The sequence below is a fragment of the Cavia porcellus genome, unplaced genomic scaffold (assembly GCF_034190915.1).
Source record: "Cavia porcellus strain 051 isolate PalLab524CR breed Dunkin Hartley unplaced genomic scaffold, mCavPor4.1 scaffold_30, whole genome shotgun sequence".
In the NCBI taxonomy this organism is placed as follows: domain Eukaryota; kingdom Metazoa; phylum Chordata; class Mammalia; order Rodentia; family Caviidae; genus Cavia; species Cavia porcellus.
In genome coordinates, this window is record NW_026947513.1 from 11,545,296 (window position 1) to 11,689,474 (window position 144,179).

At 33.3% G+C, this 144,179-nt stretch overlaps 1 long non-coding RNA gene across 1 annotated transcript; it reads right to left on the minus strand.

The window, feature by feature from the left end:
- Positions 1–11,575: 11,575 nt before the first annotated feature.
- On the minus strand, positions 11,576–97,184 carry LOC134474113 (uncharacterized). The gene is made up of 3 exons (XR_010044728.1): positions 97,117–97,184; positions 69,888–70,051; positions 11,576–12,023 (listed from the first exon to the last, which is right to left on the minus strand). It is a non-coding gene; the product is annotated as an uncharacterized LOC134474113 (long non-coding RNA).
- Positions 97,185–144,179: the final 46,995 nt, after the last annotated feature.

The following is a 144,179-nucleotide window of genomic DNA, read 5'->3' on the forward strand; positions in this document are numbered from 1 at the left end:
GGTGCTGAATCAAGATTACTGTCAGAAAAATTCTGATATACAGAAATTTACTTTTTATTCCTGAGCTGTTAAGTGAACTTTCCTAAGAATTTGTTTTTAGATTGTCTTTGCAATTTCCATAAGCACTGTATAACTGCACAGAGTTGTAAAAACTAGTATACGTTTTGTAAGGGTTTGAATTTTTTTGACTAAACTGATTAAGTAGGTCACTAGAATCTATCATTTATTATTAGTTTCACATTGGGAAGATCTTCTGACTTCCCCAAGATATTTTTTTTTAACTTTTATAACAATGCAAGTAGTACTTCAATCATAGAAAGTTGGTTTTAACACAGGGTGATATAATAAGCTTAACCATTTGGGTGATAGTAGGTAAGCATTTTGATGCCTTCTAAAATTAAATGCTTCTAACATCCATTCATGAGATAAAAAGAAAATGAAATGGAATAGTGTCCAATATAACACACTGAAAATAAAACTTACAGTTCACATCATAATGGTAAAGGACTACATGTTTTCACTTGAAGATCAGGAGCAGGGTGAGGATGTCTACTCCTACCACTATCATTCATTAATGAAATTCTAAACACTGCGATAATGGAAGTTGGCGGAAAAGAAGAAAGATATTCAGATGGAAAGGAAGAAATACAACTATTCTTATTTGTAAGTGACATGGCTATGTAAATATGAAACGCAAAGTCAGTTAAACAAAATACATCACTACATTAATGCATAAGTCAAGTTCGTAAGCTGTATGATCAACACAGAGTAATCAACTGCCTTTTGTATACTAGTAAGAAAAAGTAGAAAGTAAGATTTAGAACATAATGCCACTAATAATTGCTTTAGAGAAAATTAACATTCGTGCAAAAATCTAATAAAATATTCATACAAAATTTATAAAATGCTAATAAAAGACATTCTAAATAAATGGATATAGATACAGTACTCATAGACTAAGCAATTAAAGCTTATGAATTTTCCATACATTTCTTTTTGGTTAATGTAATTTGTATTAAAAATGCACCAAGGTTCTTTTTTTTTTTTCTTTTAACATACTTATACTAAAGCTTATATGGAAATTCACAGGCCCTATAATAGCAGAAACAGCCTTTATAAAGAACAAAGAAAGCTAAATCACTTTACTTGATATTCTTCTCCAACATAACTGTCATAATTGTGACATTGTTTAAGTATAGACAGAATATAATAAATTAGAAAAATGTCAGAAGCATACATAAATAAATACATGCAGCTGATTATTGTAAAACATACAAACGTAGAAAAGCAATTCAGTGAAATGTATGCTTTTCAGAAAACACAATTGGATCAATTGATATTGGGACACAATAAAAATGAACCTTAAACTTATCCTCACACTGTTGAGCAATCACCACAGACTCAATTACCAAATGCAAAACAAAAAACTTGAAGAGACTCAAACTCTGTGTGATCTCATACTGCAGGAATTCTGAAACAGGCAGCAAGAACATAATCTAAAAGAAAAAAGTTGACAAAGTTTATGTTGCGTATATTAAAAAATAAGTCTGTGTCTTGTAAAAGTCAGTATCGGAGATGAGGAGACTCATATATAGACTTCTGCATGTGTATGCGCACACATATCTTTCTAGTAATCATTGTTTTGGCAATTTCTTTTGCAAGTGTCGACTTTTTAAATTTATGTACTGCTCAATGTACTTTTTGTCTTCATTAATAAAAACATAATTCTAATTGAAAATACAATTGAAACAATATTTCATCCCAACCCCAAATAACCTAATAATTTTTACAAATAGAAAAAAAAAATAAAAAGCAAATTGCACAATGAAAACAAAGTTTGTTTTATAACTAGCAAACAATATGAAAGTCAGTAAAATAGCCACTATCCTGCAGTATGATATAAATTATTTTTACTGATGGAGGTAGGCAGAGCCAGAAAGTTTTTGTCAATTATATTTTTGCTTCTGTCCATTTCTTTAAACGTTTTGGGGACCTACACTGTCTTATTTTTCAGTTATAAGTAAGATAATGTTACAACACAGAAAATATGTTTCAAACAAAATAAAAGCTGAAGACAACAGAATTTTAAATCCCACTGAAGTAATATGCAAACAAAACTTATTAAGGGTCCTAGAAAATAAGACTACTTCTGTGCTGCTGCTTGATATGCATAGTCAAAACCAAATTTTAATGTTAACATGATACACATTTCAAACATTTCATTTGATGATTTCTGCATAAAAACTTGTTTTTATGTTCATTTATGCTTCAAATTATTCTATCAAAATTCCACTTTCCTGTCTGAATTTATTTAGTGTTTTGGAAAGTAAAAACCGCATTTTTAAATAAACAGGAATTATTATAAATAGATGGGCCTTTTAAAGTGCTCTTCTGGCACAAAGTCATTAAATGAATAGTCATTATGTGAAGTAAACCTGTAATTAAAATTCAATTCATTTCATTTATGCCGGTTACATGCCATCTGTGAGAATTCCACTTTGACAGTTTTAGGTATTTTATATTATCTACTGAGCACAGCATTCTTTCTTTCTTTCCTTGTACCAGTTCTCTGGTTTTGGTACTTTCTTTGTTTTCTTACACTATGAAGGACATTCACATTTGCACACCCTCATCTGATTTAAATGTGCACAGTTTAATTGACCGTAAACCAAACGCTTTGGTTGCTTACTATGTGGAATTCTCTTGGGGAAACGTGACAGTTCCCTGTGTGTAGAACAGATCTTCCTATTATTTCTAGTATGCATACTTTAAACTTATTTGTGTTATCCTTTCCTTGTCACATGTGAATCTATTAAGTGCTCTTTGAACTTTTTCTTTTTGCTTTTATTTCATCATTTTTATTTCTGGGCTCTATTTTACTTATTACAATTTCCTATCTTGTTTCTCGTATCTGCTAAAGTTTTTATACTGTTTTGCTTATTTCTTTCGAAGTCTAACAGGGTTTAAATTTCATATTAATTGTTTATCTGTCTTTCTTAATCTTCCCAGGACTATCATAATATAAAAAATATGTATTCCCTTCGTTTACATATTTGTGTCTATTTGAACTGCCTTTTTAATTATTCATAAAAATAAAATCTTAAATATTTATGGACAGGTAGTATGAATTTGCAAAATTTTATTCTTTATCCTGAATTATTATTTACAGTGCAGTTGGTTTACTCTTTTTAGAGGTCTTCTATTTTTAGCATATCTACGCTTGAATTTTAGTTCAATGATGTAATCATATTATTCATTTTTAGATGAGAAGGTTTGTATTGGTTCATTTACAAGGAAGAGTTTGCCTAAGGAAAGATGGGAGGAGCATAGATTCATCCCAAGTGCTCCATAATTGCAATTAAACATGTATTCTAGGAATAACACCATCTCTGTATATTTTTCGTTGTCTTGAGGCCAGCTCCACTCAGCTGTGTATTGGGATATTGGGACAGAAAGGTGATCTTGTATAGAAACATCCATATAACCTTCACTGAAGTTTCCAAATCTCAAGATACAATCCATATAACCTTCACTGAAGTTTCTAAATCTCAAGATACAATAGGTTTAAAAAAGAAGAGATTCTCCTTAGAAATTGCTAACCTCGTATAACAGTAATAAAGCTTCCAAAGTCTTTGAATTCACTGTCCTTTGAATTTAGGAAAAATACTATGAACTATTTTGACTGCATCAATAACTTCTGTAATTATCATATACTGTCAATACATGCTAATAAAAAATTGAAAGAAAACAAATAAATCCCTGGGCTGATGAGACGTATGTTGTGTTCTTGCCCAGCAAGGATAAGGAGAGTAGCCACGACTTGTTATGTGCTTCCTTCTGCACCTGCTGAAGGAATCCACGCTTTCATCCTCACATAAAATGAATTAGCATATTTATATTTTCCAGGTTTTAAAACAAACAAGCACTTATTTATTCTTTGGGATAATTGTGAAATGTTTAACCTATCAAATTAACAATCTGAGCTCGAAGAAAATGGTTAAGTAGAGCTCTACCAGCCCTTCCTGCAAAAGGGCATTGCCTGCCTAAGTGCTGCTGCCTTGGGGCCTGAATAAAGTTTCCCTTGATTGGCTAGAGAAAACAAATCATGCAAATACATCACATGGACTACAATAGCCAAGCAATTTCCTCTGAGAGAAACCATTGAAAGACTTCTTTTCAGGATTTATTGTTATATGAGTTTTTATAAAATAAGAACTATTTAAGAATGAGTATAGATTTTACACCCACTCTACCTTTTTGAAAGGGAATTGCTAAATTTATCATTATTAACAATTTTCAAATGATAAGTAACAATTTTTAGAAGAATAGAGTCTGTCCACAAGATTCCTTAACTTGAACAGGCATCTAGGATTTTAAATACCTTGTATCACAAATTTTATGCCAACATTCAGTGAATGCTATTTTATTTCTTTCAATAACTGCAATAAAGTTGCATCTTGTTGTAGATCACAATTTCTCCCATACCCTATTCCTTGACAGAAATGTAATCCAAACTCTCAAATGCAAATTTAATTTAAAATCTTCCATGAAATGTAATCCCAGTTAAAAGTGATCTCTGCATAGGATGAACTCTCGTAGAACTTTACTTCCAAACATAAAATGAAAAATGTTGAATAGTTATTCAAATATTTTAAGCTATACTTATTTTAATCTTCATTATGTATTTCAAGCACTTTGAGAATACTTGTTTATTTACCATGTTACAAAAAGGTTTCCTTGAAAATTAAAATTGTGAAAAATATTTGTGACGTACACAGATTACAAAGAGGAAAGAAAAACATTGTCAAAAAGAAGGGTTGAAGAAAAGTAAAAAGGGTCAGGGAGGGAGAGATAGAGAAACCTGGTGGGAGGAAGCAACAGTGGAAGGAGGGTGGAAAAGAAAAGTAAAGCCACATTGAGGATAGTCGAGAGAAAAAAAGAAAAGAGAAGGGAAGAGAAGGGGAGGGGAGGGGAAGGGAGGGAAGGGAGGGAAGGGGAGGGGAGTGAAGGGAAGGGGAGGGAAGGGGAGGGAAGGGGAGGGAAGGAGAGGGGAGGGGAGGGGAGGGTGGAAAGAGGAGGGAGGAAACACTAACATCATTACATTTCAATTAAGGCTATAATCTAATTAATTTACTTATGATAAGTCTTCCTATTATATCTGATGAACTGGAAGGACCACAGTAACTACCTATTATTCTCAGATGTCAAGACATTATTAAGAAAATATATATCCTTTTAACATTCTTTTTATCTCTAATATTATAATCACTTTCCAAAAGAAAATGATGGCAATTCTGACACTACATCATTACATTGTAATTCCAGCCATGTACCCCAGAATTTATATTATGATGACAGCCTTGGTATCCAGGTATTTAAATGAATTGCACTCACTACTTTGGGCAAGGGGGAAAAAAAAGTCTATAGAATTAATTTAAAACCAATAATTTCTCTCCTTCTTATTCTGTAAATATTTTCTTTAAATAAATCTATTTTAACTGTCATAAAACATAAAATTATATATATATATATATATATATATATATATATCCAAATAATATTTGGAGATACAGCCCTGTATCTCCTGTACAGATACAGATACCGACATATATGTACCTCACAATCTTCTCTAAAGTGACAAGAGAACAAAGCTATCATTAGAAAGAAAGCTCAGCAAAAGTGTAACCCCATTTCTTCCTTAAGGCAATCCCACATTCATTTAAATATTTCCCAAATTTTGCTAATTTATGCACAATATTGTTAATCTCTTCTTTTTGCCAATGGTTTCTCTTGACTAATTCGCCTTTGATCCTTTATGTAAATCGGTATCAAAAGTTTTAAAATATAATTTTGTGTCAGGGTCATAGATCACTGATGATAGAAACTTATATAACTAAATATCTTAAAGCTATGCTTAATAGTCTTCTTGAACTTAAACAAAAATTTTGTCCAATACCATTAGCTAGTAACACAAATCAATGTTATTTAGTTCAACCTGTGTGATTAATAATAGATTGCTTAAAGAATATTGTAAACAAGCATCAGAAAATCTTTGTGCCTTCAGAAACTGAATGCAATGTATCAATGTTTTCTATAGTTTTTTAGAAGCTCAAAATGTGTGTATCTCAACAAATAGTAAGAACTGCTTTACAAAAAATTCAGTGTAAAAACATAGTGTTTCTATTTTATGTTTATCAATTAAGAAGGAAACATTAACAATAATTTCATGGAGAAAACTTTCAACAAATAGTTTTTTAGTGAACTAAAAAATGAGAATTTTTAATGGAAAGCAACTAATGTACACTTTTAAAAATATCAGTTATCCAATTTTATAGCAGACAGACATTATAATGCATTAGCTGACTCTTCAGAATTGTGAAATGGGCCAAGATAGTTTACTTTGGCTAAGGCAAGAAAAAGTTCTGTCATTCTCCCCTGGCTTCTCATTCAAAGTCTTCCATGTTTACCTTTTAACAGCCAATTGTCAGTAATAAATCAAATAACTACAAAGGAGGAGCATACCAGAGTTTGTCTGGAGCATACAAAGATGTCTTAAAAACAACAGTACTTTTGTTAAAAAATACCTACTATCTCCCTCTTTTGAGATTCTACACTGTATGTCTTGTGTGTACTAATGAACCTTTCTATGACTTTAAAAAAATACTCAATATTATGCGCTGGATACAAAGGATCAGAAGGTCAAGTGACGCAAGTAAGGAAAATGCAAAAATAATAAAATAAAAATTAAAAAGTAGTAGCATCATTAATGGAGACCTTTGAAAATGGTAAGTAGCTAAGAGCAGCAGATTATTGTTGTAAGTCAGCATGACCTAAGTCAGGTGATCTACATAGTGAACACAACTTCCAGTAGAGCTTGCTGGGATGCAGAATACAATGTTAATGTTTGCCAACCTTAGGATTCTATTAAAATAGAGGTTTCCTGTTCCAGATGTAGAAAATGGCATTTAAATTAGATTTTAAAAAGATCATATGTGCATTTTTGAGCTCAGTATTGCTGTAGAAAAATTATTTATCTAATAATTATGAATCTATAATATATAATGAAATATATTTGTATATTTGTTTCCTCAGTACTAATTGAGGAACAGAATGCAGAATGATGGTTTACGAAGTTTATGAGACATTGATGAAACCATTAACTGATATAGGCTCTGTGCAGAAATATATATTTTTTTCTTTATTTTATTTTAGTCTTGTGTGAAAAATTAAATGGAAACTTGGACATTTCAGTGATTGTCCCATGACAGACAGACAAACACATAGAAGATGCAGGGATGGGACATTCTCTTCCTTTGTTCTTTCTCTGTAGTTCTTTACATTATATTTATTCATTATATGTCATGGATCTGTTTTTCATTAACTACCTGTACACACACACACACACACACACACACACACACACACACACACACACACATTCAGTTGCAAACTATGAGATGACAAATATGTGGCCCGACAGAAACATCAAAACTAACAAACAAACTCAACAACAACAAAAAAATGCAGAAAGACAACAAATACAAGCAGCAATTTAGGCAACTAAAGAGAAATGCATAACTCAATGTTGTTAAGCTGATTTCTACTTTTCAATCTTGCATTTACGTTAAGCTCATATTAATTTAAACCCACTTATTATAGTACATTTGGTATTTCTCTGACATTGTTCATTCTACATCCAGTGATGGTGTGACTTGTTTGACTTATTTGATTGACAGGTTGTATGTTTGGACCACTGAATAGCTCAAACTTTTAAAATTGCAAGAAGAATCTTTCTAATCACAAAATCAAATTTGCTATTACTTTTAACCACACACACTCATCAAAAAATAAGTTTATTTTACTCCAATTGTATTTAACGTATTTCTATAATTATTTAATTTAAACAAAAGGCAATTGAAATATTATTTGGAAACGTCAAAGTTCACGTAATAAGCAGTCCAGAACTTCTATTTTCTGCTACAGAGAGGCAAAATACCAGCAAATGAATCTGACTAAACTGAGACTTCCATCTTAGGAAGATACAATCTAGAACTGCAGATAAAGTTATGTAAACAGAGAGGTAAAGAACTAAGTCCCTGGCTGATGTATGAACATTAGGGAAAAACCAACCTTTATGCTTAATTCAAGCTAACACCATTTGCATCCAAGACCATTTTTTACCATGTACTGTGCCTCAATAGGCAATTTGTAAGCAAATAAATGTGTTGTTTCAGACCACTAAGCAGTGTGTTACACCTTTGTAGGTAGCTAACTCAGCTCAAATCTCAGCACAAATCTTCCATCCAACAAAGTAAAATCATTCTGTTTCATTTTGAGAGTAATTCTGACTCTGGTCATTATAGAGTGGTTAAAAATGTCTGGCCCAAACCTGTCTTGTTTTAGAGAGGCTGTTATTATAATTAATCCAGTGCATTTAGCTAGCTCTTCTCTTTTCTCTAAGTTATAGTCCTTATTTAGCTTTTAATAGTAATATAGATGACAATATGACCACAATATGCCATTTCTTTTTTATATCATATTTCTTCCAAATTTTTAACAAGAGTCTGAAAGAACTGTGTTAATTATTGGCCTACATGAAATTCTCTGGTAAGAGAGTTTTACAGAAATTCATTTTGCTTCTTTGGCCTCTGATCTTCATCTGTAAAACAACGGGCCATCTCTCAACTTTCAACTGTCATGAAACTCTAACCCTGAATTAAAGCAGGATGACATTTGTCATACTGAATTGTATGTTTTTCAGCAAAAGTATGTATTCCTTGGAGTGAAAGTTCAAATAAATCTGATTGCATGAATGTATTACGAATGGTTTAACAAAATTTGAGACTGGGATTTTTATATGCCAGAAATCTGGTTACTAAAAATCTAACACAAAATATCAGCAAGTTTGTTTTATCTTGAAATCTCTCCTCTTAACCTCATAGATGCCCTTGTTCTTGGTTGGATTCACATGAGTTTTCCCATTATGTACCTAACTTTACTGCCCTTCTCTTCCCATAAAAACACCAGTCACTTTGGATTAGGATGTTAACCTCAAGTCCTCATTTTAATAATCTCTTCAAATACTAATCGCCATGTATGGTTACCTTCTAAGGTACATGGGGTTGGAACTACAACCTAAGGATTTGAGGGGACTTTAATACATTTTGATACAGATTTCTTGTATCACAGGTCCTACAGGAAGGACTTCTAAGTGTCTTGCCATAGAAAACAAAGAATTGAACTGTCAAACCACATTTTCAACAATTGTAGTACTGCTAATTTTACTGCTAATTCAAAAGTCAACGGTATTATTGAAGCACAAGAAAACAATGAAATCTGAAATGGTCAGTGTAGCTTGGTGTCTTTATTCCTGTATTGAGCTGCATCCTCCTCCACTTAAATATTTTTAAACTCCTTACCAGCACAAAGAAAGCCATTCTCTTCATAAAATGTTTCTGGACTTAATCTCTGAAGTTTCATGATAGTTAGGACATTCTCCAGGTAAAAATAACCACACAGATATTAAAATTGGCTATTACATCTCAATAATAAATGTACTAAGTAGTCAGACCAATAAACCCCCTTCAAGGAATTCCATAGATAAGGAATCCTACCAGCAGATAAATTTTTATGTTTCTCGTGAAGTCTTGCTAAGATAATTACAAATTGATTTAAATGAGTTATTTATTTTTGTTTGGTTTTTGTTTGGTTTTGTTTTCTGTATATGAGGAAGAGAAAGTTTTTGTAAGAATCACTGCAAACACCTCTTGGTTATGATATACTTCATATCAACTATGCATCTATAAAACTTTTACATAGTCACTGATCACTCTAAGATATGATGTTTATTAACAACTCATAATAAAGTTGTTCATTTCGGTCTTTTTTTTTTTTCATGTGATTCTAGGATTTGAACAAAAGGATTCACAATAAATTATATCCTCAAACTCTGTTTTCATGTTTTATTTTGAGAAAGGATCTCACTTAAATAGCTAAATTTCACAGGATGGATTTAAGTTTAGGATTTTCCTGCTTCAGCCTCCCTGGGTGTTGGGATTATAGGCATATCACCACCGTGTCTAGACTTACTGTTCAACAACTGTCTTGTAAAGGATAATAAAGCAATCTGAGATTTGTACTTTAACTTTGAGCTCCACTCTCATCCTTTGTTTCTTTGATGTAGGATCTAGCATCACCCCAAACTCTTCCCATGCCAAAAAAAAAAAAAGCAAATTAACCAAAGCCAGGTCCACAAACAGTAGCCATTCATTGCATCAGAAGATTCAAAGCATGGTATATTTTCCCACATGGTTCAATAATTTCTTTTGAGCTTGACTCTTAGACCCCTCTGGTGAAAAGTGTTAGCATTCAAACCATGGGAAACTATCGACATGACTAGACGTCAATCTTGCTATCTTTAGGTGAAAATTTTACAGACAACAGTATTATGAAAGCCATGCTGGTTGGACAATCAGTAAGAGTGCCTGGGCATAGGTACTCCCCCTAAACTCTCTGTTGTGTGACGTGGTAGGAACTTCTGGTGGACAAACTGATCAGTGGCAAGAAGATTGAGGGAATAATGATTATTTTCTTAAGATTTAAAGAGCAGAAAAGCATCTTCTGACTAAATGAGTGTGGGTCCCAAGAATCTACCCAGCCTGAGATTTCCATCCCTCTGTTAATGAGCACTAGCCACTGATATAAACCACTCTTAAATTTGCTTCTCAGATGCATGTACTATAGATAAGTCTTCCATCTCCTCCTCAAGCTGGCCTTTCAAGTGCATTCACCTTTCTTGGCATAGTTCTTTGCCTCTAAACCTAACTGGCCTCTCATGAGCAAGTAGTTGGGCTCGAATCTGGTAGCATTATAAATTATTAGCGCTGCTGAACACTGAAAAGAGGATTGCAGACAGGGGCAATCGTGTGTTCCTGTACATATATAAAAAGGTTTTATTATGACATTTAATTTTTTGACCTTGACAGAATCAATATGAATAATTATTCATATTACAAAGTCATTAAAAATTACAAATCTGTGGTTAGGTTGCACTTCCATACTATTTTCAAACATGTTGAAATACACTATTTTACAAAAGAGCTAATGAAAACCATAAGGATATGAAGGCAAAGGATAAGTTTTAACTGAATAAAGTAATACTAGTTTTAAATGAAAGAAACATTTGTGAGTTCATTCATTATTTATGTAGAAAGGCTGATGGACCGCATTCCAATGATTCAGAAGAAAACTGTTTCTCCTCAAATAAATACAGGCACATGCCATGAGACAGAGGCATAAAAATAAACTGAATAATAATATAAAATGGGAATAAATCTCAAAAGATAATTATATAAATATGAAATTCATCATAGTACTAGCAATGAAAGTGTAGAATTAAAGCATATGCTAAGCAATCTATTAAATATGTGCTCTCAGATTTTTTTTTAAAATTTTATTTAAAAGAAAAAAGAGCCAAAAAAAAAAAAAGAAAAGAAACAAAGCAGTGTAAAGGTACAAGTAATACAGAACTACAAAAAAAAAAACAGTAAGAAATCACCAGTTAATGGATTACACATTATCATCTTAGAGATAGTTGCTCAAGTCACAGTATCAAAGCATACAAAGTGGACATTCAAACAGAGAGACTGCAAACAGTTGTGTTCAATGATCCAACCAAAAACATTAATATGGTCAGCTATTTAACACCCCTAAACACACTTGCAGTTTTATCCTTTAGAGCACTTTTTTCCCCTCTCTTTTTTACAACAAAATTTACACATTTTGGGTTTTATTGCTCCTTAGTTCTTATTACTTTTTTTTTTGTGGAAGTACTATTGTTACTTAAGTTACCATATAAATTCCGTGATGCTACTCACAATTTAAACGTGGCTCAGACATTTTTCTGCATAGCCCCTGTGCAGGTGTATCACCATCAGGATTCTCTAGGAGTGCGCTGCAAAACGCAGGTGGATATGCAGCCTGGAGAGGTCCATTTCCGTAGCAAACATGTTGGTGTGATAGAACTGAATTAACAAACAAAAATAATTGGCAATGGGCAAGTAAGGTTTTATTTGTTTTGGAAATGATGAATTCATTCAATAAAATAATAGTAAGTTTAAGATTTTCTGAAACTATAGATAAATCATCACAAAAATAATCTGAGCATCCATACTTTATTTATATTATAGTCTATGTGATTTCCCAACAATGCATATATTTAAACTAAGCAATTGAGGTGAAATCATCCCTTTATTGTACGGAGGAGAAAATGGGTTTAGAGATTTTTCAACCTTGAGTGACATAAGTTTTCTGAAAAAATTAATCCTGGTATAAGAGAATCCTTCAATATCTAATATATTTCATTAATCAGAAATTATAAAGTAAAATGATATGTATGAAGGTAATAAAATTAATTCCCTTTAAATTATATATTAAAACCTACAAAAGTAATCAATAGTCGGGGAAACAGACAATAAAACACAATGATAAGATTTTAATTTAGCAGGTAACATATTAGATATTCAATTGAGTCTGAGTCTGAGTTTAAAAAAGCCTGGGAACTGAGAAGACTCCGAAAATGCAACAAGGTGTGGTAGATGCAATAATAGTATTACAGATGTTATGCTAAAATTTCCCAGAAGAGGAGGGTTTCTACACTCTTCAAATGAAGAAAATAGCAAAGATATCAATAAATGATGAGTGAGATAAAAAACATACATGACATTGATATTTTCATTAGCCTCAATTTGGAGTCCTTTAAAATATTTGATAATCTATACTAAAGGAAATTCAGGATGCTAATTACATACTAACAGGATTAGATTGCTTGACTGAAATTTTCTGTACACAATAGGCCCGGTCAGGATATTAATTGAAGGTAAAATGTTGCCTAAAGGACATTGTTGGAGATCTCAGAAAAAATAAGTTTTATGTCATTAGATTCCTGAATAGAGGACTTCAGAATATGATTCAAAATCAATGAATTAATTCATTGGGACCTGGCCAAGATCCCCAATCTACCAAACGAGTATAGGGTTAAGACTTAAATGAGACAAATGATATGATTTTTGGGCTCCAGGAAAATAAAAATCCTCAAACAAAGTTCCAACCTCTGGGGGGATGAAACAAGGAATAACTTTGGAGCCCTATATTTATTTAAATTTCAAAAACAAGGAAAGGGTTAGAGTGGAAAACACAGGAAACTGAGCAGGACTTTGGGAGTTCAAAGACTTTTCCAGGTAACAGACTTTGTTAACTTAGGAGAAGTATGTTAGGAGAGAATCTCCAGGTGACTTTCACCTCAGGAATGAAATGCTTACTGCTACAATCTCTATCTTGTTAATTGGGATTGGAGCCAGGTGTCCTCAGCTGTGGCCGTCTCTTGCCCTTTGGGCATCTCTTTGTTCTCTGGTCAGCCATGCCCTGGCCATTATGTTGCAGCCCTGCATGTGTGTTCAATTTCCAGCTTCAGTGGCTCCCAACATTTAGTCATTATTTTCATGCTTCCTCCCTCCTTACTTGCATGCAAAATTTTCTGAACTATGCAATAATAAAGCATTTTACATTTTCTTACTTTTTTTACAGTATCTAAACACAAATGGCCAAGTGCAAGAGTTCAATAGTTTGATACGTCTCATGATGCTACAATTCCCTTGGATATAAAAGTTTTGCTTACTTCACCATCTACTAAAATATCATTCAGTAGATAACAAAGGAAGTAGAAGATCTCTATATTGAAAATTACACTGTCTGAAAAAGGAGGTTGAAGAGTATATCAGAAAATGCAAATATATCTCTTGCTTGTAGATAGGAAGAACCAATATAATGAAAATGGTCATACTCTCAGTATTGCAGATTTAACGCAGTCTTGATCAAAATATCATTAGCATGCCTCACAGATCTAGAGAAAACATTCTTAAAAATCATTCAGAAACAGAAGAGACCTAGAATATCAAAGGCAATCCTGCGTAACAAAAGCAAGGTACAGGGATCACAATCTCTGTGTTGAAATTACACTACAAAGCTACTCTGATAAAACTGGCATGGTACTGGCAAAAAAAAAAAAAATAATGACCTGAAAATCAATGGAACAAATTAGGAGATGCAGCTACAACTGAAAAACAGACTCAACCACCCTCTTTGACCAAGAGTCAAAAATGTCCAGTGGATCAAAGATAATTTCTTTAATAAATGGAGCTAAACAATGGGCTTTTTATATGCTGAAAACAAAAATAGATTCATTTGTAGCACCATGCACTAAAGGAAAGTCAAAAAGTAATCAAAGATCTATATATTAAAGCAGAAACACTAAATGGAAGAAAATGTAGTTAGATATATTGAAGTCATAGGTGTAGGCAGAGAGTTTATAAACAAAAACCAAACTTTACAGGAAGTACTTCAAATAATCAACAACTGGTATCTCATCTTATTAAGTTTTGAGAATGAAAAGACAAACCACAGAATGGAAAAATATTGTAGCCAACTGTCCCATAGAAAAAGGACTTCTATCTAGAATGCATTAAAAAGTGAAAAATATTAGGTCCCCCAAATTCAAATAACCTATTGGTTCTGAGCATCTGAGATGAATAATCATTTCTCATATGAAGAAGCACAAATGACAAATAAATATATGAAAAGATGTTCAACATCACTGATCATGAGTTTGATCAATGATTACAGATCATTTTAATTTGCATTTTCCAATACTGAGATTCCATTTTAACCCATAAAGAGTGGGTATAATCAAGAAATCAACCAATAATAAATGCCTGCGGGCCTTCCGGGAACAAAGAACATTTCTCTACTATTGGTGGGTGTGTAACTGGTATAATAACTATGGAACTCAGTGAGAAATTTCTCAAAAACCTAGGATTAGAGATTCCATAAAATCCAGCTATTTCTCTTTTGTGTATTTTCTAGAAGAATTAAAAACATCATGTCAGAGCAATATATATGCACACATATATATGGATTCACAGATTGTGACAGCTAAATCTTGGAAACAATCGAAATGCCCATTAACAGAGGAATGGATAAAAAAAAAAGTTGTATTTTTGTACAATGACATACTACTCATCTATAAAGATAAACCCAAAGCTTTTATAGGTAAATGGCTGCAACTAAAGACTATACTCATAAGTGAAATAAATCAGACTTGCATATGTAAACATTGTATGGCCTCTTTAGTGTAAGAAACTCAGAGTTAATAATATCCAAAATGTGCAATGCATATTGTGAGAGGAAGAAACTGCTTAAAAGGAAAGAACAGTGTGGAAGGAGGAAAGGAGAATAAGAAAGAAGGGAAAGAAATTGCACAAAATAGCTAAGATCATTATACTAATTTCTGTTAGTTCATTGAAAAGAATGATTTGTGCCTATATTCCTTGAACAATTTTGCACGCCTATATGCAGAAATGACTTGAATATAACAATATGCAAAATATTAACCATTGTTAATGTCCTATTATTTTGTTTTGAAATTCTGAATCATTGTTTTTATTGTTTTTCCCTTTAAAATTTTAAAAATCATACGTAGAAACATTATATCTAAAAGAGTTATTTTGAGGTAAACTCTCTATGTATCACCTATTATGAAATAGTAATTTCCACTGATCTAAACTTCACTTTGTATACAGTTTACATTTCTCTTGACACCTGTGAACTCTGCATCAGTTCAGTGACATTAGCTCTATGAATTGGAAATAACACTGATAAATTAATATCTAAATTATGTGATAACTGCGCCCACAGAAAGAAAAATCTATGAATTTTGCAGCCCCAAGTGAATGTAACTCTGTTTATTATCTTACATACAAACTGTCAGCAGCCTGTGATGTGGAACAGTTTAGATTATTGCTGACATTTGGAAAAATAAATGGATTTGAATCAACAAGAACAAGTTAATCAAAGTGGTAATTTGAAACTGCTGAGCAGAAATTGTTTATTTGTTGATAAATATTGAAAGTACCATAGGAATGTTTGTCAGTTCTTTATGCTTATGGAAGATTTATCTTTTGAGAATTAGGAAAACTAGGATAGCTTTGACATAAAATTACTGAATATATTAGTATTCATAAATTGCATTAAACGTAAGGAAAGCCTTGACGTTTGTGCATGAATTAACCTACAGCATAAAGTTAACTTAAACTAATACTCTCATTGGGTCTTCTATATTCTGTATCTGGCTTCCTAATTACTAAAAATGAAAGTTTAATTTGCAGTAGAGAAAATATTAAGAAATTCTTTTGAGAGGGAAACTAATTAAGAAAGAATACAATTATTTTGTTACATGCATAATTAACTGTTTCTATAAAATGGGTATGTACATGTATATTTCTTCAGTGCATAAGAAGTATTTTTGAATTAGACATTCATGTTTTATATGATCCGTGATGTTTTTAAAGATAGTAGACATTCCAGATGTATATATCTTATATAAATTGATTTTCATTTTATATTCTTTATATATTTATTTAAGAATATTCCAATGAATAATACATTTTTATCAGAAAATTGCCCAGGTGAATAAGCCCAGTATGTAAAAAAGACAAAAAGAAATGGTATCAGTACAGTTGCATTGTGGATGTTCAACAGAGACACAGAACGGAGAGACAGGAAAGAAGACACTGGTAAAAAGGCATTGCTGTCTTTTTAATCTAGAAGACATTTTACTATTTGTTTCTGTCACTTTCTATAACAAAATATCAGTATATTGAATCTTGATGTGTACATTAGCATTAAATGCTATTATTGTTACAATTTACTAAATATTTTAAGAGAGAGACAATGCAGGTACACAAAAAAATCACATTTCACTTTAATGAAATTAACTTATCCCTATGTCTTAACATAACTAGAATACCCACTAGCAACCTTTAGACATCAAATAAATCGCATTGTTCCAAAACTAATGAAATGTATTTACAGCACTTAAATGTCCTCTGTATAAAAATAAGACTTCTTTTGTCTTGGCTAAAATCAGTCATGCTTCGTAGGATGGAAAGATGGAAAGGAACTATGTTTGGCAGAGCAGTGGCCTCTCAAGTTGTATAAATATTTGTGTTGATGGATCATGCTTTGAACCCTCTTATATTCTGAAGACCATTAAGTTCTGAATGTTTAGGAACTGATGGGTTAAACACATAACAATTATGACACATGCACCATTTCCCAAAAGACATGAACATGTCTTTAGATTTCGCTGTATATTTGGAAACTTTCAGAGCACTTAGCAGTGTTTGTGTGCACCTTCTCATCCATGGCAGCAAGCAGGCTTCATCATCATCTCATTAAAGAAAATACTGTTATATAGGCAAAAGAGCTCCTCCAAAATCATGAGTTATAAATCCAGAATTTGAATTCTGGCAGCTGACACCCTGTGCTTTTAAATAATGGTAAGTTTGGATTTGGCTCTGCTGGTGCCGTCAATTCTGGAGACTGGGTGGCCTGGGGTGAGTGTTCCCGAACCATCCCGAGCCCCAGGAGTTTAACATCCTTGCTCCCACTGGCCAGGGAACTTCACGGCTTCCTGCTGCACTGGACCAACTCATCAGGACTTGGTCATGCCTGTACCAACTTCTCAGCTTCCTGCCATGCTGGGCCTGCTCAAGGGATTTGGACCTGCCTGCACCTTCAATTCTGGCAACTGGGCAGCATGAGGTAAGTGTTCTTTCACCATTCTGAGCCCAGGAGTTTGGGATCATTGCCCCCACCAGCCAAGGAACTTTACAGCTTCCTGCCACACTTGACTGGCCCTTCAGGGCTTGGGCCTGCCTGCCTCACCCGCAAGTGACCCTCTCTCAATCCAAGGAATTGTGCAGCCAGAGTCCCAGGAGCTGAGGGCACAGAACAGGATTTCCAACAGGCGCTGGGGAAGCCTTGGAATAACAATTAAAACATGAAAATAAAGGGAAATGACAAAATGAAAGACCAAAATAAAATTTCAAACATCCAGCCTATACTAAGAAACTTTAGGAGCTATGCACATAGAAGAAAATATATGCCATACATCTGAAATACCTGAAATAATAGCAACGGAAATAAACAAGCAACTCTAGGAAGCTTTAAAGGAATCCAAACTAGAAATAATCTCCCAGGTAAAAGAAGAAATGTTAAAAGAAATGAAAGAGATGCTGAACATGTCTAAAGAAGACACAGTTATAAAATTGGAGGAATTAAACAAAAAGATAGAATCTCTGGATGAGCAATATAAGAAACAAACAGAATACATAAAGCAGATGCAAAGAGATATAAAGGAAATAAAAAATTCCATTGAAAGTTGTAAAGACTGCCTCAATGAAAGTGAAGATAGTATTTCAGACCTCAAAGACAAGATTTCAGCTAGTGAACAGGAAAGGAAAGATCTTTTATAAATAACAAGGAATCAGGAAATAAAAATAAAACAACTGCAAAATGTTGCAAAGAAAAACTGTATAAGATTGATAGGGATAAATGGAAAAGAAGGGGACAATACAAATGATATCAAGAGGCTATTTACAGATGTAATAGCTGAAAATTTCCTGAACATGTGAGTGGAAACTGACTTCATGATCAGTGAAGTATATAGAACTCAAATAACCATACCCAAAATAAAAGTACAGCCAGACATATAATAATCACCATCCCAGAAATCCAACATAAGAATAGAAGACTAAAAGCTGTCAGAGAGAAAAGACAGATCACCTATAAAGGAAAACCTATCAGAAACAAAACAGACTTCTCAGCACAAAAAAGAAAAAGTGAAGAAGAGCATGGAGTGAGGTATTTCAGATCCTAAAGGAAAATATTTCCAACCTAGACTGATGTATCCTGAGAAACTGTCCTTCAAAATTGATGGAGAAATAAGATACTTGCATGACAAAGAACAGATGAAGAACTTTATGATCACCAAGCCAACCCTACAACGAATACTGAAAGACAGTTTAGATACCCTTAGAAAAAAACCACTGAGCAAAGCAGACAATTAAACGAAACAGAAAGATAAAAACTCAACAACAGAAAGATAACATATCAACAATAAACCAACATATGACAGTTGTAACCATTAATGTAAATGGTCTCATGGCACCAATTAAAAGAAACAGACTGGCAGAATGGATCAAGAAACAAAATCCAACCATATGCTGTCTATGAGAAACCCATCTAACACAAAAGGATACTCACAGACTAACTGAAAGTCAAAGGAAGGAAAATATTACTTCATGCAACAGGAACCCCCCAAAAAAGCAGGGGTAGCTATTCTGTTTGCAGACAATGTGAACTTAAAACCAATAATGATCAGAAGAGATAAAGAAGATCACTACATACTGGTTAAGGGAAAACTTCAGGAGGAAGAGATAACAATCTTAAATATATATGCACCAAATTCCAGAGCACTCAGTTATATAAAACAACTATTAACAGAAATGAAAAGCCAAATTAGCAGTAATGCAATTATAACAGGAGAGCTTAACATACCAGTGACACCAAGGGACATATTAACAAGACAGAAAATCAGCAAAGAAATAACAACTCAATCATGTCTGTGAATAAATGGATTTGATAGACATATAAAGAGTGTTCCATCCAACAAGAGAGTACACATTCTTCTCAGCAGTACATTGGTCATTCTCTAAAATAGATCATATATTAGCTTACAGAACATATTTAAATAAATGTAAAAGAGTTGAAATTATCCCCTTGCATGTTAACAGATGATAGCCCCATGAAATTAGAAATTAATGATAAAAGATACTGCAAAAATCCCAGAAACACATGGAAACTGAATAACAAACTCTTTGAGTAATCAGTGGGTCACAGGGGAAATTAAAGAAGAAATTAAACAATACCTACAAGCAAATGAAAATACAAATACAATTTACCAGAATCTGTGGGATACAATGAAAGCTTTCCTTAGAGGAAAATTTATTGCACTGAGTTCCCACATCAGGAAAACAGAACAAAAACAAATAAATAACCTGATGTTGTACCTAAAACATCTAGAAAAACAAGAGCAAGTCGAGCCCAAAGCAAAAAGAAGAGAGTAAATTATAAAAATTGGATCAGAAATCAATGCAATAGAGACTAAGAAAACAATCCAAAGAATTAATGAGTCAAAGAGTTGGTTCTTTGAAAGATAAATAAAATTGATAACCCCCTAGCCAATCTTATTTTTAAAAAGGGAATAAAATCTCAAATTCATGCAATAATGAATGAAAACGGTGAAAGCACTACAGACTGTAGAAATACAGAAGATCATCCACACCTGTTTTGAAAACCTCTACTCTCATAGGTCTGATAACACAGAAGAAATAGACAGATTGCTAGAAACATATGAAGTGCCAAAGTTAGGTCAAGAAGATACTGTTGAATATCCCAATTACTACTACTGAAATTAAAAATGTAGTTAAGTCCTTATCTATGAAGAAGAGCCCAGGCCCAGACAGATTCACTGCAAAATTCTACAAGAAGTACAAAGAAGACTTAATCCTGACATTCCTCAAACTCTTCATTGAAACTGAAAGGGAAGCAATCCTTCCTAAGTCATTCCTGGAAGCAAATATTACTCTTGTACCAAAACCTGTAAGAGACCCAAATAAAAAAGAGAACTACAGACCAATCTCCCTAATGAACACAGATGCAAAAATCCTCAATAATAAATTGGCACGTAGGATTCAGCAAATCATAAAGAAGATTATACACCATGACCAAGTGGGATTCATCCCAGGAATGCAGGGATGGTCCAACATATGTAAATCAATAAATGTAATCCACTATATCAATAAAACCAAAAGTGAGAATCACATGATCATTTCTATAGATGCAGAAAAAGCTTTTGATAAGGTCCAACATTCATTTTTGATAAGAACCTTACAGAAAATTGGGATAGATAGCCTTTACCTCAATATTATAAAAGCCATCTATGACAAACCAACAGCCAGAATCATGCTAACTGGCCAAAAATTGAAGCCTTTACTTTAAAATCAGGCACAAGACAAGGATGTCCCTTATCACCTCTTCTATTTAATATAGTACTGGAAATACAAGCTAGAGCAATTAGACAAGAGAGAGAAATAAAAGGGGTAAAACTAGGAAAAGAGGAAGTTAAATTATCATTATTTGAAGATGACATGATACTCTACATAGAAGACCCCCAAAACTCCATTGAAAGACTATTAGATATAATAAATAAATTAAGCAATATAGCTGGATACAAAATCAACACTCAAAGATCAATAGCATTTCTAAACACTAACAAAAAAATCACTGACAGAGAATTAAGAGAAGCCACATCCTTTACACTAGCAACCAAAAAAATGAAATATTTAGGAATTACTCTCATGAAAGAAGTAAAAGACCTATACAGGAAAATAGTCAAAATCATCATATTAAGTATGCATGCATGCCCAATTCTTATAGACGCACAGCTTCGTTAAAGAAAGTTGGGTACTTGTAGGGAAAGAAATGCAACTTGAGAACATAATACTATGTTAAGAAAGAAACACAAGCTTAAATATTGCATAGTTTCTCTAATATCAAAAACAATATAAATGTATATGTACATATATACGATAATAAAGAGGTGGCAAAGAAGGTAGACAAATAGTTCTACTTTTTATTTTGTCTAATGTCATTCCATAAATTGTAGAGGGGTCCTTACTTTGCTTTAATTTGAACTTTTTATTTTAATATACTTTATTTTCAAAGTAGTTTTACATTTACAGACGAAGTTGACCAGAACTATGTAGAACTCTCTAAAACTCTCTCATGATTTGACCTCAGAGTGTTCATCATTATCTTGAATTGCTGTGGAAAATTTGCTACAATTGAAGACGAATATTGACATGATACAAATAACTACAGCATGCACTTCCAGTTAGGCTCAGCTGTACCGTTTTATGGACTTAAATTTACATTAGTCAAGTATCCATCATTGCAGGATCACACTGACAAGATTCCTTGTCTTAAAACTTCACAGTTCCACTGATTCATGCCTACTACAATCTCCACCTAGTCTTGGCAACCATTGATCTCACTAGTTCCAGAGTTCTGGCTTTTATAAAAGTCATTTAGTCAAAATATACTTATGCATCTGCATTAAACTGTACATTTCAATTAAGAGTATGGACTTGAGATTTCTCCATGCTATTTCTTAATGAATAGCTCATTTCATTTTATCACTGAATAATATTTCATCACATGAAAGAACAAAATATGACTTATTCATTCATCTACTGTTATCTTAATTGTTCCCAAATTTGACAATGATGAATAAAATTTTAAAAAAATATACAGGTACAGGTTTTAATGTAAAGAACATTCAACTAATGTTGGGCAATTCCTGGGGAAAAATCATTGTATTATGTGATATCATTATATTAAACTGTGAGAAATGATCTTCCAAATGTACTGTACCATTTTTCATTCCTATGGGCAATGGATGACAGTTGGTACTACACTAGTTGTTATAAAGTGCTTAGGATGGGTGCAATTCTAATAGATAAACTGTGGCATCTCTTTAAATTTGCAATTCCAACATAGCTTATGGTGTCAAGTATCTTTCTATACGTTTATTTTCTGTCCTTTTATCTTCTTTAGCATGCTCTCTCTTCAAATATTTGACTGGGTTTCTAATTCGGCTCATTTCTTAAGTTTTAAAAGATCTTTGTACAATTTTTATGGAAGACTTTTATCAGATTCATATTTTTCAAACATAGTTTTGACTCTGTGGCATGGTTTTCCACTCCTGATAATATCATTAAAAGAGATATTTTAAGTAATATTTAATTTAATACTGCACTTAATTTAAATTTGAAGTCAATTTTAACTCAGAGATAATCCAAATTTTTCAATTTTTAAATCACATGTGTTGGATTTTTTGTTTTAATCTACAAAACTTAGCACTTTCTAATGTACTTAGTTTTAGTTTAGATTTTAATTTCTTTGAAGCACTTTATAATTTAGAATTTTAAAGTATGTATATTTTATTTCAGATAACCGTTTTTAGAATATTTAAAACTTGTTGAGAAATGCTTCTTTGCCATATGAATGTTGATGTGCTGCAGTATATTTTGTTAAAAAAATTCCCCCTTTTCCATAAAGTTGTGTATTGTCTTTGCTTGTGTGTTTTACATGCTTTCTTCTATTCCACTGATCTACTTGCCTGTGTTTTCCTCAGTACTATACTATCTTGATTACTATAACCAGTCAAATGCTTCCTTTTTTATTCAGTATTTTATTAATTTTTCATAGTCTGACCTTTGTACATCAATTTTACAATCAGTAGTGAGTACAAATATAATAACATGCTGAAATTTCATTATAATTTTAATCTATACATCAAGCTGGGAAATTTGACATTTTAAAAATACTGAGTCTTCCTTGCACAAATATAATTTTAGTATTTCAGTACTGTTGACCTCGTAGAATCAGTTAAGTAGTAATGTTTTTCCTTTCTGAGCAATATGAAAGATAACTAATATAATTGATCCTAACCTGTTTAGGAAAATTTGTCATTACACTCATGTGATTTGGTAGTTTCCTTTTTGGATGGATCTCATACTTTATCAGTCATTCAAAGTTATACATCTTTTCAGATTGTCCGTTTCTCCCTGTGTGTCCTTCAAGGAATTAGTCTTTAATGAGTTATATTATTTACACAGTGTTGTTCACAATTTTATTACTCATTTAATATATCTGTAGTAACTTATGATGATGGTTCACTTTTGTTGTTTATCCTGGGCAGAGGTTTAAAAATTTATTGGACCTTAATTTACCTACATAAATGACTTAAATTACCTACATAAATGTTAACAATCTAAGCACAAGAATTAAGAAACAAAATGTAAGAGTAGATTAGAAATACAAGATACAAGTATATACTGTTAAGAAGCTCATGTTAAATACAAGGATAGATTTACAGGAAGTGGTGTTAAGAGGTGTGTCACCCATTATAATAGCCATCAAAATAAAGCTGGAGATGCTGTTTTTCATTATTGTTGCTTTTTATTTTATTTTATTTCTGAGACAGTGTCTCATGCTATTCAGGATGTCTTTGAAATAACTTTATAGACCAGACTATCAAACTCACAGTGTCCTCCTGCCTCAGTCTCTGGAGTGTTTTAATTTCAGGAGTGTGCCACCATGCCTGGACGGAGACAATACAGATTTAAGCACTACAAAAAGTGGTAGGGATAAAAAAATGCATTATATAATAAATAGGGCATTCTATTATACATGTATATAATGTATTCATTTTATATATAATACATATATATACTCATATATACATACATTCATAAATACATACATTATATTTATCTTTTCAGATGGATCTTCATTATGTTGCCCAGGCTAACTTTAAATTTGCAAACCTTCCAAACTTGTCTCTGATTTATCTATCACAGTTTTGGAGTCTGTAGATGAAAGCCTAAGGCGTGAGCAGACCTGGTCAGAGGTGGGCACTCTTCCTAGAGTGCAGACATCCATCTTCTCATGTATCCTTACAGGGTGGAGATCAGAGAAGGAAGAGCTGCTCCCTCTCTGCTCCATCTTATAAGGTATTAATCTATCAGAATGGCTCTTCATTTACAGCATAATTGCCATCTAGAGATTGCCATCTCCAAACACCAAAGTACTGACGAGTAGAGCTTCAACATATAAATAGTACTAGGCCACAGATATTCAGTCTGAGTCATCATGATATCAAGAAGTCCCCATGGAAAAGTGGGGCAAATTTTAGGAATTTTGGTGTCCCCATGAGCTGATGAAAAGTATTGCTCCCTCCTATCTCAGTAGTTGTTATGCATTAAAAACTTGTGATCAACTTAATGCCTGCAGAATTAAATCAGCAGGGTGCTGAGCATAGATGTTCCATCTGAGGAAAGCTGCCAGCACAAACAGAGATGTGGAGAAGGACAAGGGAGGCATTGTGGGTTTCACTAAGTGTTGCTGTTTGAACCATTGGTTCTCCTTGAGCAGTTCTGCTCTTTACATCGAGCACTGATTCTAATTGTTCTCTTCTCTACCCCTGACTACAAAAGTAGTCATAAGTAAATTTTACCAACAACTAAATGAATGTGAAACAGAGCTCTAAGTCTTAGGGAAAAGCTAAGCCTACACAGCACCTGATGTGCAACCCTTTTGTAATTTAAACACAAGACCTATTGCATTTTCATCCTGCTTTTTGACCTAAAGAATCTTTAAGCTAATAATGATAATGTTGTTTTAAGTCACTAAATATGTACTAATTTGTTATATATATATAGCTTGTTTTGTGTTTGATGCGATTGTAAATAAATTCATAATAAATATTTGCATTCATGGTATTTAATGGTGATATATGCAGCCATTTATGTTGCGTAAATATCTAAGAATGTGATTTATGGGTGACAAGGAAAGATAATATTTATAGTTAATAGTTATGGCCAAATATTTTTTATGAACTAGCTAATGAGAGATTCAAGAATTTTCCCTCCATCTTGCCAACAGTTAGTACTGGTATTTCTTTTCATTTTAGCCATTCTGTTAGATACATTCTTGTATATTATTGGAGTTTTAACTTTTGATATCCATAAGATATGGAATCATAGGAACTCCAGGCATGTATCAGTGATTTGGCAGACATTTTTAAATTACAAAACACAATCTCCGCATACAACTGAAAATTTCTTGTATATTTTCTTCTAATTTTAAGATAATGATATGCTGAAAATAATTGGAAAATTAAAACTTCAATTGTATATAAACACTTTAATAAAAGAAAATATAAAATAAAAATGATGAGTAATAATGTAAAAAATACTGTAGTAATAAAGTTTGTAAAACAGCTCACAACAGCATCACAAAACTTTTGTAATACACTAAAGAGCATTTAGGATACTGCTTTAATCATGCACATTGAAATTAAGATGTCATTGTGCATAAGAGACTAAAGCAAAACCTTATTAAAACATTATGCAAACTGGCATAATATTAAATGCTGTAGTTGTAACTTGTACAATATGTATTCTTGCTTATCTTATTTTACTGTTAGAGGATTTAGGGATTTCTAGATGAAGACAGTTTTAAAAACGTGTAATAAGCAAGTTTTCTCTTACTGAAAAATATAATAGAAACTGCCCATATGCTATTTAAAAAGAGACAGGGTAAACAAATAGAAAATGAGAATGATTTTGTCTGGGACTTGGAGAGCATAGAAAATATAAACATTTACAGTAAATATTTAATTAGGTGGTGATTTTATTGCAACCAGGCAAATTAATGTATTTAGTGTTTTATTAATCCATTAGATTAGAAATATTTATACTTTATTTACTTGACAGATAAATCTTATAAAATGTACATTTATACATGCTCCAAACCTATTAAAGGAAAACTATTCACTTCCACACATTTAGGCTAGAAAACTACACATACATTCAAGAAACCATGAATATACATTGTCTCCATCTGTCATGAATAACAGCACTAATTTGAAAAACATACAAACAATATAAATCATTTGTCCCATCATGATATTAACAGAAATAAATATTTCACACATATCTCTAAACTTTATACTATGTCCCTCTCTATTCTTACAACCAATTATCTCAGTTCCACTGTTTGTGATAATGTTTTTTATACATTTTAATCCCATCAGATTCTCTTCCAAGGGTAAAGAGAAATATGTTGTGACTGACCATAACAATAGAAATACAGAAAGCAAGAGATAAGCCTAAGAAACATAAAAGCAGACCATCATACTAATGCGTGGTTTATACTTCTACAGTGCTAATATGTGATAGGTATTCCTTTAAGCAGCATGATACATGTGGGCATGCATGTGCTCATTAAATTAGTACAAAGAACCTGATTGCGCCCATTCACTTTATTGATGCATAAACTGAAGTCTAATGAGTTACTCAAGGTTGCAGAGTTCCGGGAGCTGGCAGAGTCTGGTGGTGGCTGACTGCATCTGACAGTCTTCTTCTCAAGCACTGCATTTTCCATCTTCTTAATTTTGATTTTCTATTAATCAATTACGTCTACCATATTCGATCAATGTTTTAAGCTGAATACTTTCGGCTTATATTAGGCTCCATTTTGCCATGGGTTTAAAAACAACCACTCAAAAGGCCAGGAGTGTCAAATAGAACAGCAAATGAACTCAGTGTCAACTTAGACATGAATAACATGACAAGAGGAGCCCTAAGATCAATAATTTTGATTATTTCAAAATTATATAATACAAAATGTTACAATTCTGCTATGCTTAAAAAATACAAGAATTTACAAAGAATTGATTAAACACAAACTGAGAACCTATTACAGTGAGTGCCTCAGAATTTAACCCTACTTTATTCTTTCTATTTGCCATCTGTTTTCTTTCAGTGAAGAGAAACTTGGCCTTGATATTTACTGTGGAAATAAAATATGGCCAAAAAAGAGTATCAGTCTGATGTAGACCTATGGTAACTTATTTCCATTTACCTGGTTTTGTACATCTATTTCTTAAAAACACCATACATGTTCTAACCTATTGGGTGAATCTATAAACTTAAAACTATCCTTAACTATTTCAGCAAAGGAAGCTAGACCGGTAAATGTTTGAATTCCTAGGAGTTAGTAGCCATATTCCCAAGAAAACACACCGAGAAAAAATCACAAGTAACTCTCTCCTGAAACACAGACCTGTAGGATGAAAACTAAAGAGATGTGTATTATTTTATGTCATCATATTTTGAAATGGTTAATTTTGTAGCATGGTCATGAGAATCAAAAACTAAAAAAGAGAAATTGATTGTCACACTTGCAGCATAGTTATATGAACAACAACAACAACAACAACAACAACAAAAAATATGTGGCTTCAGAGATAAGGAAACATAGTGAATAGGTAAGAAAAGCATAAAAAAAGCAAAAAAAAAAATCTAGAAAACGGGTGGAATACGTTATGGATTGTTAAACCAGTTGGTAAATTCTGTTGTCAATATTTGGAGGATAGGGAATTACCCTAAACAATACAACATGATGACGTGATACTACAACTAATTCACAATAATAGGTTAAAGCAAAAGATTAAATGTGTGTCTAACTATGGGTTAATGATGTCTAAATCCAAAATTCTTTGTTAATGTATTTTCCTTCCTATTATTCTAATGTAAAGAACAATTGATCAAATAAATATGTAGAAAACACATGAATAATTTAAAGATTTGTTAGGAGAATTAAGTCCCAATCTTTAGTGAAATTACTTGCATGGAAAGATTTAATAGCAATTTTAATAAATTTTCATTGCATATTCCTGTAATTTTCTCCTTTTTCACAACAATGTAACAGTCTAATATTGATATCTATATTAAATGGCTACTTACTGTCATTGTTGGATTCTGAGAATGAACTGAATTGTATTGGCCGTGTATTATAGATCAATCACATAGTATTGATTATTTGAGTGTTCAACTACAGAGTGGGATCATTTTAGACTCATAACATTCAGCTCACCCTTTTGGCACAGAAGCATCCATCTGACAAGTGAAAGTACAGTGCACCTTGAAGCTTTCTGATTCTTAGCAGTCTTTTCTGTTCAGAAAAAAAACAAACAAACAAACAAAAAAAAAACAAAAAAAACCTTTCACAGTGTAGCCTTGCTCTCATTTGTCAATTTGTTGTGACACATTAATTTACCAAAACAAATATGAATATTTTGTCATTATTGTGTACCAGACTAATTGGAAGTAATAATTATTCCCCTCTGTAAGCTATCTTGTAAATTTGTGGCTATTCCTACAGAAGGTTAGGGACCCTCACTCACTCTCTGATATTGAACTTGGCGATATAACTAGCTTTGGACAAAAGGAGGTTAGCTGAGATGTCAGAAGCAGAAATTTAAAAGAGACTTTTTAGATTACTCCTTCTTTATGTCTTCAGGTTGCACTGATCTGCAGTTGTCCCTTCACCGTAGGACCCGAGACAGTTACAGGCGAGCAGAGCTTCCAGAGGTGGCCCACAGCGTGCCCAATCTGAATGCTTGGTTTTATATACCACCCAGCATTATGCCATTGCTCTCTCTAGCAATTTCTTATCAGCGTGGGAGTAAAGGTGCTAACACAGATTTTACCTATGTACATTTTGTAGCTAGTCTTCAAATTTGAACTTCTAAAATAATTATTAAAGCTTGTAAATTTCTACTCAGTATGTTTAGGGATAGTTGATGATGATAGGGGGAAAAAGAAGTTTACAGACATGTGGGAGAAGGTTTTTGAGTTAAATTTGTCTGTAATTTATTTTTATCGCTTTGTGTTTATGTCCTGAAAGTTGCCAAACTTACTGTTTATAACAGGGAAAGTGTTATTTATGTATGCATGTATGAAAGTAAGGATGCGTGGATAATACCAAAGAACTAGTGAATTTATTCTTTTTAACTTAGAGAACAATACAAAGATAAAAAGATCAATACAAGCTACACAATGGGAAACAAATCAATCCACTGATACAACATGAGTAGGTAGTATACATTCTTCCATTTTTGTCCTTCAGTTCCTCAAGAGTGTTTCATACTTTATTTCCCTTGCTGTGGGATTCAGTTCATCAAATGAAATCAAGGTCTTGTTATTTCTCATTTTGCTGTATCAAATGTGTTCATGTATCCCACACTGGTTTACAATGTCTTTGGAGTTTGTTGTTGAATTAACTTTTACATAATATTATGTGTATTTCATTCTGTTCAGCTCTGTCTATCCCAGTTTTACACAAAGCAAGTAACTACATCGTACTTTTACAAATTATTGACATTGAAGATTTGTGTCCCTACTTAGGTAAAACTGAATTGATTTAAAACATATTTGGGGACAGTTAACAGTAAGAGTAGGTAAGAGTAAGAGTAGGAAATTGATATGAAGCAATAAGACATGTCGATGTCGCTCCCGGCCGGCAGGAAGGACACACGACAAAGCCTGGCAGTGGACAACCTTTTCTTTTATTTTCCTTCTCCGTACAGCCTGCCCTGGGATCGCTCCCAGCCGAAACCTCCTTTGGTCCGCTCCCCGCGGCTCCTTCTGGGCTTCTACTTCCGGGCTTCTCTTTTCCCCCCAGGGGTGGCACCAGTATATATACGGATACAGTGTCCAATCATGTTAAAGTAAGCAAGGCAAGCTGATTGGCTAACATCATCAGTTGCCAGGCAGACTATATTGTTGAGCGGGTTGCTTACGCGGTAAGCAGGAAACTAACGTGCTCGATGGGAGGGGTAATCTACCTCAGGCTTTACTCTTTACTACAGGCCTCACGTCCGCCAAGTGAGGCGACCGGGCTCGGGGCTGCGGCTCCCAACAAAGACACTAAAAATCTTTAGAGTTTGAAATATATGAGTTGAAAAACAAACAAACCAGTAAATGAAACAAAAACGCCAGCAAGCAGAGAAAAATAATAGGAAAATATCCTTATTACTACTCTGGAAAAAATAACCGGCATTATTGGGAGAAGCAGGTCACTGAAGAAATTACGTAGCAGTGTAGTCCCAGTCTTACTGTCTACACAGCTCAGATATCTGAAGAAAGGTTAAGGCCCTTGTAATCTCATGTGAGGAGAACAGGGAGATTGTGTACAAGTGTTTGATGAGAAGCCAAAGAAACCAGCAATAACAGTGTCATCCCTAAAGCCTAGCAAAGACTGATAGTTACTATTTTTAGGTTAGCATGAAAAAGGAATGTAGGAGGTGGAGAGACCTTATTGTGAATATGGCACACATGTGATGACTAGCCACAACCCTCAGTGGTCTATGATCACCTGCAGAGAGGTAGCAGTCGCTGATCCTGACAGATGCTAAAATGGAATGGAACCCAATTGCCCAATGGAGAGTTTCCTGGGAGTAGAAAACATGAGAAATGAAGGATAAAATGAATAAGGAAAGGAAAGGAAAGGAGTTGAAAAGAGGGAGGAATATGGCAAAGAAAAAGAGTATCCAAGATATGCCATGTACAGGTACAGATTCCATGTGATGAATGTAGTCAATGTCTATCTAAATTGTTCCAATAAAATTAATAGGAAAAAGGAAAAAAAGTCAGTGTATCTAAAAGGGAAAGGGCAAAACATGAGGAGTATTATCTTTTTTTAAGTTTGTTTGAAAATAGTTGGTAGCAGAAAACTTACTGATGCTTTTATTTTCCTCCTCTGGATCAGAATATAGTACATGAGTTTCCACTGCAAGAGTTGTTTGTCTAAAAATGAACCCAAAAATCAAAATTTCTTGACCACAATTACCTACTTTCACATCATTCTACCCAATCTCACTTTGTGGATCCACTAACACTCACTATAAACTCTGGAAATGGGCTCTCTGCAAGGCTGTATTTTAAATTTGCTCTTACCTTCTTCTTCATATTATGAAAACGAAGTGTTTTTAACTTATTCATTTGAAATTTGCTCTTATTTCAAAGATTTATAACTGTATATAAAAAACAATTTGGCGTTAGAAGGCAAAGCAACCATAACAAAACCTGGAGGTGTCAATAGAGAGGAATATTACTTTCAAGCTTGTTACTAGATTTAAACTAAATGTGTATTTGCATCCACGTAGTAACAGTTTGCAGGGAAATATGGTATTTTCATTGAAAGCCTATGATTCTTGACATTAAAAGGAGTAAGGCTTGAACGAATTATAAGTTTTTTAAAAACAGAAAAGTATTTCATTCCGTTTAAAGATTATTAGCACTTTAGCTGAAAATGTATGTTCTTTCCAACATCATCAAATTTCTTTCAGATATGACTCAGCTTCATACTTGAACTTTCATTCTTTAGGAAGTCATTTTTTAAATTCCCTAAACATTCAATATGTCAAAACTCAGTATTTTATAAGGGATGGTGGTGAAACGGTGTTTGAGGAGTCTGAAATGAATCACTCTGCCAGCTGGTTAATCTTGAATTGTTATTTAATATTTCTTTGCTGCATCCCTTCATTTTAAAAAATTAAAGCAAAGAAAAATAACAGAAGGATGGTCAATTCATAAGGGAATAAATAATACACGAAAATTCTTAGTATGATGCTTAACCTATGGCCTTCATTGAAGATTATATCTATCTATCTATATGTTTGACATCTTAGCCATATTAAACATACTAATATCCTTCTGTAATCTACCTGATCTTATATGTCACTAAGCATTGCTTTGCTATATACTCATATGGAGTATCACAGTTAAATTTACTTCAAAGCATATAAATTTTGTAATATTGTTTTGAAGTTCTCTTATTTTATTTTAATATAATCCATTGTCAGTAAGTAATGAGTTAATTTTCCAGACTGCTATAACATTCTATATTACTTATGTCAAAATACAAGTTATGTATTTCTCTGCATCCTTGCCAGAGTTTGATATTTTTAATATCTTTATTAAAGGCATTTTAGATATGTCTATCTATAACTCAGTGGTTGTGATTTTCATTCTTCTAACCTCTAATGATATTGCACATATTTTCATGCTCCCATTTATTTTCTTTTTATTTTTTAAGTGTAATTTTTTTCATATCTTCTGCCTGGATTCTAATTGGAATTTTTAAAATTTAACTTGGATGTGTTTATGATAAGTCATAATCATATTTCTTTTGTAAAATCCATGCTTGTATATCATACTTTGATAATTTTGGAAATCGCCTTCCATTTTCCACAGTCTTTTTCCTAGATCTGTTCCTCAGCCCCAGGAAATCTATGTTCCTGTTAGGAAAATTTCATTCTTTTTTTCTCTTTCATTTACTTACACACAGGTTTTCTTATACAGGGGAAAGAAGGCAGCAATAACTAACTTTCAGTGGTTGAATTATTTTAATTAACAGTTCGTGGTCTCAAATTCTATTTTCCTACAAATAATTGGAACTTACTCGGTTTCATGCCTAAAAGTCCACTGCATAGATACATCATATTTTCTTCATCCACTCATATATGCTGAATATCTAAGGTGCTTCCACAGTTTGGAAATTATGAATTACACTTCAAATTTGTGTATGCATTAATTGTTGTTTTAAAATGTTTTTAACTTTTTCTGAGAAATGTGTGTTAGTACAGTTGGGTTTAAGGACATTTCTATTTCTAGGTTTTTGAGCACTCTCCAAACTGTTTTATATAATAGATATATAGTTTCCATTCTTGCTAGCAATATAGAAGGGTTCTATTTTCCCCATATCATACCAGATATATTGTTTTGTGTTCTTGATAATACTTGATTTTATATTGCGACAATTTGCTGAATATTTTTATTAAAAAATTATAATTTTTTGAGTTATCTATGTTACAGGTCAAAGCATCTGCATACAGAAATAATTTGATTTCTTTCTGTACTGTTTGTATCCCCTATGTATCTTTCTCCCGCTTTATTGCTCTGCTTAACTTTTTGAGTACCATATTGAAGTGGAATACTGAGAGTGGGCATCCTTGCCTTATAGCTGATTTTGCAGAAAATACTTTCAATGTTTCATTTGATGTGGACTGTGGGTTTGTCATAAATGGCTTTGAAGTTCTTTTGTATTTACTCTTATCTGGTTTTCATAAGGAAAGTATGTTGGATTTTTTTCAACAGCTTTTTCTGCAACTATTGAAATGATTATATGATTTCTATGTGTGATTTTATTTATGGGATGTATTACAATTATTGATATGCATGTGTTCAGCTATCTTTTCTTCTCTGGATTGATGTGAACTTGGACAAGAGGTTTGAACTTTTCAGTTATTTGTTAAATTCTGTTTGCAAGTATTTAATTAAGGGGTTCGCAATCCCCAATCATTAATCTATAACTTCTTCATCTTCTTGCTGAATCTTTGTCTAGGTTTGGGATTAGGGTACTAATATTGTCTTCATAGAATAAGCCTGAAAATGTTCAGTTTGGTGTGCCAAATATGTTTAGGAACTTAGCCATTTTGTCTGCAGTCTCCAACTTATTGCAATACATTTTTACAATAGCTGTCTTATAAAAGTCTGATTTTCAGTGGACTAGCAATGGAGAATCAGAAAGAGAAAATAAAATAGGAAGAAATATAATAAAATGCAATGAGCTAGTGAACAGTAAAAATTGAGAGTATAGGTTTTAAGACTCAAGCTGGGTTAAAATCTGGATATCAGAGGGGCTTCCAGGCTCTCGTAAGGAAGGCCCAGATAGTACTTGGTTTGCACCAACTTCAGAGCTTGACATCTTTGAGAGAGCTATAAATATTTCTATTGTTTTAGAAAAATGATAACAACAATGTTATTATCAGTTTTACTTCTGTCCAAGTAAGTAAGATGAGAAAGATTTAAAAAGTTATATGAGAGAACAGGAAGAAAAAAAAAGAAAAAAAATGGAAAGAAAATTAAATCCTGGAAAGAAATATTAGTGGAAAATAAAAGAAATGCTAGTGGACACCTTAGGCGGTATAACGAGTGTTAAAAATATTTAACTGCATATCTCCACTTACAGAAATCCACTGTAAAAATGTAAACATTGGTCCACATCCGTGTTCAGCTGCATGCTTAAGTAACCCCACATTTACCATTTGTGTCTCTGCTAGAAGCTGCTACTCTACTGCACAGTGAGTAACAGTGTTTCAGGTCTGAGCTGAACATGCACCTGGACTTGTAAGAGACATATTTAAAAATTCTTGATTCCCCATTTTCTGTATGTAATCAGAATGCTAACCTGTTCTAGATATAATTTGGCCCTTATGATCTGCACAGATTATTTTAGGCACAGTTTGCTTAACCTCATTGGATAACACAGAACTCTGTGTGAAGGCAGGTTCCTCTGTGCTGTCTTGATGACTAGATTTATTTAAACTGTCTGACATTGATATATTTTTTGAATATCAGTGCTATAACAGATATATGTTAAAGTGTTCTATGTTGTACTTTGAATTAAATGTTTTAAATTTTGATTAAGTCAATTTTAAACTTTTTTTTAAAAGAGGCTCATTTTGGGGGAGGAGGTTAAATCTATGAGATCTTTGCCTGATGTTAGACACCAAAGATTTTGCCCAGTGTATTTCTTCTGTAAGATTTACAGTTTTACACTTCATTATTAGCTTTCAAATCTATTGTTCACCTTAGTTTTACATAAGTCACAAAGCTTAGCTATGGTTCCTCGCTCTGTCTCTGCATTTTTTCTTTCCTCCTTTCTTTGTTTTATTTTTTATCGACAGATTCTGTTCTTTCTCTATTAGATTGTTCTCACTTCTTTATCGATATAGTTATATTGGCCTGTTTCTTGGTATATATTACCTTCTAGTGATGTCTGTCCACCCTCTCATACCAGTCTTTGTTATTAGAGCTATATAATGTCTTTATAATCAGAAGAACAATTCTTGCTACTTTATTTTTCTTTTAAAGAAATGCTTCTGCTATTCTTTTTTTTTTTTTTTTTTTGTCTTTTTCGTTTTTATCGGTACCAGGGATCGAACTCACGACTGCCTGCTTGCAAGGCAGGCGCTTATGCCGCTGAGCTAAATCCCCAGCCCCAGCTTCTGCTATTCTAATTGTCTTCTAATATGGACTTCAGAATAAACTTACATATATCTATAAAATTATTATGATTTTAAGAAATTGTTAAGCCACTATATCTGTTTAAGGAAATTTAATATCTTTCCTATATGGATTATTCTAACTCATGAAAATATTATACCTCATATTTTTATATATTTGAATCATTACTTACATTAGAGAAACTATTCGGTATTCACACATGCGAGATTGATTTATTTCACTTATGAGTATGGTCTCAGGCTGCGCCCATTTATTGATAAATATCTCAATGTGATCCTTCTTTATAGCTGAATAATACTCCATTGTATAGAAATACCACAGCTTTTTTATCCATTCCTCATTGATGGACACTTGGGTTGTTTCCAATATCTGGCGATTACAAATTGTGCTGCTATAAACATAGGTGCACATATATCACTGTTGTACAATGCTTTCAGTTCTCCTGGGAATATGCCTAGAAGTGGAATAGCTGGAATAAATGGGACTTCCAATCCCAGCTTTTTGAGAAATCTCCAGACTGACCTCCACAAAGGTTGCACCAGTCTACACTCCCACCAACAGTGTAGGAGAGTTCCTTTTTCCCCACAGCCTCTCCAGCATTTGTTGTTGGTGGTTTTCTTGATCCTGGCCATTCTTTCAGGAGTGAGATGGTATCTCAGTGTGGTTTTAATTTGCATTTCTCTAATGACCAACGATGATGAACATTTTTTCATGTATTTATTTTCCATTTGCATTTCTTCATCTGAGAAGTGCGTATTCATCTCAGATCCCCATTTTTGGATTGGATCTTCAAATTTTGGGGGTCTGAGTTTTTTTTTTTTTTTTTAATTCTTTATATAATTTAGACAAGAGGCCCTTGTCTGAGAGAGAGTTCACTAAAATCTTTTCCCAGTTTGTGGGTTTTCTTTTCACTATGCAGGAGATTTCTTTTGACATGCAGAAACTTTTTAATAAGAAGTGGTCCCAGTTATTGATTCTGGGAAGTATTTCCCGTGAGGTTTGAGTCCTGTTCATGAATTCTCTACCTACTCCTATGTCTTCAAGGTTTCTACCAATAGATTTAGTCTTCCAATAGATTTAGTGTTTCTGTTTTAATATTCAGATCTTTGACCCACTTAGATTTTAATTTAGTACATGGTGATAGACATGGGTCTAGCTTTAGTTTTCGGCAAATGGAGAGCCAGTTTTTCCAGCACCATTTATTAAAGAGACTGTCCTTCATGATTCCCCATTATGCGGCCTTGAAGCCTTATAAAGTTTTCACTTATTAATTGAAAAGGCTTTATTCTGGACTTCTTGATATGGAAATATTTGAAGCTAGAGTATATGAAGTTTTATTCAAATATTTCGAGGAAAAAGACAGACACTATGGTAACTACTATTAAGTCGGGTTATTTGGTGGTAAAGCACTAGGTTGCTGAAACAGTCATGCTGTGACCTGTATTGTTATATTGTTATGTTCTGTTTTATCTTAATCTCTCCCTTATTCATTAAAAAATTATTTAGTTATTTCTTATGTTTTTTTTAATTAAGGAGAAAAATTTTAAAAATTAGCATGATATATAATAGTAACTTTTTTTGATTTCCTATTAACTTGTTTTGAAGTCCTGTAATACTCCCACGATCTTATTTTGACTGATTAGACTCTGTTCCATTCTGTATGATAGTATCAAGTCTGAGGGTATAGGCAACTACTTTGAAGACAATAAGATTCACTAAGATGCCCATTCTGGTTTGACTATTGTCTCCTTTGGAAGTCCTGTAATGTTTACAATGCTTAAGTTTATTGGTCTTGTTCTCTACTGTTTTGTTCAACTTTATAATAAAAAAAAAAATGTTATACCTCTCCATTTATCTATGTCTTCTAATTACTTTAGCTGATATTGTGTATATTTCAGCATGTATTTTAGAAGACAGTTTTGTGCATTCTTAAGGAAATATCTTAAATATAATATGTCTTTTTGTTGCCTTTCTTGGCTTGCTGTCAAACAACATTTTTGCCTTCTTTGAAAGGCAAAGTAATTAAACCAAATGAGGCTAGTATTGCATCTGGGAGAGCAATAAGCAACAGTTTATTTTTCATTACACTTGATTGTGGAAATGCCAAGCTTATTTTGAAATACTCTAGCTATTCTATGTTTAAACTGCTATCACCTGAGATGAACTGGATATATGAAATTGTATTTTTATTTCAAATATGGATAAAAAAGTTTTTAGTGAAAGAAATAGGAAGAGTAGAAGAAGAAATTAAGAGTTAAATAAAAATGAAAATGGCATTAAGCATAAGGAGGCACGATTTGTATGTCAGTTAAAGCTGTGGGAGTCAAAAGCGTTCAAAGCACTGGACACAGGCAAAAAAGACATAAAAAGAAAGTTAAAGTTTAAAAGATGGTAGCGCATACACTCATGATACAGTATTTTGACAACATTACAAATGTTGCTTACTCACTAGGTCTGTATTGAGTATCATTCATCTTGAAAACCAAATAATGTGAAATATCATGTGTACTACTTATGATTACCATTCCTTCTTGTCTTTGATTCTGAGTAGATTTCCATTTTTTTTTTCTGTAGGGCATATATGTGAGATATACTTATCTTTATATGGGTAGACTTTTATTACAGAGATTCCCAAACATAAATCAATAAAGAGAATACTCAGTAACTTTATTGTGCAACATTATCTATTTTAAACCAGGATGCATTTTGTCTTATCTGTACTCTTACATATGACCTTCCCTCCTTCCCAGAGTACTTGGGAGTCAGATTAAGAAAAAGAATGTGTCATTCATAACTATGTATCTTTAAGTTTTACTCTGTATTTAAATTTAACTAAAAATTTAAGGGTTAATTCTAAAAAGGGCAGCATTTCTTAATATTATCCTGGGACCAATGTTTATTTATAAAGACTCTTCTTTGAAATTAATTCACAAAACCATTCCTGCATGACTATAGCGTTCTAGAAAATGATACATGGATGCTTAATAAGAATATATAGTTACCCCTTTATCCCTGTGGATTCTTCATGCGCAGATTCAAACTACCTTAAATTAAATTAAAAATATATCTCTGCAATAAACATGTACAGCTTTTTGTCATTATTCCTTGAACAATAGAACTGTTTGCCTGGCATTTATATTGTGTTGGTATTATGAGTTGTGATTGTTAAACTTCATTATCACCTTGTTCGACTTGGGGTGAAGACAGGGTATTAAGAGAACGCATTCTGATCATGAATGAGGAGTGGTGGCTTTCAAGCCAACCTCTATTCCCTTGTTCCTTCTATTTTGCTGCTATGTCCCTACACTGCTGCCGGGCCACCATGTCCTAAGGAGTTCCATTTCACCAAGCTCTCTGCAGTGATGCTTCTCCCTTGGAGGCAGTTGATCATCGACTGAATCCTCTGAAGCCAACATTCAAATAATACATTGAGGGTGCTGGGTACTTTGTATTAACAATGAGGAAGCTGAAATATAGACAAGCAAATTTTAGAGTCTCTGAGATCGGATTCAATACCTTTCATGTGCTAGGCAAAAAAAGTGATCTGCCAAAAAGCTATATGCCAGCTTCCTTAAATCAGTTCTAAAGTGATTTATAAGATATAAAAAGGCGTTATAAATATTCTACCAGTCTATCTAAAGGACATAAACATCAGTGCCTTTTAGTACCTGCTGCAGTCCCTGAAATCAGTTATTCAGATACAGAGACAACTGTGTTTGCTTTATTCTTACAGGTGATAAACTCAATTATCTTTAAAATTTTTTATCACGTTTTCAAATCACATTCTACATTCCTATGTTCTCCATTTAAACGGAGACGTCAATCAAAACCACAGTCAGATATTATCATTCTCTATCATCCAAGCTCTACTATAAATGGTGACCTGACTTGGCATGTTTGCTGAATTATTTTATGTTATACATTGAGCAATGAGATTTATGCTTATCATGCACTACAAATTGCAAGCATTCCTTCAGCTCTCCTATGTTTTGCCAAACAGTCCATTTAACCAATGAGCCAAAGTGCACTGCAACTGATGAGCTGCAAGTTTCTTCAATATATTTCTGGTAAAATCTGAGTCAGCCGGAAGCGTTTAGTAGAGTGCAAGAATTAACATGACATAATGCTGAGTATGACCTCTTCCAAGTTAAGAATCTAGATAGCAAAAGTGAAGCTTGGGAACTACATAACTGTCTGGGAATTAGCAGATTAGAGACTTCGTTTTTTTAAGACAGATTTAATTTAAACTTTGTGAATTGTGGTGTTTGATAGACTTTCTGCAATGATACATGTTATATGAGGGGAAATATGTACGGTGTTTTGTCAGTTTACATATATATGCTTAATCTTTATTAGACAAGATACCTACAATAAAATATAAGAGTTTTTTCTACATAATTTTAGCAAGCATCTCAAGGAGACACAAATTATCTTGTTTTTAAATATATTCTTCCCACACTGAGCTATGAATAATTTAGGCCTACTTATTGCATTTTTGATATTGCCAGTCTAATTTTACTTCACATGAACAATATGTATTTTCTTTTTGTGCTTCTAAAATATTCTCCTGAAAACTTATAAAGTCCCTTGGTAGTCTTTGATCTCATCAACTTATTATTTTATTCTGGAAAAGTAATCATTTCAAATTAACTTTGGAGTAGCAGTATAAAAACATATTTAAGGTCAGGAATAAGGGTATAAAGTTCAAACTATTTAAAATATTTTGGACAAAAACAGTTTCATTTTGAAGATGTAATGTTTCTAAAAATCTTAATATTGTTCTATGGGTTAAAGAAAAGCCAAATTTCTAAAATGTGTTGTTGTATACAGTAAAAAAAGATTCAAGGGCTATTTTTCACAAAAATCACTGTATTTAGATATTTCTTCTTGGTGGTTATAATAATTAGAAGATATTTTTTAAAATATCATAAATGCATACGTATACTTACACTCTCTGGAATACTCAAACGTGTTTATATGAGAGTCTTTGAGAAGAAAAAATAACCGGCTTGTGTTTCAAATCATTTCAGGCAATTAGATTTATTACTATCAGCATAAAAAAGCAGCTCAGAAATTTTTAAATTATTGTAAAGGAGATATTGACAATTTCACATGGCTCAGACAACATATTTTAAAAGTGTTTCATCACCAAAAATATTATCCTCTAAAAAGTGGAAAAAATATAAAAAGTTAGTACTTTCAATGCGTTATAATAATTGTTATTAATTTGCATTTATTGCTATGTATTGATAACAAGTATTGTCTTTTTCTGAAAAACTATCAAATTTAATTATATCAACAAGTAAATAACCAAAGCACAAATGAGATTTACATTTCAGTATTTTTAAAAGTTATACATAGTCTTTACATTTAATAAGTGTAAGAAAAACTTTTGAACATGGTGAAATCCATAACTTCAACAAATTTAACTTTCTAAAGTTATCTTCCTTTTTTTAAACATTAAAGACAAGATATATCCAAATCATCCCCTTTTTTAGAGTGTTCTTGTGATTTATCACTGGCTGTTTTTCGAACAAAATGCCTGTTTGAGTAAAGTAGCGGTATTTACACCATTCCCCTAAAAGAAGAGATTTAAATGGGAAAAGTCAAACGCAAAAATCCTTATCATGAACACCTTTCATCATCCGCTTCTTGAAAAATTATCCACATCTCTTGAGTCATTCATTTGTGATCTTTCTTTTATAAATATACTGAAAGTGCTGGGGTGTTCTCAAGGTGCTCATGGACCAAACTTAGTACTAGGAAATAATATAGCCTCAAAACATTCTGTGAAGAAAAGGATATAAAAACTGTCATTTATTACATTTTCATGTCCAATCTACAGAGAGCTAAGAAGTCCAACAGGACTTTAACTGGGTAGTATAGAGATGATAATTTAGAATTTATAAATTTTCTCTCTTCATATAGCTGGACATCTACCACCAGAGACTCAAAGTCTTCCATCATTTAGTCATGTGATATTTTCCACTGTCTCCTTTAAAATGAAAGAGCTGATTACTATCTATATTGTGTTTGCTTTGGTAAGCTGGAAGTTCTAGGAACTTCACCACTATGCATGAGAGTAAATAAGAAACATTTTAGATGAAGAATTTAAGATTAGTATTAATGAGACCGATTTGTAAGACAATCAACTGTCACACACCCATGCTCCCAATTTATTGTCACATTTTTATCGAAAGAGCCAGAGAGATTAACAAGTGCTGCAGTAGAAAGACAATCTCTGTCTCTTGTTATCTATTTGAGAAAAATGCTGTATATTACATTTTTGGGTACACAGTCCACTTACCATGATTTGTGAGCAACACATGAGAAATGAGTATTGAACCGGAAATATCTAAACTAGGCAATAATTTAAAATTCATTTACTGATTGAATAGTCAATCATTTCACCTTATTTTTTCATGTAGCATTTTATATATTACAAATTGAAGGGCTCAATACCTCTAAAGGCAGAGATCACTAGGAGGACAGTGTCATGGGAACACAGTTTAAGTCATCTGACAATTTAAGTCCAACTAGAGTAAAATCTCATCCTGATAGGTTCCCTGGAGCTAGTAAAAAGGTTCATTTGCTGATTTCTATTATCTTACTTTTATTTTAGTATTGTAGATCACTGAACTTTTGGGAAATTTAACTCCAGGAAGCTGCTGTTAATATTTCTTCCTCATCCCAAGAATCTGCCTAAGGAGTCAACATCAACTTGAAGAACCTGCTTATCTTCAGAGTTTTGCTGTGTAGAGAAAAGATAGGTTATTTTGTAAAGAAATTTTATATTCTAATTTGGTAAAGGCTCCCCATGTTTATACATTTTTGCCTTTCAAAAAAGTCACCATTTGGCTCCTTTAGTCAAATCCTGTACAGTGCTACAAAATTATCTTGCTAGAAGGAAGTTTAAATTCCTCACTTAGAAGTATATCAAAACATCCTCTCTCCAATGAGAAAAATGTCTCAACTGTCTTTATATCACAAGATTAAATAATATGACTCAAGAGCATGCATTTTTCTATAATTAGCTGTTGCAAATATAAATGAGTGAATGCTAGCTCATGGTAGTTAAAAGAAGCCTTTGAGAAATTACTTAAATAGAGAATATTTTACATTAAATACTTTATAGGGAATTGTTATATATTATTGCATGAAACTGATCACTTTCTTGCAGTTTTTCCTGTTTCATGGTAAATAGTCTATGTACTTAAAGAATCCAACAAAGGTTCAAGATAACAAACAATTTATAAGTAAATTCATTATTAATGTGCAAATATGCACATGTGTTAGAAGGTTTCAGAAAAGCTAATATTTGTGATTAACATAAGCCTTCATGAGAACAAGATTCTTGTACTCATTTTACTTCAATGAAAATAAAATAGTAAAGAAAAAACAGAGATGAGATTAAGTCTTTTTTACAAAAATAACTATGGCATAATCGTGAGATAGGAGCAAGAACACAGAATTTGGAGTGGGAAGATCATGCGCTAAATTCCTGCTGAACAAAGGACATTTCTTTTTCCTCTAGGCCAGTTCTTTCACCTCTGCCAATCTGCTCACCACTTCGAGCACCAGGGATGCGAAAGGTCTTCTCCATTTGTCTGTGTAGTCCACTTTCCATCCCCATCACCCAGCTGTGGGCCTCTGGGCATTGACGTTTATGGAGTGATCCAATCAATGAACCAATCAATAAAGTTGGCCTTTTGACTTTCAGCTGGGTTCAGAGAAAAGTAGTCAGCAGCAGAGTTACAGAACTTTAGTGGTTATTCCTTCGGCTCGTTCAGTGATAGGGTGAAATCTGATAGCACTGATATTTTCTCAAGGTGCTTTCTTCTACAGCTCCTGGTCTTGCTGGGTGCTGCTGACTTACGGGCATTATAGGTCATAATGACCTAGATTCCTTCAGTGTGCCCAGTGCAATTTGCTCAAAGCTAGCCCTATCCCCTTATTAAACTAGCATCAGTTTTCTTCTTTGAGCATATGGTTATCTCTTAGACCCAAACTCATAGGGAGACTCAGTGAAATATTAGCAACATATGGCTGTTGTGCAAATTTATTGTTTTATAAATATGAAAATGGAAAATAAATATTAAATGCCAAATGAAATCAGCTGAAGTTATCTAGATTGCACACCTCAGAATCCAGATTTGAAAAGCCTGCCTGGCTACCCCGCTGCAGATTTATAAGCAGAGTCTTCCTGTCCCCGAAGGATAGTTCTGCTCTCAGCATTTTTGGGTTCTGCTTATGCCAGGATCTGCAGTGTTCGCAATCCTCACAAGCGCTCTAAACAGTGGATATTAAGAGACAGGAGGACACTTCCTCTCTTTTAGAATAAGTCCTCTTCCCAACACTTAGACTTTAATTTCACTGTCAAATTTGCAAGTACTGGTATGTGACTCTTACGAGATAACTGTAGCAAAGTGATAATGGAATGCTGTTAGAGAGATGGACATTGCTGACAACACGACAATGTTTTAGCTGCTAAATAAATAACAGAGAAGACAAGAATTTGAAAATGGCTATGAATTTTTGACATTTCCCTACAGGGCAAAAGGAGCTCATATCATTCAGTGCAAGGATGATAGTCAATTAAAAAAAAAAAAAAACATAATCCTTACAGGTATTATATTCTTTTTGGTCACTTGACTAGGACTAAGTACCAAGTGTCACATAGTTTTAAACACTACCCTCCATCACTCTGCATGTAATATGTCAGGAAAGGCAAAGAAGATAATTAAGGAGAAAAATTTTAGTAACAGCAGTTTCAGCCATGTCTTAATTCAAACTCCATAATGTACACTTTAACTGATATGTTTCATTCCAGTAAAGCATAAAATGAAGGAAAAACAATTGTTTGCATCAAAGTCACACATGCAGTCAGTGGGACAACTAAATTAGAAGCATCCAATCCTTCCTTTTCTTCCTATATAAATTGCTTAATTGTCATAGAGCTTGCTTTATTTATCTTTAAAATGATAAATGCATACTGAAGTTTAAATTTTCTAATCAGACTCCATAGAACTGATAACATTTTTGGAAAGTTACAATCAGCACGGTTTAAATGTGGAAAGGTTTTTTATTTTTTAATCTGAGATTATGTCACCTCAATGGAGAAAATTATGAAATAAAAGTTAGTTAAATGAAAATCTTATATTCATTAAAATTAAGTGATTCTATTAGTAATCTGTGATAAAGTAGGACTACAGACAAAACACCCAAAACAAATGACAAAGTATCAAAATAAGACTTTATCATTAACACATGAACAGATTCCATACTTTATAATGGATACTGTCTACATCCATTTATTCATCAAAAAATAATCAAAAGCTAAACACTTCCAGCTGAAATCGGAGAAAATTTAACTTATGCATAAATTTAGACAGTCCATAAATATATAGTAAGGTCTGTGGTGAATCATTTGAATACATGTTTTTCAAGAAAAAAAGCCAAACAAACAAGATGAAGCAACTGTTATTAAAGCATAACTACACAACAAATATCATTACATTTTACTAAATTTGAAAATAAAAAGTTTGAATTTTATAATGATATTTTTGAAGTTCCATAAAACTTAGTACTATAAACAACATAAATATTTAAAGTTATATACAGAAAAATTGAAATCTAAATATTTAATTTCAAACTTAGAAACCAATTTTTCTTTGCTTAGAAAATGTATATTTTATCAATCATTTTCATTTAATAGTCATGTAAGCATAAATACACTGTTACATATATGTGTGCTTACTATTACAAATACTAAATTTTAGTATTCCTATTTTTAAAAAGACCATATTCTCCATAGAATGGTTTATACCAATTTTCTATCTAAGTACAATATTGTTAATATATTGGTCCACATTGTTAACAAAATGTGTTATCACTTATCTTAACTTTTGTCTATCTAGTGAAGTAAAATTGTATCACACTGATGTGTGAATAAGTATTGCCATATTAACAAAAGTATTCATGCTTTAATCTAAACTTTTTTATTTATGTAGAAAATGTTTAAAGAAACAAAAATGCTTTTATATTTTTGTCCATTTTTATATTAACATTTTGTGTTTCAACTTGCTGTGTCCAGTGAATATATTCTTAGAAGTAAATCATTTTAAAATATTTTGTTCACAAACTGGGTATCTAGCTCAGCAGTGCAGTGCCTGTCTGGCAAGGTCCTGAGTCCAATTCCTGGTACCAGTATTTTTTTTTATTCTTATGGTGATTTTTCTATCTATTTTAAAAAAGAATTTACAAAATAAATTCCTTTTAAATTTTTATTTTATTTAGGGAATAATAAGACTTTTATTTTCAAGAGTTGTGCACTTTTTTTCTCCTATGAGAATGGAGATATCTTTTATTGGATTCAGATTTTCTTTTACATTTAAATATTTTACATATCTGGAATTGATTTTTCATGTATGAGATATGATGAACCTGCAATTTCAAACTGACTTCCAAAATGGGAAGTGATCCAACATTCTGTATGTACAGATCATTTCCTCCTCAGTGAGATGTAGCGCTCCTTGGTCTATATATTGGCCTTGCATATGTGGCCATTTTTGAATTATCTTTCTTTTATTTAGGTCAGTGCATCTTTTCTCTGGATTACAGCCATATGGACTTAATTAATATTGTTTTCATGACTTTCCTAACAACTAACTGAGGAGGAAGTTTATTTTGAGAGTGACTTTAGTCTTCTTTATATGGAATTTAGGATTATATTGACAATATCCTCAGAAATCTTGCTGGGATTTAGAAATCATATTATATCTGGGAATCAATTCTTAGAGAAATAATGTGCTTTATACCACTCACTGAAATAATCATAATAATATATTAATTAGTATAGAAAAATTTTAACTATTAACTTTCATTACACTCATTTCTAATGCCTTATTAGATCATAAAATATTGTTTTTCTTTTAAATGCACAAATGTGATTTATAAAATTATTTTCTGAATTTTTCCTCTATATTCATGAAGAATACTGTCCAGTAATATTCCTGATGATGTTTAAATTTAATATCATTTTTTTCTGGTCTTGCAGAATGAACTGAAACTTATATTCTCTTCTTCCAATTCAGGAATTTTTTTATTATTTAAAAATGTGTTATTTACACATTTTCAGAACTAATAGCAAGACTATTTTAGTATTGCATATTTTGTATTTTTCAAGAATGATTTTTATTGCACATTTTTACTATATATTTAAAAATAATTTCAATCTTTCAAATATTTGTTTTTTTAAATTAAGAGTAGAAAAAATGATTAAGATAAACACTTTTGTGGTACTAAAATTGTATTTTAAAGATAAACTGCGGCTTTAAGACATAAAAACTAATTCAGGATTACAATATCTTTTATTTTATTCCTTTCAGGAAACACCCTAAACCTCACTAATGCCATAAAAGATTGGGTCCACACTTCTCACCTGTAGATTGTATTTTCTCAAAAAGCACATAGTTAAGTACACAAACTATACCAACTTCAAACACGTGTAAATGGACAGCCTGAAAGCAGGATGCTGTATCCTAAGAAAACCCGAAGACCACATAAAATGCCAAACTTCAGACCTAATGCACCTCTCTTTTGAGTACCAGCACTCTCTTTTTTCTGCATCTTTTGAAAATTATGCCTAGTAAACCTCTTTATGCCTGTTGAAAATTCGTAGAAGTCAGTGGGCTCTGAATTACTCTGTGGGTTGGTGAATTTCGATTCCCCTTCTCAGTTTAAAGGAATCTTCTCAGAGCCCATCGGGTGATATCCTCAGCTTAGCTTTAAAATGTTTTCACTGAGTTGTCATGTATAAAATTCTGTACTTTTGAAGGGAGAAAATTAGAATTTTAAATAAAAGTCTTCCCAGGACGCCCGCCAAGACCAAGAGCACATGTCCTGCAGGCAGATAACAGAACACCCCTTCCCTTGTGCAAACCCCTATCTTTGCCTTACAATGGACTTACAATGTAACTGAAAATGTAACAGGACATCCTTTTCTTCATATAGCCCCAGCTGTGTATAACTGATAGCTCCATGATGCAATCTGAATTGTTTAAAGTCCCTCACCCATCCCTCCAATCATATGCGCCAAATCTGCCTGTGTATACCCCTCACTTTCTTTTAAAAACCCTGAAAGCCCTCAGGCAAGACTGTAGCTCTTTGGGAGAGATCACAGTCAGAAGTCCACCAGGTGGGGTAATGATCTGTCTCCTAAACCTCCTGGGGCTGTTTGGCCTGTTTCCCCCAACATTTTTGCTCTCTAATAAATTCTTACTCATGTGCTTAGGAATTTTTTGTTAAATGATTTATTCGTGCAAACTCAATTTTTGACAGAATTGTCACAGTGTAGTTGTTAAACATTGTTCCTGTCTTTTTTTCATTATATATACATACATATATACATTATACATATATTTTTACCTTTTGTTCCTAGTATTTCTTTGTTTCATATTTCTTCATAATCTTCTGTTCTATTTAGTTCTAAATATTGTGTTCTTATTCTTTTAACTTTTAAAATGTTTTTATTCACATATAAAATGTAAGTGTTCTTTAGAAACAACTTTAAATTTTACCCAATTAAGTTAGAAAAATGAGCATCAGTACCGTCTCTCTATCATTGGATGTATCACGATCTTTCACAATGCTTTGTGCTAACTAGAAAATGTTAGACAAATATACGTGGATGTTAAGGACTGAGTACTAGCTCCTCCTCACTTTCATATGTTGAAGCCTTCCCCCAAAGTCACATACAAGGAAGTGGGATTTGGGGAGTAATTAAGTTTAAATGTGGTCACAAAACAGGGCGCCATGCTGAGATTAGTTCACTTAAATGAAGAGAAGAGAAGAAACTTCAGGCTTTCCTGTCTGCCCCACGATTAAACAAGAAGAATGTAGCCTCCGAAAGGCAGGACCAGGGCTCGGAAAAATGCTTTTCTCTTTTTCTTAATACAAGAAAAAAAATCTTCAAGGAACAGATCTTCTGCAACCTAGATTTCATATTTTCCATTCTTCAGAACAGTAAAGCATAATTTCTACTGTGTTTGTTAGAGATCTCTGAGCGAGGACACCTAAGACTTTGGGTGAAAACACAGTGTCCTGAATGCCCTTGAGCTGGCTGTCCATCCATCATTGCAATAATCAGAGTACAGTTTTGATGGCACTGATACTTAAGTAGTAACCAATTACTGTCATGATCTCCCCTTATGATATGAGTTCATTGTCTGTAAGAGTGGAAAAAAGTAAAATACAAATTTGAGTGCATTTATATAACATTATTTTTGTGACTATGAAAAATGAGGTTTTTTTTTTTCTTTTCAATGCTAATTTTTTTCTTTTATCATCAGAGACCATTTAGACACAATTGTCTGCTTATGATTCATCAAGTCCAATCACAAAAACGACTCAAGTAGGATCACATAGTAGGTTTAGAAGCTTTCCATTTGTCCTAGGAAACATTACTTACCTGGTGTGTGTGTGTGTGTGTGTGTGTGTGTGTGTGTGTGTGTGTGTGTGTAGTCTTAATATACATGATCTCATGTTAGCCATAGATGACCTCAATTTTGGCAAAGATTTTCTTTTATTGGCATATATTTCAGGCATATAATGATTCTATTCACAGTGGGGATCATAACAAATCAAGATATTTTCTTTTTTAGATATATTTTATGTGCTGAATTACAGTGGCTTTTACCCTCTTATTTATTCTTGCTATTTGTCTTATATTTCATATTTTATTTGTTTAAACCTAGTTCCATTATACTAAAAATACGGATGATTGTGTCTCAGATTGTGGTTTCCCTGCTAACCACTCTCACTGGAATGTGTAGGGCAAGTGACAGGTACCATCATCCTTTTGAATATTGCAAGAAGAAACTCTTTAATGCTATGGATAAGTAGGTGGCAATGATACACTAGTTTGCAATGTAATACATTCACACATACACAGCATGCATACATTAATAACAAAAATTCTTTATCAAATTATCAAAATCATAATTTTCTTTGTTTTTGATCTATTTACCAAATGTTTGTGAATGAAAGCCAACTGTCATTTGAGTATTTATTTAATTTTGGCAAAGCATACTGTCAATTTAAGGCCCTATTAATGTTATGTCCTCAAAAGTTTCAGTTTTTTCAATAACTCTGACTTTCAATTTCAAATAATGGGATTATATAGTCATAATTTTTATATAACATAAAGGACACTGCTGTAGTTTTAAGAAGACACTGTTCCAGAACCTGAGAATATATTCTGTCCAAGTATCATTCAGAAGGATGAATCCATTTTTATTTCAAAAATGTATTTCTTGATATACTTTCTAGTACTTTTTAAGGTTCAGCCAATGTCTAATTCAATCTGTGTCAATGTGATTGTATTTCATGACAACAGTAAACATATGAATTTGGTCTTCATATATTTTCATGTTCCTATCACTATACTACTGATATTCAGTCACCAAAAGGAAAGATACTAAGTTTCTAATATTTAGTTTGTAGTAGTGTTGTGACCAATTGTGCTGTATCACTGTATTCAGAACTCTAGGAAGTAATGTCTCCAAATAGGTCTTTGATTGTCACTGACAAACATCAACATTTAAAAATTATGTATATTTTTATGAATTTCTCTACACAAAAATTCATTAAAAAATCTTTTGCCATATATTTACTTACTATCAAAGGCCCTTATGTATGTGCAATCAAAAATTCATTTAGACTGTAGCTAAGATATCCCAAGACATAACTGAGATGAGAAGAAATATTAAGTCTTATGTGTTTAATATTAATTTAGTCCATGTCATGTAAGATATCCTCCTTATGTGTGAATAAATTAATTATACATAAAGGCAAGATTCAAATATACAGAAAGAGGCCAGTTTGCTATTTGATATTAGTTTGTTTTTATTTGAAGTGCCTATTTTACTGCAAGTAATAACTATAAATTGATTGACATACATCATGACCTGTATATGAAAAGTGCTATAAAATATTCTTTAGTATGTATTAACATTTTGTTGAGCATTAAGTGATCAGAGGTCTGGGAGTTTAGCTCAGAAGCAAAAACGCCTGCCTGGCAAGTGCATGGTTGTGAGTTTGATCCCTTGTACCAATAATAATAATAATAATAATAATAATAATAATAATAATAAACCATTTAAGTAAACAATGATTTTAATGAATGATACAATAGTAATTTTCACTAATACAGTAAGGATTCAACGTAGCATCAGCCATTTATTCTTTTACATTTTCATTCTTAAAGATGAACATGTGACCTGGAATAGGAAACAATGAATAATAATGGTATGTAGTCCTATTGGACTTACTTTAGATAACAAATAAAAGCATTTAAGAACAATTTTTGTTTTTTTACTCATTCTAATAACCTGCTTTCTCTCACCATGGAACAATATATTCTAATTAAATTTTCCTGTTGTTTCTATGGTTGTATTTTTAAATAAATGACTACTATTACTATAAGAGAAATATTCTTATTTTGAAAATAATAAAACAGTAACAACAACTGCAACTGAACGTCTAAGACAACTTGTGTATTTGATACAAAAGGTCCTTTTTATACAGATAAGAAAACCACAGCTTTGATTTTCAGCATATTAACACATCTCAATATAAACAGGATAAACATGTTGATCCTGTATTTGTGTTAGTTCTTGTTTCAGTAAATTTTTATTCACACTAAAAGTAACGAATAAAGAAATCTGAAGATCTATATTTCTGATCCTATCAAGAAATTTAGTAAAAAGCTGTGTACAACACATGGCTAACATTTTGAACCATGCAATATTTGTTCAGATTATTTTAACTGCTGACCATAGCTCATTCAAATTCCTGTTTATAAAGTCTCACATTTCCCATGATGAAGACTATTTTATAATTGGAGGAACATGAAACACCTGGAAAAGCATAGCAATGTAACACTTATGACAATATTATAAGAAAAATAAATGACAATAATTTGCTGAATAAATTCTCCCCAAAAATATGTGTTATTCAGTACATATACACACAGATTTTTTCCTTGAGAAATCTACTGTAACTTTGGTAGTCTAATTTTTTTCATTCTTTGGACTTACCAAAATTAGCACTATTTTTTCACTTGAGAAAGCTGTCAATTTTTTTAAAATAATCTTTTTCAACAAACTTGTCAAATAAATGTGACCTATAATTATGTGATTTTCAGTGCAATGAGCTTTCTTTAGACTAACAATTTTTAAGTAAACATTTTAAATTGTACCACTGAGTATGAAAAAGTATTTACAATCTATAACATCTATTTCTGCTTTTACCATTGAAAAGATACTCTTAGTCAATCACGTCCCCTCCTTTTGATTTGATTTTTTTGTATGATACTTTCTAAGATGATATATGGTAATTGTATATATTACAGATTATGGTGCAATGGTTTGATAGAAATCATTTAATAATAAAATTATGGTATTTAGTATTAGTATGGTGTTCAGAGTCTCATATTTCTAGCATTATCTGTCCTGCAATCACACTTCCTATAGCTATTTTGAAATAGTTTTTAAAAAGTATTAATCTTTTTCAGCCTCATATGTTATAGAATGCTGAAACCTAGCCTACTCACTGTAACTTTGCACCCATTTAACAGGCTCCATACACTCCTCATTTTCCTCTTAGGCTCTTCTTGGTTACCGCTCTTCTATTTTCTCCATCTATGAAATTAAATTCCCTACAATTACAGATGTGTGAGATCAATGATGAGGATTTGTCTTTCTGTCCTGGTTTACATCATTTAGCACAATGTTCTTCAGCTTTTTCTGTTTCTGCAAATAGCAGAATTTTCATTTGTATGACTTAATAGTGTTCCGCTGTTTGTGTACATATCACAACAAAAATCACTTCAAAATGGATCAAAAACTTAAACAGAAGATAAGATATAATAAGGTGAAACCATTAGAAGATAGCACAAAAGAAAAATTTCATGACAAGCAAGGCTTTCTTCTTTTTAAAAGTTCTAAAAGTACACAAAACAAAAGCAAAAACACACAAATGGGATTTCACAAAAATAATCACACAGTTCATAATAAACACAGCAGCCAAAGGAATTTAAAAAAAAAAAAAAAAAAAACCTACAGAGTGGGAGAGAACACTGCATGTGTGAAGGAGGCTTTGTGACTCTGATTCTAAGCTTAGTCTCTTAACTGACACATTTCTAATGTTACAAGAACTTTAGATTTGTACAATAAAAGGAAAATTTCCTTTTTTTTTCCTGAAAAATCCATCTATTTGTTAAAACTTATATAAGAGATCGTATAAAGCCAGTTGATCATATGAATTGCTTTCAGTGCTTAATTATCTTACTGTTCATTTTTTGTGTATTTTTTTCCCCTGAGTTCAGAAACTTTCAATTTTTTCTAATTCATTTTTGCCCGAAATTTCAACATAATTCTATAAAATCTTGATTCTGAAATCTCAAATTTTTTATGCTTTTCTATGTTTTGTACTCAAAATTTGATAAGGATAATTACTTAGCGTTCCCAAATTTAATAGAACTAATACAGAATGCTGCAGTCATGTTGTGTAGTTGCATAAGTAAAATGCTTATCCATATATGGGCCTGTGTCACTATATCCTTATTTAGACCATATTTCACTAAATTTCTACAAGTAGTTAATTAAATATGTGTTAAATAATTATTGAAAAAATACAAGTATTTGTACTGAACCATTTTATAGCATTAAGCAAAAAGAAATTAGTAAGAATTATTAAGGGAGTTTCACTTACTTTGTACTGCTTTTCATAAAATCCAAGAGACAATAGGCAACACTTTTTTTAAAACTCAGTAGAAATGAGACCTACAGCTACCATGTCAATACAGATTTCAACTTCACCAGTTTTATTGTTAATAAATAATAGTAAGCAGCTTTATATAATTTGCATTACAGTATGAGTATCAAATAAAAGTAGGTTTTTAAAGCATCATCAAAATTTTCTCATCATGCAAATTACTTAGCATGGTTATTACAACATATTGAAAACTATATTTTCCCATGGTTGTACAGTGCTTCAGTGCTCTCTGGGTGATCTCATTTCCTGCTAAGTTTTTCACATTTACACACATGCTTGTATCTCTCAAATTAATAGCAACTACCTACAAACTGTTCAGTTGCAAAGTTTGTAGTGCAGAAGTTACCATCTTTACCACTGCTGTCCTAACACAATATTAGTTAATGATCCCACTAACCATGAAGTCATCCAAGTGAGAAAATTGAGACTCAGTAGATTCCATCCTCTTCTTCATCTGAAAATCCAATTAACTAGTGTATCCTATATACTAACTCATATCGTTTTCTCCGTTCCATTCTGGCTGCCACAACAGAAAACAACCAGTCTGACACTGGGATCTCAACCTTCTGTACAAAATTCACAATTTTCTTTCTAAATTTCAACCGTGATTTCACTACTTAATATTTTAAAACCTGTCAATAAGTATCCATCAATCACATGACTGTGTTATATTGTCAATATGGTATAAATTCTCCTTGACACTGAAGTTTCAGGTTTGAGTTATACCAAGGTGCTTATATGTTAATAAGACCAGAAGGTAAGTATATAAAAAATTGTTTTCAACAACATAAAGTTTTCTATTTTAAAAATTGCATTCAAATTGTTAGTCAGGTAATCATTTGTTCTTTACTAGAATTTTACATATTTTATTTTGAAAATTTTTGGAAATGTTTTCATTACATATGAAGTTCTTCATAAGTTGACTACTCTTTACACTATTCAAAAGTCTCAAATTGACCCTTTAATCCCCAAATTGCTTTCAGATTTTCCTATAATTCTCTGCCTTATTCTTTTATCCTTATTTCCAGATTATTTGATTTCTCCACCCTGTCTCATTCTTTCTCTTGTGATCATTCTTATTAAGTTTGCTTCCTCTCTGAGGAACAATCCCCAGTCCCACTGTTGTTTTTATTGAGCCCTATTGTGTCTCATTATGCAATACAGCATTATTGCTAAAGATATTTTCCTGCATGTTTAAACCACTTACACTATTATAATAGCATCCATAAGATACCCATTTATGCACATAGCCTCTGCCTTAGAAGTGCCTTTCCTCCTTAAAAGCAATATACAGCTCAATATTTCCATGAAACTAATGTTCAATAATCTACAGAATTGATGAACATATTATGTACAGAATTATAAATGATAGTCACAATATATTAAGTACTTATATATTATCTCTCTACTTTTTCAAGAAATACCAAAGAAAATTCCCAGTAATCTATAAAACTCACTGGTATAAATGATTACAATATACTTTCTTGCTCTTTTAGAAACCACAGCATTTGTCTACCTGCAAGCTACTGATGCATTAACAATTCCTTTGAAAGTACATTTTCCTTGCTTGGATTCTGTGGACCTAACACAAAATTTATAATTGAAGTGAAGAGTAACTTACAGAAAAGCCTTAAAAAAGGCCATATGCTCAAACAGTGCCTGTAGGAGTCAATTCACAGTGTAAAAGTGATTATCAATCCCACTGGAAAAGTGATTGTCAGTCCTTTAACCATGAAAAATGTTCACATTTAGAATAATTGCTGTATTTTGAATGCAAGTATATAAATGTCACATGTTACAAGTTCAAATTATAACTGTAGTTCCTTCATTTTAATTCCATTTTTAAATGCAATATTCCCATAGTTTCTATGATAGGAAATGTGTGTATCTCTTTTACTATTTTCTTTCAAATCTCCCATTGTCTCCACAGCTCGGCAATTTACTCATGTACTGTAAAAATATTTATTAGGTTCCTGTTACGTGTTCGGCATGCACAGTGTATGTGGGATAACTTAATGAAGAAAACAGTCAAACCCTCTGTCCTGAAAGATTTTACATTATTTTAAGGGCAGAGAGGCATTAAAGAAGAAATATAATAAAGAAGTGTATGATACAGTTATGTTACAAGGTAATACATATCTGGAAAACAAAACAGTACAACAGAGTAAAAAGTGTTGAAAATATGTGTTTTTTTGTAGCGTGATGGAGAAAGTTGCAAACTTCATAAATAAATAGGATGAGAGAGGGGTTGAATCTTAAAAAGAAAATAGTTCCTTTCCCCAGCTTTGACAGTGATGATAATATCAGCAAAAAGATATCTGGTGTATAACAGATGTGGAACTGTAAAAAGCCCAAAGCAATGCTCTAAGACAGGAGTATATTTGAATTTTGGTAGTCCCACAGATGGAGCTGATATTAACTATTGAGGTCAGAGAAGCAAGTAGGATCAAAAGAGAGAAAGGCACCTAGATCTTTTAAGGAGTGTGGCTCTTCCTTTGAGATTTAAATAGGAAGTTACTAAAAGTTTTAAGTAAAGATGCTTAAAGTTTGAGTCACTAAGTAAATTTAGAGTCAATAGTCGCTGTTTGAATTTAGACTGCAATTCTGTAGTTGTTTTCAGAGTTACTGACACCCACCCCTTAGACTAGAATGAGAACAATGGCAAATTAAAATATGGAATCTATGCAATGAGAAAGTGTGAATAAAACATGTTGTGTAGGAAGATGAAAAGTTTGGGGTGGAATATTTCAAATGAAAAGATTTTTAATGTTATTTTTGTTGTCTTCTGATCTTTTGCTTATTCAGAGATTCTTCGATTAGTCTTCTTTGCATCATCTAGCAATTGGATCAATGTTTCACTTTTGCTTGCTATTTTCAAGGTGTAGTTGGTCTTTGAAGGTATTGTCTTCTACTTCTGAAATTCTATCCTCACTCTGATCTGTCCGGCTGCCCATACTTTCATTATTATTTTTAATCTTCTGAATTTCTGATTTCAAATACTTTCATGTTCACTAATACCTTGTTGAACTGGTCCTTCATATTTTGTATCATTTTGTTTATATCATCTAGCTTTCTTTTAGTGTTTATTAGAGCTCTTGCAGCTTTTTGGTTATTTTTTCCATTATATGTTGTTATATTTTCTCAAATCCCACTGAGCTCTCTTGGAGGTGTTTTGTACTCTCCTCTTTAGTGTTTTCCTTAATTCAGATACGTTTTATACAGTAAGTCACCAAGTTACAAATGAGCTCCATTCCAGAAGAATGTTTCCAAGTCATATTTGTTCTTGTATGATAGTGAGTCTTACATACCTTTGACAATAATATACAATTATATGGCTCTGCACTTCCTAGCAGTCCCCTCCAGGTCGCCACTGATTTTGGTCTTGTTTCTGGACATCCTGGCCTCTGATTGAGCACTGCTATTCCACTGTACAGGAAGCACACAGCAGCACAACTGTGATCATGTACGGCAGACATGTGAGCTATCTTCATGCATCTACAATTGTTCATAATGTAAGGTCTGTTTATAGCTGTAAAAATTTGCAAATTGAATGTTCATAGTGGGAGACTTACTATTCTGCCCCTCGATATCCCTGAATTTTCTTCAGGGCTTATCAAGGATGGGGAGGCATTTTGTTACCTTTATTTCTCATGCTTTATGTTTTTTTTTTTTTTTTTTTTTCATTTGGGTGTTTTGCTTTGTGCCCAAGTTTGTGAGTGCTTATCGCCTAAAGACTTAGTTGTTTTTCACTGATACTTTGGATGTGACTATTATTTTTTGCCATAACATCAAGATTTAACTACATTGGTTATTTGGGGGGAAAACATTGTAATTAACCCAACAATCATGCTCTCTGGAAATCTAGTACTTTTAAAGTCACAAAGGCTTTTGGAATGTTGGCTTACAGAGGAGTACTGACAGCTTTGTGACCCAGTTAATAGCAAGTTACACAGCCACAGTAGTATTGACCAAGACAAACTAGATATTAACATATCATAAGAACCTTACATATACTACTCTGATTCTTAGAGAAGAAATTATCCATTATGATGTAAACATTAGGCAATCCAGGTACAGACTACAACTAACATGTACTAAATATAACAACTATAACTCTGATGATAGTAACTTTACATAGCTATCAAGATTAACAAAGCTATATGTTTATACTATTAAAAATTTAGTGTTTGGAAATGGAGGCATGTAAAAAGAAAATTTTGAAACCTTGAAATCTTTGCTATGAGAAGGAGAAAAGAGAATTAGTACAAAGGATCTTATCAGGGATTAGAAGAATGTCTGCAGAATTGGGTAAAGATAGGACCAAAACCTGGTATGAGAGTAAAAATAAGAAAGAACTAATTAAGGGGAAGAAATTTAAAAGCGAAAAGAAGGATACATAATCAATAAAAGGAAAAAAAGAGGTTGGAATAGCGAAAGACAAAGAAAGATTACAAACATCTTAGCAAATCTGTGAAGAAGACAAGAGAAGAAAAGAAAGCAGAAAAAAAACAAGAACAAAGCAAAACAAAAATAAAACAATGTTCACACAAACAAACAAAAAAAAATAAACAAACTAGCAGAAAAATTAATGAAAATTTGGGGATGGGACAGAGAAATGTCTCTGTGATTTCAATCCTGTGGTTATCTTCTCAGGTGTAGTTGTCAGGCAGTGCTCAGTTCAAGGAATACTGCTCTCACTGGTGGACAGCAGAGGCTGGCCGAAGGCAGGTCGTGTCCTGGATCACCACCAGCCAGCCAGCAGAAGGTTTATGCTGGCATGGCCTCTGGAACTTTCGACTCCATGGAAATTCAGGCTAAACCTGCCACTGGTCGCAGATGTGGTGAATTGAGTCTTTTAACCTATAGCACTTCCGGTGTGTCTTGCCAACCTGACCACAGCTTCCTGACCATGGACTTTTGTGGTGGTTTCTACCCAGTCACCATGAGACTTTACCAGCAGGAGCCCTGAGAAGACACACCCTACAGTTATTCTTAGATTCAGATTTAGTTGTCTCCTTCCTAGAATGGCATCTGACGAAGAGGATATGGCAGAAGCTCGGATGGGCTCGCCTTCTAGCTAAAATGGCATCTGACGAAGAGGATATCGCAGAAGCTCAGATAGGCTAACCTTCTAGCTTTGGTAGCACGCAGCATGCACAGTTGCACTCTACTCGTGCATTTCTTGCAGAAGGCCTCTCGAGTCCCCTGTGTTCAGTGAGTCTCTGTAGATTCTGTCTTCCTTTCTCAGTAGTCAAGAGCCATGGCGAAAGTGACTGTCCCTTCCTTTTTCTGTGTTGTGTTCTGTGTATTTAGTTTCTCAGTAGGATTCATAGTCCCCATCAGATCCTTCCTGAGTGCTGGGGATCAAATTCCAGCCTTCTTTTCTTTCTCAATTTGTTATTTTCTAGTGTTTGGATTCCAAGTTTTGGAGAGACTAATTTGCTGCTGCTTAGCACTCCACCATCTTTCTGGTAGTCTCTTAAGAAATGGGATCATGGCAAATGAAAAATATCTGCCAAACTTTTTCCCTAACAGAGATAAGAGACAACATAAAGAATGAAAAATAAAAGTCAGCTATTCTTCAAAGGACTAATGTGTAGAATACATAAAGAACTAAAAAAAAATCACATCACCTCAAAATTTAAAAGCCCAATGAAAAATAGACACTTAATAAGACACTTTTCCAAATATATACATTAAAAATGTTAATTAATAAGACATTTTAATAAGACACTTTTCCAAATATATACATTAAAAAATTTTCAGCATCACTTTCTATTAAAGAAATGCAAATTAAAAAAACTCTGAGATACCTTCTTATTCCAGAAAGAGAGCTACCATAAAAATAACCAACCAATAACAAATGCCTGCACTGCATGGAGAGAAAGGAACCCTCATACATTACTGGTAGGACTGCAAATTGATACAACTACTATGGAAATCAGTATAGCAATTCTTCAAATAGTTGTAAGTGGAAATTCTATTTGACTCACCTCTTTGCCTTCTAGATATCATCCCAAAATAGTTAAAGACATCATACCACAGTGATTCTAGCAGTACAATTTAAAATAGCTAAACCTTGGAAATAGCCTGTATGACCATCAAAAATGAATGGATAAAAAAGTGATGTTTATACACAATGAAGTACTACTCTGTCATAAAAAAGATAAATTTAAGTAATTTGCAGGATAATGTATGCACCTTGTGACACTAATATTAAGAAACTCAGACACACAGTTTTAATATCACAAGGCGTTTCTTGTGCATATATATATATATATATATATATATATATATATATCCAAATAAGATACAGATAATATTTTAAAAGAGAAATAAAAAAAATTGGAAAGTATTGTCATGCAGTGTAAACAATGTATTTTTAAAATGTATCTAAAAGTGTATTTTGACAGTATAGTTGTCTTAAATATTTTATGTTCTTTGTTTATGTTTATGTTCTTAGTTTATGTTCTTTGACCTGTTGGTCTCTCTTTCAATCCTTATATGATAATTAACTTTATCAGATTTTATAAGATAAATAAATGAAAGTGATGCTAGAAAAATAAAAGGGAGTAGATGTTGGGGACCAAAACCTCACAATGGCTAGTTTTATATACAAAGTTCTCCAAAGAGAGGAACAAACTTCATGGGAAAATTTTATTCATCTTTCTATAGTGACAGTAATCTACAGACCATATCATGTATGTTTGTCTCCTGGCATATGCAGTAAGACGTAGTGGGTTGCTTTGGAACAGAGGATTGGGATTATTGGTCTCACATTTTTGAGATTTTCCATCATCTTATTAGGGGAGGGCCATCCTCTTCCACCTACTAAGACTAAGACTAAGACTAAAACTAAGACTAACACAAATCTAAGACTGAGACCTCTAAGACTAAGACAAAGCCACTCCATGGCAAGTTCCTCATTGCTTCTGAGTTATCCAAAAAACCCTTCCTCAATCAATAAATGCTCAAGTTCTGGATGCCTCATAGTCTTGTTCCTCATGAACAACTGATCATCTCAGATACCCATTTCACTGCTGTACCACCATTTTGTCTCTTTTCTGTCTTTCTTTCTTCTTTTTTTCTTTCTTTCTTTTTTTCTTTCTCTTTTCTCCTTCCTTCCTTCTTTCCTATCATGTGTCTTAACATCTGGCAGGAGATTGGAGCCCACTGCAAAGATCTTTTGTGAAGGAAAGGTGGGAAGGGAATTTAAACATGTGTTATGTGTGTTATGTATTTGTATATGTGTATGTATGCATGCTGTTGGGAGCCAGCCTTTCTCCTAATTTTATAAACAAGCATATGGCAAAGGATAAAATAAGAGACAATGAAATGTGATTTATGGGGCTCAGGAAGACCAGAGCTCTCATGGCTAAGACAAAGACTTCTCTGAACTCATCAGTATTTATTGGGTTTTTGGCATATTAGAGTGGTGTCCAGATATACAGGAAACATCTGATGTAAGAGTTTCAAAAGTTAGCAAGGCCTTGAGAGATGCAACAAAGACATTCCAAGCAGTAAATCTTTGCTTACTGAGAGAAGTGCTTGATCCCTAGAGTTGGCACTATTCCTTTTGAAAACCTGAGAAAGAGTTAGCACTGGCAGCTACAGCATTATTTTGCCTTCAGATATGAAACCTTTTCACAGACCACTGTAGGTTTCTACTGTGACTGTTGACATGGAGAGTTCTATTTTCTGCACACCAGCTGTTGTCTCTTTGGGCAAAACAACCTAGACGTGGGACTCAATCATAAGTTAATACAAAAGGTCAACTGGTTAGTTCTAAAGCCTGCTCAGTGCTGCTTCAAAGTGGTCTCTGTTACGATCCTCTACAGACCATATAATCATGACCACAGACATGAACTGATAAAAATTTAAAAAAGAAGAAACAATGTGAACTTAGGAATGTCAGTTTGTTCAAATCCTTAAAAGATGCATTCTTTTGATTTTTGTAGGAATGAAAAATATTTTTTTAAATAGTGAAAAGAAAGAACTGATAATTTAGCTGTGCTTTTAAATACGCAGTTACTTCATTAGAAAAAATGAGAAGAGGTGCTAATAATACTTTAAAATGGAAAATAAGATAAATATTGTTGTGTGTACTGCAATATTCAGATGTTAAGAAGGAAGCATGTGTAATGTATCACATTTCTTCTATTTAAAATATTTCTATCTTATTCTAGAAAATAATGTTGATGTCTGAGACAATTTAAAATAGCTTAATAATTTCAAATGGTATTAAAATTAATGTTATTTCAAATATAATTTTCTTAGAATTACTTCATTTTACGATGTATCCCTATAATCTATGGTTCAAGGGAACGAGTCAATTGTAATCAGGTAAAGATATATGATTATAAACTTAGGCTTGTCTGCATTCTTAGTAAAAACTTAAAACATGTTCAAATCTGTTATGCAGATTGAAAGCAATAGTAATTATCCATCTCAGTGTCAATAAATCCAAAATCTCGTAAGTGGTTTAGAAAATAAAAATAGGTAAAGATTGTCAGATTGATATCTGCATTCCAAACATATGAAATTTATTTTTACATGTTTTGTTGAAATAAAATTCCCCCAACAAAAAAACTACAGATTGTGAATACATAACTCAATACATTTTGTCAACTATATTCTTAAACAACATCCAAATCCAGATGTAGAAGTTTTCTATCCCGTGGAAGAGCTCACTGATGCATAGCTATCATTGGTAAATCATTTCTGGTTTTTACAATATATTAATTTTGTTAGTTTTGAGTTCATGCAAAAGAACATATACTATTTTCATATTATTTTAATCATTCTAATTATTTTTGACTGTGCTTTTTGAGAATCTTGTTGCTAAAACCCACTGTTTCATTTTAAAAAAAGAGTTCTATTTTATGAGTATAACATAATTTTTATCATTTTTTTCTACAGATGTTCATTAGGGTTATTAATTGGTCTTGATAGTTGTCAACAGAGGTGCTATAAATATTTGCATGCAGTTTAATCTGGAATAATTTTATGTACTATGACAATATAATTGCTTGATCATATATTAAGTATATTTTTAACTTTTTTTAAAAAATGCCATATCATATTGCAAGATCTTATATGAATTTTATTTCCATGATCACATGAGAATCCAAAGTGTTTCACACAGTATTTTTACTCTAAAATTACTTTAGTCTCTAACATTTTAGATATCACAGTGGAAAGGAGCGGGTTCTCACTGTAACTTTACTTTTCATGTCTTTGATGAATGAATATGCTGAATGTCTTTCATCTTCCTACTTGCCATTCCCACATCTCATTTGGTGAGTTTTGTAGTCAGGTTTCTGGAGCTGTGTTCCTTAGCTTTTGGGTCTTTCTTATCCAAAATCAGCACCATGCTCCCATATGTTATCTGTTACATAGCTTGATTTTGGGGCCAAAAAATTTCTTCTTCTCTCTTCTCAGGGGTCTTATGACTACATTTACTGCTTATTTAGATAGTGTCCTCGTCCTCACATTCTTAACTGCATCTGTATGACTCTTTTTCCATGTAAAGCAACATTATTGGATTACAAAAATTAGGGCCTTAATGTATCTTACATTTCACTCTACCTCACTCCAATATTTAAAAATATCACTATAAATGTCTGACATAGGTTCTTACTCTAATCTATAATTCAGTCAAGTCTGTATAATTCTGTCCCTGACTTCTGAGTACATTAGACCCATGGATTACAGCTCAGGCTTCCTTTATTCTGGGACTTCAGATGTGTTACTCTTACTGAACTGAATGCTTTCTCTTAGATTTTTTTCTCCTGGGCTCTCTGCTTCACTTTCTATGATTTCTTTCACTATGTTGCATTATAAAAAACTTCCATAAATGACACGGTATAATAATATATTTCCATTTCCTATATATCCCTGGTCTGATTTATCTTTCATCCACAGAATGAATATAATTATTTAAACAGGGTCTCACTATTGTTGAGGCTGGTTCTGAACTCACTGTGTAGCCCACGCAGGCATCGAACTCACAGCAACTCTCCTGCTTCAGCTTCTTAGGTACTAGGATTGCAAGCCTGGTCCACTTTGTCTGGCCTTAATAAAAATATTTTTGTCTGTCATGGTGAGACTATTAGCTCTTTGTAGGCAAAAATAATGTTTTTCTTCTACTATATCTTCAACTTATTGAGTCACTAAATTTAAGTCCACAACTTCTGTAACTGCAGTGTACATTTCCTTATTCAACATTATTATGTATTCATAAAGGTGTATGAAAAACATGAAAAAAGGTAATCTTGTTTCTATATTATTTCCCCCCAAGAATTAACTCCTAAACAACAATGTGTCATGAAAAATAATCCAGAGGTTTAATCAGTTTTATTGTAATCACTATTTTGTTACTATACTAGTATATTTATTTGAAAACAGTATTTTAATTTATAGAATCAAAACTTTATATTTTATTTACTGTTTGATCTTCTTGTAAATATTCTAAGAAAATCTCTTTAGATTTTTATCTAACTTTTTCAACTAAACACTGATAATAAAACTCTTATCGTATTGGACAGGAGATGCAAGTGTTGTTGGTTTATAAATTGTAATTCCCAATTCTAATATTTTTATCAAATAAGCAAGTCATATTGCTACTTAACATTTCTAATGGGTATATGTTTATTTACTTGTTCAAAAAGTATCTGATTCAAAGACTAATTTCATAACTTTCAGATATTTTGGAGAAAGAGAGAGAATAAAATAGCAAAATCTGCATTTGAAATATCTCTGAGACTCTACCAGAAATGGTAGTAATCAATATTATTTGAATACATAGATACTTTGAGCACATTACTTTGCTTTGCATATATAATACTTTAATGCCCTAATCAGGTATGACAGTCAAATAATTGAAATTTACATATATTAATTTATTCATTCAAATTCACAACGAGAATTATAGACAATTACTGAACAATTCTTTAACCCACAGCTTACACTTTTTGTATAATTATTAGAATGATTTTCTGGTAAAGAAATATTGTAGCTTAAATATTTCATTAAAGTAATAACACATCCATATATATTTGCTTCTGCAGCACTCAGAGGCTACCTTGAATATTAAAAATTATGATCTTCCTGCAGTTTTCCAAAAACCTTATCATATTGAAACAGGCACTAACTCAGACTCACTATGCTTTTTCATTGGGTCTCTTTTGCATGTTACAGTTATTGCTCCTTTTCCCTCTCATTTCAATCCTCTTGCCTCCAACTTCTGTAAAATTCTTTGCAAATGCACAATTTTATGGATGCATTCATCAATGTGTCTGCACATGTCTCTGTGTGTATGCGAGCATGTATGCATGTTCTATAAACCATGTCTGAACCAAGTTAAGTGAAAACTACATATTAACAGTCTTCTAAATAAACAAACTGATGATTATGTATTACTGAGAACTCAGGTGAAATACAGAATCAAGTGAACTGGATTGAGTACGTGTTAGTCTCAGAAAACTTGTGTTCCAAATATTTTGTTCCTTCTCCTTCCCTGTTTTTTTCTTCTGTGTTCTCTTCTCTGTGCCCTGCGTCTTCATCCTCTGTCTTCCTCTTCCTATTCTTAAAGCTCTGTAGACCACCTTTCCCAAAAGACATGTTTAAAACTACATCCAGAGAAGACGAGTGATCTTAAAAATCAATCAATGGCAAATATTTCTTAATAGTAGGTATTCTTTAAAAAATAAGTTGGAATTATAGGTAGTTTTCCTCTGTTTTAAAACCTTCGCTCCAGAAAGATACATTATGATGAGCTCCATGGCAGTTTTCAGTTACAACAAGAAAAATATGTATCAATTATTATTATTAATCAATGTCTTTTATTATTATTATTCTTTTTTGTTTTAGTAAAGTTTGTTTGAATAATTATTATTTAACTTGTATAAATAAAAATATAGGTAATGTAAATAGTTCCAAAGAAATTTCTCGAACAATTCCATAAATTCAATTATTTGTTTTTCAGTACAGGTTTAGGTATTGCAATAGCAAAACACTAAATGCAAAACTTAATGTAGTTTAGTAAATAGAAAGCATTAAAGTATAATTTTTATTTTTACAAAATTTTGGAAATAATGTAGTATGAAATTGCTTTACTAGAATTATTGATTTTTTAAAAATATTGTTACTTAAGATTTCCGTAGAGACCTATAGTCAAGAAGAATTGTTTTCCCCTCTCAGGGTTCTCTAGAATATATAGACTTCTATGGAAAAATCTACCTAAATTAACACATACGCCACATTTTCTGTCTATTTTTTATGTGACTTGAGAGATACAAAGATATAAACACTCTATTGGATGTAAGTTTCTAGAGCAACATTTGTGGAGAATACTATTTTTTTTTTCTTTTTGAAATAGCAGAAATAAAACAAAGAGCTGAAACTAGTTTCCGGAGACTCTATCTCATATAAAATGATGTATTTAACACTAGGACAGGTTATAAGTTCTGATGTACTTCAGCAACTTTTTTATAAACCTGTAAAGAATATTCCTAGGATTGTATTTTAACATAGAGATCTTATATATTTATACAATAATAAAAAACAGTAAACTGAAAATAACAGAATTACCCAGTAGTCTAAACTTCCATAGGTTTCAAACTATTTAGTTTGAAGAAAGTGCATCTAGACCAAGGAAATATGGTGCATTTGTTTACCAAAATCATCTCATGCTGCCTATGTTTATCACAAAGGTAACTATAACATCTATTGTACTATACATTAGTTAATGATGAGCAGTTGAGAAAAGTGTGAACTGCGAGTTAATTAGTCTTAAAATATATTAATATAAGTTTTTGCAGTGTTAAACCTAATGTACCACCTCAGTGGAAATGTGATCCATAAATTTGCACAGAATATACTTAAGTGTAATCTTTATATTGTTACCTACAAAATGATTATCTTACATTATATTTCTCTTTTAAGTTGCAATAGCAGTAGAAAAAAAAAGTATTTCTGGTTGTAAAGATATAAGAAATAAAAAAATTAAAAATGATAAAAATGATAGATTGTGTTACACCTTTCCCTCCACCATGGCCCAACATACAAAGGAAGAAGATATTCTTGAAAGTTTGCTAGTGCAATAGAAAAGTAAAAGTACAAAAACAAAACAAAACAAAACACAAGTTTATTAAGATGAGCACGTGGGAAGGAGCACACAACCCATGGAGGCTTCACTGTCTCCTTTAAGCAGAATATGGAGGGTATGGGAAATATGTAACCTTTGAGCAAGGGTGGTGCTAGGGCGGGCATTGATGATGAGTTAGGAGCTGATTGAAATTTTCTTTACAGGAAAACAGGAAGGAGAGTTGCAGTTAAGGCTGAGGAAGAAGCAGGAAGTGGTAAGCATTTCCACGTTGGCCTTCCGCCGCCACCATAATCATACAGTAATTTATTCTAGGGAAAAACTCTTTCAATTCTCATCTTGGAATTGAGAATTTAAACAAAGAAAACTCCAGATTCTGAAATCGAAAGGCCTCAAATATTGTTATTAACTAGCTTTCTAATTTTCCTTGTCCCTGCCTTCTGTAACACAAATTTTTACTCAGAGTAGGAAGTAGTTCCTAACAGTCTATGAGGAGGAGAACCATCAATTGGCTTCTCCTCACTCTGTTGAAACTCAATAAACCTCTGAATATCAAAGGATGTGAACAAACACAGAACTTCATCTTCTACAATTCTTCTGAACTCTCCTTGTAAAATAGTGTATAAAATCCTTCAAAATCTTCAGGCTTTTGGAATATGGTTTAGATTCTCTAATTTAGTTAGGTTCACCAACAAAAATAAACTCTTTTTTTTTTTTTTTGCTCTCTATGATAAACTGAGAGCTGAGCTTTTATTCCAACCTTGCACCCAATTCCTAGCTTTTTAGCAATTGACTTTAACTCTATCTACATGTAATGAGGTGACATCTGAGCTAGGTATTGTTATTTCTTCTGTTCACTTCTCTGTATTAGGGGGCTTTGATGCTATTTTCTTCTAAGAGGACCTATTCTTTTTCCCTTATTTCATCTCTCTAACATATGGCCATAGAAATATAGTGCAGGAATACAAGAAAGATAAGTAGAATTACTATAGACATGAATAATTATTCAGTCATTCAAGTATGAATGATGTGATTTCTAAAATTAAGCAAAGAAAACACAGACTGTCTTCTTGGAAGATATGCGAGCCTACAAAAGGAAATTCTCCAACACATTGGACAAGAAGATTTAGAGCAGACATTAAGAGCAAGTTCCCTATCCTTCATGTTCTCCTGAACTGTTCATTTGTAAATCATCACATTTTCAGAGACAGACATGTAATTTTAACTAAGAAATGTTAAAAAGGCCTGACCAAAGGGGTAATTCTTCGTGTAATCATTATTTTGTCATGTGATATAATTATAACTTTAACAGAATTATACCTAATCTACATTAATCTGTAGAGCACCTTAAAATTCAGAGATTCTTTAGGAGTTTTGAATTTCCCAATCATGAAGGGAAGTCAATTTTATACTCTCTTATAAAAGAAAATATGCCAATCTTGAAATGCTATCACCATCTTAGTCCTTTGTCTTCAAGCAGTTTGTGGATTATAAATAAAAATAAACCACATTAAAAATATGTCATATAATTTGAAAGATATGACTCACATTAGTAAACATGTACTAAGGTCAGAAGTAGACCCGTGTATTCTGGTTTACCTGGGAAAGTTTCATTTTATATCTGTGGTCCTTTTTTGTAACTAACACCCTCTTTCATTCCCCAAAGCATCATGGTTTAGGTGATGAATTATACAGATGATCTCTGCCTATACTTCTTTAAACAGGTGCTCCCTGCTTCTGATTTCTCTTCTTTTGTTTTATCTTTCTTTAGGAATAAATTATCTTTCCTTATTTTGTCTCTTCTCAGGCCATTTTTCTCAAAAATATACAGGATACATAGGAATACTGTAATTGGAATAAATTCACTTTTTTATTTTTTGAACTACTGAATAGTTCAATCAGTGTTCTTGAGCTTAAAAAGCAGCAAACAACAGTGAGTTGAGGAGGACAACACTGTATAAAACTAATTAATGTAAATTTGATTTAATACAAAAAATAAGAATAGACATGCATTACAGATATGCATGCAAAGGGCAAAGACAGAAATACAATCTGAACATATATATTCTAGAGAGTGCTGAAAAATATCAGTATGTATGCTAACTCTAAAAATATTTTCTTTTTCCTCATATTAAGAAAGCTCTTTGGAATAAACAACTTAAAAGCACAGCTTGAAATGGACCAATTGTGAGCAACATAGTGGCAAACTTATGCTGCACGCACAACTGTGAATAGGCTTCCAGACAGCTAAAATGTGTCATTTAGAAGGAATGTGTCTCATTTATCCATTGTTTAGAATGATTGAAATACATTGCTCTCACCCAGCTCCTTGGCAAGTGTTTCAATTAAGTGGGCACAAAATTTATCCTAGTGCAGTGTTCTATTATTCTGCTCTATAGTATATAATTGCATTTGACTTTGGGCTTGTAGAGGCCTTTCATTGTCAGAAAAATAAAATAACACATCTCTTTTAAGGTAATAACCCTAAGTTTTCTCAGCAGAAATTCATGTTTGGTAAAAAGCCACTGATGCTGGAAGCATAGGCCATTTATTTCCATCAGTGCATTAGAAAATACTGGAAAATTTTAAAAAAATGAGCAAAAGACCTGAATACACATTTCCCAAAAGAAGATATATGAATGACCAACAAATATTTGAAAAAAACCCTCACCATCACCGATCATCACGGAAATACAAATCAGAAGCACAATGAGATTCTACCTCACAACTATCAGAATAGCAGTTATAAAAAATACTCTTGGAAAGAGCATAGGGAAAAGTGACCTTTGCACATTTTTGGTGAACATGGCAATTAGCACAGTTATAATGCAAAATAATGTGAGGTTCCTCAAAAACTGAAATACAAAATTACCACAGGATTCTGCAGTCCCTCTTCTGGGCATACAGTAGCCTGACTTTCTTTGGAGAATTAATTTCTGGAACTCTGTGGATAACGAAATCTGCAGATGTTTAATTCCTTTATATAAAATGGAATTGAATTTGCATATAACCTACATACTTTCTATCATCTTCTTTAAATCATCTCTAGGTTACTTATAAAGCTTAATATTATGCAATCGGTATGCAAATAGTTGTTAACCCATATGGTTTAAGGAATATTGACAAGACACTATTTCAGTACAGATGCAATTTTTTTCTAAGTAGTTGTGATCTTCACTGAACATGTAAGTACAAAATACAGAGATACTGATGATCAAACATACATCCAAAAGAAATAGTCAGTATCCCAAGAGATATCTGTAATCTCCTGTTTATTATAGAACTACCACAGTAGTGTGATATGGAGTCATCTATGTGTCAATCGATGAGTGAATGGATAAAGAAAATATGGCATAGATAGTCCATGGAATGTTACCGTCTTTAAAATGATGAAAGCTGACATTCAAGACAATACAGAAGAACACAAATACAGTATGATAAATGAAATTAACCAAGCACAACTCCACAAATGCAGTCTTACTCACATGGTGTCTTAGTAAATTTTTCATTACTGACCAGGTACCAAAAGTCAAAGTAGGAAAGGTCGCCGTAGGTCACAATTTGTAGAAGCTTCAGCTCACAGTTGGCTGGTCACAAGGAAGGATGGTGTGGCAGATGGGAAGAGGAGAAACAGTTCATGGTGGCCAGGCTGGAGACAGAAAGCAGCAAGAGCAGAAACAGCAAAAAATGAGACAAAAGTCTTTTTTTTATCCCACCTGGGTTACTTGCCTTCTGTTTGGTGCCACCCACACCCAGAGTGGGCATTTGCATTACCCACATCCACAACTACTAACTACTGGATTAATTTAACTACTGGATTAATTTAGTAATCATGCATCTTTCAATCTAGGAGCAGCATATTCCCAGCATTGCACAGTTGAACTGCAGCATCATGTAACCTGGAGGCAGTCATGCTTTGGGGGGACACAAGCCTTAACGCATGTGGAATCGACAGGAGCCAGCCCGGCAGAAGTAGAATGTAGAGCAAAGAGTGAGGAACATGAGTGAGGGAGGGCTGGAGAAGGTTTTTCAACCAGTACAGTGGTACCAAACACCCAACAACAAACACTAAAGATTACCTAGAAGAGAGGCTTTGGAATGCATTTGCTGAAGAGGAATGTTGAATGTTTAAAGTGATGTATGTGCTAATTACACTGATTTGATAACTATCAAATGTTATTGTATCATATCACATCACTCTATAAGTATGTGCAATTATGGCATGTGCCTCAAAATGAAACTTCTAGTAAGATTTTGAACATGTGTTATTGTGTATTCTAAAGCAGAAAAATAGTACAAAACATGAAAGCATGAAGATATCTTAGAAGTTATGTTCATATACTGGACATAAATCAAGGGTGAACTAAACACTCATGTGTCATGCTTGTGTTGAAGTTAATGACATTTAAAGGAAACAAAGTGCTGCATTGATTTTACTCTTCAGTGTACAACAGGAATATTCTGATGTGCTTTGTTATACAGGAAACTGTTACATTAAATTATAGTCTTTATTCCTCACTAGATGTTTTTATATGATTCTAATGTCTTTAACCTCGCTAATCTCTCTCAATTTTTTGAAGTAGGGGAGTAGAGTGTTGGAATTGTGCTTAGAAAAACATTAGAAATTCTCTTTCTGATCCCTTACACACACACACACACGCGCGCACACACAAGCATGCATGCATGCACACACAGGAACAAAGAAAATGAAGGGAAGATCTTGTAATCTTCTCTCTACTAAGTAGTGACTCATAGTGAGGTAGCCCAAGCAGCTCAGTTCTAAAGAAAAGAAAACCTAACTCATTTTTTTAGCTTTGTGAATAAACTGATTGCATAATCAACCTAATCAAATACTTTCCAGATCTTTACTCTTACATATTAAAAAGTTTTTTATAAACATCTAAATCTTTAATGTTTGATTTTAGGAATAATTTAATTTGAAAAAAAAAACATACTCAAATACTTTCACTAGATACAAAGCATCTTGTAAGTTTTTATACATGGTATGTTCCATGTAAAATTATTTGCAGAAAAGTACTATGATCAATAAAAGATTTACTTTCTGCAAAGTGCAGTTTTGAATTTTTGAATGTGATGTTTTTCAAGAACCACATATAATATTTTGAATCAAATATTTTTACACTACCATGCATATTAGAAATGATGGTCTTTCAGTTACTACCTAACTGAAGCCTTATAAGTAATGCAGACTCCTGATCTAGCAGAGCTGACTCAACAAGAAAGCCCCAAATCCAGGCCTCACTTTAAAAAGCATATTACCAGCAGAATTTGCTGAGCTTTTCTGTAGCAAAAATGATACCATCAATAATTTATTTTCTAGATATATCTTTTTGTATTTCATAATGTACACTAAAAGTCTTATCATTAACTTCCAGTTTTTATGACCGCTAATAGGGACATGACTGTGTTCTCTGGAACAGAAATTACTCTGTCCCAGAATGGACAAATCTTCTATTTTTTAAAGAATAAAACAAAATTTTAGAAAATTTGTACGTTGGCCAAGGTAAAATATCACAGACTAAAGAGTCAGCATGAGAACTCATTTTTCCATGGTTTTATGTGGGCTGCTAGTTAAGTTCTGAGTCCACTCACTACTCACAAGACATCTATTTGATCTCCTTTCCATTTCTTTTTTTAATTTTCTTTTTCTACTTTCTATAATGAAAATCTTTTGGAGATATAAACTACTGATAAACCATAGAAATTTCCAGTTCTTTAATATTTTCTGTGTCTCATACTGGGAATTTTATTTTATAGTGTTTCCGATACAATGTAAGAGTCTGTTTCTCCTACATTTGGGCTGGGATTTGGACTGGGATTTGGACTGGGATTGTGATTTGTTTTGGCCACTAAATTTGGCAAAAATATTGTCATTCTGTTTCCTAGGATTCAAAAAGATTCACATACTTCTCAGTTCCGTGGAGTGAAGGGCTGCCATGAGGATACAGTGGAACAAATGTATAGGCCTTAGTATGGTTTCTAAACATAGACCAAGCAAAAGCAGCAAACGTGTCCATCTGACTCACAAAAGATTAAAAGGTACTCTTAGTTACATAATAATATCATCATCACCACCCTTCTAACCTCTAGAATGTTTTTTTGTTTAAGTCATTAGGTACTGGTGTGGTATATTACATATATAAAGCTGACTGTTTGGCTTCAAGACAACATATCATTGCTTTGGAATATTTTAGGAAAAATTTGCATGTATGCTTTACTTATTCACTGCATTAATCTCTCATTTTGATCCAACTGTGTTATGGAAATGGGCAAACAAGATTTCAGGAGCAAAATTTGTATCCTGAATTGAGTGTAAGTAATGGAAACATTTTGAGAAGGATTTTATCTTTGTGGGATTTCATGTGTATTACTGTTAGATGGGTGCAGTATCTGTCTGGGGGCTTTTTCAATAGAAGAACAAGTTGCGAGTAATCCAGCAAATATCTGCATAAGCTTCTGGATTACAGAGACAAAAAGTGCAGTAGCATTCCTGCCATTCAAGAGTTCAGTTCATCAATACCAGGGAGATTTGTCAGGAATTTGAATGTTCTAAAGGATCTTGGTTATTCCTGTATAAATTCTTACCAAACAAATCCATACTATTTGTGCAAGACTTCTGGGAGATTCCCACCATGTTCCTAAACGTCAGTTTGGCTTTGGGAACTGCTGTTTCACAGCAGAAGTTGAAAGCGACCATCATAGTTATGTTGAGAAAAGTAATAATTTACAATTCAGGGGAAACTTAGACTGAAAAAAAAAATAACCGACTTTCCCATGAGGTTTTAATTCAGCTATCATTATCAGAGAGAATAGAATGCATGTGGCAACAGAATTCCACGGCTCTCTTACTGAGCATTGCTTTCAAGTTTTCCACTGAACTGATACAGGCGTTATTCTATCAAAATAAACATTCATTGACTAATTATAGAGTTCTAGACATCACCTCTAGCTACTTTGCATAGTGCAAAATTTCCTTCTTTGAAATCTCAGGAATACTTGCTTTGTTTCAGACCATTTGTGCTTGTGACAAAGCACTGCTGGCTCTGAGGTTTTCGGTTGAAACCATCAGGGTGACCTTTCATGCCTTCTGTGCCATTTGAGACTTTCCAGTTATTACCAGTATCCTGTGTCAGTTTCTCAGAAATTTTGATGCCCCAAAATAATTCTCTATAAATTATTTGCAGCTGCATTCAAATTTTTGTTGTATGTATGACATTCATCTATTTCTAAAGAATTCTTTATAGATCATTGCATTTCATGATATACTGGTTCAAAGTTGACTCACAACACAATACAAAACATCTTCAAAATCGCAAATTCCCATCTGTGTGTGAATGACAACAGCTTTTAATATATCTATGAGAGTAATTCAAATTGTTACACATTTAAATTCTAGAAATCTTTGCTGAAGGGATAAGCATTGTTATTATTTTTTGCAAACAACATTGATGTTTACTTTACTTATAATAATATGTATTATTTATTAATACCCATTACTTAATAAGACCTATAATAAGATTATCATTATATAAATATATAAAATTTATAAAACTAAATATATGAAAACCTGTTTTTCAGGGATATTCTAAAATAATCATCTTAATGGTAGCATCAGTTTATAAATTAATGGAGAATTTAAAGCCAAAGAACCCTCTTATATTATGTTCTTTATCTTTAATAATCTTCATAGTATTTGTTTGTTTCTAATTATTAGTTTTAATAACCATCACGTAGGAAATACTGTTTTTTAAAAAATGGCAATTATGACTCTTACAAAGTTAATATTGTGGACTGGTAACGTCATCAACTCAAACACCAGCTGAACTGAATCAGTGTGGTGCAGAGCGTGGATGGCCCACCCAAGAACTGTTCACAGAATCAGTCATTGTCATTAGCTCTTGATCTTCAGCTGAATTAATGCAGGTTGTTACCATGGGGTCCAGGCTTTCGGCTGGATTTTCTCGATCTTTAGCACTGTGGACAAATTTCCTGACTTTCTTTGTATTTGACTCCTTGAGTGACCATTATAAATAATACTATAAATCTTATGTCCTGTATGTAATTGTTCTCATAGCAAATCCTGGCTACACCAGTTAGTTACCAGACAAAATAAAATACAGTCATACTAAATTCACTGATTTAAATCAATATTCTTGAATAGTTCAATCTACTATTCTGAAGACACCTGTGAAAGTGTGCGTGCTGTATCACCCTCTCTATTCCTCTTTATCTCTCTTATGTGATTCGAATTTGTGCTTCTTGAGTGAAGATTCAAAGGTGATGTGTAGTTTGAAATACCATCGGGAGAACAAATATATGCCCCCAAAATGAGAGACAAAATATTATGACTGCATTATACAGAAGTTACTTCGATAAGGTATACAAAGCACATTTCCAACAATTTAGATTAAACTATGTGCTAGGAAAGCAGAAAAATGAATCAGGCAAAGAGAATGACAGTGAAAGACTGAAGTCCATTTGATCCCAAAGAGAAAGGTAACAGCTGTCACATTCAGTTATTTTTTACAATTAAGCTGTTATTCCCATGAGTACCCATTATGTTACCATTGGATTCTCTCAAAGACTGCTAAGAGACTTCAATTTATGTCATCTTACTTAAATGAATTTAGAAATCCAGTAGTCACAATTCTAAAGTTTATGTGGGAAAAAAATGAGCAGTAGCTTTATTCTTCAGCCAAATCTTCTTATGGCAGTTTGGTTATGTCAAAAAGTAATTGGTTTAAGGAAAACTATGTATTATAAATTTATACATCAAGATATACATATACATGTATATATGAAGTAATTGTCCTGGTACTTTTTCCTATTTTGGAATTGTCTTTAGCAACTTTCCCCTTATTTAATATTAGCTATTGAAACTATTTTCAAGTAGTAAATAAAGTTGACAATGCTATGATGAAGTGTTAAAATGAATCAATAATTTTCAAAGAAAAAAACTACATTGTTAGCAAAACAAACCTATTAAAGCTAAGGTTATTTCTTATAGCTTTCAACTTTTAAAAAATGCTAACATTGCCAACTAAACCTTCTTGTAAAATTGGAAACAGACTGGTTATAGATATATAAGCCAGAGGGACTGTGTCAGCACTTTCTAAATCTGTATTGGTACTTTCATTCCAAGCATAATCAAGGCCAATCTTATACCAGCCAACACATCTCGGAAATGTTGTACAAAATCTTGTGGGTATATCGATAATGATTTGACCATGCCCTTTTCAGTACAAATAATCTCTTAGGAAGCAAAATGAACAGTTGGTTCAGTGAGCACATATAATATTATGCAATGCAAAGTATGCATTTAAAAATAAAGCTTACATTAAAAATGTAGACAAAAATTAGTTATAAAGTCATATTTTATTGACTTCTATAGTCACTCATAAGGAATATACATTTATCAAGTAATTACTCAGTGTAATATAGCCTTAAAAGCAAATTTTATTGCCAAACTTTCCAACCTACTAGAAGAAATATTAAAAGTGACTAAACAATTATAATTTACTTTTGAATGTTTGAAATTAAATATGCGATTGGCTAAGGGAGGTACAGATAAATAAAATCATACTAGGATTAGTCAAATTGTGGCAAGGAAACCCTGGAAATCTCTGTTACATAAATGCACAAAATTTCTTATGCTTCTTAAGGGCCAAATTAACACTTGTCCTTTCTTTATTACAACAATTACTAAAAGAGATCTTTATCTGTCAGGAAACTAGAAAAAAAACCTGGAAAATTTTGAACAGATATTAAATGATCTACCTAGAATTTGTGAGTCTTTTGTGCGGACATGGTATAGTCTGCAGGGCCATGTATTATCACAGGGAACATGTATTGGTCAGCTTTCCTGTTGATGGGAAAAAATTGCTTGACACACACAATGTGAAAGAAATAACGGTTTTTAAACTCGTGGTTTCAGAGCTTGCTGTCTATAACGTCTTGTTGCCATTGCTGCAAGTCTGAAGTGAGACAGGACACCATGGTGGAAGGGCGTTGTTAAGCTTAGCTGTGCTCTCAAGGGCACACAGGAACTAGAGCAGTGGGAAGAGGACTAGCAGGGGCAGTGTCCCCAAAGCCATCCCACGGTCCCCACCTCCACCTCTTCAAAGCACACTCAGCTGTGAACATAAGTGGATTAATCTACTGATGAGTACAGGGCCCCGTGGTCCAGTCACCTCTGCAAGAGTCTCTTATACCAGTCAAACTGACAAGATTGACGACATTCATTCTTCCACAAGAGTGGAAGAAGCAGAAGTTTCAGGCATTAGTGTACCCAGGAAGACAGTAGAATGGATAGCTAAAAGTGAATAACTAAATTATATGATCAGTTATATTTTAAAAGTAGCATTTGATAAAATTTTCAAAAGTGAGCAAGTATCTAGGCATGGCAATCAAGAGGAAACATTTGTCCAGGCAGAAAGCACCCCATGAGTCACAGTAATAGGACATTTATTTTGTATAGCAGTGTACAGAGAAGTGCTAAGAGTGTTATTCAACCAGGTTCATTTCTGATGTCAAAAGGAAGAAAAACAAAACAAGACTGGGTACTTGTTAAAGGAAATAAGCAATTTTATTTTATTTAGACTGAGGCAAATGGGGAGACATAATCCATTACAAACTTCTCAATTTCAACTAAGAAAAAGATGATGAAGATTTTCAAATGGAGAACAGATAGGACAAAATAAGAGAGCGATGGATAAATATGAATATGACATTATTGAATGACAAAGAGAGTATGGGAAATTGGAAGACCAAAGAAGGGACTAAATGAAGAATTATGGAAAACAGTTCGCTAGTGTGAGTTGGAACAGTGTAGAATTCAGATTTCGACAGTGCTGCCTATTTTTAGAAAGATGGTTTCTTATTTAAAGAAACCATCTTTAGAAAAACTTATTATAAGTCATATCTTACTGGAAGCCACTCTAAATGTGGTCATGTCACAGCACAGGACATGAAGAAGTCCACTTCACCCTGGGGGGGGTGGGGCAAAATACTACGACAGTCAGACATCAGTCATAAAGTAATCATACATCATCTCTAAATCTGATATTTCTAAAATTTTGGGAACAGGAAACTGGTATGATCATGGATGAGAATTAAAAAGATTGACCTGAAGAAGATCAATGAAGAACTTAAACAGAAGTGAAACTGTAGGAATTATTTCCAATTTAGGTGATAAAGAATCTGAGTGAGAGACTGGTAGTGAGCATACACTGACACGTAGAACATTTAATATGATTTTGGTGGTAAGGAGCAGTGATGGGCTTTGAGAAGTCTTAAAGCTTGTGGAACCTGCAAACGGAGGAAATATGAGAACTAAAAAGCAAGAAGAGAAAGAAAGAACAAATTTATTCAAAAAATCTATTTCCCTGACATGTTTATGATGAGAGCATACCCTGTCCTCAAATTGATTTGCACACTTTTACAGGGGCACTGACCTTTTTAAGTGTTGGAGATGGAGCACAGTTCCTTTGCAGTGGGCTACATCTGTACTCTATCGATATTTTTTTGAGACACGATCTTGTGAAATTACTAAATTATTCAGGCTAAATTCGATCTTATGATTGTCCTGCCTCAGTTTCCCAGAATACTGGGCTTACCTGTACTCATTTTATACACTATTTTGGCACTCATTCTTTTATATGACTTTTGAGACTTGTGTGGTTAGAGCTCTGAAAGGTGATCCTGTCTTCTGTTTCCTGTGTATTAGTCACACTATTTCTTTTTTTTTTTTTTTGTCCCCTTGACCCACAGGGTATAATGTCTCCTTGAGATAGGTGAGCAACAGGATTGTCTTGTTTCCTTTCTTCTGTTTTCTTCTCAGCTCTATCACAATCTGTATGGTCATTTCTCTTCAAAAATTCTCTCTGCTTGAAATTATGGACTAGATTTTGTTTTCCTGGTAGAACTATGAAAAATACATGTCTTAAAAATCTCTAAAATACTCAATAGAGAAATAGATTGCAACATGATTTATAATTTATAATTTGTGTGTGTGTGTGTGTTTGTGTGTGTGTGTGTGTTTCTAGAGAAAGAGAACTGTAGGACAGGATTAGTAGAGATGGAGACAAGGTAGGATGAGCAGTCAAGAGAGATCACAGATCTATTTTTCAGTCTGAGGACAACAGGAAGCCTTTTCCAATAGGTGTCTTCTGTATATCAGCTGTAGTATACACACGCACAAACACACACACACACACACACACACACACACACAATTAGAATGGTAAATACATACAGTAATCTTAACACAGTTATAAGATCTCCCTGAAAAAATGATTTTATGGACTTCTATTTAGGAACCCACGCTATAGGGGGTTTAAACATAATGAAAAGAAATTGGTGTTTCATTACTTATACACTGACTATAAGGCAAAATTCATATGGACTTACTTACACTTATTATAAAAGCTGGTGAAATTCAATATTACTACTGTAAGATCATCAAAACATAATATGTTAGTTGATAACCTGATCCAACTTCATTTTCCAGAAGTGAGAAAATGATGTCCACCTTTGAGAAATGGCACAATTTTACTCCTGTGTTAAGAAGTTAGTGGCAGAAATAGAGTCCCTGCCAAGGTGCTGAAATTTCTAGCACATATGGCCATGTCAGGATGTGGCACCTAACACTTCCACGTTTAGGATACAATGGTGCAAAGTGTCCTCCGTTGGCCTGGTAAGTTTGACAGCGACACAAGGACATGGAGAGATCCTTGACATTTTACAGATTCTGAGGTCAAGATAAGAAAACAAACCCGGAGCACAGCGATATCTGATGCTCTCCACTTGTGAAAGAAAACGTTCTCTCTGCTCTATGAAATTACCTTCTCAGAGGCTGCTTTCTCTGTGGTTTGTCACAAAAGAAGGGAAGGAACAATTGGTTTAGTCTGATGCGTGGGTGAAAAGAGAGAAGAAAAGGAATGGTACAAAAGGAACAGATTTTATTATGTGTCTGCTCTGCACAAGAAGCAATCAAATTTATTGCTGATTTTAGTCCTGTTGCATTCTATTCAATATCTGCATTAATTGTGTACCCAGTTAAATTTCTTCACCAGTGTGATATAGAGGGTGGAGCGCTAGACCAGAAGTCAAAATTTCTATTAATGAGGCTGCTTACTATTGTAGATGAAATGCATGTTTTTACTCTAGATAGTGCATCTCTTCACCTCTTAAGCATGGAGAACTCTCACTCAGCCTTGAAATTCACCATAATTCTCCCATCCAGGACAAGCCTTTCCTGCAGCATTCTTACCCCTTCCCTTACATTATCCTGACACATCTTATATGCATCTATTCTTGTACTCACTAAACAGTTCTGCAACCACCACATTCCTGTCTGTTTGCTCCACCATGATTACAGTTACTCACCGTAAGAGCTAAACTTTATTTCTGTCTCCAAGAACACACTACATTATGTTTAGTGTGAGCATCAATATGTGTATGATAATTGATTTAGTAAATGAATAAAATTAAAAAGAATGAAGAACTTTGAATACAGAAACAAAACAGTTTGCCTTATTTCTTCCACTTTATTGACTCATAATTTACCAAGGACCCCCATGGAGGGTTCGGACTCCTATCCAGCCATATGTCTATGTGTCCTACAGCAAAGGTAAGCAAAACTAGATCTACAGTTTCAAGGACTTCTGGAATGACCAGCTGCCCCAAGCAACAAGCAGCCCCAGAGCTAGACTGGCCATAGTTTTTATTGATTGTGACACTGAGAAGAAAACAGAGTAGGAGTTGTGGCCGAGAGCTTGAGAATAATGGTGTCTGCAGGCCTGGCTTGCAAAAGAGGCACAATACACTCCTGGGTCAAGCAAAGAGGCTGTTAGACTTACAGCCATGTTTAACAAATAATTTGATGTTTTGGGAACCAGTGTTTTGAGCTGGGAAGGCACTTTCAGTTTGAGCTCGTGGCCTCTACAGTGACTTTATCTCATTTGTTTTTTGCCCTGACAATTCACCAGCTCTTGCTGGAGCCTTCATCTCAGCAGATAGCCAGGCTGGAGAAGAGGGGGAGATCCTAGCCTGGGGGTTATTGTTTTGCTGCTAGCAGAGGCAAGAAGTTCAGTCTCCTAGGTCTAACTCCACCACACTCCTTTCAGCCATCTAGGGGAACAGTCCCTGCTTCCAGCCTGCTCTGTGTATACAAGTGAGCAGGGAAAGATGAGGGCTAAACAGAACGAAGAGTAGGGACTTCATTTCTCAGGGGAATGTGGTTTGCTGCTCCTCATTATAAATTAATTATCTATGTATTTCAAAACTGCAGATTTGTTTTGATTTCTTTCTCCCTTTTACCTAGATTACACCTATATTTTCCATTGTATCACAGTATATCATATGTGGTTTTATTTTTAACCAAAGACTTTGTTTTCCATTAGTTTAATCCCACTGGTTTGAATTGTTCCTGGTAAACATCCCTATTACTAGGGGCAAAACATTATAATGTGGAAAACACTTTTCTATGGGAATAGAGGATGTTATGTTTCATAGAAAACCCACTGCACTGCCTGTCCATAGAAAAGAAATTGAAAATGCATATGCAGCAATCTCAATGGGCCAAGGTTACCTAGGCAGCAATTTGTCATACTAATAATTGTCTGCATACTAATGACCACTGCTTTGAACACCTCTAGTAACTCTAAAGGCCAATGGTAATGTGTGTTAATCTCACATCTCAATAAATTTAGTATTAAAATATTTATACAAGCTTTCATTTACCTGAAATGTATAATGTATACATTTTTGGTGGAAAAAAGTGTAATATATATATATATATATATATATACACATTCATGTACAAGGGAGATTTACCCAAAAGTTCAAAGCAGAAATATGTTTGCACTATAATTCATCACGTTCCTTTTGATTCTCCTTGTGCTACCTCTGCTGCCGTGGGCTGTAGGGATAGATGCTGAAGAATGAGGAAATCTCCCTGCCATTTTGATTTCCCATAGGAAATCATGCTACAGTTGAATGCCCCCCCCCGTCAAGTATTCGTGTGTAGAAATGAATCCACAATGTAAGGGAATAAGAGAGCCAAACCCTAATTCAACAATTCATCAACAACAGCCTTTAAAAATGAGGCTTTTGGGAGGTGATTAGGATTAGATAAGTACATGGGGGAGGAGCTCCCATGATTTAAAGGAGGTAGTTTTATGAATAAAGGGACAGAGACTGGGGAAATGTAATCAATACTTCCTCCCTCTTATTGCATGAGGCCCAATCCCTCCACTAGTCTTTGTTTGCAAAGCACCACCACCAAGCATTGCCCCTTGACTGTGGACCTTAAAGACCTGTAGGGAACTAAGACAGTAAAACTCCCACTAGGATTTGCCTGTCCCAATGTATTCTGCTATTTCTAGCAGAAAATGGGCTAATGAACCTTTGAGAGTGCAAATTCTGGCTTATGCATAGTATATCTTACATCATACTATGGGATTTCTGTTCTGAGTGAACATTGTGCTATCTGTGGAGTTCTGAGTTATTTATAAACTCTTTGTCACAGTAAAAATTATTAGTAGGATTGTTCTTTGTCACGGTTTCACTAAGTAAACTTTATACAGAACCATCTGTCTCTCACCACAGGAAGTATAATTAAAAATAAATGAGAAATCTATCTATCTATCTATCTATCTATCTATCTATCTATCTATCCGTCTGTCTGTCTGTCTATCTACCTATTATGAATACTTTTTCAAATAAAACAAGATTTCAGTTGTCTGTAGAGTCAACTACAAAATAAAAGGTCAGAAGAGCTGGGTCATGGGAGCACGACTTGTACCTGCATGTTCATCTCTTAGACGCCTCTCTTTTGCCCCTCTGCTTCTGGCTTGCTATACATGGGCCAGTTTTCAGCTACCATAAACTCCTGATGTTTCTGCTGTGGAGCCAGCCTTCAGTGAACAGAAGTCTCAGAAAGTGGCATCCAAAACAAATCTTGTCTCCTTTAAGTGTGGATTCTGGTCTTCTATCATTGTGGCAAAAAGGTGACTAATACAGTGTGTGCTAAAAATCTTATCTCTGTGGTGTGTTACCCTCCCTTAGTGAACTTGTATCTGTGTGTGAATGTTTGTTTCAAATGGTTGTTTCCTATTGAATGAAATCAATAAGAAAAACAAATACAGTTCTAAATATTCCTACATAGAAATATATTTTTCAAAACAATCAATTTCTCTGTCCTCCATTTACAGAATTAGACAAAACCCCAAAGAAGAGTTTATAGAGTTTCTGGAAAGAATAATTTGATTGTCACACAAGAAATTGCTTAATTATTTTTCTAAATAATGCTATGTGTCTCATTATACCAGAGATGCTTGCTCTCTGTGTTGCCATCCGACTTGAAAAACTAAGTTAAATGATAAAATAACAGCCATCTTAATCTTCATTTCCTTAAATCAGGGCAAAAGTGTACATATATTTTCAGTATCATGGAAAGTATTTGAAAGTACAAGATCTACAAAATGGATCTAGGATTAGAATTATTATAATACAAAGGATACTTTGTAGTTGTCAGCTATGAGACTACAACTAACTACCTCCAACCCTGAAAGCATTTGGAAATAAGTATTTTATATTCCCACAATCTTATGGATTAGCTGAGTAATTAACTATTTGTCTAGTTCTGCTAGTTTTGGTTAAGATTAATTCCGGACCACATGCTCAGTTGGATGTCTTGTCTAAGTACTATCTTCTTTTATTTTAACTCCAGGATCCATCAAACTGTTGAGCACAGCCTTTTACTAGAAGTAGATAGCAAATGAAATAGTATCATGTACAAGCACGTGTTTCTGCTTGCATCACGGCTGCAGGTATCCTATGGGCCAAAGCAGTATACAAGTTCAAAACCCAAAGCTAGAGAAATAAAAATGAGTACTTCTCATGGAAATAGTTAGAATGTCAAAAAAAAAAAATCTTAATATATGCAATAACAAAGAGTAATCAATAACTCTGAATTTATTTAAAGGGTCCCCTTAAAAATGAGAGACTTTAAACTTTACTTAATTTTACTTTAAACTACTGTAGTACTAAACAAAGAATCAGGCTTTTTGGCTCCAGAATGGGTATGTTATAGGTATCTATATCACTGACTTTTAGCGCAGTACCTGGTATATATTAAGCACTGTATAAATGTTTTACTGAATGGATGGATGGATAGACGGATGGACGGATAACAAGATGCAAACCACATATAGATGTCATCTGTATAAGAATATTCAAGCAAAAGCCACAGTTAGAATCTTGTACCAGGATACACTTAAAAATAGAATCCATATAAATATATATTCAACATTGGTTAATTCAAAATTATGATTTAAAATTAGTGAAAATCAGTAACTAAATTCATTCCCATTGGCTTATTTTCCAAGGACATTCTCCAATGTATTAGCTCTCATGGAAAGAGCTTCATTAGTTATTAGATATTTAATTATATTTGCATTACCAATATAAACATAATATGAAAATTGACTTTGATTTGTGTTGGCATTTTAGTATCACTAATCAGCAAGAAGATATGAATAATCATGCTGCGAATTGAGGTTTGAGCACTGAGGTTTCTTTTTTCTAATGAACACGGTATCATTAGATGAATACATACATTTTAAATTGCAAAATGTAAAGTCCTATTAAAGTAACCCCCAGGAGTCAGTACCCAGATGAGCATTTTGATCAGGGAACGATAGCTCATTTTTGAGGACTTGAAGAAAGCAAATTTCATGTTTTAATCAAAGGTCACATCTTGAATCCTCTTTATTCCTCCATTGCAATAAAAGGTAGCACCTGCCATTCATCTTCCTTGAGAATGAAAGAGGTCTGGAAAAGTAAAGTATTTTTTTTTTTTTTGCATTTAAAACTTTGAAAAATTCTATATTACAGTTATTTCTCCATGATTATTAGTGATATTCAGGAGACTTGAGTCATTTAAGTTTTTAAATAGCAATCAAATGCTAACATGTGTTTCCCCATCACACATGAATGTATGAGCATGGAAATGCATAGACAGACACACAGACATCTTGCTTCCATACATTCCCCTTTATTGCTACTGAAACCTTCTATCATCCCCTAAATTCAGGTGCAAATAATTATGCTGATCTCTAAATTTCTGATGAAATCACCGGATGTCATCATTCACACCCTCAGTTTTAGACGAGTCATGAGGAAAATAGTTTCAATGCCATATTGTTATGTTTCTTTCACTATATCGCAAATATACTCACAGATCAAGAACTGTAATTCATTCCTGTTTTATCTCAAGTGTGCATGAGGCCAAGTTCAGATATTATGAAATAAAAATGAGTTGGAATATCTCTTGTAGAGTGTTTTATTTTTTGTATGAAATGGTTTTCCAGTTTTTCGTTTGCTTTAGTTATGATTAGGTTTGGCAAACACTTTTTCCAATCGAATTGTGAACACATTAAATCAATAGCTGTACCATTTTGAATTATAGAACTATTTACACAATCAGTAAAATATGTACATACTCTTTATTCCCCTTTATTGCTACTGTAACCTTCTATCATCCCCTAAATTCAGGTGCAAATAATTATGCTGATGTCTAAATTTCTGATGAAATCACCGGATTATTTTGTTTGAGGTAAATAATTAGCTTTGCTACAAAAATTAATAATTGAATTTATTAATTAATAATAAATTTGTCAAGTGAACATTTCAGTAAGCTCCATTTCTTTTTCTTATTTGTCAAATGTCATACCAGAAAAGATAAAAATAAAAATTTCTTTCTAATTCTAAAAATTGTGCAATAACACTTAATTACCGTATTTTTTATCATTATTTTTATTGCCTCACGCTTGCCAGGCTGGCACTATGCTGCTGAGCTACACCTGTATGCCCTACAATAAATAAAGTATAGCATTTGTAATTTTGATGGTCACATACAATCTATGTGTTTTCAAATACATGTAAAAATTGTTGGTTTAAATGGGTTTTAGTTTACAGTGATCATTAACTATATTTGAAGTTCATAAATGTTAAAAAATAGTAATATTTTAAACATCAAAAGCACTAAATTTCCTTTCAACTAATTTTATTAGAGCAGCATTTACATAAAATTTAAAGCTACGCTTAAGAATTCTGTTTTGGTGGCCCAATGTACCCTGCACAGTTCTATGTAAGACAAGATATAAGGCATTCATCTTTCTGGATGCACATATTCCCAATATAAATATAAACACACATCTTCTTAGACATCACTAGTAAGTAGTTAGTTAAGAAAATAACTATTAAATGTATGGTCATTACAAATGCAGGTTCTCTGTTTTAAGATCCCTTGTTCAGTGTTTAGAACAAAGAGATATAAGCATGATACAATAAAAGCTATGTTTAAAAACCTGTATTTTAAAATGCTATAACATGTTTATAGAAATTATATCTTTCTTTAAATATATTTGCACGATTTTGAAGCAAAAAATAAATTTTATTATTATACAGTATCCAGTATACATTCGCATATTGTTCCCATGTCTATTAATGTGAAATTGTTGAAGAAAAATCAAGTGCATTAGAAGTAAATAAATAAATAAACAGGAAAAAATAGTTATCTCATAGCACTCTTTAGTATATCAGTTTGACCAAATCAGAACCGTTAGCTGGGATCCCACAGCCTGTGGGGTGGTTTTTGTCACTGGAACCAAAAGAGAGAGATTTTGTGAGTTTTGGAATTGGAAGTGAAACACAAATTTGTTTGTTTTTTTTTTTTTTTTTCTGATAGTTCGCTTAGTATCCCTGGGAAACAAGGAAAGAAATTTGGGGCGATTCTAGCTTATTTATATTTTCCTGGGCACCACGTGGAGCTCTTTTTCTCTAGCATATTCTTTTGATCAGGAGAAGCCTGAGCTCTATCCTGAATATAAAATCAGCTGCTTTCAAAGTTCTCCTTCCCTAGATTTCATCTGCAGAACCACTTGGGCAACCAACATTGCCTCGTTTCCAGGGAAATAGTAACTGACTTTTCTCAAATTTTCCAATTACCTTTGAGAATGTTATATCTAGAGAAATATACACAGTTTTGGAGGTGACATTTCTATTTATCTTAATTCCCTAATCTTGAAATACTTACCATTCATTCTAGTTCTCTGAATGAGGCTGAGAGATGGCTTTGATGAGGTCACACTGCTCCTGTGTCAAAACTGACATACAATTGTCTTATTAACATCAATGCTTTAAAAAAAAAATGGGGGGTTCCAAATAGCATTCAGGCAAATCTTTACAAAGGATAAATTCCAATAAGGGAGTACAAAATTTCAAGAAATTCCAGGTGAAAAACTGAAACATTAACAGGAGGAAATGATTCATTCAAAATTAAGAGTTTCCATGGTAGTCCACATTGTTTATTGAGTGGTTTATTATGTCAGAAAATACTGATACAGCTAATAATATGGAAAACACTGCAAACTCCAAACATTAAGCAAGATACTGTGCTGCAACAGAACTGCTTTGTTTTGTACATAAAATATGAACTTTTCAGTGAGTTAAACAACAAAGTTTCATAGATCTGAAATGTCTGTATCTAGATGATGAATGTCATCCTGCCAGCATCAATTTAGTGGTTTGGAATGGGGAAAGCACTGCTATCTTGGAACAACACCATCTGGAACATTCTGTGGGCATCTCAGAATAAGAGGCAACTATAAGATTATTTCTGGATTTTCCATGCTTTGGGAAAATCTATTCATATAAACTTAGTAGGGGAACATTGGCTGGAACTAGTCACATAGCTTAACTTTGGATGGCTGAACAGTGCACCATTTATTCACCAAAAGGAAAAATGTCATTGATAGCACAGGTAATATTACTTCTGGAGAACATCGTATTTAAAATGGCTCTTACATTGGTTTTAGGGTCACTAAGTAAATCAGTTAAATTATCTGAACCTCATTTTTCTTGTTTGTAAAATGGAAGGCAATAATCCCCTTACAGAACAATTAAGAAATTGAATGAATGATTTTTTTCAGGAATTTTTGCAAGTATATAACATTCAAAAATATTCATTTTAAAAATCAAGACCACTATCAGTAGCATCATATATAAACTAGCCCTTGTCACCACAAACCATAAGTTTAAGAACATAGAATACTGGCTAGAGGAAATTTGCCATATTACACAATAAAATGTTGCCTTCTCATTTATACAACAATAGGTGTCACTTCAGGCTAAGTTATCTACCTAGGTCCAGATTTTTCATTCAAGTTCAAGTTAACATCAGATATCTAGGTCCAGAGTCACTCCTGTAGTTAAGAAGATTGTATTTTTTATCAAGCATAGCTAAACGATAAGGTTACACAAATATGTTTCTTAGTGCTAAACATTTTTCTGTGTTTATCCTCTTATTTTAAATCACGTACTCCTGGCATCTTATAATTAATTATTTTTAATTTTTTTATTTAAAAGGAAAAAGAGAAAAAAAACAGAACAAAGCAAAACAATGTAAGGATACAACAGCAAGTGTGTTTAGGTGTGTTAAATAGATGACCATATTAATATTTTTGATTGGATCTTATAATTAATTAAAAGATTCCTAACAGATATTGACCCTAATGACAATGTATATGCTAGAGATCTATTTATTGGAGAGTTGTTGCCTGAGAAAATATGTTTTCCAATTTCTATGAACCAAGCATTAAAGAAAAAAAAAAGCTATCTTATGAAAATTCAGTGGTTTACTGGTGAAAATGAATAAAATTATGAAATAATGAGATTCTTAATAATTCAGTTTTTATAGAATTCAGCAACTCATTGAAAGATGAATAGTTTCTGACTTATAATAATGCAATTAAATTGTTTTGTTCCTTTTCTCAAAAACCAGAAATACTAAAAATATATTAGAATTATACGGGTCAAAAATTTGACAGAACTCAAAATCCAGATTACACTAATTTCTTTGCCATCATGAACTTTCTTTATGGGAGAAATTTGTACCATCTCAGCTTTCATGAATGAGACATAAAAGGCTAAGCAATAAAAAGAATTTAACTTGCTTAATAAAAGATAACATTAAATATTCAAGGTCAAAATGTCAAAATTTATTTTAAACTTAGAAATATTCCACAGACATTAAAAATGATTCTAACATAGTTCTTTTAAGTATGAATTTTTCTTTTCAGTGTATTACCTTCAACATAAGAACATGTCTATTAGGATTCATCCAGAATTTAACAGCCAGAGACACAGCCAGAAAATATGCTTTCTATACTGACATCATATTGTTGATAGTACTGAGAAACACAGGAGTGTGTGTGTGTGTGTGTGTGTGTGTGTGTGTGTGTATGTGTGTGTCCTGGAAGTTAGGAAATAAGACAGTTAAAATTTATTATAGAGGGTTTTCAAGCATACTTATATAATGAAAATGGTGATATAAATTTATTCAAGTCTGGAATAATGAAATGTACAGAAATAATGAACAGAAATTGAAATGGACTGTTCATTGCAAAAGTTTACAAAAAATCTTGTTATTTAAATTCTATGGTATTTAAATATGTATTCCATAAAGAAGTTGAATTAGAAACTGTCTTTATAAATGTAAATGTGTATGAAGAATCAGACTACATGGTATGTTACAGAACAAAATGGGAAGGGAATTCTGGAGAGCATGATTCCCTAGAACTAGAACTGGTATTCTAGAAAGAATTATTTAAATATAATTATGGATGGCCCATTTCAGGAAAGAGGAGATTTGGGTTTATCAGTCATAAATCATAAGTTGGAGGATGTCAAGGTAGTCTGTATTATGAACACACGATGTTATTGCACCTGATCATGAGAAATGAAATGATAGCATTGCCAGCCTTCAAAATCTGACAATAGGAAAATCAACAACATCTACCATAATGTCTATTGTTCTCTCCAAAATAGCTATGCATACCTTCACAAATACTGAAATCAAGTAATAGAAAACAGACTAAAATCAATCAAAACACAGAATAAAAAATTATTTGATTTCAAAACAAGATGACAGATAATAAGCAATGGCTATCATAATGTCTCATTTTCTTAAAAGTAGTTGTGCATACCATTACACATAATAAAACCATTCTTCTGTTTTGATTAATTTTATACTGCTTGGTTTTGTTCGAATTTGATGTGTGTGAAGATATGAGCAACTATTTCAGGGAGAACCGGAGACCTTGTGTTAGCCACGATTGATTTCCTGTTGTCTTGTTTTGAAATCCTGTGTTGTTTGCATTGTTTTGTTCTGATCTGCTTTGTTCTGCTCTGTTTTATTTTATTTAAAATTTTAAAAAAATGAAGTGAATGGAAAAGAAGCCTTTATGTAAGAAATATTGAAGAGGTAAAACTGACTTAGCTTATTAACTATGTCAAAATTGGTTACCAGTTTCTGTGAGGAATCTAGCTTAATCTTCACATTTCTTGGTTGAGTAACTGTCAAAGAAGTGATTTCCTCTGAAAGAGGAAATAGAGAAAGGCTAACAAGGCAGACAAATGTAATAGACTGGGTTTTGGATATGCTGGGTACCTTGTGCCTAAAAAAGAAGACACTCGTAGTTTAAATCCATAATGATGCTAACTGACACCAGTGGAGTTTGATTTTATTCAAACAATATGTGTGATACTCTAGGGTGATTTTCAGGAACAGATTGCTTCACATTCTCAGAATTTAAGTCTGGCACAAAATGGCAGGCCAAATTATTAAAGACTTCTTAGGAATCGTAAAATAAACCAGCCTGGAAAGATTGTTAATTCTCTCGATCATGAGTGTCCAAACTTTCGATTTGCCTAAGGTACACTGAATAAAGAGGGATTATCTTGGGCCACATATAAAATACACATACATATAAAATAGGTAATACAGTTAATGTTGTAACTAACAAAACTTCATTTTTACATATTAATTTATTAAATTATTTTATGAAATGATGCAATCTCATTTTTAATAATTAAATATGCAACTTACATAACTGCTTAATAAAAATAAATGCCTGGCTTCACAGCCACACATGTTAAGGTAGGCTAAAATCTTATTATCAGTAATCACTGTGTTTTAATTGCCACATTTAGAAATACATATAGCATCCAACTCTCGTGTGGTTTTTACTTAACTTACTGTAGTAGCTGCATTTTGTAGAGTTAGTCCTACATTGTAAATAGTATCCTGTTGTTGTTAAGAGTGCTTTGCTCAACAACCATGCAGTTGATTGGAAAATATGGCTAAAAATCACAAAACAATAGCAAAAGCTCATTGACAAGCCAAATGACTAGCCTGACCACTTGTAGCCCAGGAGCTGAAAGTTAGACCAACCTGCTTTACAGGCAAAGAAAAGGGAGGATATTCATTTGCTAAGTCTAGCTATTGTATTACAAATTTGAATTGTAGTTCTGGAAGAGGGAAATCTTTCTGCAGGTCACTTCTTTCCTTCTGAGGGCTACAAAAAAGAAGTTCTTCTGATATTAAACCCAGCATCCAGTGGATTTCTGGCAGTCTTTGGCATTTCTCAAAATATGCAAGGATCACCCCAAGCTCTGCCTTAATGGTCAAGGCAGGTTTGCTCTGCATATGCCCTTGTCTGTGTTCAAATTTCCATTTTCTATAAGGAGATGCCAGTCATATTATATTAAAGTCCTACCATACTTAATTATGGCTTTATCTTAGCTACTCATTCCTACAACAAATCTATCTGCAAATGATGTCATATTCTGCATTCGCTTGGAGGTCATACTTTAAAATATGAATTTTAAGGTGGGAGCATGATTCAATTCATAACAGAAGGTTTTAGAAAGAAAGCTGTTTAGTAAAATCCATCGATCTAAAGAGTTGTTTGGAAGTATCTATTATTTATGGCCACTACAAGTTCTCTTTTTACTGATCAGTTTCCTTGGAGATGGAAGCAGAGGCAATGAGTTTCAGGCTGAGTGAAAAGTGATACAATAAAAATAATGAATTTAAAGTCTTTTTTGAAACAAGCCCTTGAGTTGAATTGAAGGCCAAACAAGGGAGCATTTAGAAGTGTTCTCCAATAAACAGGATAACAAAACAAGTGAGCTATGACGAGTATTTATGACTGTAAAATTCATATCTTCAAACCTTCAGCCTCAAGGTGCCATTATAGGAGGTGATTAGACTATAGGGAAATTTCCTTCATAATGCGATGAGAGCCCTTATACAAGAAGCCTGGGATCCTCTCACCACTTATGCTCTGTGAGGTTTGTGACAACATTTCTGTCTATCTGGAACTGTGACCTCACCAGACTTAAAACCTACCATTTCCTTGATTCTGAACTTGTAAGTATCTAAGAATGTGAATAATGATTTTTTTCTGTCTGTAGGTCATTCAGGGTATAGTAGTTTGTTAGACCATCCTGAACACACTAAAACATCTTGGGAATTTTGAATTAATTGATCCCATCATGCCACTTTATTTTAGAATAAACCCCATGGAGGTATTCTGTATTTCAATGTAATATTCTGTAACAGACTAAGCACCAGAGTTAAGAGTCACAGTCTGTTAGATAAACTAAGACCTAAAACCCCTTAGCAAGAACACTGAGTACAGTTCATTGAACATTCTGGAGCTCACTTGCTTATAAACTATGGGAAACAATAATGTTAAGCCAGAAAGACAGTTATAAAAATGAAATAAATACATTTGTAGAACTGATGTTAAAATGTGTATGTTATATAGTTTGGGAATTTCTAGCTACACTGTATTCACATTCTTGTAGTCTCTCCTTATCAAAATTGTTTGTGGCAAATATAAAGCATTTATGAATATCTAGAAAATACAGAAATAGATATATTCTGATTTCTACAATATAGTAAATAAGCTTAGAAATATAAACATCTATTGGAAACACTGTATCTTCTTACTTTTAAGTATTCAAGAAGTATATCGCTATAAAATTGTCCTTTAGTTGCAATGATAGCAGCATAATTTTAAGAAATCTTTATGAGCAGTGCTGGCAAAAAAGGTCCCAAAGAAAGAAGCAAAAGGGAAGCGGTTTTGGATTTAATAAAATAGTAGAATCTCAGTTTAGCTTATGGGTACCAGGAAACATTAATGGCTATTATATTCACATTTATAATTCAGCAAAATATAATTTTATGTACTTTTTTAAATCAGGAAATTCTAATAAGAATGATTGATTAAATTACATATTGCAAGTAATGAAAGTTATAAAATGCAATAAATGGGAAACTACAATTGAGTTTCAATCACAAAGCCTTGGGTTTTCAGTTTTCAAACCTCAAAATAGAAATGGAGTTAAAGATTAATATTAAATTTTTGAAATTGTACAATTCCTCATCTTAAAGTGCCTATTTGTCCCCAAACTGCATATTGAAATGTGTCAAATTTTTATCCTGTTCATCTACAACAGCAGACTCGGACAGACTGCATCACTGCATAATTTATCCAAGGATTTTATTTAAGTAGTTCAAATAGCTGATAAACATCTGAGGCAATAGATCATGTTGTATAATAAGTCACTTATGTTACCATTTTCTTGAACACCTCTTAAGAAGAATGACAAACAACTGAAGATAACTAGGCAATGTGGTCCATCCCAGTTATCCCACATAAATGAGACACTGAGAGGGGATGATCCCAAGAACTTTGAAAGCAACCGGGGCAATTTAGTGAGAACCTTCTCAAAAATATAACAAAAGAATAAGGCTAGAGATGTAGCTCAGTGCTGTAGCCAACACCTCACACATACTAGGGCTTGAATTCAAATCCCCAGTACCACACACACACACACACACACACACACACACACACACACAAAATAATAATAATAATAATCTAATGTGTCATATCTCTCAAAGTACCTTGGGTCCAATGTCACTTCCCGCAATCCACTGTTATACTGCATTCTTTGTCAAACACAGTGCATGCAATTGGCACCACTTCAGTTTTTCCTCATATAAAATGAAAAATTAAATATTCCTATCGCTGATAGTTTGGCATGCACCTTGAACTTGTCATTCTAGTCAGTGGCAAAAATTACCAGGTGAGCATCCTGGTCATGTTCCAGTGAAAAGATTTCCCCCAGCAGCATCCTTATATGTACACCGAGAGACAAAAATGGTCAGGCATACTCCTGCAAGTTCACTAGTTGAGAATTCCTCAAAAGAGGAATGTAAACCTCAGCACATTTATTTGATTGATTGAATGTATTTTTGTCTCTTTCCTAAAACAGGTAGGGGCAATTGTACAATATCGTTCCCATTAAATGCAGCTACTAAATATTTACCACTTGAACAATCTCAATTCTTATGACATCACCTTCATTATATAATATATATATTTTAGTATATTATACTGTATGAGGATTTTAAACTTTCACACTGAAATATTTGGTGCCTCTACATCCTCAGAATCCTGACATGTATTGTAATTTTATCTATATGTTATTTCCATAGATTTTTTCATCTACATATTATTTTCTGTTCTCAATGAATTATCCAGGTATATTCTTTCTTTCTCTATCTCTGTCTCTCTCTTTCTCTCTCTCTCACACACACACACACACACACAAAACTCTCCTTATCTATCATATTATTTATTTTTCTACAGATAATCTGAAATAATACATCAAGAACTCATATGCAGAAACTTGAATAATCAGAGAAATCTAAGTATAGGTTATCACTTTCCTCTCATCAACAGAGTAATAATTTAAAAGTCTCAGTTCTTGACATTGACGACCGCAGCTAATATTGCACCCTCCTTCTCTAGCGCTGCACACCAGAGGACCTCATTGCTTCACTTATAACTCATAACACACCTCATTACTTCACTTATAACTACTCAAGCTAAAGACATTTACATTATAATGTTAATTTCTGAGTTCCGTTTCTTGTGACTGCATTTCGAAAGGAACATTCACCTCTGCTCTTCTCCACTCTGTTTTTGCCCTCATCTTTCTAGTTTAGCCTGTTCAAATTGTCCCAGCTCTGCCTCTGCCATTTCCCATATCCTTTTCCCTTCCTTTCACGTTTTTCTCCATTTTCTCACATTCTATTATGTTGATTTCCAGTTTTGTCTCCTATCTACTGTTACCCTTGCCAAAAGAACTTCCTGGAAACCTTAAAATCAATGAGTCACTTGTCTGAATCAAAGATATTTGGGCTTGCAGGGAGGTTAGCTGACACCTAGCTGCACTCTTTATGTATTGGGACAAGGATGTAGCTCAGTGTCACAGCGCCTGCCTGCTGAATGCAAGGTTGTCTGTTTGATTCCTGCTATTTAAAAGAAAACACAGAAGCAAACAAAAAAATTCTGTTATCCCTCGCTAACTATTCACTTTCAATTGATAAATATCTTGTCTTCAATTATGACAGCTTATTAATGCCTTCATGTGAAATATTTTTAGAAACATAATGCAACCAGGAAACTAGCTAGATTAGAATAACAGAGGCCAGAAATAATCATAATCCTAGAGTACTCAGAAAGCCACATGCAGACGCAGGTGATAGATGTTTGCACAACCTTTGCCTCATTCTGAGTCACTCCTTCTTTTTTTTTTTTTTTTTTTTTTTTTTTTTTTTTTTTGTCTTTTTTCTTTTTATCGGTACCGGGGATCGAACTCACGACTGCCTGCTTCCAAGGCAGGCGCTTATGCCACTGAGCTAAACCTCCAGCCCCACTCCTTCTGATGCTTTACCAATAGGACACAAGTGTCCTCCTCCGCACCATTATATTGTCCTTCTGAGTTTTAATGAAATATAAAAGTACAGTGATATTTATTATTATATATGGTCTACTATAATGATTAAGCCTACAAATGTCTTACATTATTTCAAAATATTGAAAGGGTTTAATCGCTCCAGTCACATCTGTGTGTCTCTGTTTCAGATACAGGGGTTACGGTTCACTACCTTATCCTCTACCCATTTTAAACTGTCAAGCAACATTGGTATAGTCAGTGATTCACAAAGATACCTTGCCCAATTCAATTTCCATAAATTAATTTAAAATATTCTTTTTGAAATATTTCTCTCTTCTCACTTTCTGTCAATAATTTTTTCCTCCAAAGCCAGCCATTGAATGCTTTCTTTTCATATAAAAGAGTAGGTGGTGCTATAAATACGTCATTTCTTAGAAAAAAATTGCAGCATTTCTTTGAATAATTTTTAAACTTTATGCATACATGTTTTATCTACCATTTATCTAACTAATTATCTGTGTATTTATTTTCATGTGTATTCCTATAGCATTCAGGTTATGTATATCAAGTAAAAAATTCACACTAAGATACAAATTTGTATCATGAAGGCTATATACAAAAATAAAGGCACCAAGTTTTGGCAAGAAGGAAGAGAAATGTGAGCCCTTGTACAACGCTGGGAGAAATGTAAAATGCTGAAGTCACTTTGTAAAGTGAATAGATTCTCAAACAATTAAATATAGAGTTAACATATGAGCCATCAATTCTTACCTGAAATATATGCTTCCGTTTGTTAAAAAAAATCAAGAAAAGAATACATGTTGATAGCACTCCATGTAGACTCGAGGTGAAAAGAAAGCAAAGTCCATCACTTGACAAATTAATTCAAAAAAAAATCTGTACATCCATAAAATTAAAATTATATTTAATTATAAAACTAAATAAAAAATCTGACTCACTCTAAAACACATCTCAGTCTTTAGTACAATATGCTGAATGAAAATGGCCACATATGACAATTTCATTTATTTTAAATGTCCAGAATAGGAAAGTCAGCAAACATAGAATGTACTTTAACAATTCCTATCTGTGAAGAACGAAGTATGACCAATGACTTCAAATGGGTTCTGCTTTCTTTTGGGACAGTGATGGTATTCTAGATTTAGATAATAGTGGTAGAATTAGTTGTATAGTTCTATTACTATGTTGAAACTATTTAAAAATGGAAAATCTTGCAGTATTTAAATTATAATGCAATACAAAATGAAATGTATCACCAGAAAATATTTAAATTATTATTTATGTAAATTCTGCAATCCTAGCGGTTAAATATTCTCATATTCAACTATGAGACTGTATGTAGTCAACTAACTTTTAGATGAATACAAATGAAATAACTAAAAATCACAAGACTACTTTGCATCAATTCAACACAACTCTTAAACTTTCTATTTGTTATACTTTTATGAGGTTCCCAGTAGATTTACACATTTTTGAAACAAATAACGTGTAGCACCAATTATAAGGCAAAACTGTTTTGTAGTTGTCCATTGCTACATTTGCCTAAAGAAATAAAGAATATAATTTAATCTACACTCTTTAAAAATGAAAGATTTTGCTCTTCATTCTCAGTTTCTCAAAGCTGTTCTTGCTATTGTAATTAGGGCCTTGGCTGTGGTGGAGTCTTTAAGATCGAAAAGATTAAATCAGAACGTTACATGTTTAACAACAGGAATCTGTAAACACAGAAGCTGGAAGCTGAAAACTTGGGTAAGCAATTGAAAGTCTCTTCTAATATGATTTATAGATTGTGAATGGAGGAATTTTGCAATTTCTCCTTCTACTTTTTAGCTCAAAATACTTTATGGCAAATCCGGTGTTTGAGGCCCTTCATTCATGAAAATTTACAAATGATAAGTAGCATTAAAATGAAGTAATCAAGAGCACGACTGGTTGGCCAAAAATGTCAACAAAAAAAGATGCTATTTTAAAAATTAAAGGATGAAATCCAATATGGAAACTATTTACCTTTTGGATCCAGAGATGTGAAACTTTAACAACCCAGTTCATTCCATGGAGAGACCGCAGTGCCTCCAGATAGGAAGACAGGAAGACACTTGGATTCTTTTTTAAGACTAGAAAAAGCTGATTCATCCACACAGGCAAATAATGAAGTTGCCAAGTACTGCACTTCTTTCCATTAAAGGCTTTTTTAATTTGTTCATGACAGGTAGCTGAAGTATACTTTAAATTAGTGTGTTATTTTTTCTTCCAACTTTGCTGGTAGGGATTTCATATCCTTTCTCTTGTATCGATTTTTATTGAACATGCACAGGCATTGCAGGGAAATGAACAAACTGCATAAATGATAGTCATTTGTTGAGATGGCCAGACCGCCTTAGCCAAGCACTTCCTTTTAGTATAGTTTAATTTAGTATAATTTAATTTGGTGTTGAGAAACAAAGCTGACCTCTTGTTTGTGTTACAGAATTTGCATGTGTGCAATTTAGTAAAACAACATAATCTCATTATCACAGGCTTTCAACAAGGAATCTAAAAGAGTAACTATTTTTATTATTAAGAGATAGTCCAGCAAGAAATGATGAAAAAAGTGACATTTATAACAGGTTGTGAAATAAACATTTTAAAGAACAATTAGGTGCTTTTTTCCCCATATAATTTTCTCCTATTTTTAGCTAAGATTCATCAAATTGTTACTCAGAATGTTAGGTATAAAATGTCTTAAAGTACAATATGTTTAGAACTTGTTTGCTCCTATTTCTCCTATTGTAAGAGAAGCATTATATCCTGAATCTTTGCTGGTGAATAAAACATTTATCAGGAAACGAGGTAAACAACCAAAATAAGAAGAGCTAAATATTTGTTTAGTCTGTATTTAAGCACAGTCCACCCTCTGAGGATAATCAAAAGTCAATAGATGATAATGTTAGCTCTGCCCTTTTTTATCTGCATGGTTATGAAAAATTCATTCAATTTTTCCAGAATTGTCATATCCTCCCTTAGAAAGAAATGGGCTGTTAAATTCTAGGGATAGTAGAAACTGTGCTACAGAAACTAGAAGAAAAAGGAAACAATTAGATTATTGCCTAACACGTAACGCTGTGCCCACAAATAGTCCTCACCTCCAGCCCCCGTTCTCTCCATCCCTTTCTAGGTGTCTTCCTCCCTCCCTTTCTTTTCCTTGCTTCCTGCTTTAGCTAATCTGCACATTTGCAGGACTATTTTATCGCATCATTAGGCTATAAGAACCCACATTTTTGGACATTTCATTCTACATAATAGCAATATAAGTACACACATAGCAGATTATGTTTCATTAAATATGTGATTTATTATAGGTATAATTTTAAGTTATGTGGTTTTTAACTTAGGTTACCTATCATTGACTAGTATGCTTTGTAAGATGTGTTATGTGAGATATATAACCAATAGAATGTTTTCAACAAAGACTAAATTTAGAAACAAATTACAGTAATTTTATAGACATTTATTTAAATGCATTTTGTAAGATCCTGCTGAAATAGTGCACTTCCTGCACATATTTTCTTATGTCAACTGTCAATAGTCCTTTGAAAAAAGATTGAGATTGTGATGGTTGCTTTAGCCTTTTAAGAACATATAACAATAGCCGCATAAGAACATACCCTTGTTTATAGTTCTAAGCCTACAAGGAAATATGGCAACTTATATTTAATTGTTGATGTCAGGCTTGATAGATTACTGGTATTAAATCACATAACAAATTTGAGATGACTGAATGCAAAAAAACATTTCCACTTATTCTTTATTGAAATATCTATATTGACAACTGTTTTACTTGCAAAATAGTTCCATTTATTTAAATGTTGTTTTGACCAAAAAACTCCATTAAAAGACTAGTAGAGGTAATAAACAAATTCAGCACTATAACTGGATACAAAATCAATGCTCAAAAATCAATAGCATTCCTGTACACAAACAAAAATCTCGCTGAGAAAGAAATTATGGAAATATCACCTTTCACAATAGCATCTAATAAAATGAAATATTTAGGAATCAAGCTAACCAAGAATGTAAAAGACCTACATGCTGAAAATTATATGCCAAAAAAGGACATTGAAGAGGATATTAAAAAATGGAAGGGTAGTCCTTGCTCTTGGTTAGGAAGAACCAACATTGTGAAAATGGTCACACTCCCAGAAGTGTTACACAGATTTAATGCAATCTAAATCAAAACACCATTAACATACCTTACAGATCTAGAGAAGAATTCTAAAATTCTTTTGGAAACAGAAGAAATCTAGAATAGCAAAGGCAATTTTGGTCAGCAGGGTAGGACGGGGGCATCTCAATTCCTGACTTAAAACAATACTACAAAGTTACAGTGATAAAATCAGCATGGTACTGGAAAAGAAATAGACCTGAGATCAATGGAACAAATTAGAAGATGCAAAAAGAACTGCAGAGACAATCAGACACCTGATATTTGACAAAGGGGCTAAACATGTTCACTGGAAGAAGGATAGCTTCTTTAAAAAAATGGTGCTGGAATAATTGATTCTCCATATGCCAAAGACTGAAACTAGATCCATGCCTATCACCATGCACTAAACTAAAATCAAAATGGATCAAAGATTTAGATATTAAAGCAAAAACACTAAATCTACTGGAAGACAAGGTAGGTAGAAGTCTTGGAGACAGGAGACGTAGGGTTAGGCAGAGGATTCATGAATAAAACACAAACCGCATGAGAAACATTTCAAAGAATCAACAACTGGGACCTCATATTATCGAAAAGTTTTTGCACTTCAAAAGAAATCACCAACAGAGTGAAAATAAAACACCCAGAATGGGAAAGAATTTTAGATAGCAACCCCTCAGACAAAGGACTTATATCTGGAACATTTATGGAATTGAAAAATATCAAGCCCCACAAATTCAAGGACCCTCTGCAAAAATGGGCATCTGAGATGAACACACAGTTCTCAAATGAAGGTATACAAATGGCAAATAAATACATGAAGAAATGTGCACCATCACTGGTCATTTAAGAAATGCAAATTGAAACAGTATTGTGATTTCATCTCATTCTGGAAAGAATGATTGCCATCAAGAAAACAACTGATAACAAATGTTGGCGAGGCTGCAGGGAAAAAGGAACACTGCTCCACTGTTGGTGGGAGTGTAGACTGGTGCAGCCACTATGGAAATCAGTATGGAGATTCCTCAGAAGACTAGAATTGGAAGTTCCATTCAATCCAGTTACTCCTTTCCTGGTATTTTCCCAGATACCTGAAAGGTCATGTCACAGTGATATACGGGCACCCATGTTCATAGCAGCACAATTTGTGATAACTAAATCTTGGAAAAAACCAAAATGCCCATCAACCACAGAGTGGATGAATAAGGTGGTATTTTAAGACAATGGAATATTACTCAGCTTTAAAAAGGATGCTCTTGAGCCCTTCATACATAAATGGAGGTAACTGGAGACTATCCTCATAAGAGAAATAACTAATAATTATATTTATAAATATCACATTGTGTCCCTAGTGTAAAAAGTTATAAAAACTGTAGGAGTAATAAGACCCACAATGTGTAATTGCTATACTATTGTAAAAAAAGAAAGGAAAAGTAATTGCTTTAAAGAATATAACTGCAAGAATGTTTAAGTGTACAGGGTTCATAACCATATTACTAAGTTTTTGCTGGAAAATTGAACACAACTGTTTGCAGTCTTACTGTATGAATGGCCACTTTTTATGCTTTAATTTTGTAACTTGAACAATTTTTTCTAAGATGACAATATATCAACTAGTGATTTCTTAGTGTTTATTTTTTTGAAATTCTGTATTATTTCTACCCTTTCTTCTGTTTTGCTTTTTTTTCTCTTTAAATTAAAAAAGGTTCTTTTGAAATTATAATTTGGAAAGCTCAAGGTTCTTGTATGCTAGCATGTTTATGCATAATTTTTCACAATTCATGATCATAAAGAAGTTTCTTCAAGACTAGATAAAATCTGTTACACAAAGTTGGAAGTGAAAGTGTATCAAATTCAGGTAATTTTCATTTTCATAGCAGGCTGTTTGCCAACAAGATGTTTTTCGGTGGGGCATTTTTTTATTAGACTTAAGACTTTACTGCTGAGAACCTGATCAGAACGCTTTATTTCTTTTAAATTTATATTGAATATACATAAAGACAGCTGAGATAAGATATATGAGTGCAATTGTAATCTATATTTTTATTTTACAAGTGTATGTTCCTATACATTTGAATAGAGATCAACAATGCTTCAAGACATCCTCACAAGCTGCAAGGACTTCTCTCACTTGGAGTGTCTTGTTTTGCTTTCAATTTGCATTTAGAGTGTATCCTCTCCTAGATGGAAAGTAGTACTCTCACTTCAATAAGTGGAACAGGAAAACTGTTTGTATATTTGAAATTGTTACATGTTGATCTTATTGTATATTGAGAAAAACTGAAATAAGAAAATTACAAAAAAACGATTCAATTTGTATCTGTTTGAATTTCCTGAGATCTACATTATACAGAATGATTTTTGTAAGCTTTAATTAGAAGGTGTTTTCAAGTCACTTACTTGTTTTACTTACATCAGGGCACCAAAGATAGTATGACTTGTTGACAGCTTGTGGTATCATGATACGGTTAGTTAGGCTTCCACACTGGTTACGGGTTTGATCTCCATGCCAACCAGAACAGAAAAGAGGCATGCTAATCTTGCAGGAGATGAAACATTTTTGACCTCTTGCTGTATGCACAGAACTATGTGGCATCTTAGTTGACATAAAAGAGAAGATGCTCTACTCTTTTTCCTGTAGGTTAAGGACAAGTTGGAGTGATAACATAAGGGAGGTAAATAAAAGACAAAGCAATATGATGCGGTAAATACTACAAGAATGTAGAACACAATTTAAGAACTTCTTTGATGAAACTTAAATCTTGAATCAGGAAATAGTCTATAATTATGTAATTAAGTTACACAATTTAGGATTGCTTATATATTTTTCTTAAATCTTTTTTTCTTAAAATTATATTGCCTCTGTTAGCTTGTTACTTCAAGTATTCTCTATTCTTTCTGGTCATCTTTCTTTAAATCTACTCTGCATTAATAAAAAGCAGAATTAAATATTTTCTTTAGTGTGCTCGATTGGTACTAGTACACACTTTTAAAGTTTAACCATTCAGATATTTGTGCATCTCTCCAAACTATTTTTTCTGTATCCCCATTACAGTGCATTTTCCCAGATTCTGTTATTCTAACAAAAGCCTAATATATCTAACAAAATAATTTTTCTCTAAATCTTCTCTTTGAGCGATCAAGTTTGATTCTGTAACTTTACATTGCAGACTGAGAGTCCTGTATTTCTATCTCTAGTCGAAAATTTAGCATTTCCTATAAGATTTAACTTATTATTAAAGTTAGTTTCAATTTTAAACATCCTGCAAGACTCCTGTGTGTAAGGCTTCTCTGTCAGTTGACAGAGTTTGGGGAAGTAAGTGGAGAATGAGGTCCCTAACAGCAGCCATTGGATTAACTCACTGAGGAGGTCATCAGCTGATGCCTTTTTAGGGGTGTGACAGAAGCAAGAGCCGGGGCCTCTGTGACTGGAATGTACCATGGAGCATGATCATGGGGACTAAACCTTGTGCCTGCCCCTTCCTCACTAGCTTGTCCTTTCTTGCTCTGTTTTGTGGCTGCCTTGAGGTCAGTAGATTTCCTATCTCAAACTCTCTCAACATGCTATTTATGCCTAACCACAGTCCTGAAGCATTAGAACCAATTTCCTGTGGCCTCAAATACCTGAAACCATGAGCCAGAATAAATCTTTCCTCCTTTATATTGTTTATCTCAGGTATTTTATCAACTACCTACTTGTCATTTCTACTTAATTCCTATGCCTATGTCTCTATCATTTGCAGTTTCTGAACTAATTTTCCCCAGGAAGTATATTCCCATTCTGCCTCGTTACAAGCCATTCTTGATTTCTCTTTCTCTTGCACATCATATAACATTTATCACCAAACAAGTAGGATTGTACTTCCAAAACCCACCTCACTGATTTATATTATTGTTGCCAGATCAGTGTTCTATAACACATTTCTCGCCTCTGAACTTTAGTTTCTCTTATCATCTTTCAAAAATTCAATACTTTACCGTGTCTTTCTCTGCATTTTTGCCTAATTCCAGTCTAACAGAAATACTTAGATGTGAATTCTAAGACATGGCTGTATCCGTCTCTTTCTTTGGCTCTCAAATTTGTTTTGCTTTCCTACCTGTAATTCTGAACCACCTAAGCAGAAGATCACCAAAACTGTATTCTTCTGTTGCCCAGTTGTTTTCATGCATAGTACTTTGTCTGCCTGCTTCTACACACTTAATAGCTAAATATTTGGTTTTGTTTTCTTTCTTTAGTATTGATTTCAATGATTCCTCCAGTTATTGTTCAAGAATCATGAATACAGCAGCTCTCTCACCATTATTTACCATGTATTTACTACACAACTGAGCCAGTAGATGTCCCATGAATATTTGTTATAAAGGTTAATACAAAGATTTCTAAATAGGAGAAATAATACTATATTCAAAAAGATATACGTACGTGGAGAGTAAACTAGAATAAGCTTGCCTCACTACAAGTTCTATGAAGGCAAGTAAATATTGTTTATAATCACTATATCTTATTGCCTAATGGGGATTTTTTCCATGTTGTATATCTTTAATAAAATTTGTTGATAAGATTAATTTAAATACAATGCTTAAGACAACTGGAATGGATGAATAATAAATGTTGAGATCTCTTCAATATAAATAAAAATTAACATTTCTCTTTGGTATATATACATTCTGACAGACATCTTTTTTGCTCTACAAAGTATGTGCAAAGTATATAAGTATATACACTATCTTATAAATTGGAGCATAAAAGGAATAAAACAGTTTTGGGGGTCACTGTATAAGATAATGTAATCAAGGTAATGAAGAAGTCTGAAATAACTTAAAAATCAAGGAGCGCAGTAATAATTTTACTAACCATTAGAATGACTTTCATTGAAGGAGAAAAAATAAATGCTCTCACATTTTAGACTTAGTAACAAAACTTGTGTAATAAAAGAAAAAGCAGAGATCTCAAAAAACTTGAAAATGCAATTTTGATGCCACATATTACCCATTATTATGTGTAATTTTATGTTTTATGTCACTTCTGTGTTACCTATACATAGTGTCAGTTGAAAAGCAAATTTAGTACTAATAATAACATAAAAAGTAAAAAGCATCATGCATTATTAAATTAATATTTCCAAAACTTGATTTTCTATCATTTCATGTCTACTTTCCCAAATATAAATCATTACTACATCAACTTTTGCTTGTATTTTCTCTCAGTGTCTGCACTTCAGGCTGGCATCCTCTTCCCACTTACATTTCTTACCATATTCTGTAAGATTATAGGAAAAAAACCTTTTAAGTTAACTGCTGAATTTTATAAAATTGATTGTAAAATGAACAGCACAAGATAAAGAGCAACATAATCCTCAGTATAAGTTTAACTTTCAAATGATAAAAAAGTCTCACTTTATTTTAGAATGAAAATAAATCTCATAAAATTAAACGTGTCTAATTCTGTAAGTTTCATAAACAAATAAATAAATAACCTTTGAAAGTTATGCAATCCTGATTCAGATACAAAGCAAATCCCTTACAAAGCAAATCAATCTTAATTCTTTTACAGCCATTTATATGTCAATACAATATTCAATGAACAGTAAATATAATACGTAACTTCCCTTAACCTTTCTCCAAAAGGGAAGATACCATGTTGATTTTCATGTGTCCAATGTTTGCTTCATTATATATTCAAAGATTTTGAGAGATTTCTTTCATAGGCCCCAGAATCTCTCAAAAATTAAGAAACATTTATTTTAACTTTATTCTCATCTTCCTTTCTCTCTCTCTTTTTCTCTCTCCTTCATTTCCTGACCAAACCAGGAACTTACTCTATTCTAGGCAAGCACTCTCTCACTCATCTATACCCTTAGCCACATACACAAAGTCTCATTTTTAATTTGAGTAGCAGATGGGATATTTTTAACAAATTGTAAAGCATTGCTTTGTAAAACTTGAATTATAGATTAGGGAAGGATTTATTATTAAATTCATAATTGCACAGTGTTTCTCTAGAGTCTTTCTTTGAGGACATGGGCTTATTGCTTTGCTTTTATTATCAGATTCTTTCCTAAATAATGTATATTGTTTTATTCCACAAATCATAAATAAAATAGTGTATTTTATAATAAGGCAATTCAAACTTGAATTCAATAGTTTCATTTAACTTTTAAAACAATCATTTTGGTTGTTATAGCATATATTGTCAGTTGACAAATAAAAAATAATGTACATGTTGGAATAGATAGCTGAAGCAAATTAACACATGGACTGATTCTCATGCATAAAATTTTAGGGATCTGAAGAAATTTTAAATATGCCATCAATGATTTTTAAGATTATAACACATGATTTTAACTATAGCCATCTTGTTGTACCATATATCTCTTGAGTTATTCCCACTAAGTAAAATTTTGAATCATTTCACCAACATCTCCCCAAGTCTTCTCCCTGCCAGTGGCTAGTAATTAACACTCTATTCTTCATAAGATAACTACAGTATTTTATATTGTACATGCAAGTGAGATCAGGCAGTATTTCTTGCTGTGCCTGACTTCTATCACATTACACACTACCCTGGAGGTTTTTTCACATTGTCATCAATTACAATATTTTCTTTTTATAAAAAGCTATATAGTATTTCATTGTGCATGCACACAATATTTTCTTAATTCATTCCTCCACTCACAAACACTTAGGTTTTTTACATATTATGAATATTGTGAATAATGCTATACTGAACCTAGGGGTAAGGAAAGTGCTTTATGTGCTGATTTCTTTCTTTTCTTTTTCTTAAGTATGTATCCGTGAAAGGGACGTCCAGATCACATGGTTAGTGGTCTTGTTTTCAACCGTTTAAGGAACATCAATTGTGTTTTCCAAAATGGCTATCCTAATTTACATTTCCATTAACAATATTCAAATGTTTCTTTTCTCCCAACAACCTCACCAACACTGATCATTCTCCTTTTTCATAAGTCATTCTAACAGATACAAAATGACATCTCATCATGTATTTATATAGATTTCCCTAATCATAGAAGTATCTTGGTTCATAGTTTTCAGCAGATTTAATCCATAGTTGGTGGGTTCCAAGGCAGAAATGTTACAACAGAGAAAAGTCACTGACATGTGGCTCCCAGGAAGCGGAGAGTTAAAGATAAAAACATGCTCTGCCCATTGTACTACCAAGTGACACAGCTCTTCTGACAGGCCCCACCTGCTGTCAGTACATTCAGCTTCTGAACTCACTAAAAGATGAATCTACTAATGAGTAAAACGCTCACATAAACTACTCATCCTCAAAACATGTGAGACAGTGGGAAAACATTTTAGATCTAAAGCATAATGATATCCCTTCATGCCCAAAACTATTGTTTATTACTGTTATGGTTTGTGTCCCCCCCAAAGCCTCACATGATCATTGGGCAGGCCTGTCAAAGGTGGCTGAGTGTAGCATTTATGATTGGGTCATTGTCCAGCACTGGGATTGGTGGTGAGTGTTGCATCCACCTAGTGGCCGGGAGCTGACATACAACATAGAGGAGGGAAGGAGGATGCATTTCCCCTTATCCACCTTTGGCCTTTTAATTCTTGTCACTTGCAGCCACCATGAAATGCGGCCGCTTTACCACATCACCCTGTCTTGAAGCCAGCTGAGTGCAGACTGAAACCTCTCAAAACTGTAAGCTAAATAAACATTTCCTTCCCTAATTTTCAGGGTGAAGTATTTTGTTCTAGCAATGGGAAAAAAGTAACCAATAGAACTGCATCATGCAAACATGTTAATTGACAATTCTAACATTGCTGAAAAGCCAAAGAATAAAGTCTCCTCAAGAGATCTATGACAAATAATGAAAAAGCGAAGATGGAAAAGTCAATGAAATACCTTCCCAAAACAAAGGCATGCAGCAAACTCTATCCCAAAAGGGGTGAATAAGAGAACAGAAAGGAACCTCACCAAAGCAACACCAAGCTCCAGCAGAATGAGCATTAAATTCTGAATTTCTGAGTCCTGAAGCTGAGTCAGTTTGTGGTGAGATGTCAGTTGTAAAGCAGCTACAATTGTGTTATTCCGATTTCAGTCCAAATGTCTTCTCCCTTGGGATGCTTTTACTCGTTTATGTTTCCTTAGCAAATGATAGCGGTTCCTGTAACCTCTGACTTATTGAAGTCTCCAATGCATTTTGAATTTATTCCCACAGCTTCACATACTGCCTTCTCAGACAATCCTTACTTTGCCTCACAAGCTACCTTTGAAAATGCTTCCTTCTCCACAGTTCTTGCATTCTTTATGCTACATCATGACATGACAATGCTGACGATGGCTGCCAACTTGACCAGTAGGTAGCACCCTTGATTTTGGTTATGGAGCTCCCTGAGTGCCTGCATGGTAGGGAGACACTTCACTCTGAAGCCCTGAATGAGTAAGACACACTTTTCTTTCTTCTTTCTTTCTTCTTTCAAATGTGGTAACTCTAGACAACCTTGGATCTGTGAATTTAAGACTTAGGCAAATTCCTAAGATAACTGCCATTATGTTTCTTATTGACATTATTGTACTTGACTTTCAGTTTTAAAAAATTGTTTCTTTGCTTTGCAGATGTTTTCCTTTTGAGGAACCCTGGAAACTCTTTCAATGACTTTTTGCTCTGACTTTCCCTCCTGATTATCACTATAGATCTGGATAAAAGCAACTAGCACTCACCATGAAACTTGGATGGATCAGTTAGTCTACTGTACTTCACCTCCTTCTCCTGGCAAAGGGCTCGCACAAAATGAAGAGAAATTTTTTGCCAGATTGTAACACTGGTTTCTAATCTAACAGTTGAAGAAGTCTTCCATCCAATCAAAGTCATCTGAGCCTGGTCTTTTCTGTCCATAATTCTTACAGTGCTCTTTTTGTCTAAGTTCCTACTATATTCAAACAACAAGCACTAGCAGCATTTTAGGATTCTCTAGCCTGCATTTCAAGAGTTTCCAAACTCATCCCCAAACCAGTAACAAAGACTTCTAAAACCCGTGGTTGGGTACAGTAATGTAACAACCATTATCCTGGTACCAAATCTCTATTGGTCACTTTTTCATTGCACAAATTAAATAACAACACCCACAATTTAAGGGAAGAGAAATGATTTGTCCCATAGTTTAACTTACATTTTCCTAATGATTAGCACTAAAGAGCTTTTTTCATAATCTTTTCACCATTTCTATGACAACCTTAGAGAAATGTCTACTCAGGGAAGTGGTCTGTTTTGTAATTAGCCTGGTTATTTATTGAGTTGTTTGAGCTTACATATGTGGCCTCCATTTTCCCTCACTCTGTAGACTGTCTCTTCACTCTTTTGATGACTTCCTTTGCTATGAAGAATCTTTTGAGTTTTTAAAATGCCACTTTCCACTTTATAATCCATTATTTGTTGTCTTCAAGGCAGAAATGGCATTGCAGATGGGGAAGAGCAAAATACAACAACAAACCCTGATTTTAGTTCATAGTAGCATCTCAGACTAGACACCAAGGCGATTACTTCTCTCGTATAGAAGTCAATGATTATTTACTTATGGTATGTACTCTCCTAGGGAAAAATAATTCCTGGTTAAAAACCATTCCTTTTAAAATAAATTTTCATAATCTAACTACTCACTTAAAAGCTTATGCCATGAGTGTGTCTTCCGAAAGATTGCCTGAAAGATTATGGTGGTTGATGTTGTTTCTTGCTTTTCATCTCCATACCAAGTCTGAAATCTCTCCTAAAAACCTTAAGCCTGCAGTGAAACTCCTGGCCTTCCATGCATTAAGAAGCTTAGCATCCTCTCCTCCAGAAATCAATACACATAGTGATCAGTTCTCTTGGATTTTTAGGGGACCCAAGTCACAAGAACTTTTATTCAGTCATCTCCCCTTCCTTTGAGGCATACACTTTTCTCTTTCTATTTAGTAGAGGAAAGAAATAACCCTAATATTTTATTCATACAATACAGTCATCTCTAGTGCTATCTTCTTACTCTTCTGAGAAATGAATCTAATCTTTGTTTTACTTTTGAAACTAAAAGGAAGATCATTATCTAATTCATTAGAACAAACTCTTTGTATGTTTGTAAATGATGTTTGTTCATATTCCATGTATTTTTAAAAATAAATTTAATTTATCCTTCAGTTACCCAAATTATGACTGAGAATCGTGATCAGATGTCACCATAGATCCAAATTTTTTGCCCTGCTGTAAATAATAAAAAGTAACACTGCACATTCCTTCTTTCTAATGACTCATCAGACCTAGCTAATAGAGGGCAAAAGTTAGGAATCAAACTAACTCCCTCCAATCTACTCCTAGTGCTAAAAAGTAACCACAGCTCTGAGACTATATGACTTCTAGACAAGAAAATAAATATATTCAGGAAAAAGGTGTGAGTATTGTAATTAACATCAGCAAATTGCTTGGTAGTTAATTTCTTAGAGAAAATTTACTGATATATTTATGCTTAATCTCAGTTTGTTGGTACTGCATGAATTATTTTCTGCTGTTTAAATGAAGCAACCAGAAACATAAGTTCTTACTGTAACAATTATTTATTTAAATCAGTGTTCTATGCAATGAGTTTTCAGCTGCACTTTGTGGAATGGATATTTTGCTGTTTTCATCTGGAATTCTTCATAGATTTTTGTCATTTTTAGGTCAGCTCATTCTGGTTCTGGAGGTTGGTTGGTTTCAGAGCCAGGTGACAACGATTAAGCCACTAAGTTTCATTAGCCAATAAGCTACCATAAGTTTACTTACCTGCAAGAATAAAAACAAAAAGATCTTAAATTCAAATCTGAGAACATCCAAAACATTAATTCCATCAAATTCTCTTGGTCACAGCAAATCCCAAGAGAAAACCAGAGTTAGGTGTTGAGTGATAGAATTCTCTTCTTGAGAAATAGGCACTGTGAGGTGTTTAGCCAAATTGTTAAACTAGAATAGTTCTGAATTTCAGTCATGTTTTTTTTAAAACTACAAATAGTTAAAGAAGTTGTTTTTCTGAGAGGAAAATATTCTTGATTTCAGCTTTGTGGTTCAGGATGTAGGATTATACAATGTTTACCAATTGTTCTTTTTGAAAACGAAGAACAGAGAACAATAGTTTGCAAACTGGCAGATACTAGAAAAGTCTGTATTTCTTATAAAGTAGACTTCCACTCAAATACAATTTCTCACATCATTGTCTAGACATTAATTTCTTTTTGGAGGGAACAGTGGCACAATTAATATGCCTAGGATTATTTTAAAGGTGTTTCTGATTTATAGTCAAGCAGCAAATGTTTGGAGGCTATTTAACCTGTAAAATTTTCTATCTATAATGTAAACAAGTCATGGCTTCTGGCTTATTTTCATAGCTTTTATGAGAAAAAAACATCTAAGTTATATCTACTTAGTATGCTATTTTCATGTTTACAAATATTCTATTGACACAAATACACTGTTTATGAGTTTAAAATGATCAAAACAATGGTAAGAAAATAGAGACCTACTAGTGATATTAAGTTTTCCACTGTTTGAACATATATTATACACATATTTAATCTTGAATGTATATGTAAGTATTTATGGTGCTTTTGAATACATATGTATATTTTCTTGAATATATATGCATATTTTTCTCTTGAACATATATGTGTATACATATATTACCCTATTTTCTCTTGAATATATATGTATTCAATATATATATTATTTAAATTATATATATTCTCTTAATCATCTCTTGGCCTTTTAGGTAAGATTAAGTATATATTCTCTTAAAATATATATATATATATATATATGTGTATATATATGTATATATATAATATATACACACACACACACACACACACACACATATATATATATATATATATATATATATATATATACATATACAAAACACATTTGCACAACTACTGTGGTTTGTAAAGTTATGGACCAATGGAGAAAAATATATACCATGGATAATCATAAGATAATAGAAAAGAAGATAAAGAGGTGGAAGCCAAACACACAATTTAAAACATATCTAGAAACTATCCTTCCATTTTTCAAGAATTCATGTTTTGCCTTCACTCTTTCTAGTATAAACTTCACAATAAAATAAATCCCTATCATGTCCCTAAAATCTTAAGTGCAATTTATAAACACTCATAGTTTTGACTGAGCAGAGTAACAGCATAGATTGACTTCAACTCAAATCCAGCCCTAACCTACATTTACAAACAGCAATTGGCTAGCTTAGCTGATTCACACTGTTTTCAACAGTAAACTGAGTATAATAATAATCAGCATCTACGTAAAATTTCATTTTGTTAAAATTTAAAATGTTTGATGAATATTATAACTGTCAAATAAATAGATATTTTATCAACTTAAACTACCGTCATTTTGCAAATTGGAACACTATCTTTTATTGTCTCTATTATACATGAAATTTTTATGCCTGTAAATAATATAAATATTCATTAAACTTTTGAAAAGTTATCTAACAAATGACTTTGAATAAGACCTTACTTTGAGTAAGACTTTAGAGAAAGCATATCTTGCTTATATTTATATGTTTTTGAAAAAATAAATTAAAATGTCACATGGTGAGTTTATTCAATTTATTCAAAAATTTATTAGAATTCTAATAAGTATTATTGGTAACATAAACTACTGTTTTGTGATTCACAAGTAATTATTTAACAACTCCTCACCAAAAATGGTGAAACAAAATCTAGGAGTTGTAATGTATAGAAACTATTAAAAATATTTACTATGAATTTATGCTGTTACCTAATTTTAACATATTAGCATATGTTAAAGAGAAGTATGTTAATATATTAGTTGTGTATGTTTAATGAGAAACATTAAATTACAACTTTAAGTCCGTATATTTTTATACTATATTTTAAGAAATATCTATTCATATTACCTTTCCAACTCACTATGCAGTTTATTTTGCCAAACATTAACACTTATAGGAAACAAATAAATAAATTTCTTTATCTGCTTCATTACTGGTTAAGGTAAACAAAAGGAACAACAGGATGGATCAGTGATTTCAGGAACTACCTTCTCTAATACAATATTGAAGTAGGTTTTAGATGATTACAAATCAACTCCCTTAGTCTACCTGTAAACAAAGCCTCATACTTTAGTGCCTCTCTTCCTCTTCTTTAGTACCAGATTTTCCCCAAACTTCTAAAGCGTCTAAAATTTAATTTTAACATTTTTTACATTGGACATATTTGTCTGACTCAGCATCCTGTCTCTGGGTGCCATCACTACAAGAACCTTTTCCTAAGCCCTGAGACATAGGTCTAGTGTACACATATGGGTGTCACTGTGACCTGCGTTCAGGATCAGCAAGTGAAATACATAGGGGAGGGCTAACGTAGGAAATTTATCCACAACGCAAAAATGGGTTTGTGTGCAAATATTGTTTTAAATGTTGTATAACTTACTACTGCCTTAAAGAAAAACATCTTTAATCTTAATTGCACTTATTAAAGAAAAAGTTTAAACAACTTTTTATGGCCAGTGAAAACCTCCCTACATTAATTGTGTTCAGTCCTATTTATATATATATATATATATATATATATATATATATATATTTTTTTTTTTTTTTGCTCTTATGAAAACTTCAAGTCAGTATCTTTTTTGGAATTGTGTATAATGTTTTCTAAAGCCCCCAATGCTTCTCTCAAATTTCATGGTTGCTGGTTCACTATTCACATCTCCACTAAAAAATGTAAAATCCTAAGAAAACTCACTCAAACATTTGTTCTAAAGTAATCATCAGAACTACTTCTGTTGTGATTATTGCATGACCAGTATTCTATTCTTTATACTTTGTGAAGATGTTAAAGTACCTTGTTTATTCTTCTGTTCATCAGATACAGTGTAAGTTCTTGGAAGGAAATCCAGTCTTATATATTTATAAATTATTTGGAATGCATAACCTTTAAATAAACACATAAATAAATATGTACATTCTCATTTAGAGATATCGCAAGGTAACTGGATATTTTCATATATACCAGGAAGTTTATTTCCTACAACACTTCTATGTCAGTGTTACGCTCCCTAAGTGTGCGGGCAAGAAGTTTGTTGCGGATTTTCTAAAGGAATCCTTCAAATCTCCTTTAATTCTGACAATGCTTAGATAGCTAGTATGCCCTTCATAAAAAAGTGATATTGGAAACTGCTCACCACTTGATGGTTGTATTGCCTTCTAAGCCAGTTTTGTTTTTCATTTTAAATCAGAGAAATAATCAGGACACTGAGACGTATCCCAAGTGTGATTTTAAGACAGAAACTTGCAAATACGATGTGACCTGGAGTTGAAAAAAAAAAAAAAACATGGAAGTGTGTGTGTGGGGTGTATGTTTGTGTCTGTGTGTGTGTGAGTGGAGGGGTGTGGGTGTGCAATATATCAGTGGATTTCTGTAACATCACTGGGCAAAAGTAGTAACATGAATATTAGTAGCTGGGAACGCAGCTTCTTCCACAGAAGTATTCTGCATTCCAAGTAATTTCTGCCTTCTTTGTTTTAAAATCTTTGAAAGATTTTATCAGAAGATATTCATTACTTTGCAGTAATTTTATTTTACTTATTTTCATTGTTGATCCTACCAGAATTTGAGCTAACCCAGTACAAATAAATGATATTGAACAAAGACACAGTAAATTAAATTATTAGAATATGTGTGTCAGAGCGAATTCTAACGAAAATACATATTTTATTCAGGAGCCAACTGCCCAGTACGGTAATCCACTTTATTTTCTTTGGGAAATGTAAGTATGTCATATTTTCCAAATAATAAAATTTACTTTAAAAATCTCATTCTATTGTCCTGCACTTTCTTCAGCCCCCTTGACTTTTTGAAATATTTCCTATCTTCTCCATTAGAATCTTATTTTACTTATTCATTCACCAACATGTTCATTATTAAACTTCTAAATACCATAATGATGAATATAATGAGTCTCTCGCCTCACAGAGCTTGCTTTTCCTGGACAATCACACTCTAGAAGTTCTTTTTACTGCCTTTCCTGTGATTTGGGAATTACTATTGTTTTCTGTTTTAATGACAAGGGCATGCGTATCAGTGTTCCAAAGTTGTTGGAGCCATTGAAACAGAATACATGTGCAGGTCTATGGCATGGCCTGAATATAGCTAAACTGAGAATGAGGAGATGCCTTAGGGGCAAGATTGGCCACAGGTGAGGACAGCAGGAGACTTTCTCCTAGGATAGTTCTCCTTAATTAGCATCATGTGTCGCTTGGAGAGGTGTCTGAACCCCTCCCAAGGTCCTGCTAGGTTTCCTGCATTTTCCACTCTAATCTCTTCCTTGTTTGAATAAATCCTGGCTCAAGAGAGACATTATCTGTCTCAGCCAGCAGAGTTAAGAACTCTGCAGAGGATTTTGGTCCTCCTGGAGCCCTAAAACTCATATCACTTGTCTCATTTGTTTGAGCCTTTACCTTGCACTCATTTGAAGATTGGGGATCTAGGCACCCAATATAAGGTCACCAAGCTAGTTAATGTTTAAAAAATAAGACAAATTGGAATGAGATCAATCTACTAAGGCCGCTGTCCCACATTTATCACTGCACTTTGACAATAGCTGAGAACGGAAGAAATTTGAATACCCAGCACTACATGAATGGGTTAAAAGTATGCTATACAAACAGCCGGTGGAGTACTCTTTGGTATTGAAAGTGGGAAAATCTTGTCATTTTGGACAATATGGGTGAACCAGGAGGACACTATGCTATGTGAAGCAAGCCTATCACAGAAGGCCAAACTGCCCATTCTCATGTATACAAGCATGTTTGGATAATCTAATAATGTTGTACTTGGAGAAGTAGATAGGAGAAAATGACCATGAGAAGCCCGGGAGGTGAGTAAGGGAGCAAATGAGTTATCAGTCCTAGGGTGCAATTTTCAGACAGACAGCAGACACAGCTTCTGAGAAATACTGGACAACAAGGCGACTATGGTTAATGTTAATGTGTTTTATGCTAAACAGTGCTGTGTCATACATTTCAAAATGGCTGAAAGGCTAAATTTGCAATATCTCATAAAGATGATAGGAAAGAAAGGTGATAGGCTTATTGATTAGATTACAGACATATATACATATATATATATATAATATTATGCTATGTAAATAAGCTCTGATATGATCTGACAACACAAAATTTTGAAGTAAAAGTAGACAATTTGTCTGTACTTGTGTTTAACTTCCCTACTTTGGTACAGTGGAACTATCCTATACTTGTATCCATGCTATTTACTTGTTTTAGTGTGTTCTATAAAATTTTCTTGCAAAATCATGAAAATTTTTAGGAAATTAGGAAAATGGAGGAAAAACCTATGATAGCAAAATTTAGTGACTGTTATTCTCTAAATATTTTCTTATAATTTATATGGTAAACATTTACAAACATAGTACATGGATAAATGCATGCTTTGTGCTTTTCAGTAAACATTTAAAAATAATTTTCTAAAATATTACATGAAAAATTTATAATAATCCATTGAAATGATATATTGCTATATATTTAACATTTTAATTATAGCTATTATACATCTTTGAAAGAAAAAATCATATACAATAGCACTGTGGAATTTCAATTCCTATTAAATTATAAAATCTGTATCTTTTTTGAAAGGTACCTCAAGAAATTATTTTTTGTATCTTGTCTCTTAGCATTTGCTCTGATATGGTTAAAGGATGTTAAAAGACAGGAACAGTCTCTAAAACTTAGCTCCTGATCCCTTTGCGGGTTGGTGGCAGAATCCAAAACTCCATGTAACATCAGATCATATAAGATTGTATTACTTTATATAATTATATAGTAATGTGATACTGATGAAGGTAAGTATGACATAAAAGGCTTTTGATAAGCTGCCATTGATACACAGGAATATAAAAAAGAGAGACTGAGGAATGTTTTGACATGTATAGGAAAATGGATCTCTCTCTCTCTCTCTCACTGCTCCCTCCTTTTGAGAGATCTAAAATTTTCCAAAAAAGTTACTGAGTGTTGTTCCTAAGAGGTGGCACCTGGTTGGAGGTGAGTCACTGGGAACGTGACCTAGAAGGGTGTACTCTTGTCTCTGTCTCCTGGCTGCCTGAGTGTGAGCAGCTGTCCTCTGCCAAAACCTTCCACCATACTGTTCTCCCTTGGAGTCAGCCAACTTTGGATTGAGCCCACTGGGAATTGTAAGCCAAATAAATTTCTTCTGTTTGAAGCTGCAGATGTTGGGTATTTTGACCTAGAGATGAGAAAGTCACTGATATATTACACATATAATTATTGAAAGACACACACACACACACACACACACACACACACACACACGAGAGAGAGAGAGAGAGATAGATACATAGATAGATAGATAGATAGAGAGAGAGAGAGAGAGAAATTTAAATTATCTCTACAGAAAAAACTTTAAAATGACATAAAATAAACTGGACATAAATACCCCAAGCAACAAATCAACAGTCCCAACTTGAATTAAAATAAAAAAATTTATGAGACATATAACAATGATGTGTTTTTAGGTTTGCTTTAGGAGGGCTGAATACTAAATTTTGTAAACTTTGAAGAATTTGGTCATAATATTTGGAATGTTGAAAATAACCATTTTAATGAAATACTAATGCTGACCAAATGTGAAAGTGAGTATAGAGAGAAGTAAAAACATTGTTGAAAAATATAGACCTGCAATAGAAATATTTACAGCAAATTAATAAATTTTATAAACAAATTACAATAAATACATGAACTCAGATTCTTCTTTTAGCCAAGATTAGAACAACTGGATTATATTTACCATGTGAGAAAGATAAAATTTATCTTAAATACATTATCTATTGTATATAAAAATGTCTTGAAGAGCCATTTTTGTTATGCAAAGTTCCTTCCATTAGGTAGTTATTCGATTTCATGAAAGCTCTTTTATGTATCTGACACAAAAGTTGATATGACAGTTATATTTTTTACAAAACCTATGAAATAAAAGTGTTTTATTAAATACAATTCTAATACTTTGATTTCTAAAACAGCTGGAGGTGGTAACCTGTAATAAATTAATCTATAGTGAATAATGGAATTATTAACATAACTTGACTTAAGCATCTGCATTTCACAGATACTGTGTGGAATTATTTATTGATGTCATTTCCCCTTTCTGTCTTCCCTAACTGCATTTGATGAAAGAGCTTGGCATATCTTTGTCATTATGTAGGAAATAGGTTCTGTGCCAAAACATATAGCTCAAGGTTTAAAAGGTAAGTTACATGAATATTTAAAAATATACTGTATAACATGCAGACAGCGTAAAATTTTGAATAGATTTGGTGTCAAATTTAATAGAATGAAGGAATATAGGCTTTAAATTGAAAATGAAATAGGTATCATTCCTTAAATAATCATTAATTAGTAAACTTTGAACTAACATTTTTAACTTTCAAATTCAATTGAACCGTTGAAGCCATTTTTAAATAGGCTGCTGAGAAACTCATCCAAGTTACCCATTATAATGTATTACTAAGCAAGAATTTGAAGCAAAATTCTCTAATTTGAGATCTAATGATCATTTTTCTAATTTTCAAACTAAGAAAAAATTTTATTACTTCCTTTACCCACAGTCTCATCTTACAGTTCAAATGCAAGAGTACAAAAATATTTCTAACTGTAAAAAATCCAAAAAATACCAAACTAATTCCTTTAGATATACTTGGTTACGATAGCACATACATAAGCAATATAAGTGGTCAGTAAAGGTAATACAATTAGTAATAAAAAGTCAACAGAAAAACTAGACTGAGCAATTTTGTTGTGTTATTCCGCCAACTCTGTATTCAAAGCTCTCAAGTTGGGAAATTTTTTTTCTCACCTGTGAAAATTTCATTTTAAAATACCTTTCCTGAAACACTGAGCAGGGGTTAAGGCCTTGAAATGAGTGAGAAAAACTTCTTATGTTAATTTAGACAAATGTGCTTTATTGGCAAGTATAATAAATGGATCGTTTGTATGGCCATAGAGTACGCCATGGTCTACAACAGGAATGATTGCGGGCAGTGTGCTGTGGAGAATCAAGGTTCATACTTACTAAAATTGGAGATGTTAGTGTGGAGATAAATGCTCATTTACTCTTATCATAGACCTTAATCCAATTGCCTGCAATTATCTCAATCAAGGCCACTTTGAAGTCTTAATGTTTTTATTCTTCCTTTTCTATTATCAGTCCAACAAAAACATTAAATAAGATATACTCTCAGCTCAGGCCAGGTCAGCTAAAATGCTTTTCTGTCTAAACACAAGTCCTAAAAAAAATTTTATATCACCTGTAGTTGCTAGTTGCATATCAAAATATGCTTGCTCAATTCATTAAGAAACTTTTAACGAATTGATTCATTTAGATTTCAGGGGAAAATTAATCCAAATAATTGCGTTATAGTGAGAAAATACAGCATCAAAGATTATTTGGTCAGTTAAGGTATCCATGAGCTTTATGATAGGAAGATGAGAGACACTTTGACCACAGCCTATCGTGGACAGTGTCAGAAATGTCCATATATCAGGGCTTCCTTTATACTAATTATATAGTCAAGCAATACGCAGAATGTGCAGACAGCCATAGCAAAGGAAAAACTTGAGTTATGCACACCTATGTACTGATTGCAAGTTACCAGTGAGATAATTCACTCTCTCTACAAGAGATGGATGGAGCAGAGATAAGACTAACTGCTAATAGCTGCTTCCCCAGAAGTAAAACATGAAATAAAAATGGAGAACACAAATTCCTCACTAAAATTCAGCACCAACATAGTTTCTGTTTTAAACAAGTCTGTGGACCAAATTCTATGTTGAGATTTTGGTAATCTCCTAATGCTGTACCATTTAATTCCCAATATAAGGAAGAAGCACAATCATTAAAGTTTGAAAGCGAGAGAGAATTAAGCTGAGGCAGAAACCAAAGGCCCAGAGGATAAGGAGGTCAGAGCTCTGATTTCTAAGCTAAATGCCAGGCAGGGGCAGTTGGGTCATGGTGACTACGCAGCCAACTACAGAGTGCCATACACAGGCGACACCATCCTGGACTGCTTCATTGGCAAGGCCTCCTCTCGGGTTTACAGGACACCTCGGCGAGTTTATGTGTTATGTCTTATTTTCTATGCTTTAAACATAGCATCTGTTCACATGTGTTGTTTTTAGGTGGCTTTACATAACTCATAGCTAGTGGTGGCAAAAAAAGCCACAGAGAAAATTCCTTGTGAACCTCATCTGACCATGATATTTAGCTTTTACAAAAAAGAAAATGGCTATCAACTCTTTGTTGTCAAAACAAATTGGCTCTTGCTTCTGCCATTCTTATGATTATGTTACATAGTGTATGTGATTCATGGACTAAGTAGATAAAATCTGTGTCTAACACAAATGTTTAGAAATCTTGGCTTCTATGTTTGGCTAGTTTGCTATTATGTTATTCAAATTATAAAAATATAGTAGGCACATTGAATTTGTCCCATTTTTCTCCTTCTAAATATGTATATCCTAGGACACAGAAAACTGAAACAGAGCAGTGAATTGCACTTGCCAAAACAAAATTATTTTTGTTTTTCCACATATATATAGACCAGAAATATTATCAAATTTTGATCACCTAAACTATATAGTTTTGGCTGGCTCTGGTTGCAACACACTTTTAATCCCAGCACTTGGGAGGCTGAGGCAGGAGGAGTGCCATTGCAATCTCAAGGCTAGCCAGGGCTAAAAAGTGAGTTCAAGACCAGGCTGAACTGCATAGTGAAACCTTGTTTCAAAAATACAAAAACAAACAGATAAGACAATACTACATAGTCATTTACAGACATAAGCTACATTATAAAATTACTATTAAATCATTAATATACAGTTACCAGTGTAGCACATTTATTCTCAAAATGTGCTTAGATTCCATCGTGTAGGAAATCAACATTTAAAAACAACCTGAAGGAAGGAAACAAGTGGTTCTTGAGCTTCACTGCAGGTGAAAATGAGATTGAAATACCTTGAGAAATGCAGATGTTTTGTCTTCCTAGTCATTTTGATTTAGTAGTACTGCAGTGGTGGGCGAATTTTAGCAAAAAACACAAACACACTATCCTTGTTTTGTTTGAGGAAAATTCACTATAAACGTAGTTGAAGCAATAGCTGGATTGAACAGAACTTCAAATCTCTAGTATACAAAATAATAATAAACTGAAAGAATAAAAAGATCCAAAATGTATGATAGATATTGTACTAATGAAAGGGAAAGGAAGTGCTCTGAAGGATATAACTGTATGTATGAGTGTGCAAGATAGATAACCATGCTAAGTTTTTGTTAGTTCATCAAACAGAATAGTTTGCATTGTCATTTTTTGTCTGTCCATATTTTATGCTTTGAACTTCAACAACTTCTAAGAAAACAATATATAATTTATCAACTAGTTATTTCTTACTTTTTTTGAAATATTATTTCTATCCTTTTTTTGTTTCGTGTCTATTCTGTAATAAAAATGATTGTTTAAGGAATATAACGTCTCTCTAAGGGAAGGTGTATTTTGGGTTTCTTTTTGTTTTTTGTTCATGCATTTTTGTTTGTTTGTTTATGAGGGTTTTTTTTCATAATCTTCACCTAGCTACTATTTGGTATCTTTCAATTCTCAATTACAGATGCTAACTCCTTTTAAAGTTGTCTACAAATATGGGACCTTCCTCTTCTTATAGGTTTCATGAAAATTAAAAGTAACGTTTGATATTCTTCGCACATGACTTTCTGTAGCTTCTGTTCCACTCCTTGCTTTGCCCAGTGTCTCAGCTGAATAGCAACATGTGATAGATACTTGGTAGCAACCTGATGAGAGGAAGTCAGTGGGAGAAGCATACAGGACACTCTGTGTGCGGTTCCTTCCAACTGCTGCATATACATTGAGGTCTATTCAGAATATCCTGACTCAGTAACTTACCTAAAACTTTTGCCCATTTGCCTTGATCTTAACTGAATCTCTTTACACTGTGCACCTCTGCAGAGCCAGTTGAGAGCCAATGACTGATGTATTCGAAGTTTAATTTTTTTTTCTTTCCATGGTTTCTGCCTTTGTGATTTTCCTTTATGACATATTCTTGGTCTCTGTTATCATTTCCTGCAGTGACCATTCCCCTAAGCCGGAGCTTATCCTTTCATTTCTGAATGTGAATCCCCATGATCCTTATGTACCAGATCAAAATATAATCCAACATTTTTATTATAGGTGTGTCACTAGGCTGCTGGATAGTAACTGATAGCAGTTTAAAACTCTTCACATAGATGCTAGTAGTTGAATTAAAATGAAGTTTTTCTGGAAAATCAACAGAAAGTTCTGATTGCTGGTAGTTTTAAGGTTTCTAATTAGCCAATCCATGGAAGAAATCAAAGCTAAAAAGTCTTTTAAACCACTTAATAATAGCAAGTGATTATCTGTTTTGCAATCATCTCCATTCCCCCTTTAAAAATATATCTCGAATTGTCACTTCATCTTACCCATTTTTCCAAATCCTTCAAATCTCTTTTAAATTCTTATCTTTTGTGTGTCTTTCATTTGTTTGGTTTTTGATAAGGGTTTTACTGGGTCCTGACCTAGCACCCAATCTCCCAAATGAATGTACGGCAGAGATTTAAATAAAATGAGACAGATTATGATTTTAGGACTCCAGGAGGGTCAAAACCTTTAGTTGAGCTCGAGACTCTTGAGAATTAAGACAAAGACTTCTCTGTACCACTCACTTTATTTATTAGGTCCAAGGATAAAAGGTGGGGAGACTGAGGAAAGCGCAGGCAACAAGCAGGATTTTGGGTGTTATTTCAAAGACTTCTCCAAATAGTGTATTATGCCAGTGTAGGAGAACTGTTCTACCTCCAAGGTGACATTTATGGTAGAAGTGCAGGAGTGAAATTCCTTCAGCTGCCGTCTCTATTTACTTAATTAGTGTTGGAGCCAAGGTGTCTTCAGCTGTGGCCTTATCTTGCCCTTTGAGGTATCTCTGGCCTCACAGGCCACTTCAGGCCTCATCGAGGACCAGTGATTCATAGAGGTTCACTTACTATGAATTAGCTCCTGTCACCAGGCAAGGGGCAGAGGCCAAGGATAGACTCACAGTTAAACATAGAAAGCCAAATAGTAAAATTTAAATCCTCTTCAGAACCACTTCGCAGTGGTCTCCAACAGGGTCTCACTATGTAGATCAGGCTGGTTTCAAACTTTAGGAAAGCCTTGTGCTTCAGACTCCCCAAGCGCTGAAATTACAGGCATGTGTGACCACAACCTGTCTGAATTTTTACCTTAAATGTCTATTATGGTAGGCTACCTGGATATTTGGTTTATACTGGTTTATAGCATTTCATAAATATCTAAATACAGTTTTGTCACTTAACATTTTCTGTTATTCCTACTGAGTCTATACCTAAAACCATAGCGATCACAGACTTTTTTAAATGCAAGATACCCAAACCTTCTGCAATTAGCAAGGTAAAAATAAATAAACAAGATCTTAATGTTGTAAGAAGATGGGAATTACATTTGTCACTTTTCTATTGTTAGAAAAAATATCTGCAAATACATTTTAAAGAAAAATGGAGCTAATTTAGCTAATATTTTTAGGGGTTGAGTCTATGTTTTGATAGCTGTAAGACAGGAATGTAAAGGGAGAAGGCAGTGTGAGATCAAAGCTGCTCAAATCCTGCTTTTATAGGAAAACTCCGTGACCCATCTGTAACTGGACCTCACCTCCTAAGTGTATATGCAGCTAGGAACATGAGTGGATTGGTGCACTGATGAGTGTAGTGTCTCCATGATCCAGTCAATTTTTCTTTTTTTAAATTTTTATTTTAAAAAGGGTAAAATTAAACAGAACAGAACAAACCATAAGTAAACAATGTAAGAGACACAGATTTCAAAGCAAGACAATCGATCTTCACTGTCTTATCGTATTGTCTCTTGTTTTCTTCCAAATAGTTGTCCATTTCTTCACACACAGTGAATTCATACAAAACAACATAGTATGAAACTGATCAGAACAGGATGATGAAGGCATTTTAGGTCTTCAACACCAGACAAAAGGAAAGTCAGCAATGGCTGCCATAATATCTCTCATTCTCTTCAAAATAGCTGCCCATACCTTCATGTATTTTGAAATTAAATAAAACAAAACAGGCTAAATCACTCTGAACAAAGAATAATAGTACTGCTGGGTTTCACATCATGATGCTACAGAATCAGCACTGGGTACTTTAGTGTCTCTTTTTCTACAAAGTAGCTGGTCATTTCATCATGCATTATGTAATCTATTCTCATAAACTGTTTAGAAGTTTACGCATGCCTGAGTCTCTACATGCATACCCATTCTCTCTGTATTAGAGAGAAAAGCAAAGCAAAACAAAACAAAACAAATTCCTAGAAAAACACAAAATGAAAAAGACATAAACAACAATAGCAAAGAGCCCAGCTCACTGATAACATAGGCCTTCAAAACAAGATGGTATGAGCATAACTAAGATTGTTATTTTACATAATGACCTTCAAGAGTTCCTCAGATCACCATACAATAATATGCACAATTGTTCCAACTCTATTAATGTTAACTATTTTGTTCCAAGAGCTTACAGAATTTGTAGCACAATCATCTTTGCTATACTGTGTTAATAAAATTTTATATTTTTCCTTTGCCTTTCCTTTTTCTTTTTCTTCATTTTCCCTGAGATTTTATTCTTTCCCATTAAGCAGATTCTTTTTTTTTCACTGTGTTTACTGAGTTTTTTTTGTATCTTATGTACTCTTACCATTTTTTATAGCACAGTAGTATGCCATTATATAAAAATACTACATCTTTTCATCCATTTCTCTGTTGATGGACATTTACGTTGTTTCAAGATCTGTCTATTACAAATTGTGCTGCTATAAACATGGATACACATATATTACTGTGGTATGATGCTTTCAGTTTTTCTGGGAGTATGCCCAGAAGTGGAATAGCTGGAACAAATGGGACTTGGAAACCCAGCTTTTTGAGACATTTCCAGACTGCCCTCCACAATGGCTGCACCAGTCTATACTTCCACCAACAGTGCAGGAGAATTCCTTTTCTGCCACAGCCTTTCCATCAAATGTTGTTGGTAGTTTTCTTGATCCTGGTCATTCTTTCTAGAGTGAGATGGAATCTCAGTGCTCTTTTAATTTGCATTTCTCTAATGACTAATGATGGTAGCATTTTTTCATGTATTTATTTGCCATTTGTATTTTTTCATCTGAGAACTATATTAATGTCAGATGCCCATTTCTGGAATGGGTCTTTGAATCTTGGGGATCTGATTTTTTAAATTATTTATATGTTCTCCATAGAAGTCCTTCGTCTGAGGGACTGTTCGCTAAGATTTTTTCCCAATTTGTGGGTTTTCTTTTCACTATGTAAGAGATTTCTTGCAATATGCAAAACTGTTTAATTGGACAAGATCCCAGTTGTTGATTCTCTGAAGTATGTCACATGCAGTTTGATTCTTGTTCATGAATTCTCTACCTACCCGTATGTCTTCAAGATTTCTGCCTCCTTTTTCTTCCAACTAATTTAGTGTTTCTGTTTTAATATTTAGATCTTTGATCCATTTAAATTTAGTACACAGTGATAGGAATGGGTCTAGTTTTTCTTTTCAGTAAATGGAGAGCCAATTTTTCCAGCACCATTTTTTGAAAAGACTATCTTTCTTCCAGTGGATGTGATTGACCCCTTTATCAAAGAAAAGGTGAGTTTGTTTATAGTGTGTTTGTAGTTGTAGTTGTATCTTGTAATCTATTCCATTGATCTTTAGGTCTGCTTTTTTCCAGTACCATGCTGATTTTATTACAGGAGCTTTGTAGTATAATTTCAAGTCAGGATTGTGATTCCTTCTGCCTTGCCTTTGTTGCTTGGATTTGCCTTTGCTATTCTAGGTCTCTTCTGGTTCCAGATGAATTTTAGGAGTTGTTTCTCTAGACCTGAGAGGTATGCTAGTGGCATTTTGATTGGGATCTGTTTGTAATGGGATTTGATTGTTACACAGATGCATTACATCTGTGTAACAATTTTCAGAAAATGGTCATTTTTACAATGCTTTTTCTTCCTTTCCACGAACAAGGATGTCTTTCCATTTTCTGAGATCCTCTTCAATTTCTTTTTTCAAGGTATTATAATTTCCCCTGAATTTAGACCTGCTTCTTTTGTTAGATTAATCCCTAAGTACTTTATTTTCTTGGATGCTATTATAAAGGGTGTGGCTTCCCTTATTTCTATCTCAGTAGTTTGCTTATTAGTGTATAGAATGCTATTGATTTTTGAGTGTTGACTTTGTATCCAGCTACATTACTGAATTTATTTATTATGTCTAAGAGTCTTTCAATGGAGTTCTGGGAGTCTTCTATGTTGATTATCATGTCATCTACAAATAATGGTAATTAAAATTCTTCTTTTCCTATACTTACTCCTTTTATTTTTATCTCATGTTTAATTGCTCTGGCTAGTATTTTCAGCCATTGTATTGAATAGGACTGGTGATAGTGAACATCCTTGTCTTGTTCCTGATTTTAGGATAAGTTTTTGACCATTTAATATGATGCTGCCTGTTGGTTTGTCATAGATGGATTGTATCATACTAGAGCAAGACCATCAATTACAATTCTCTGGAAGGTTTTTATCTTGAATAAGTGTTGGCCCTTATCATAAGCCTTTTTCTGCAGCTTTAGAGATGATCATGTTGTTGCTTTTCAATCTATTGATATGGTGGACTACATTTATTGATTTGTGTATGTTGAACTGTCCCTGCATTCCTGGGATGAATGCCATTTGATCATAATCTATAATCTTCTTGATTATTTGCTGCATTCTGTTTGCCAAAATTTTATTTAGAATTTTTGATTCTATAGTTCTCCTTTTTAGTTGGGTCTTTCTCTGGTTTTGGTGTTAGAGTAATATTGGCTTCCAGGAATGAGTCAGGGAGGATTGTTGCCCTTTCATTTTCATTCATGAATTTGAGGAGTGTCAACATTAAATCTAGTTTGAATTTCTTGTAGAATTCTGCAGTGAATCTATCTGGACCTGGGATTTTCTTTGTTGCTAGAGATTTAATTACATTTTCAGTTCTGTGAATTGAAATTGGGTTATTCAGCAGTTTTACATCTTCTTGACCTAGCTTTGATACTTTATATGTTTCTAGGAATCTGTCCATTGCTTCTGTGTTATCAAGCCTATGAGAGTAGATGTTTTCAAAATAGGTATTGACAATCTTCTGTATTTCTACAGGGTCCATATTGATTTCACTCTTCTCATGCTTTATTGAATGAATTTGAGGTTTTCTTTCCTTTTTTAATAAGGTTGGCTAGGGGATTATCAATTTTATATATTCTTTCATAGAGCCAACTCTTTGATTCATTTATTCTTCGGATTGTTTTCTTCTCTGTATTGCATTGATTTCTGCTCTGACCTTTATAATTTCCTTCCTTCTTTAGCTTTGGACTTGAATTGCTCTTCTTTTTCTAGATGTTTGAGGTGTAGCATCAGATAGTTTATTTGTGCTCATTCTATTTTCCTCATGTGGAAATTCACTGCAATAAATTTTCCTCTGAGGACTACTTGCATTATGTCCCACCAGTTCCAGTAAGATGTATTTGTATTTTCATTTGCCTGTAAATATTGTTTAATTTCTTTCTTGCTCAGGACTGTATTATTCAATTTCCATGTGTTTGCAGGGTTTTTGCAGTTTCTTTTATCAGTAATTTCTAGTTTCATGGTGCTATGATACAATATCATGCATGGGATAATTTCAGGTCTTTTGCATTTACTTAGGCATGTTCTGTGAGTTATTGTATGGTGTACTTTTGAGAATGCTCCATGTGCTGCTGGGAAGAATGTATATTCTGGTGTTGTTGCGTGGAACACTCTGCATACATCTACCAAGTCCACTTGTTCACAGGTGTGATTTAGCTCTGTTATTTCTTTGCTGATTTTCTGTCTGTTTGATCTGTCCCTTTGTGTCAGTGGCATCTTAAGGTCTCCTGTTATAATTGTGTTATTGCTTATTTAATTTTTCATTTCTGTTAATTTTGTTTTGTATAGCTGTGGTCTCCCAAATTTGGTGCATAGATATTTAAGATTGCTATCTCTTCCTCTTGAAGCTTTCCCCTAACTAGTACGTAGTGTCCTTCTCTATCTCTCTGGATCATTCTTGGTTTGAAGTTCACACTGTATACAAATGGAATAGCTACCTCATCCTTTTTTGGGGATTGTTTTCCATCCTTTGACTTTCAGTGTATGAGTTTCCTCTTGGGTTAGATTGTTTTCCTGTATACAGCACATGGTTGGGTGTGGTTTCTTGATCCATCCTGCCAATCTGTTTCTTTTAATTGGTGAATTGAGGCCATTTACATTAATGTTTACAACTGATACTTATTGGTTTACTTTTGACATGTTATTTTTCTGCTGTTGGTTCTTTATATTTCCACTCTGTTTAATTGTTTGCCTTGCTTAGTGGTTTTTTCCTATGTCTGTCTAGAACATCTTTCAATATTCTTGCAGGGTTGATTTGGTGGTCATGAAATTCTTCAGCTGTTCTTTTTTTGTGGAAGTATCTTATTTCTCCATCCATTTTGAAGGACAGTTGTGAAGGGTACATCAGTCTTGGTTGGAAGCCATTGTCTTTTAGTATCTGCAATACTTCACTCCATGCTCTTCTTGACTTCATTGCTTGTGTTGAAAAGTCTGTTATGATTCTTATAGATTTTTCTTTATAGTTGATCTGTCTCTTCTCTCTGACAGCTTTTAATATTCTATTCTTATGTTGGATTTCTGGGATGGTGATTATATATGTCTGAGTGTAGTTTACTTTTGGGTACGGTTATTTGGAGTTCTATATGCTTCACTGATTTGCATGTCAGTTTCCATTCTCATGTTTGGGAAATTTTCAGCTATTACTTCACTAAGTAGCCTCTTGATATCATTTGGGTTGTCACCTTCCTTTTCATTTATACCTATCAATCTTATGTTGTTTTTCTTTGCATCTTTTTGGAGTTGTGTTGGTATTCTCTGGTTCCTTGTTATTTTAAAAAGATTTTTCCTGTTCACTAACTGCAATCATGTCTTTGAAGTATGAAATTCTATCTTCACTTTCATTGAGATGGTTTTGTCAACTTTTGATGCAATTTTTGATTGCCTGTATATCTCTTTGAATCTGCTTCATGGATTCTGTTTGTTTCTTATATTCTTTATTCAGAGTTTCCATCTTTTTGCATTGTTCCTCTAATTTTTTAACTATGTCTTCTTTAGATGTGTTTAGCATTTCTTTCATCACATTTATCATTTCTTCTTTTGCCTGGGAGACTATTTCTGATTTCAATTCTTTTATAGCTTCCTTGAGTTGTTCCTTTACTTTAGTTGATATCATTTCAGGAATTTCATATGTATTATATTCCTTCTGTGTCCATGTCTCCTACACTTGCTTTTATTGGATTGGAAATTTGAGATTGCATTTTGCTCTCTCATTTTGTCATTTTCCTGTATTTCTGGGTTTTGAGTGATGTTTCAATGCTTCCCCTGTGCACAAGGAATCACCTTGCCCACTTTTGTCTCCTGGTGCAGACTGCTGGCAACTGCTACCCACTTGGAGCTCACTGGGCATGGGCCAGTTGGGCCCGTGGGAACTACTGTGTGTCCTCCAGTGATTTCAGACACAAGGCATTGTATTACTGCCTGGGATTGGCTTTCCAGTGCTTCCTTGTGCACTGGAGTTCAACCCGCATGCATGGTCAAGGCCTGGGACAGGACTTGATTCCATCCCCATCTAGCTGCTTGTAGTCTGCTGGACAAGGCCCAGTTAGGCCCACAGGTACCTCCAGTGCATCATAAGATGATTTCAGATGTGAGGTATGGTCTTACTGCCTGGGAGTGAAGTTCCAAGGTTTCCTGTGCACTGACATTTAACCCATGCACACCATCAGGGCCCAGAACTGGATTTCAGTCCCTGCTAGCTGCTTGGAGTTTTCTGGGTGTGGCCCAATTAAGCCCACAGGTACCTCCCGTGTCCCAGTCAATTTTTCAATAGTCTTTTAATTGTCAAGTTGACAATGAAATTTGACCATTTCATTTAACCATTTCATTCAACCATATTGTGACAATATTGTGTCTGAAGAACTGGCTAGCATACTGAGAATATTTGCCATGGAAAGAAGACCTTTAGAGAGACTAGTGGTATCTCACAGTGGACCTTACTTCATTAATTCCTGATACCATGCAGCAGCCATCTATAACTTGAAAAGTTATTGTAAGAAAATAAGCTTTCTTTCATTTTTAGGAATAATGTGTTTTGTTTAATGTTCTTCAAATATTTATTAGTTTATATTACACATAAAATACATCCCAAAATTTTGATATAACTATACATTCTTGAACTAAGTTATAATTGTGTATATATAAATGATTTTACTTAAGATCACATTATCATGTCTAGAGATAAGCAAAAACATAAAAACTATGCTATATATTTATAAACTCTCTTACTTCATATGAAAATATGAAACTGGCATCTTATTTTTAACACATGCACATAGGCAATATATGATTATATGTTTTCGTATTTGATAGTCTTCGGAATTGTCAATGTATTTAAATATGAGTGTTACTCTCTGATACATTATTTCTAACTTCCTTATGAAAGGGGTTGCATAGTGTATATGGTCATGGGAAGAGGAAGGGAGTGCAATAGATTCCAGTAAATCAAAAAGTTTATCTTATATCAATTTGGATCAGTGGGAGTGTGCCACAGAGTAATAAGGTATCACAATTTAATTAGGTTCAGCAAAGAAAAGCATATAGGACATGTTCCTGTGCTGCTACCAGACTCTTTGTACATAAATTGCTCTACCTGGAAAAATTAGCATTCCAAAAGACAAGTACTCAGTATACTCATAAAATACACTGCATTGAAGTGTAGAACTCTATATAGCAGACCCTTATAAATTTTCTTAAATGAAACTTGAGAAAGTTTTGATTCATACCAGATTATACTCAACAGCAAATGGAACAGAAATATTCCACAATTCCAGATAAACTTAGCACCAGCAACATCACAGGTTCGGAGATATCTTCCTACAGTACAATTGTTTTTTAGTCTTCCCATTCTTTGGTGTTTCCCTTTCTATATATTAGGGATTTATTGCCCATTTACAATCACCTAATAGACCAGGACACTGTTACAACGTTTTCATTGACTGCTCCTCAATTCCCACATAGAAATATATTTTTTAATTCTTTCTTACTTGACTGGCAATTGTGTAGCCTTCTGTCATCAAAGACTTGCAGGCTAAAGCAAAATGCTTTATTAAGAGTTTTCCTTTTCCTCTCCCCCACATCTTGCCCTCCTTTCCCTTTGAATCTTTTGTTCCTGTTTCTATAGAACATGAAACAAGAAATATGTATTACAATTTTGTTCCTTGTTTACCTTTTCAATTTCTCACATGAGATAAACAATGTGACGTTCAAACATGTGTGAAAGTAAAGAAGAGTAAAGAGAAAAAGAGAAAATAGAAAGAAAAATGGAAACAAAGGCTTTGTAACTACGGAGGGGGAGAAGGTTTCAAGGATGGAGAGGGAATTAGGGAAAAAAGGAAAAGCAAGATGTATTATGAAATATGTATTACGAACAGATACAAATTCCCTATTATTAATATGATCATTATATATATATTGAAAGTACACTAATAGAGTTAACTAAAAAACAAAAGAAATATCTGGATGCCTGTAATAGCTCACTAGTTGTAAAAACCAAATATGTTTCTTATGATTGTACCCGTGTTTTCTATAGGATGAAGTCATAAAAATTAAAATAAAATGTAATTGGTATTTTAAAAAAAGTTTTCAAAGACTAAGGCGAAAGGAAAAGCTAATATTTATTCTGGTTATCATCTGTAAGACTAATGGAGAACAGAGACCTCCCATTCTTACCCCATTTTGATCTATTTAAACTCAACTATACACAGCCTTTCTGTTAAATCTCTTTTTCTATTTGTAATAAGTCAGTTTAATACACAAACATAAATTTTTTCATGTGTACTCACCAAAATACACTTCACATTTATGTGCATATTAGATATGAACATATTTCTGTTCCCAATTTAACACATAAAAATATGTACCCTGTGATTTATGGGTGGTATAAATGATAGTAAGATCTATTTTGACTCCACTCACATTACCTTATGAAGTGGATTCAGGACTAAATCTCATTGAAGATGTGACTTCTGAGGGAAGAAATCTTCAACAGCCACTAAATAATGTTAGGTATAAATGGTTTATCTATGAAAGACTTGTCTCCTTTGAGGAATATCCAATAAACCAGATAAGAAATAAACATCTTAGAAATGTACTCTATCATTCATAGTTATTCAAAGTCTCAGAAAATGAAAGAATTACATGAAGCAAACCAAGAAAAAGCAGGAGAGAGTTGATTTTGGTAGCCAAGAGAAGACTGAGATCTGCAAGTAGGAAACATTGTCAGAGTCACAATAAAGCCAAGTCTGTCCCAGGTCTATCACTTTTATCATGGTTAAGGAGTTATGACCTTGGGTGTGTGATGCAGGTCAGCTGAAGTCAGCTGAAGCAGGGAGATACCAGGAGACTTGGAAAGAGAAAACCAGATTCCCTTCATATTGGCCTGGTTAGGCTTAGGACCCGTGCTCTAAGATTTGGATGTCACCTTCCTCACTAACATGTGGTTCCTGACAGTGATCTTTAAGGAAAAGCAAGACCCTGCAGATGTGTAGCAAGCATTCACAGAGTAACACTGGGCCATGAAGGGAGAGAAGCTGGGGAGAAGCTCTTGAGGAGGCCAAGCCAAGTCAAGTTAGTTCAGTGAAGGACAGGTCAATGACAGAGGTCAGGACAACAGAAGGCTGGGTAAAAAAGGACTCTTTAGATTGGATGTTTAAAGTTACAGTTGATGGTGCTTGCAAGAGAATACCTGCTACATACCCCAAGCTCCTAATGGTCCACTTCTACATGATTTCCTGATTGTCACCCCATAGGCTGATCTCAACATGGCTAAGGTATAGTTATTTTTGCCTATAAAGGACTCTTTATCTGATTTGACAACCTTTTTAGGTCTTCTCCCAGGTTCATTTTTATGGGAGCTTTTAGTTTTCACTTTTATTAAAAGCTGCTCTCTGTTCTCGCTCTATAAATAAGCATTTTCACTCAACCCTTTTTTAACTCCACACCATTTGCCTATCATGAATTAAGTTTGATAACTTTTTCTTACTAAATTTACATTTGCTGCTTTATTTTCAAAACATGCACATTTTGATCAACATTTTGATTTATGTCTACATTTTGCTTGCACAAAAATAGGAAACTGATATCAATGCTAATCTACATTGTCACTGAGTGCACAAGTATAGACTATAGTTTTGTTCATTATATTTGTCTTTGCCATGATGTTCTTGTATATGTACTATCATGTCAATGTTACTTAGATTTCTTTCCCCCATAGCAGTTGAGGACAGAGAAGTGAATGAAGTAGAGAGAACACATTCTGAGCAAATCCATGAAATGCTGTACCTTATGAAATTAGAAAGATTAAAAGTAAAATATTACTCCAAAGCTGAGAAAGTTTGCATCTGCAATGCCTCCCATCAAAGACTTGCTTCCTAGTTCTACTGGGTTCTAGTGGAACTGTTAAAAGGAGGACCTCCTTGGAATCTGTCCGGTAATTGAGGATGTGCCTTTGTAGGCGCTGATGGCATGCAAATCCCTTCCTTTTTCTCACTGTTTTTCCCCTCAGCCATGAAGTGAGCAGTTCACTCAGCATGGGATTCTGCTGTGTATTCTGTCTCACCTCAGACTCAGAGCAACAGAGCCTGTTTCCCAGGAACTGGAACTTCTGAAACTGTGAGCCAAAATCAGTCTTTTCCTCTTCATCTGTTGATTACTTTAGATATTTTTTACATAGATAGAAAACTCATTAGCACAAAAATTATTTATTTCATTCTTGAGAACACTGAAGGTGAGAGAACTATGATGTCAATACTTGGTGATAGCAGAGTCAAGAAAGGAATCAACGATTCCAGTTACTGGTGTGTCCCTCTCTAGATTTCATTATGTGGCATGTATTTGAACAGAGTACTCTAGTTTAAACTTGCTTTGCTTCTTCAATAAACCAACGCAAATGAACCTTAAGTATAGGGATGATATTAAATGAAGAGATGCTTGAACAATGTGACAGAATGATAGCACCAATTTGATTTGAAACAGGACAAATAGATGTCCTTCTTTCAATTCACCCCACCCAATATTTCTGCTTTATATTTTCTCTCTCATATTTTGTCTTATCCAATTCCAATTGTGTAGCATTTTCTTCTTGTATCTATGTGCAAACTACAAGTTTCCACATCCACATGTGAATTTAATAAGCCTATAAGACAACATTGTTCAATATTCCACAGAGTTAGCACCATATAAAACTGAAAAACCATCCCTTCTTGCACATCTTTTACTCTTTTTTGGGGAAATGATAGTAATAAACATATAACCCAATGGTAGGCATCTCCTATTTTCCACTGCTTTAAACAATAGAATAATATCAACTACTAAGATTATTGACAGTTTTATGGTTCAGGAAATTGAAGAATAGAATGGTAAAGCAAAACAGTCTAAGATCACATCTCTAGTAAAGAGCAATTTAAGGAAAAATGACATAAAATCTGGTTATAGAATCTTTCTTGATAGTTATGCTATATAGTTTAGTGTAATGAAGTTTCAGAGGAAGAAGAAATAGACAGTGAAAGAAAAAAGAAAGGGAAAGAGAAAGAAAGAGAAGGATAAAGAGAGAAGCTCGTTGACAGAAACGAATGCATGGCAGATAATGAGAATATCTCATTTAAAACTGTCAAAAAACATTTCACAGAGACGAGAGAACGAGATATGCAAACATGGGGATGACTTTGAGGATGGCCATGAAGTGTGCTTGCTTCCGCAGCACATATCCAAAAGCTACAATGGCAAATTGATGGTTAGGTATCCTGTCTTTAAGGAACCAAGAGAACAGTGTCACCTATTTGGAGTACAGGGAACATGCTGAATGAGTTTTATGCTTTATGTCTAAATTTGTCCCAAAGCCTCACATAGTGGACTTTAGTGAGGTGGTTGGAGCAGGGTGGGTATGACAGTCACCAGTAGACTAGTGATAAGTTTATAGCTATCTGTGGTTGCTGTTTGGAGGAGGTGGGTCACTGGTGACACTCTCTCCCCATCACCTGCCTTGATCTCACTCTATGGTTTTGGTCCCATACCAAGAAGGGAGTTTTCATCTGCTGTAATCCTCTGCAATGTCACACTGCCTTAATATCTGAGAACTATGAACTGAAGCCTCTGCAAATTGTGAGCACAATAAACCTTTCCTCCTTTAAATGTGGCCATCCAGGATTGTGTCCCAGAGATGAGGGACTGACTAAGAAAATGACTGAGTAGTGGAGGACAAAGGACAGAGACTATTAGATTTTGTATTTTACTACATTTTTTAGTAGGTGATGAAAAATTAAAGAAGAATATTGAAAATGAAATGACATGCTCTGATTAAAAGGATTATTTGGATTATTCTAAAAAGGTGACAATCATTAAAATTTTTAAAAGGTTAGTGAAGATGGGAGAGGATACCTCTGGTTTTATTAGTGGAGGTGGAGGTGAATTACACATACGATTCCCTGGCTGTTGGAAGTGGGGTGTGAAGAAAGAATGGAATGAGGTCTGGCATTAACGTGTGTGTCTTTGGTATATAAACAAAATGCAGTCAGAAGTATAGCAATGGGAAATCCAGGGACGGAGCAAATGAAAAGCAGGACAAACAGTAATACGGGCAAGATATTTGTCATCCTTAATCTGTTTAATTTTAATGGTGACCTCTAGTATTTGAAATAGAGATAGAAAAAAAGCCCTAATTTTTCCATTTGTTTTAATAAATTTAAATCTAAATTTTAAACCTGCTACTCAATTTAGTTATTGAAAAATATTTATATATACTTGTATTAACTTGATTATAAACTTACCTTTTTAACTGTAAATTTTATGAAATACAAATGCTGACCCAGTAACGTAATGGAAATATAGCGTTCTATTTGGGACATGGTTTAAGCATGAATGACATACAGCGCATAATGGATTATACACTTGTCATTAAAAAGGACTAAAATATGTAAATGACTTTATATTTATTACAAATTAAAATTATAGTAAGTAGATTGATTTAAATAAATGTATTATTTAAATTAAACTCTGATGGTGATGGATATATTAGCTGAATTTAGGAATCATTCCTTACCATATTTTAATATATATCAAAACTTCATGTACACCTTAGAAGTCTAAAACTTTTGTTGCTTATATCTCAAAGCTGGGGAACAATATAATGAGATAAACAGGCTCGCATGGCTAACGTTAATTTTTTAATGTCTACCAAAAATTTTAATTGCATATTTGGCTTGTGTTATGTTTCTATTGGATAGTGCTTTACTAGATAATGAGGAGTTAATGTTGCATAGATGATAGGATAACATGTCTTGAATTTGTTAGAGAGATTGAAATTGAAGATATAAATTTGAATGGTAAAAGTGTGGGGTTGAAGACGATTCTGATCAGTCCACTAGAGGTGAGTTTACATCTGAGGATTTGTATCTTCTGGTAGATGAAAGTCAGGATCTGGAGACCACTTTCTGATGTCTGCTTTGTTGATTTTGTCTGTAGCAGATAAGACAAAAAGAGGATCAGTGCTTTCATTTGCTCAGTTTTCATCAAATCTGAGAAAAACTATTAGATATCTGTATTTGAATGTTTATCAAACTAATCCATCAATTTACCTAGACAAATATTAATGAGTTAGAATTATCCTTAAACCATTTCATTTCTTAAAGTTTCCAGATACATAGTGGAATACCCAGATTGGAGATTATATATCTCATTTTGGGGGCTGGGGATATAATGCCTGCCCATGTCCTGAGGTCAATTCCTGGTATCAAAATAAGAATGCATATATTTCAGTTTAGAATTTAGTACTAATTCCAATGTTTTCTAATTCATTCTTATTTGTCTGATTTAATGACTAACAGTGTCAATTTTTACTCTAAAATGCCTCCCAACTGTATAATAAATTATGTATTTATTTACCTGAATTATTTCACTTTATATTTTATGTGAAGCATACAGATTTTTGTATGCTTGTCTTTTTTCTTTGCCTTTGTGATTTATTTTTTATTTAGTCGTTTGGTTTTACTTTGCTCTATTTTGTATTTCTGACTATGGGTTGTTACAATTTATGTCTGGATGTCCCTCCAGAGCATTACGTGGTCATAGGTGGAGCTTTTTGAAGGTCCCTAGATCTAGGGTGCATGATGCTAGGAACAGGATGTCGGTCTGGGATTGATTCATGGTATGATGTTGGGATAAATGGTGCTCATCCTGAGGGTGCGTTACCCGCCCTAAGCGTAGGTAGTCTGGATAGGATATAAGGGCCCGAAAGAGAGTGGCTGGTCACATATTGTACTTGGCTACTTTGTTGTTTTCCTGCCTTCTGCTCACTATGAACTCCTCTGTCATCCTACCCTGCCCTGGAGCCAGCCAACTATGAACAGAAACCTCTACAAACTGTTAGCTAAAATTAGCTAAAATAAACCTTTCCTCCTAACTTAGGGTGTCAGGCATTTTGTCTCAGAATTGAGAAACGTAACTATAAGGTAAGTTGTACTTTCTGTGTTCATCTTCAGCATATCATTTCAGCATTTTCGTTTCAGGCTACACAATCTCTTATTTAGAAACTTCTGGAATCTGCAATTAGTTCTTTCATTTTTGTTCCTCACTTTCCAAAACACCACTCTAATCTAATCAATGCTCCAACGTAACTTCAGACTAATCTTACTAAAACACTGACTGTTAAAAATTGTAAAAATAAATAAACGTAAGCATTTGGAATAGTAGAAAAGGAAAAAAAGATTCAAAGTAAGGCAAAAGGACAAAAGAATTTTTTTTAAAAAAAGGGGCTGGGGATTAGCTCAGTGGCATACGCCTGCCTTGCAAGTGTGCAGTCGTGAGTTCGATCCCTGGTACCGATAAAAACGAAAAAGACAAAAAAAAAAAAAAAAAAAAAAATCAAAGTAAGGCAAAAGGCGTTTATATTTGAGATATAGCTTGATGACTAGAAAGACATTCATTCAGGGAAAAAAGTCCAGGCAAAATCATTAACGAAGAAAGTAATGGTGAAATCAGAATAACGCTATGTGCTTCTCAGGTATTTCACTATTACATTAATCTTGAAATTTAAAAATTCCTTCTGAGATGAATCTCAACTTTTTTTAAAGACAAATGAGTGTCATCTCAAAAGATAACAGGTAAATCCACTGTGTTGATATTTTGACAATATCTTCCAAAACATATTACCAGCTTAATAAATATTTCTAGTGAAAAGATTTCTAGATTGCTGAATATTATATGGGATATTCTTGAATTATATGTCATATTTGCATAAATTCTAAGAATCTCAATTCTCTTGAGGACAGGCAAACCTGTTTATTTTTGCAACACTTCCAGGTTTTTTTGTTTTGTTTTGTTTTCTATGCATGAGTACTATTTCCAAGTCACTTATAGAACACTAATGTTTAGCCTTCATTCTCTTTAATATCTTTTATCCACTGTGTTTTAACTATTCATAAAGGCAATATTTTTGTTCAGAGAAGCTATGAATTTCTGGAATTCTAGAGAAATACAAAGCAAGAAAAAAATGTAACGTCAAATTTACACACCAACCAATGATCATGAATTCGTTTTTTGTGAGTATACATACAAGCCCTGCACATAATGAAGAAGTTAATATGCTTCCAATTTTTAATTTGATGTTCTTAATAATGCTTTCACTTTGTTTTTGTTCTGGGAATGTAACTCAGGACCTTGCATTTGCCAGGCAGGCATTCATGACATTGAGCTATATCCCCAGCCCTAAATAATCTATCAATTCTAGGCATAAAATTATGATAGTTTTAGTAACATCTTTCAAATGTATGAACAAGCAACAAACATCAACGAGGTTACATTTGTTAGAGGGTAGGTCTGAACAGAGTCTGGACATATATGTTGCTCGCGAGTAGAGTTTTTCTGCTATTTATTTCTTTGTTTTGATGTGTAGAACAAACTCTGGCAAGCTATGAGCAGTAAATTGCACACTACTGAATGGACTCATGGATAAGAAGCCCCAATGAGCCTATTTCTCAGACCTTAGTTTCTTCACATTAAAGTATGACAATTACTACACCTTCCTTTCCATGATTTGTCAAACAGTAGCATTAAGTGTTCTTTCATGTTGTCTTTCATCCCACAATATTCTTTCTTCTTTCATTTTAAATCCTTCTTTTTTTTTATCTTACTTGGTCATACTCCCTCCTTTCCTGTTTTACCAGCTGACAGGTGTTTTGGTGCTGTTTCCTGTGTAAGTGGCCCAGCTTTGTCTTGTCTGGGTGTAGGAGATCAACAGCAGTGCTCTAAAAGCGGCAAATCTGGGGTCTTTTCTTGTCATTCAAAGAAGGGACAGAACACAGGAATCACTTCTCCACACACTGGAGTGTGTCTTAGCATTACAGTACAAAAAGGTCTTGAGGTATTACTTCTTAAACTTCTCATCTGCTATCTAATTTTTATCTCAAAAAGATCTAGAAATTTGTATTTCTCTGTCTTGAAGCAGAACTCTTTCTCTGATACCTTTTGCTCAGTTTGTCTTACTCCATTACACTTGTTTAATGTGACAGAATCCTACAGTTTGGCTTCTGATTATTTTTAAGATGCTCCAGGATGGATTTTGGGCCACTCTTTCTGCATTCATTTTTTCCCCTGACCAGCAGTTGATGACATGAATATTTATGTTAGATATTCATTTTTAAAATAATAAAGTGAAAAATGAAAAAAACACAGGGATAAATTGCTATCTTTGGTGATTCAATTGTAGTTGTTTTGAGAGATATTAAGGGCAGTCACTGTATCCCTTGCTGACCTGTTATATAATAAATATGTACTTCTTTGCTTTCTGAGTTCCTCTTCTGCCAACATCAGATATATAGGCCAGAATTAACCCTGGAACCTACATGGCCAGAATATTTGATGAAAGGAATAAACAAGTACTAGTTAACACGTAACGGAAGACTTACAATGCTCAAACGATGTCTCCGAATAAAGGTAAAATGGTTTGTCGTAAGCGAATACATGTGACTGACAAGCTCTATCCCCATTAATTTCCTCCATTACTTATGTAATTTTGAAAAATTGCATGTTTTTTTCTTCCTGACTTCACTTTCTGTCTCAGTAGTAAATGTTCTCATTTTGGCTTAAAAAGTCAAGACACCTTTTATAAAGACTCATAAGCGAGGGTTCTTCTGATCTTTTATGTGATTGTAAAAGTCATACAGTTTATTGAGTTTATAAATGTCCTCTTGATTATTTTCTAATAGTTATCTTTTCTTCTTATCTTTCTTTACTTTTATTCTTGCTAGTTTTACTATGGTCCAGTCCTTATTACTATGCTTTTACTCTATTGCTATAAATCCTTAAATGTTTTTCTCTAGTACAAGTGTTCGTTTTCATCTTTTATATTTTCATTCTATCCAGCACTCAAACTCTAGAGATAGCTTCTCCTAAAGACACTTACATTCCATTATCCAGTATTCAAGACTATCTACATTACTATGGAAGCCAACTTTTCAAGCTGAATGCCATCGATTAAAGCTGTATTTGTAGCCTGTCTTAGCAGACCTTGAAACAAATATTTGAGTGCAATATTTTGGAAATAGTCAGTGACATATCCGTAGGGAGTGATATTTGAGATGGAAATTGAAAAACAGTCTATAAATGATACATTATCAATAAAGTTGCTACTGTGTGCAACTGTAGCATATCAATCCAAGGTGTGTGTGCGTAAGGATCAGTATTGGGCACTTAGTATTTTTCCACCTATGGAATACAAAAAAAAAATAGGACCCCTTTCCATATAATGGATGAAACTAGTAGTAACTTAAGAAGTGCTCAACCTTTGTAGCCTCTATGCTACGTACATTACATCCATTATTTCTCACTTAATATTAAACAAAGCATTTAAGTATAGAAGTGTTACTATCACTACCTCATAAAATGTGCAGATTTTAGCTATCTACTTAAAGACAAACTGACGTTAAAATTTTTAAGTGCATCTGTTAGTCAACTGTATGTCAGTACTTTACCACGATAGGCCATGCACTGGTTTTGTAAATTAGATTGAAATCTTCATTGGAATTACAGGAAATGGCTATTGGTTATGTGAATTCCTGTAACACTCAGTGTGCATACATATGGTTTGCTGATGCATCAGAGGACTTGTTACAGCTCCTCACTTTCTGGAATCATTTGGTCATCTGTCTTAGATGTTTTGGTTTTAAATGATAGTTTCATTTAATATTTATATTACTGATGGAATACAACAATGTTATTCATATTCTAGATATAGAGTAATATTCTGTACTATCATTTATAATATTATTTTCTGTGTATTGCTAAAATTATGTCTATCACTATTTTAAACATTCATTATCATGTTACCATCATACTTTCAATTTAAGGATGATCACATAATTTTCAAAGAAGTTTTTAACTCAGGAACCCTAGAAAATATCCACATACAAATATATACGTGCAATATAATGTTGTACATATATCTTATTAAGTATATTAACATTTAACTGTAGTCTATTCTTAAGAATGCAGTTTTCTTGAAGTTTTGGTAGTGTTACTGAAATTCACTTACAAAGTATTTTAAGAAACTTCATCTATTTCATTTTTGGCAGCAAGAATGCACTGTGCATCTTGGTAGTAGTCATTTCCTACAGGTAACAGGAGCAGTGCAGAAAGTGTATGAAAAGATAAATAATCGAATGATTAATAGACGTACACAGAAGCTTTAGAGGCTTTGGCTCTTTTCCGCTGCTTAACAATGCAGGTGTTATTTAGAAGATAATGCAAATATCCCCACATTAATTCACCACACTGCCCTTTAAACATATGAAAAATTGTTAAATGGGATGAAAAATGCAAGACATTTTAAAATTAAGCTATTATGCTAAGTATATGCAAATATTACTCACTAAAATGATAACTTTTTTAATGTTGCATTTGAAATGTTCACCTCATTAATATGAATATTCCTCTAAAATCCTGCATTTTATTTTTACTCCAAAATAATATGATACATCATATATATATATATATATATATATATATAATTATTAGTACAATTTTGCACTCTAGCATATGAGATATAAAGGAAAAATTTTCAGATTTGTAGGTAATTTTAAATAGTAATAAAATAAGCATAATACTATTGTTTTCCCTTGTGCTTTGAAATTTGACCTGTCTGTAAATATTATTCGTTAATTCCTAAGAATAAATGGGAGTACAGGTTGTCTACAACCAACATATTTCTGAGAATAATTACTGTCCAGAACAAAGAGAAAGCAGATTTTCTTGGAAATGACATTTGTAGGATACTTACTTCATTTCCAATCTCAATTTCTTTTCAGATGGTGTAATGATACGATCACAAGGCGGGAAAACAAGCTGAAATGTTATCACTGTGAGGATGGACAGTATTTATGTTTCCTTTCTTGCATTCCTAAAAATTAAAATACTTCCTAAAGTGTAATAGGTGTCTGATGAATATTATTTGAGTGATTATTATTTCAAATATATGATCAGTAATTGCTTTTGGGTACAAGATTTTAAAAATGGTCTCTTCACTACACCAAGATGACTTAACTTTTGCTCTCTTCCCTCATGTATTTTTAGAAAAAAAAAGAAAAGAAAAAACAATAAAACATAAATTCAAAGCAGGTTAGTAGGAAAGTTACAGTAATTAATACATTGCATATTGTTGTTTTCACAGTAGTTATTCAGAATATAAGATACAAGCATGTAAAACTGTCCAGATAATATTAGAACAAATTTTCCTTTCAACGACCTAAGAGAAGTGAGCTATAAATCTTCAATAATTTCTGTATAAATACATTTTTGTATTCCTCTTCCTCCATCATAGTTTGTTTTTTCTTTTGAACAGTTTTTTTTCCCAAATGATTCTTATATTTTTAAGTCTATATTTACTGAACTATTATATCTCATGTAATGCAGTGTTGCGTCTTGCAGAGATACAGTGTTACATTAAATTTACAAATATTTCAAAGTACCTATGATACACTTTGGTTCTTATTTGCACATTTGGTTTCTCACAGCAGAGAAATAAGGTAATATTTGTCATGTGTGTCTGATTTATTTAATGTAAGAGTATGATCTCAAGGTGTATCCATTTACCTAGAAATGTCTCAACTTTATCTTTCTTTATGCCTGAGTAGTACTCCTTTGTATAAAGAAAACCATTTGTTTTATCTGTTATTTGTTGATGGACATTTGGGTTATTTTGTTCAAAAGAAGAGGAATTAGGAAGGGAGTAGAGGGAAAGAAAGGGAGGGAATTTTTTTAAAAAATAAAAGAAGGATAAAATAGAAACAAAACATTGTAAATAAGAACTGGAAGAGAAATTATAGGGAGAGGAAGGTATTGAGGGAAAAAGCAGAAAGAAAATATATCATATACAGGCACAAATTCCCTATGATATATATTATCATCATGTATATCTAAATTGTACCAATAAACTAAATAATTCACAAATATTCTCAGCACTATGGCATGTCTATACAGGTCTCACTCTCCATCCCCTAAAATGACCGTGCTACATGTAGGGAGAAAAATAAAACAGAAATGGAAATCAGAAGAAAGAGATTTCCATTTTAAATTGAAAGACAAAGGAAAGTCTCCATAATCAGTAAACCATTGAGTGACTACTGCCTGTAGCTCAAACCTCTGAAACTGGGGAAGTTGAGGATTGACAAGAGCCAGGGCCTGAAAGGAAGATGCTGGAGAGGACCTCCATTCTCTCTCAAAGCCTTGACCTCCCCTTTGCCTGTGCCTCATTTGTAAAATATTCAGATATTCCAGAGCTCAGAGAATTAGTTAACATCCACTACATAATACCGTAAATACTCATTTTCTGCAAGCTGCTGAAATTAACAACATAATTAAAAACATGAATGCAAAGTCGAATGCACATTGAAAAATCTTTGCAGGATAAAGATAGTTACAAAGAAATATAAAATAGCACCCTGTGCAAGCACTGGGAGTGAAAGTTCTAAGGTGCTAACCCATGTCGCTTTGCAAACCGTAGAACACCCTTACTGAAGAATGTTTGCCTGTGTGTACCCGGGGCCAGAAGATCTAGGTATCAAGTTTAGTTTCCAAAGGACCTGAAACAAGGAAAACTGCATCAAAGCTGAACTCGTAACTCTCATGGCACACTGCTGCTCAGCAGGACACCACACCTTCAACTCTAGCTCAAGTTACCTCTGGACCAAATTAAAAGAGTCCCTGAAATTTTCGTTCATATTGTATCACATTCATTTTCTACTCGTGATGATAAAAGATGCAAATGTTGGGTTTTAAGAGTGTTGGTTTTGGGGCTGGAGATTTAGCTCAGCGGCATAAGCGCCTGCCTTGGAAGCAGGCAGTCGTGAGTTCGATCCCTGATACCGATAAAAAGGAAAAAGACAAAAAAAAAAAAAAAAAGTGTTGGTTTTATGTTTCCCTTTTATACTAGAGTATCATATCTACTACACATATTACTTTTACTGAAGGAGAGTACATTTATTTTTATTTCACATATGTGTACTTTATAAAACTATTTCATTAATTGTGCTTAATTATGAAGTCA